This window comes from Lontra canadensis, unplaced genomic scaffold (genome assembly GCF_010015895.1).
Source record: "Lontra canadensis isolate GAN:19392208 unplaced genomic scaffold, GSC_riverotter_1.0 scaffold36, whole genome shotgun sequence".
Lineage (NCBI taxonomy): Eukaryota > Metazoa > Chordata > Mammalia > Carnivora > Mustelidae > Lontra > Lontra canadensis.
In genome coordinates this window covers 3,869,161-3,994,382 of record NW_022631030.1, presented here as the reverse complement: position 1 = coordinate 3,994,382, position 125,222 = coordinate 3,869,161, and the positions used below count along the sequence as shown (strand labels likewise).

The 125,222-nt window shown below is 52.3% G+C and overlaps 8 protein-coding genes across 21 annotated transcripts; 3 read left to right on the top strand and 5 right to left on the bottom strand.

Annotated features, from left to right (window-relative positions):
• The first annotated feature begins 12,307 nt into the window (after window positions 1–12,307).
• Window positions 12,308–18,746, top strand: SLC37A4 (solute carrier family 37 member 4). 5 transcript variants are annotated; one of them, XM_032868676.1, is made up of 10 exons: window positions 12,308–12,356; window positions 13,587–13,929; window positions 14,743–14,975; window positions 15,288–15,531; window positions 16,039–16,197; window positions 16,430–16,515; window positions 17,026–17,139; window positions 17,355–17,420; window positions 17,758–17,896; window positions 18,029–18,746. In XM_032868676.1, exons 2-10 carry the CDS (start codon window positions 13,782–13,784, stop codon window positions 18,193–18,195), a joined length of 1,356 nt encoding a protein of 451 aa, XP_032724567.1. In that variant the 5' UTR covers window positions 12,308–12,356; window positions 13,587–13,781; the 3' UTR covers window positions 18,196–18,746. The 5 variants fall into 5 exon arrangements, with proteins under 5 accessions (XP_032724567.1, XP_032724566.1, XP_032724565.1 ...); XM_032868675.1 differs by lacking the exon at window positions 12,308–12,356 and adding an exon at window positions 12,537–13,098; XM_032868674.1 differs by lacking the exon at window positions 12,308–12,356 and having other exon boundaries at window positions 12,537–13,929.
• Window positions 18,747–19,897: 1,151 nt separating this feature from the next.
• TRAPPC4 (trafficking protein particle complex 4) lies at window positions 19,898–22,846 on the bottom strand. Of its 3 annotated transcripts, none has more exons than XM_032868682.1 (5): window positions 22,319–22,842; window positions 21,969–22,143; window positions 21,261–21,364; window positions 20,517–20,643; window positions 19,898–20,249 (listed from the first exon to the last, which is right to left on the bottom strand). In XM_032868682.1, the coding sequence occupies exons 1-5, from the start codon at window positions 22,491–22,493 to the stop codon at window positions 20,171–20,173; spliced, it is 660 nt and encodes a 219-aa protein (XP_032724573.1). In that variant the 5' UTR covers window positions 22,494–22,842; the 3' UTR covers window positions 19,898–20,170. The 3 variants fall into 3 exon arrangements, with proteins under 3 accessions (XP_032724573.1, XP_032724575.1, XP_032724574.1); XM_032868683.1 differs by lacking the exon at window positions 19,898–20,249 and adding an exon at window positions 20,256–20,373 and having other exon boundaries at window positions 22,319–22,846; XM_032868684.1 differs by lacking the exons at window positions 21,261–21,364; window positions 22,319–22,842 and having other exon boundaries at window positions 21,969–22,104.
• Window positions 22,847–22,893: 47 nt separating this feature from the next.
• RPS25 (ribosomal protein S25) lies at window positions 22,894–24,894 on the top strand. Its single transcript, XM_032868685.1, has 5 exons — window positions 22,894–22,985; window positions 23,210–23,305; window positions 23,851–24,034; window positions 24,677–24,776; window positions 24,874–24,894. The coding sequence occupies exons 1-4, from the start codon at window positions 22,983–22,985 to the stop codon at window positions 24,769–24,771; spliced, it is 378 nt and encodes a 125-aa protein (XP_032724576.1). The 5' UTR covers window positions 22,894–22,982; the 3' UTR covers window positions 24,772–24,776; window positions 24,874–24,894.
• On the bottom strand, window positions 24,886–31,570 carry CCDC84 (coiled-coil domain containing 84). 2 transcript variants are annotated; one of them, XM_032868681.1, is made up of 11 exons: window positions 31,396–31,570; window positions 31,090–31,253; window positions 30,402–30,500; window positions 28,334–28,400; window positions 28,200–28,262; window positions 27,808–27,872; window positions 27,557–27,662; window positions 26,524–26,554; window positions 25,353–25,442; window positions 25,137–25,269; window positions 24,886–25,052 (listed from the first exon to the last, which is right to left on the bottom strand). In XM_032868681.1, the coding sequence occupies exons 1-11, from the start codon at window positions 31,513–31,515 to the stop codon at window positions 24,953–24,955; spliced, it is 1,038 nt and encodes a 345-aa protein (XP_032724572.1). In that variant the 5' UTR covers window positions 31,516–31,570; the 3' UTR covers window positions 24,886–24,952. The 2 variants fall into 2 exon arrangements, with proteins under 2 accessions (XP_032724572.1, XP_032724570.1); XM_032868679.1 differs by having other exon boundaries at window positions 24,886–25,269.
• Window positions 31,571–39,634: 8,064 nt separating this feature from the next.
• Window positions 39,635–47,985, bottom strand: FOXR1 (forkhead box R1). Its single transcript, XM_032869010.1, has 6 exons — window positions 47,883–47,985; window positions 42,482–42,556; window positions 42,127–42,398; window positions 41,653–41,876; window positions 40,156–40,394; window positions 39,635–39,708 (listed from the first exon to the last, which is right to left on the bottom strand). Exons 1-6 carry the CDS (start codon window positions 47,941–47,943, stop codon window positions 39,680–39,682), a joined length of 900 nt encoding a protein of 299 aa, XP_032724901.1. The 5' UTR covers window positions 47,944–47,985; the 3' UTR covers window positions 39,635–39,679.
• A 6,422-nt stretch (window positions 47,986–54,407) lies between these two features.
• UPK2 (uroplakin 2) lies at window positions 54,408–58,201 on the bottom strand. Of its 3 annotated transcripts, none has more exons than XM_032869013.1 (6): window positions 58,107–58,201; window positions 56,327–56,504; window positions 55,722–55,853; window positions 55,415–55,553; window positions 55,099–55,169; window positions 54,408–54,728 (listed from the first exon to the last, which is right to left on the bottom strand). In XM_032869013.1, exons 2-6 carry the CDS (start codon window positions 56,400–56,402, stop codon window positions 54,592–54,594), a joined length of 555 nt encoding a protein of 184 aa, XP_032724904.1. In that variant the 5' UTR covers window positions 56,403–56,504; window positions 58,107–58,201; the 3' UTR covers window positions 54,408–54,591. The 3 variants fall into 3 exon arrangements, with proteins under 3 accessions (XP_032724904.1, XP_032724902.1, XP_032724903.1); XM_032869011.1 differs by having other exon boundaries at window positions 55,722–55,856; window positions 56,327–56,416; window positions 58,107–58,142; XM_032869012.1 differs by lacking the exon at window positions 58,107–58,201 and having other exon boundaries at window positions 56,327–57,373.
• Window positions 58,202–77,474: 19,273 nt separating this feature from the next.
• BCL9L (BCL9 like) lies at window positions 77,475–103,595 on the top strand. 5 transcript variants are annotated; one of them, XM_032868671.1, is made up of 10 exons: window positions 77,475–78,258; window positions 91,479–91,605; window positions 93,022–93,123; window positions 94,383–94,768; window positions 95,438–95,557; window positions 98,087–98,297; window positions 98,467–98,551; window positions 98,635–100,927; window positions 101,375–101,656; window positions 102,095–103,595. In XM_032868671.1, the coding sequence occupies exons 3-10, from the start codon at window positions 93,098–93,100 to the stop codon at window positions 103,186–103,188; spliced, it is 4,497 nt and encodes a 1,498-aa protein (XP_032724562.1). In that variant the 5' UTR covers window positions 77,475–78,258; window positions 91,479–91,605; window positions 93,022–93,097; the 3' UTR covers window positions 103,189–103,595. The 5 variants fall into 5 exon arrangements, with proteins under 5 accessions (XP_032724562.1, XP_032724559.1, XP_032724560.1 ...); XM_032868668.1 differs by lacking the exon at window positions 91,479–91,605 and adding an exon at window positions 84,653–84,711; XM_032868669.1 differs by lacking the exon at window positions 91,479–91,605.
• Window positions 103,596–106,905: 3,310 nt separating this feature from the next.
• Window positions 106,906–116,252, bottom strand: CXCR5 (C-X-C motif chemokine receptor 5). The gene is made up of 2 exons (XM_032868667.1): window positions 116,068–116,252; window positions 106,906–108,118 (listed from the first exon to the last, which is right to left on the bottom strand). Exons 1-2 carry the CDS (start codon window positions 116,122–116,124, stop codon window positions 107,051–107,053), a joined length of 1,125 nt encoding a protein of 374 aa, XP_032724558.1. The 5' UTR covers window positions 116,125–116,252; the 3' UTR covers window positions 106,906–107,050.
• Window positions 116,253–125,222: the final 8,970 nt, after the last annotated feature.

Sequence of the window (125,222 nt, the reverse complement as noted above, 5' to 3'; positions counted from 1 at the left end):
GAGCAGAGAGCCTGATGCGGGGCTCGATCCCAGGACCCTGGGATCATGACCTGAGCCGAAAGCAGAGGCTTTAACCCACTGAGCCACCCAGGTGCCCCGCATATATTTTTAAATTAATGTCGTAAGCATGACATTAGCAATTCTTAAATATAAAAGTAGTGGGCTTTTAGTAGCCATTCTTTTGGGAGGATTGATTTTTACATTTTGAGTTTACATTTTGAGTTCTCTAGTTTCTATCATCAGATGGGCATTATTAACAACTCTGTAAAACATTGAATAGATATTCTATGGTTTCCTTAATCTTTCATCTGTTGCTTTCATCTGTTAATCTTTCATCTGTTTCTGCTTTTCAGTATCGCAAGTAACAATGACTACCTTTGGGCTCAGTATTGTTTTCATGATCTCTTAGGTTAGGTTAGAAGGTAGGAATATTTAAGGCAGTGGTTCTCAATTGGGGCAATTTTCCAGAAGACCTTTGGCAATTGTTGGAGACATTCTGGGCTGTCAAAATGGGGGGGAGAGGAGGAGAGATATTACTGGTATCTAGTGGACAGATGTCAAGAATGCTGTCAAGCTTCCTACCCTGCACTGAAAACAGCCTTCCCCACCACAAAGAATTACCTCGCCCAAAATGTCAATAGCAGTGATATGGAGAAACCCTAATCTAAATTCTCAAGTATCACCTTCTTTTAATTCTTTGCCATTGTGGATGGGAAGCAGCATCATTCGTTGATTAAGGACATGGGTTTTGGTGTCCAACAAATTAGGAACTAGGTAGTAACCTATTCCTAAGACAAATCATTTGGCTTTGATTTTTCTTTTTAAAGCAAGATGAGACCCAACCTCACGTGGTTTCTTTCTTTCTTTCTTTCTTTTTTAGGTTTTATTTATTTATTTATTTGGAGAGAGAGAAAACAAGCAGACAGAGTGGAGGGCAGAGGCAGAGAGCTCCCCGCTAAGCAAAGAGCTCAATGTGGGGCTCGATCCCAGGACCCTGGGACCATGACCTGAGCCAAAGGCAGCAGCTTAACCGACTGAGCCACCCAGGCGCCCCCCCTCACATAGTTTCTAAAACCAACACAACATTACTACTTTAATTTTGCCAAGCTGATAAATTAAAAAGTGGCTTTGATTTTATTTTAAAATGGAGGTTGAACATCTTAAGTGCTGCTTGTATTTTCTTTCTCTGTGAGCTATCGCTCCTTATCTCTTGCCCCTTTTTTCTGTTAGGTTCTATTGGTCTTAATGACCTTTCAGGATTCTCACTCTATTAAGGAAATCAGTCCTTAATCCATGAAATATATCTTACCCAGTTTAGGTTTTGACTCTGTATATGGTCTTCAGCGTAAATTTTATTTTAGGTAGAATTTACCATTATTTTTGTATGGCTTTTAGGGATTTGTTGTGGTGTGTTCATCGCCATTCCAAGATTATAAGAATGTTTCCATGCTTTTGTCTAGTACTTATGGTTTTACTTTTTTGTGTCTAGACTTTGGATCCACCTAGAGTTTATGTTACTGTAAGGTATGAAGCAGTGATCTGATTAGCCAGTATTCCAATACCATTTAAATCTGGGTTTTTTTCCTAGGCTGTTATGGAGAGCCACCATTTTTTTTTTTAAGATTTTATTTATTTATTTGACAGAGAGAGATCACAAGCAGGCAGAGAGGCAGGCAGAGAGAGAGGAGGAAGCAGGCTCCCTGCCGAGCAGAAAGCCTGATGCGGGGCTCCATCCCAGGACTCTGAGATCATGACCTGAGCCGAAGGCAGCAGCTTAACCCACTGAGCCACCCAGGCGCCCCCACCATTTTTTTTTTAAGATTTTATTTATTTATTTCACAGAGATGACAAGTAGGCAGAGAGGCAGGCAGAGAAAGAGGGAAAAGCAGGCTCCCTGCTGAGCGGAAAGCCTGATGCGGGGCTCGATCCTAGGACCCTGGGATCATGACCTGAGCCAAAGGCAGAGGCTTTAACCCACTGAGCCACCAGGCGCCCCAGAGAGCCACCTTTATTATATAACAAGTTCTCAGATGGATTTGAGCTTATATTAGAATTTTTAATTATGTTTCTATGATACTTTTTAGTAATGCACAGCTTTGGGGCACCTGGCTGGCTCAGTCAGAAGAGCATACGACTCTTGATCTTGGGGTGATGAGTTCGAGCCCCATGTTAGGGGTAGAGGTTACTTATATAAATAAACTTAAAAAATAATGTACAGTTTTAATTATTATAGTTTTATTCTCTTTTTAAGATTTTATTTATTTATTTGAGAATGAGAGAGCATAAGAAGAGAGAAGGTCAGAGGGAGAAGCAGACTCCCCATGGAGCAGGGAACCCAATGTGGGACTCAATCCCAGGGCTCCAGGATCATGACTTGATCCAAAGGCAGTCGCTTAACCAACTGAACTACCCAGGCACCTTGGACTTTTATACTTTTTAATAACCTCATTATACTTTTAAAATTTTGGGGGGTATCTTCCTTATTTTTTTCCTGACAGCTTCAGAATTGGCTTATCTGAGAGGCAGCAAGAATGAGTGACTTAAATCCTGACTGCCACTTATTACCCCTGTGATGTGGGTGTTTCTTTGCCTCTTGCCTCAGTTTTCCCATAAAAATTGGACCTACCTCATAAGGTTGCTGGGAGAGTTAACAATATATCTAATATATCTAATAATATAGAAAAGCTCTCAGAGCAGGGCCAAGGACCTAATGAACACTGTCTAAATGTTTGCTATTGTTATTAGCCAGTTCAAGAATCCTGAAAAAAAATTATAAATGATGGAAACTGGAGATAGTAAGTAGAAGAATTGAGACTAAGGAGTTTACTTTGTTAAGGGGACAATATCAATTTTGGAAACCTTAAGGAATAGAGAAAAAAGTAAATGTAAGTGTGGTTCTTAATAATTAAGGATATGCTGCCTCCAGAAGGCTCGCTTTATTTTATTTTATTTTTTAAAAATTTTTAATTTGTTTTGGGAGGGAGAGAAGCAGAGAATCTCAAGCAGACTCCCCACTGAGTGTGGAGTCCAAAGCAGGGCTTGATCTCACAACCCTGAGATCATGACCTGAGCCAAAACCAAGAGCTGCACACTTAACCACCTGAGCCACCCAGGTACCCCAACTCACTTTATTTTTTAAAAAATATTTATTTATTGGGGCACCTGGGTGGCACAGTTGGTTACACATCTGCCTTTGGCTCAGGTAATGATCCTGGGGTCCTGGGATCGAGCCTTGCATCAGGCTCCCTGGTCAACAGGGAGCCTGCTTCTCCCTCTCCCACTCCTCCCCACTTGTACTCTCTTTCTCTGTCAAATAAATAAATAAAAGCTTTTTAAAAAATTATTTAATCTCTACACCCAACATGGGGCTTGAACTCATGACCCTCAGATCAAGAGTGGCATGGTCTACCAACTGAGCCAGCCAGGCATCTCCAAAAGACTCACTTTGGATCAAAGACACCAATAGGTTGAAAGTGAAAAAATGGAAAATCATATTTCATGTAACTAAAAAAGAGCTGGAGTGGCTCTATCAATTCAGACAAAATAGACTATAAGTCAAAAGAGACTTAAGAAAGACATTCTCAGGGCACCTGGGTGGCTCAGTGGGTTAAAGCCTCTGCCTTCAGCTCAGGTCATGATCTCAGGGTCCTGGGATCGAGCCCCGCATCGGGCTCTCTGCTCAGCGGGGAGCCTGATTCCTCCTCTCTCTCTCTCTGCCTGTCTCTCTGCCTACTTGTGATCTCTTGTCTGTCAAATAAATAAATAAAATCTTTTAAAAAAGACATTCCCTATATACTTTTGTTACATACATATTTTTTCCTTGTTATAAGAGACAAACGCAGTATGTTAATAAGAGTCAGTTAATCAAGGAGCTATAACAATTATAAACATATATACCAAACAAAAGAGGCCCCCAAAATATAAAGCATGAAAAGACATTCAGTGAAAAATTAAAGGAAGAGGGGCACCTGGCTGGCTCAGTCGGTTAAGTGTCTGCCTTCAGCTCATGACATAATCTTGGGGTCCTGGGATTGAGCCCCGCATCAGGCTCTCTGCTCAGCAGGGAATCTGCTTCTCCCTCTCCCACTCCCTCTGTATCCTGCACCCCCAATCAATCAATCAATAACTTAAAAGAAAAAGAACTGAAGGAAGAAATAGACAATTCCACAGTAATAGTTGAGATTTCGATACCCTACTTGCGCTGATGGATAGAACTTCTAGATGAAAGATCAGTAAGAAAACAGAGGACTTAACCTCACCATAAATCAATTAGACCCAAAAGACTTCACCCAATAATAGAACATTCTTCCCAGCAACAGCAGAATAGTCATTCTTCTCTATTGTACGTAGAATATTCCTCAGGACAGGCTATATTTTAGGTCACAAAAAAAGTCTCGATAAATTCTAAAAGACAGAAATCATACAAAGTATCTTCACGGACACAATGAAAGACAGCTAGAAATCAGTAACAGAAGGAAGACTGGAAAACCCACAGATATATAGAAAGTAAGCGGTACGATCTTAAAGAACCAATGGGTCAAAGAAGGAATCACAAGGGAAATTAGAATATACCTTCAGACAAATGACAGTAACAAGGGAGACAGTAAAAAGATCAGTGGTTTCTAGTAGCTGGTGGGGAGGGAGAGAGGAACAGATGGGGGACAAGCTTTTCAGAGCAATGAAAGTATCCTGTAGACTGTAATGGTAGCTACATGTTGTTATTTGTCCAAACCCCAAAAATGTACTACACCAAAAGAGAGCCCTAATGTAAACTGTAGACTCTGGGTGATAATGATATGTCCATTCAGGTTAATTAATAAAGTCTATACACACACACACACACACACACACACACACACACACTTGCATGCACACATACATAAACACAACATACCCAAACCTGTGGGATTCACAGAAAGAGATGCACAGAGGGAAATTTATACCAGTAAATGCCTACATATAAAAAGAATAAACATCTCGGGGCGCCTGGGTGACTCAGTGGGTTAAAGCCTCTGCCTTCAGCTTAGGTCATGATCCCAGGGTCCTGGGATCGAGCCCCACATCAGGCTCTCTGCTCAGCAGGGAGCCTGCTTCCACCTCTCTCTCTCTCTCTCTGCCTGCCTCTCTGCTACTTGCGATCTCTGTCTGTCAAATAAATAAATAAAATCTTTAAAAAAAAAATCTCCAACAAGAAAACTCCAAGACCAGATGGCTTCACTGGTGAATTTTACCAAATGTTTAGAGATGAATTAACAGGGCACCCGGGTGGCTCAGTCAGTTAAATGTCTGCCTTCGGCTCATGGCCTGATTCTGGGCTCCTGGGATGGAGTCCCACATTGGGCTCTCTGCTCAGTAGGGAGCCTGCTTCTCCCTCTCCCTTGGCCTGCTGCTCCCCTTGCTTGTGCTCTCCCTTTTTCAAATAAATAAATAAATAAGTAAAATCTTTAAAAAAACTTAAAAAATAAAGACAAATTAACACCAATCCTTCTCAAACTATTCAGAAATCGAACAGGAGCCAATACTTCCTGACTCATTCTATGAGGAAGACAGTAACATGATACCAAAGCCAGAACAAGGCACTACAGAAATGAAAACCATAATCAATATGCTTATGAATAAAGAGGCAAAAATCTTAAAAAATACGTATACTGACAAAACAAACTAAGCAGTATATTAATCAGACCATATTGCATGACCAAATGAGACTTATCCCAGGCATACAAGGTAGTTTCATATGTGAAAATCAATCAGTATAATATACCACCTTAATAGGATGAAGAGAAAAAACACATGATTATCTTAACTGCTGCAAAAAAAAAAAAGCATCTGACAAAATCCATCACCCTTCCATGATAAAAAAAAAAAAACATTAAAAAATCTAGGAGTAGAAAGGGATTATCTCAACATGATAAAGGCCATATTTGGAAAAAACCCATAGTGAATATCATACTCAATGACGGAAGCTTTTCCTCTAAGATCAGGAATAAGACAAGGATGTTTGTGTTTACCACTTGTATTTAATATAGCTCTAGATGTTCTAGCCAGAGCAATTAAGTAAGAAAAGAGATCAAAGCCATCCAAATTGGAAAGGAAGAAGTAAAACCATCTCTGTTCACAGATGACTTAATCTTCTATGTAGAAACTCTATGGAAACCACAGAAAATCTGTTAGTATGTTTTTTAAGATTGTATTTACTTGTTAGAGAGAACACAAGCAGGAGGAGCAGCAGGCAGAGGGAGAAGCAGGCTCCCTGCTGAGGAGGGAGCCCAATGAGGGGCTCGATCCCAGAACTCTGGGATCATGACTAGAACTAAAAGCAGACACTTACCCATCTGAACCATCCAGATGCCCCTTCCCAGATTGATTTAGAGATTCAAGACAATATCATCGAAATTCCAGTGTGTTTCTTTGCAGAAACAGATCATCTGATCCTAAAATTCATCTGGAAATTCAAGGGACCCCAACTAGCTAAAGCAATCTTGAAAACTGAGGACAAAATTTAGGACCCACAATTCCAGTTTCAAAATGCAAAGCTACGGTAGTCAAAACAGTGTAGTACTGGCATATAGATACACATACAGACTAATGGAATAGAACTGGGAGACCAGAAATGAACCTCTATGTATATACTCAATTGAATTTTGACAAGAGTGTCAAGACAATGCAACAGGGAAAGAATACTCTCTTCAGCCAATGGTGCTGGGAAACTAGATTTCCACATGCAAAAAAAATGTAATTGGAACCTTACCTCATGCCATATACAAAAACTAACTCAAAACAGGTCAGGGGATGGGGCGCCTGGGTGGCTCAGTGGGTTAAAGCCTCTGCCTTCGGCTCAGGTCATGATCCCAGGGTCCTGGGATCAAGCCCTGCATCGGGAAGCCTGCTTCTCCCTCTCCCACTCCCTCTGCTAGTGTTCCCTCTCTCGCTGTCTCTCTCTGTCAAATAAATAAATAAATAAATATCCTACAAAAAATACCAAAGAGATCAAAGACCTAAATTTAAGAATTAATACTATAAAAAACTTAGAGGAAAACAGGGGGATTTGGATTTGGATTTGGCAATTGTTGTATAATATATATAAATATGACCCTGAAGGCAATAAATAAAAAAACAATAAAAGAAAAATAGGCAATTTGACTTCATCAAAATTGAAAACTTTGTTCATCAAAGGACCCTAGCTAGAGAGTGAAAAAGCAATATTTGCAAATCATGTATCTGATAAGAGAATAGTATCCAGAATACAAAGAGAACACCTACAACTCAACAACAAAAAGACAACCCAGTTTAAAAAAAAATCAGCAAAGGGTTTGAGTAGACATTTCTTTTTTAAAATATTTTACTTCTAAGTAATCTCTACACCCAACATGGGGCTTGAACTTAGAACCCTGAGATCGAGGGGCGCCTGGGTGGCTCAGTGGGTTGGAGCCTCTGCCTTCGGCTCAGGTCATGATCTCAGAGTCCTGGGATTGAGCCCCACGTCGGGCTCTCTGCTCTGCAGGGAGCCTGCTTCCTCCTCTCTCTCTACCTGCTTCTCTGCCTACTTGTGATCTCTGTCTGTCAAATAAATAAATAAATTCTTAAAAACAAAAAAAAAGAACCCTGAGATCGAGTCATGCGCTTTTCTGACTGAGCCAACCAGGAGCTCCCCAATTTTTTCTTAATCAATATTTTCAGAGTATTTCCTAGTTTTAGCTTATCAGAATCTGGCTTTAATACACTGTATTGTAGTTTGTTTTCTAGTCCACTAACTTTTGATCTTACTTCTGATTTCTTCTATTTTCTTTAAATTTTTCCTCTTTTTTTTTTTTTTTTAAGATTCTATGTATTTATTTGATGGAGAGAGAGATCACAAGTAGGCAGAGAGGCAGGCAAAGAGAGGGGGGAAGCAGGCTCCCTGCTGAACAAAGAGCCCGATGTGGGGCTTCATCACAGGACCCTGGGATCATGACCTGAGCCGAAGGCAGAGGCTTAACCCACTGAGCCATCCAGGCGCCCCTAGATTTTTCCTCTTTTAAAAAACTGTCAGGGTGCCTGGGTGGCTCAGTGGGTTAAGCCTCTGCCTTTGGCTCAGGTCATGATCCCAGGGTCCTGGTGAGCTACGGGTTGGGCTTTCTGCTCAGCAGGGAGCCTGCTTCCCTTAACTCTCTCTCTGCCTGCCTCTCTGCCTACTTGTGATCTCTGTCTGTCAAATAAATAAATAAAATCTTAAAAAAAAAACAACACAAACAAACCTGTCTGACTGACCTGAGCTGAAGGCAGACACTTAAGGACTGAGCCACCCAGGCACCCCTATAAAGTAAACTACTTCTGTTGGTAGTACAGTGGTTGCCTGGCGGAAACACATCTATGCAGTTGTTCGAGCTGCAAGCTGAATTAGCCTCTTTTTTCCTGGAACACCAGTTTTACTGGAAAGAGCACCTGAGAAACAAGCCACAGTTATTGGGATTCGGGTATTTGCCAAACATTTTGTACAAAATGAACAAAGTGATCCCGTCCCTTCCAGGGAAAACAACTGACAGTATTTGCTGTCAAAAATAAAATTTGAGCTTGACAACTTCCTACTCTTTTAACCCTCTTCCAATAAAACCAGTGATGGTATTACCAAATAATTTTTTTGTATTATGTAATGAAATGCATTAACATTGGGAAGATCTGCAAAATTCAGTGAACCACCCACTTCCAAATGACCAATACATGATGTTAAAAAAATCATGCATGCAGGGCGTCTGGGTGGCTCAGTCAGTTGATCATATGACTCTTGATTTTGCCTCAGGTCATGATCTCAGGGTCATGGAGATCAAGCCCTGCCTGGGGCTCTGTGCTGGGCATGGAGCCTGCTTAGGATTCTCTCCCTCTCCCTCTCCCTCTGTCCCTCCTCCCACTGGATGTATACACACACTCTAAAAAAAAAAAATGCATGTGTAACATACCCATTTTTAGTACAAGATAGACCAATAGATTTTAACTTATCAGAATATGAAAACTTCATTGACTTGGTTTTAGATTCCACATTGCAGGGACACCTGGGTGGCTCAGTCGGTTGAGCGGCTGCCTTCGGCTCAGGTCACGATCCCAGCATCCTGGAATCGAGTCCCACATTGGGCTCCTTGCTCCACAGGGAGCCTGCTTCTCCCTCTGACTCTGCCTGCCACTCTGCCTGCCTGTACTCTATCTCTCTGACAAAAAAAAAACAAAAAAAACCAAAAAAAACACTTTAGATTCCACATTGCAGCCAGTCTTTAAGAAACTAACATTTGGGGGCAGCTGGGTGACTCAGTGGGTTAAGCCTCTGCCTTCAGCTCAGGTCATGATCTCAGGGTTCTGGGATCGAGCCCCACATCAGGCTCTCTGCTCAGCAGGGAGCCTGCTTCCTCCTCTCTCTCTGCCTGCCTCTCTGCCTACTTGTGATCTCTCTCTTTCTCTCTGTGTCAAATAAATAAATAAAATCTTAAAAAAAAAAAGAACTGTTAAAGGAATCCAGTAACAATGGAAGAAATTGAAGCCTAGAAAGAGTAGGCCCCCAGATGAAGGTATCAATGTATGGACCCATGGATGACTAATTACAAAGAGATACACTTTACAGTATAGAAATCAGATGAACACCATTTTAACAAAATGATCAAACTTATTCCAAGACTCCTGTTGTGGTATATCAGTGTCCACTCAGAACATCCACCAAAAACTGCTTAACATGATGCTTATTGCAACAACAGTTGGACAAATCTATATTGAGAGACATTCTGCAAAAAAACTGACCTAGACTCTTTTTCATGATTTAATTTAAAAAAATTTTTTACACTCTTGAAAAATATTAAAGTCATGAAAGTTTTTTTCCATATTTTCTCTTATTATTGTTTTTTGTTAATGGGAAACTTCTTTCTCTTTATTTAGGCCTTGGGAAGAAAGTTAACTTTGGTCACATATTATGTTTAAAAAAAATCCAGTTTTAAATAGATAGGACCAGATGATCAGAGAAATGATTTCTTCTGTAAAATTTGGCCAAATTTTATAAAAAAATATAATATACAGTGTTTCACATTGTATAAAGATTGCTTGGAATCATAACACTCCAAATGTATGACAGTTACAATCCACCCCAACAAATGTCAAAAGTATTTGCTTTCACATTGCTTTGGTCCAAAGACCAGTACCTAATCTTGTGCCAACATTAATTTAGATTTTTTAAAAAGATTTCATTTATTTATTTGACAGAGAGAGACGCAGCGAGAGAGGGAACACAAGTAGGGGATGCAGGAGAGGGAGAAGAAGGCTCCCAGCTGAGCAGGGAGCCTAATGTGGGGCTCGATCCCACGATCCTGGGATCATGACCAGAGCCAAAGGCAGATGCCCAACAACTGAGCCACCCAGGCACCCCGTGTTTTCATATTCTTTGGGTAAGTACCCAGTAGTGGAATTACTGTATCATATGGTAATTTTATTTTTAACTTTTTGAGGAACCTCCGTACTGTTTTCCAGAGTGGCTGCACCAGTTTGCATTCCCACCAACAGTGCATGGGGGTTCCTTTTTCTCCACATCCTTGCCAACACCTGTTTCTTGTGTTTTTGATTTTAGCCATTCTGACAGGTATGAAGTGATATCTCATTGTGGTTTTGATTTGCATTTCCCTGATGATGAGTGCTGTTGATCATCCTTTCATGTGTCTGTTGGCCATCTGGATGCCTTCTTCGGAGAAATGTCTGTTTGTGTCTTCCACCCATTTTTTAATTAAAATTTTCAAAGTTTATCTATTTATTTTTGAGTAATCTCTGTACCCAACATGGGGCTTGAACTCACAACCCCGAGATGAAGAGTCACATGCTCTACTGACTGAGCCAACCAGGTGCCCCTCATCTGCCCATTTTTAAGTCTGATTATTGGTCTTCGGTGTTGAGCTGTATAAGTTCTTTATATATTTTGGGTACTAATGCTTTATTGGATATGTCACTTGCAAATATCATCCCATTCAGTAATAGGTTGTCTTTTAGTTTTGTTGAGGACACTTCATCAGGGGGCTCAGTAGCTTGGAGTTCTTTAGCTGATTCTTTCTCTGTGAATCACTTTCTGAGTCATCTGGACTTTCAGGATCAGGTGAATCACCATCACCATCATCTCCAGCCACAACACCTTCTCCATCATGATCTCCTACCTCACTGGAGCCAAGTCTACAAGGTCCTCAATATCTTCCTGATAATTTACTATCCATACTTTGCTGGTATCGAGACTCTGACTCTTCATTAATTTCTTGTTTTCTCCTAGGTCGGCTCCTCCCAATTGTCTAGATCCAAGACAGCCATCTGGGAGGCTGAATGATTTACCCCCGTGTGGATGGGAATCTCTGACAGCATTCATCATTTCAGGGACCCAGACAAAAAGGAGGGGAAATGCTGATCACACTAAGGGTTCTCATCAGAATCCAATCAAGGATTGTACATTGCATATAGTTATCATACTGCAGTGTTTTATAATCTCATTTTAAAATCTTTCATGAGGCCTTCTGCTTGGGCTGGTGGCAGATTGTGGGCTTCTCCTCCCTTCCTGGACCACCTTCTCAATTTAAAACTTCTTTGCTGTTAACTTTGGAACACTTAAAATTCTTTCAGCAATTCTCCAGTGGTCTCTATGAAAGCAATTATCTGAATTTTCTTAATTCTTACTAAATCTTCTATTGAGGGGCACCTGGCTGATTCAGTCGGTGTCACGTAAGACTCTTGATCTCCGGGTTGAGAGTTCAAGTCCCACGTTGGGTGCAGAGATTACTTTAACAATTACAGTTTTTAAAAAATCTTCTTCTTCTAAAAAAAAAATCTTCTTCTGAGTCCTCACAACAAACCTATGAGGTTTATAAAAAACTGGGGCTCATAGAGATTATTTCAAAGGTCACATTGTTAAAATGTAGTGGTTCTGGAATTAGAATTTAAGGTTTATTTCCAGCCAGGTACTTTTAAACACTCCGTCTATTTTATCTTAACCCCGTTCCCAACAGTCTGATTACAGGTTAAATATTCATATTGTGCTTACTGAGGACTGCCTTAATCTCTTACAGAAAAGACTGTGCTCTCTACAAGACCTTTCCCAGACTGTGAACAACGCGGGAGCAGTGGTAGTGCACTCACTAAAAACGGATTTGTGGAAAGCCATCAGTTAAGAAGGGAACATACGAATCCAGACCCTAAGGGGCGCTATCCTCGCCCAAGGACCTATACCTCCGGCAAGAGTAGGACTAAACGCTGAAGGGTGGACTTGGCTCTCAGCCAGCAAGACGCCGGCGGAGGGCCCGCCCCCAGCGCATGCGCATGCGCCCACGGGCCCTGCTGCCCGGCTCTATCCTACTCCGGCTCCCGCCCGAGTCCAGGTAGCCTGCTGAATGCGGGGGAGGGGCGCCGCGTGAAGGCGGGGCTGGAGGGGGAGTCTCGGGTCTTTGGGCTCCTTTGTTAGAGCCCCAGCAAAGGTTGCCCTAACTTCCGATACTAACTTCATCAGGAGCTGTTCCTGCAGCTGCCCCTTCCCGGGCGGGGGTTAGTTCCTGGGTCTGGGGGCTTCCGGGGGCGCTGCCCGTGACCAGCACGCACCTGCTTCTTTTCGTCGCACCATTCCGGTGTCTCCGCACCTCTCCAGCTCCCGCACCCGGGCCCGTGGGCTTCCAGCCCGAGTCGGGTGTCCTGGGTAGCTTGAGGACACGGGGCTGGGCAGGTGCCGAGAGCCTGCGCCTGGCCCCATCCTGCCGGGCTGAGCCACTCGGAGCCCGAAGCGAGGAGCCTCCGGGAGACTACGTGCGGTCGCCTGCCTCGCTCGCGCCTACGCCTTCTGCTCCTATTGCTTTCCCAACTGAGCCGAGAACCCGGGGGCGTGTTGACGGGGCCCTGCAAAGCGGGCTGGCTCGCGGCTGCCGCCTGAAGTCCGCGGGGTGCACCTTCCCGCCCATGGGCTGTGCTGTCACGGACCCTGCAGTCCCCAGCCGGTCGGAGGGCACCCCATCCTGACGTTCCAGGGTAAAGGGACCAGAGACCGCTGAGTGGCCCCGCCACGACCGCAGCCTTCAGGGCAGCTTTCAGTGCAACACAGGGCCTGCAAAGGGAAGCTTCTCTTGCTTACAGGTCTGCAACTATCCATAAACAGTTACACCCGAATATGAATGTGTGCTGAGCCCAGGGAGTCACTTGAGTCAGTGCTAGGAAGACTTGGGAGTCGGGTTGTTGGGGGTTTGTGTCTCATTAAGTGTGTGTGTGTGGAAACTACCCCGGCACCTAGTGCGGTGCTAGGCAACCAGTAAGCCCTCCCTAAACTTCTTGGTTGGATGAATGAGAAGGTAGGTGACTGAGGGAGCAGGGCTAGGTAGCGAGGGCATCTCTGCTTATCCCACCCCTGCCTCCCCTGGGCTCCTGCAGACAAAAGTAATTAGGTTGAGCCTTTAATCACAGCTGGTTTCACAGGCGGGCAGACAAGGAAAAGCAGAGGAACGCAGAAGTTCTGGGGACACAGCATGCTGGCTGGTGCTGGCTCACTGGCAGTGCCTCCCTCCACGACCCTCTCCAGCCCCCACCTCTTCCCCGTCAGTAATCTGCTGTTTTCTTGTCGCCCTCAGGACACTGGGTTCCCTACAAGCCGCCCCAGGCTTAATGATTGTCCAGAAGGTGGCTATAGAGGGAGCCTGGGAGGCTGGGTGGAGGAGGGAGCAGAAAAAGCCTAACTCAGCAGATCTGGGCACCGAGAGAGCCACCGGCAGGAGCTGTGGTCAGAGGCTCCGGGCCCCGGTCAGTGGGGCCTGCTCCCTTCCACCATGGCGGCCCAAGGCTACGGCTATTACCGCACTGTGATCTTCTCAGCCATGTTCGGAGGCTACAGCCTGTACTACTTCAACCGCAAGACCTTCTCCTTTGTCATGCCATCATTGGTGGAGGAGATCCCTCTGGACAAGGATGACTTGGGTGAGCCCTGGCGGGGCAAGGGGGTGGGCCCTGGGATCCAGCACTAGTAGGACAAATTGGGTGTTTGTGGCTGTGTGGAGGGTCCGTGTGCAGCAGAGGATGGGGGGCAGCTGCAGGTGCCGACTGAGGGGACTCTGACCATGTACCTGGGTTTGGGCGAGGAGCTAGGCGTGTGCTCTCCGCGTGCCTGAGGAGTGCTGCTCATCTGATGTGTCCTTATGTGCCTGTGGCTCACGAGTGCCCCCAGAGACATGGCTTATTCTGAGTGTGTTGAGGGTCACCCTGTGCAGTTTCCACACTGCATGGGGGCATGCTAAGACCGCGGGGTGCCTGCTGGCCATTGACGTTGTGAGCAACGGGAACTGGGGACTTGGCAAAATGACTTCACATGGCCCACCAGGTGACGTTTCAGGAGAAGGAAGGTCCTTGACTCCACTTCTAAGCTCCTGAGGTGGGGCAACAGAACTTCCAGAAGCCCTGGGTTGGAGCCAGTGTGAGGGGGAAATGTCATCAGGCCTTTGTAAATCCCAGGGAGGGGGGCTGCCCGCTTCTCCCTTCTTGCCTCCTGACAGCTGCAGCTGGAACTCTACAGAAGGCTGCAAAGTCATGGGTCAGCCTGGGGCTAGCGCTGGTGGCGAGGAGCGGGGCCCTGGGAACCCAGCACAGGTTTTTCTGAACCGTCTGGGAGGGAACCTGTCTCACCCTTCCTGGCACCTCGCCACACTTGACCCCATGCCTTCCTCCAGCCCTCCTCTGCCTCTGCCCCGGCCCCTAACTCCCCAGGCGTCCCGCGTCCTGCTCTCCCCACTGCAGGGCTCATCACTAGCAGCCAGGCGGCAGCCTATGCCATCAGCAAGTTTGTGAGCGGGGTCCTGTCTGACCGGATGAGTGCTCGCTGGCTCTTCTCTTCGGGGCTGCTCCTGGTGGGCTTGGTCAATATAGCGTTTTCCTGGAGCTCCATGGTACCTGTCTTTGCTGCTCTGTGGTTCCTCAATGGCCTGGCACAGGGGCTGGGCTGGCCTCCGTGTGGGAAGATCCTGCGGAAGGTGCGTGCTTGCTTCCAGGGAGCTTCTTTAGACTGGCACAGGGGATGATGCCTAAGGAGCATGTGGGAGCACCAGCACCCTCATCCCGGGGCAGCAGGTTCCCTGGGAGTTCCAGTCCAGCTCCTATTGCTTGTTAAGATATTTTAGGAGCTAAACATGGTGGGATCGGGTGGCAGATGAGGGAATTGGCCCTGCCAAGTAGAAGCGCCTTCTTCCTCATCCCTGTAATGTGAGCTCCTAGGTCTGCCCCACCTGACCTGCACTTTCAGCGTGTTGAATGTGGGCACCTCCTCCGTCCCCTCTGTCCCACAGTGGTTTGAGCCATCTCAGTTTGGCACTTGGTGGGCCATCCTGTCTGCCAGCATGAACCTGGCTGGAGGGCTGGGCCCTATCCTGGCCACCGTCCTCGCCCAGAGCTATAGCTGGCGCAGCACGCTGGCCCTGTCGGGGGCCCTCTGTGTGGTGGTCTCCTTCCTCTGCCTCCTGCTCATCCACAATGAACCTGCCGATGTCGGACTCCGAAACTTGGACCCCACCCCCTCCAAGGGCAAGAAGGGTGAGCACCCACCCAAGCTGGTGATTGGGGCACCTTCATTCATCACTCATTTGGCAGACTTTCATTGAGGACTGGCTGTATGCCTGGCCCCGGGCTAGCCAATGGCGGCAGGGGGAGGGATGGTGATGGCGAGTTGGTGGGGAGTAAATAAAACTTCGTTCCAAGAGACACTTAAGTACCAGACAAGTGGCAGATCCAACAAATGCTGTGACTCACGTTATATCCTGGTCCTTCCTCACAGCAGAGCCAGACTTCCCTCTCCTGGACCGCATCCCAAGCTTAAGTGGCTTGGATGCCTTCCGCCATATGCCTTGGTCCTCAGTTTCTCTCTCATTTGCTGAGGCTTGCAGTGGAGGGGACAGGGCAGAGCATTGGCAAAGGGGTGCCCTCCTGCTGGTGCCTGGCTATGGGGATGGACTCTGGCCCTGTGGCTAATGAGTGGTGGGGGCTCGGTCAGGGCAGAGCAGCAAGAACAGAGCCTGAGGCCTGGCCTCCTCCTGCCCCCAGGCTCCTCGAAGGAGGAGAGCACCTTACAGGACCTGCTGCTGTCCCCCTACCTCTGGGTGCTCTCCACTGGCTACCTTGTGGTATTTGGAGTAAAGACCTGCTGCACTGACTGGGGCCAATTCTTCCTTATCCAGGAGAAAGGACAGTCAGTCCTCGTGGGTAAGATGAGTGTTGGAGCAGGGGTGGGCCTAGGGAGCAGGAATCAATGAAGGGGATGGGAAACTCAGGCCCAACTTCTCTTTATCCGAGGCCAGGCACCACCCAGAGAGTTGCAGCCAGTCACCCTTTGGGACCCGTACCTCTCTGGGTTCCAGCCATTCGGACAACCCCAGTGTGTTTAACCCCCTTCCACTCCTCCTTTCCCTCTTCCCACCACAACTCCTTACTCCAGGTAGCTCCTACATGAGTGCCCTGGAGGTTGGGGGCCTTGTAGGCAGCATCGCAGCTGGCTACCTGTCTGACCGGGCCATGGCAAAGGTGAGTGGGCAGAGGGGACAGGAAGGAGGAGGGTCCCTTTAAATCTTCCCAGCATGACTGGGACAGGCACCAGAAAGGCGGGAGCCCTGGGGCACGGGCAGGCTGGCATATGGGTGGGGGGAGGCTGGAATGATTCCACGCAACTCTTACCTGCTGAGGATGTGGTGGCAAGGTAAGGCTCTTGGGGAAAGGGTTCTAACGGATGTCAAGGAGAGCCAGAATTTCTCTCAGCTTAGCAGCGGGGTTCTCTACAGGCCGAGGGAAGCTGGGGTTGAGGAGAGACTAGGTGCAGCTTGCTAGCACGTGTCCCCAAGGTGGAGGAGGGGATGTGGTGGAGTTTGGCCTCGGGATATAATGAGCAGGTCCCAGGGCCTCCCAGAGCTGCCCCGGGCCAAGAACCGTGGTGGGATTGCCAAAAACTTGTCAGCAGAAGCCCTGCCGTGTCAGAGTCCAGGGGCGGATGTTGCCTGCTGCTTTTGGGGCGTGACACTGCTGGGCCTGTCTCCACAGGCGAGGCCGTCCATCTACGGGAACCCTCGCCATGGCCTGTTGCTGTTCATGATGGCTGGCATGACCGTGTCCATGTACCTCTTCCGGGTAACTGTGACCAGTGACTCCCCCAAGGTAAAGGAGGCGCGCCTGGCCTGCCACTGGCACAAGGATGAGAGAGCCAGGGCCACTGACTGTCAGGTTCCCTGTCCCTGACTCTACCCTGGCCCAGGCCTTTCTCTGCCTCTCAGATTCCCCTTTCCAGTTCTGGCTTACCTTGTGCCCTCTGTACTCTGGCGCTCCTCCTGGACTTGGGGCCTGGTTTTCTTCTCTTTCCTGTGCTCCTCTAGGATGTTGCTTTCTGGACTCCAGCTCTTCACCCTCTCGCTGAGCTCACAGGCTTTACGGAGCGTGAGGTGCCTTATCTGTGGCTTTCCTCCTAGTCTGTCTTCCCCTTGTCCTACCCTGTCTGCCTTGCCGCTAGCATCAGTTCTAAGAGACAGCATCTGACTGGGAGGGATGGCTTCTGCGTCCCCTTCACCTACCCACTCAGGCCCTCAGGTGGACTCAGCGTGGCTCCACACCTCTAGCTTGGCCCTGTCAGATGTATCGGGAAGTGGGGAGAGGGAGGCCACTTACTACCTCCTTACCACAATCATGTGTTCCTGGGGCCGAGCATCTTTCTCTCCCCTGGCAAGGGTGGGTAGGTAGGGCTTCTCAGACTCCAAATGCCACCCTGCATTGTCCTTGCAGCTCTGGATCCTGGTGCTGGGAGCTGTGTTTGGTTTCTGTTCTTACGGTCCCATTGCCTTGTTCGGAGTTATAGCCAACGAGAGCGCCCCTCCCAACTTGTGCGGCACCTCCCATGCCATTGTGGGACTCATGGCCAATGGTAAGCGGTGCTCTCCAGAGCGTCCACCTGATCCCCGCTGTTGCCTTGCGCATAGGCTAGCTGGAGGCTGGGGCCAGCGCCACCGACTCTAGCCTCACAAGTGACCCAGGCTCTTACCCCCCTCCTCTGCAGTGGGCGGCTTTCTGGCTGGGCTGCCCTTCAGCACCATTGCCAAGCACTACAGCTGGAGCACAGCCTTCTGGGTGGCTGAAGTGATCTGTGCAGCCAGCACAGCTGCCTTCTTTCTCCTACGAAACATCCGCACCAAGATGGGCCATGTGCCCAAGAAGGCTGAGTGAAGAGTGTACAGGCTCCAGTGTGTCCTCTCCCACCTGTGGTCTTCCCCCGCACGGGGCTGGGGGGTGGAGGGGGGCAGAGAGAGAAAGGGGGGCTGCTCCGACTAGCACTGAACCTTTGATTTCCTCTTGTGCGCCTTTTCCCTCGCCCAGGTGGCGCTGGAAGTTATCAGTGGCTAATGAGGTCCCAGTTCCCCATCCTCTGTTCTATTGAAAAGGCAACTTTTTTTCTCAGACTCCATTAGCTCCTATTTTCTGCCTTCAAACAGGAAACCCCTGCTGTCAGGGAGTCCCCTAGACCCTTCTTCCCCTCCTGGGCCCTCCCACGCTGTCCCCAGGAGAGGTGAGGCTCCTCCTGCAGCTGCAGGGCACCAGTAGCCCGTGATTTCTGCCCTAAGGCCACTTAGCACCGGCCAACTGCTATTGCCAGTACCTCCGATTCCTGGGGAGGAGGAGGCCCATCACGCTCATGGGTACCCTGCGAAGATGGCAGGCGGGGCTGGGAGGGAGGAGAACTTGACACAGATTAAAACTAGATTTGATACTAAACACTATCACTGAGTCATTCTTTTCAAAGGGGTACTACAAGCCAGAGACCACTTTCTTTGGGAAATATTCTCTTGGTACCTGCTCTTTCCACCCCAAAAGGGGCGGACTTCATCTCCTTGGAATGGGCAACCTGACAGGGACTTCTTTTTTTTTTTTTTAAGATTTTATTTATTTATTTGCCAGACAGAGACCACAAGTAAGCAGAGAGGCAGGCAGAGAGAGAGAGAGGAGGAAGCAGGCTCCCTGCCGAGCAGAGAGCCCGACGCGGGGCTCGATTCCAGGACCCTGGGATCATGACCTGAGCTGAAGGCAGAGGCTTTAACCCACTGAGCCACCCAGGCGCCCCGAGACAGGGACTTTTTTAAGCTTATGGGTCCTCTGCTTTCAGCTTCACTAATTCAATGATCATTTTACAGATGAAGCTTCTGGGTTTCAGGCTGGTGAAACCATTGAATGGAGGAAGGCAATATTAACAGTGGCTCACGGATGGTGTAGTCAGAAAGCCTGCGTTCAAACTCAGGTGCTTAGTAACTAGCTTTGAGACTCTGTACCTTACTAATTCTGTTGTCCGTAATAGAATGTACCCTGAGATTAGGGTAAAAGCAGTAAAGCCTGGTGTAAACACCTGGTAATACCCCACTGTGACCACTACTGCTGCCGCCACCCTAGACGTCAGCGATGCTGGAACTAGACCCAAGGCTCCTGACTCAAAGCCCTGTGCTCAGTTTTTGGTGCTTTTCCTGGAGAGCCTGACAAGGAGCTGAATCCTAAGAAGATTTGGGAGCAGATCCAGACTGACCTTTTACTAGTGATGAGTGTGTGGCTACATACAAAGGAGGCCCCTTTGAGATGAAAGGGGAGGAAGTGTGTAGGGCTCAAACTATGACCAACAGTGGAATAAAATAAAATTAAATGCTTCATTTACTGAACTACATTGGGGAAAACTTTAATAACAATAGAAATACATTTGTCACTTGTCAACTTTAATAACGATAAAAAGAAATACATTTGTCACTTGTGCCTAAAATATAAAAAAACAAAACAAACCAAGCGAACAATTACTTGTTTTCTACAGAACACAGCTCATCTTCCCAGAATTTCCTTATCATTCCCATCTCCCCACCAGAGCCTTTCCCCCTCAAACCATCAATTAGAATAGCGAACAGATCAAAGGAATGTTTATTTAGCATTTATGGGCCTACTCCCTCCATAAATAACCCTGTACAGAGTTGGGAATCAGGCTCCTGATAGATATAGGATGGCAGAGAGCATGGCATTAAGGCTCAGGGATCAGTACATGTCATCAGGCTCAGCACCCTCCCGTCTTCAAGTGCACTAACGAGGCTGTGGGAATCTCCATTGGAGTGGATACAGCAGGATCCCTGCTATAGGATCTCTCAAAATTTGGGGGATCCGTTGCAGGCTCAGCCTATGACCCAGGTCCAAATGTTCCAGCCTTCTCTGCCACCTCCAGGGCTAACTTCAAGTTCTGGTCAAACAGCTCACACCTAGGCCAGACCCAAGAGGCACAAATGATGACAAAGTGTGAGGTCTCAGACTCTCCTCCCACTTTGGGTGCCAAAGTACTCTTGCTTGAAGAAGGATATGAATGCCAAGAAAAGTCTTTGGTTTCTCAAAACAGGAAAAAAAGACTAGTCCGTTTTTGTTTTATTTAAAAGTAACTCTTCTTATCCTTTTGAAAAATGACCTGGGGAAGAGCACAAAGGGAGGGGCAAGGACTCTTCGACCAGTATCTGGGGAGGGGGACCGCCTACCTGATGGGCATTTCCAGGGAGTAGAATGGATTCTTGAGAGCAAAGTCTGAGTAGATCTCATAAATCTTTCGGAGAAGAGAATCTATTCCAGCTTGCCTAGGATCTGCCAGTACCACAAACTTGATCCCTGGAGAAGGACCAATAATGGTTACGGAAGGTAGAGAAGGCAGCAAATATCCTGTGTGCAGATGGCATTTTCATAAGCCCATTTTCATTTTTATCCTTATTGCTCCATAAAGCAGGAAAGGCAAGACTGTGAATCTTTAAGACTAGACAGGGAAGTCACTTTATCACATCACCCAACTGACTGAGATCACATTTTGACCTCTAGCTCTGTCGCTTAATTCCTAGTCTTGTGGTCCCTCAGCAGCAAGTGCCAGGCAGGGAACAGACTCAGGCAGTTTTCAATTATCCCCATTAACGGTGTGAGGCAATGACACGATCCAAAGGTCATTTCCATTTGGCATTCAAGTTTCATTTTGAAATACACCTTCCGAAACGTGTGCAACATGAGATACCATTATGGTGAGTTTTATCTGCACACAGGATAACCAAGGCTGAGCATTCTGGGCGGAGTTGACAAAATTGGCATCAGATTAAATATTGGCTTTGGATTCACAAAACAAATAGACATATGTGTCTGTGCAATTGTCCCAGGAAAAGTTAACCACCACCCCCTTGCTTACCAAAGTTTTTTTGGTCAGTCCCTTCCCCCATCCCTCTGGCCTATCTGGAGACGCCTACCTGTCAGTGTCTGGAAGCAATGCAGCTTGAAGGTGTCCGTCTCCAACATCTCAATGCCTGAGCTGCCCTGTTCTGGAGACAGCTGGGAACCGATTGCAAACAGCCTATTTGCAAAAGAGGTAAGGTTGGGAATGCAGCCGGCCGTATGAGGGAGGGATGCTTCTCAAACTTGTCCCCTGAAGTGACCCTATCTGCTGAGGAGTTCACATTACACCGAGAAGTCAGAAGAGGCCGTGTCAACTGCCTAGCAGCAGCACCAAAATTTCTTTAAAATTCACTTGAGCTCTGCACGTTTTTTACACTCATACTTTGGTGTAAAACATTTTACATTGAAAACTGAGGGTAAAATTACGGGCATATGTGTCATGGTTACTTACCCCATGGCTATGATTACCCAGCACATCTACTATCGTTGAGAATGAGAAAAAGGTCTTAACGATAATTTAATTCAGTTACCTGACTTTAGAAACTAAAACTGAGGGAAGAGAAGTGGACTTGTGCAAGGTCACACCACTGCCGGTATTACCTAAAACCTAGTCATCCAGGATTAGTTCTTTTTCTTTCACAACACAAGAACTGACGATTTAAAAGGAGGCTTAGAAAGGTAAGCACGGCCGCTCAGGAGACTTCCCGCAGAACCACACTAATCCAGCCGGCCTAAGGGCCAAGTGCAGGACCACAGGCCCTAGGAAGTGCTGGGGGACTTACGAGTGGAACATGGAGGCCAGCATGAGCTTCTCATTGGAGGTGAGGCGCGGTCGGCCGAATCGAATGGACACCGGGTAATTGGCAGGGTTGCCCAAGTACTCCAGCACCTCTTTCCCATCGGCCGTGTACTTGCCATTCACGTCCACGCCATTGATGGCCAGCACTGCGTGGCCCACTGCAGAGGTGAGGCTAAGGGTCAACGAAGCCCCAGCGCGGGGATTCCGCCAAAGGGACTGGCGACCCGGCCTCACCCCCTGTCCCCTCTCCCTCCGCGCCCTCCCCCCGCCCCGCAGAGACACCAGCCCACTCTGCAGCACCCGGCCCGCCCATCGGACGCAAGCCTAGCCCACCCCGGATGCCGTCGCGCTGGCCAAAGGCAACCAGCACACGCTCGTCATGCAGCTTCAGCAGCAGATCAAGGGGGTAACTGAAAGTTTTCTCAGCCTCGGCCCGTGGCGCGTAGCTGTCCAACTGGTAGATCAGGCCGCCAGCTTTGTTCACCACATACACGCTAAAAATCGCCATTGCGGCCACCGCGGCCCGGAGACGCCTACTCGGCCTGTTCCTGACGGCCCCGCCCCGGAACCGCAGCCTCGGGACCCACCGCCCCCTGCTCCCCGCCCGGCGCGCACCGGCGCCTGCGCACTTGAAGCACCACGCTTAGCGGGGTCGCCGGGGGTCCCTTCGGGTCCCGGCAGATTGTTTTGTCTCTCTTTAATCGTTTCCAGAGCCAGGGGAAGCAAAGTGTGGCTGCCTCACAACTAACGGCAAAACCCAGTAAGCCGCGGGCAGCTCTCAGGATGCGACCCTCAGGAACGACCGTCCCCTCGCGGCGGCCCGCTCTCCGCTGCACGAGGGTGCCGGATTTCCGGCCTTTCTCTGCGGGCTCCGCCCCTTGCCCCGGAAGCGCTCGTTGCGGATGGAGGTTTCTGGGCCGGTTTGGGAGAGGCGCTTCCTTTTTGTCCGACATCTTAGTGAGGCTGCAGGGGTGGACGCTCCTCTTTTAGCTTCGCTATGGTGAGCTATCGGGAATGGGGGGCCGGGCTGTTCTGAGAGCCGGGCGGTGCTGGGGCGCAGCTGGGGCGCAGTTGTGGCGACACCGGACGGAGGGCCTCAGACCCGCCGGGCCGCTTCTTCGAGGTGGGTGGGGGGATTGCTTCACCCATGTGCTCCGGTAGTGGGGTTAGGACGGTGCGGGACTGCCTCGTGACCTTCCTGCATTCCCCCTTTTTACTCTACAGCCGCCCAAGGATGACAAGAAGAAGAAGGATGCCGGAAAATCGGCCAAAAAAGACAAAGACCCAGTGAACAAATCTGGGGGCAAGGCCAAAAAGAAGGTAGGCGTGAGCTCCCCCCCACCACCCAGGAGTGGGGGATATCGGAGACGCCGGACCCATGTGTCTTGGTAATAAGTGACGTGTAGGGCAAATGGCTTTTAAGGTTGTGCGGTTTAGAGTCCGATTATTAGAACTTGTACTCCTCGTCACCGTTCTGTTGTTTTGGAAGAATAGGGTGGTACACGCTACTTAGAAGTTAGCAGTGTGTATTCTGAGGCCTAGTCCATTATATTTTTAATTGGTATCGTGGGGTACAGCCTGTATCCGAAAGTCGCATTTTTATTTTTTCCCCCAGCCTAACGCATCTTTGGTACTGTTAGTGGCAGCTAGGGTTCCTTTTGTTTTGTGTCCTGGTTTCAATTTTTTGAGTCTTAGTGTGTAGAAATTATGTAAAATCTGAATTTCGTAGGTTTGTATAGGCCAAGGAACAGCCACCCTTGCAGTATAGCAGGAGGGCAGTGGAAGAGTTCTCGGACACCGGTTGTTGGAGGGGTGGGGGATGATGTCTTCAGAAGCACTGATTTTCTTTCTCTTTTGGTGAGCAGAAGTGGTCCAAAGGCAAAGTCCGGGACAAGCTGAATAATTTGGTCTTGTTTGACAAAGCGACATACGACAAACTCTGTAAAGAAGTTCCTAACTATAAGCTTATAACTCCAGCTGTTGTCTCTGAGAGACTGAAGATTCGAGGTTCCCTGGCCAGGGCGGCCCTTCAGGAGCTCCTTAGTAAAGGTGAGAGGGGTGTGTTGTACTGGCGTGCTTTTACACCTTAAATTGGCCTGCCTGTATTAGCCATCTTAAATGTTTTTACTGGAATTTTGTAAAGTAGGCACAGGCTGACCACTAGCCATAATATTCTAACCTATTACCCCCTTGTGTAGACCCCAGATCAGGGTTCATGGCCGCTTTTGTCCCGTGGATCCCTATGTCCTGTTGCTGGAGCTTCAGGATCCCTTGTTTTCAAATTCATTTTATTTAAAGAGTTACAAAAGAAACCCAATATTGAAATATGGTTGTGAAAATAGTAAAAGTTTTGGTAGGAAAGTATTTTTTACTTAAGAATACTTAAAATTTAGTGGTGATTTAATTACCATGATTTCATATTAATGTGAATGAATGTAAATGTTTTAAGCATCTGTAGTGTCTAATGTGGAAACAGTAATTTTTAAGTTAAAGCGCTGTGAGGGTAAGCATCCCAATAGCAGGTAATGGGCCCTTCATTTAGGAAGAAAAAATAAAATTAGATCATCACCAAGACATGAGGGATGTTTGCCTTTGTTATTAAACTCTAATGCTCAAATTCAGTATTTTTAGTGTCTATTAATCATTTCCTAGTACTGCATAAAAACCCTACCCTTATTTTTTTCTCTCTAGGACTTATTAAACTGGTTTCAAAGCACAGAGCTCAAGTAATTTACACCAGAAATACCAAGGGTGGAGATGCCCCAGCTGCTGGTGAAGATGCATGAACAAGGTAAGAACGAATGCGGGCTTGTGGTGTAGAAAGTATATACATCCCATTTTTGTATTAGGCTCTAGAGTTCTGATTCTTTTATTTTTATTTTTTACAGATCCACCAACTGTACATTTTGGAAAATAAAACTTTATTAAATCAAATAAGTGGGTATGTCTCTTTCCTAAGAAAAGGATTTAGGTATGGGTTTGTTGACTTGATAAAGTATCCAGAAACGATTGGCTTTTTTTATGTGACTGTTTGTTCCTTGCTGCAGCTTCCGTTTTGAACTGATGTCTGAAAGGAAATGAAAGGTTAGCGGGATAAAGGCTGACATCTCCAAAGGGATAGTGGGTTGGGGTCCTGGCAGTGGATCCACACCTGGATTGCCAGCGGCGTCCATTATTCCAGACCCGGCCGAAAGAGGGCAGCCAGCCTATACTGGTGCTGGAGCTATGATCAAAGTTGGCCCCAACTCTGTCCGGGGGGAGTTTCTTCAATTTCTGTTTTTCCTCTACAAAGAAGTAAACAGTTTTTAAACGGTTTTGCTTTGAGTAGGAAAATTTAGACAGCCCATTCTTGAATTTGTTAACTTACTTTCTTTAAGGAATTCTTCATAGGATGGTCCTATTTGTCGGTTTACAGAGCTGTATTCTTCATCCTGGACCATCCAAGGAGGTGTAGCACCTGGAAAAGGCCCATTAAGCAAGAATGAAGGCAGTCTTAAGTTTCAAACTACTGTGAAACATGCCCTTACCTAATGCTCAAAAGCAAAACCCAGGAATTTTGGACCATGGGCTGGTATTTAACAGCTTTGTTGAGGCATAACAGACCTACAACTGCCCAATGGAAAATACACAATTTGAAAAACTTTGAGTGAAACCATCACAGTCAAGATATTAAATATCACCACTATGTATTGTTCTGCCCCTTTAAAGGACTTCCTGCTATTCTCTACCTTTTCCCAACCCCAGGAAACTATGAATATGCTTCTGTTAATCTAATTTGCATTTACTAGTTATGTACCTTTTTTCAATCTGGCTTCTAATAATTGAGATTGATCTATGCTGCACTTAACAACAGTACCTTCTTTGTTGGGCACTGCTCTGTTCCTTCATTGAGGCACATTTGGATTCTTTTCAGCTTCAGTTTTGGGGTATTGAAACTAAAGCTGTGACCATCTGGTGTGCAAGCCTTTGTGCAGACATGTTTGCTTTTCTCCTGCAATGTCTGGATCATAATGGTGGGTGTATGTTTAACTTCTTAAATCCCTGAACTGTTTCTCCAATTGGTTGTGCCATTTTACATTCCCACCAGCAGTTTATGAATGTTTCTTCACATACACAGTCTTTAATTTTAGCCACTCTGATGAACCATCTTCTATGTGATTTTACTGAGTTTTGAGAGTTCTTCGTATATTTAAGATTCAAGTCCTTCATCAGATAGCACTTCATAATCAACCTTATTCTTTAAGAAAGTAATTGGGCACAGTCCGTTCAGTGTCCACCTTTAAAAAAGATTTCAATACGTGAGTGAGCACTGGGGTGGGGGGCGGGAGAAGAGGGAGAGAATCTTAAGCAGACTTGGTGCTGAGCCTGAAGCCTGAGGTGTAGCTCAATCTCACGACCCCAAGATCAGACCTGAGCTGAAACCAAGAGTCAGATGCTGAACTGACTGCATCACCCAGGTGCCCCCGAGATAATTAACTTTGAAAAAGTAATAAAATAATTGGCTCTTACCATCTGAGAAACACTGCTCTGGGCCTTACCTGAGTGGATGTTACCAATTCCTGGTGTATCCTGTGGTTGGAAATGGGGGTGGGGGGGGGAAATCCCAGATAAGAAACTGATGACAATATGTTCCCAACTAGAAAAAGGACAAAGCCGCGGGCGGGCGGGTGGTTGGGGGTGGAAGCACCACAGTGCTACTTCTGTCCCATGGTTGGTGTTAAATTTTAAAAGCACAGATAACTGAAAGAGTCCTATCCCTCAAAAGACTTACGGTCTTAGTAGTGAAGATGTCCAAAAATAGAGTGCCTACTAGGTGCACATTAGCAAAACTCTTTCCTCACAGGACAGTATATATTGTGGGGGAGAGATTTAAGCATTAATTACACAGGTGACATTTTCAGCTTTTTACATGGTCCCATGTACATTTATAACAGGCAACCTGTTCACAGAAGCCTTCCATGAAAAGGTGACCTTTGAGCTAGGCTGAAGAAAGGTAGGCCTATCATTTAAGGCAAGGGAATGACACGTGCAGAAACCACAAGATGCACAGTATGGTTGGAGTGTACAGGACATGAGGTGAGGCAGTGGCTTTCTGTGTTCAGAACAGGATTACAGGGGGCATAGAAACTTAAAAGTGTAACACAGGACATCTAGCCAGGAGGTAAAACAGGCCTACTCCTCGACAGGATGTAGGAGATGAAAGAAGAGGAAATAACTCGGCTACAGTTCTGTTAATTTAGGGACAGTAGGGGTTAGCTTCAGGTGCCTGTGGAATGTTTACAAATGTCCTAAATTGAGCAGAAACGGGGGGTTCTATAGAGGATGCCTAGGAGTTGGCACTCCTCAGTGGCAGTGGGGGCAAGAGGTGTGGATGAGATCACTGGACGGTGGGGAAAGAGGTCTAAGAACACATGTCTCTGTCAAAATCTTTAAAAAAACCCAACACACTATGGAGCGGTGCAGCCAAGAGACAAGATCTGGATGGCCAGAATAGGTACAAAACATGTGACAGATGGATGTCCTGGGAATTGAGGGAGCACTGGCCCTTCCTGACTCACTTATCCAAGGTACCTGATGGCCGATGAATGTCAAAGGTTGTCCTGTCTCCATCCAGTCAAGCTCTGGGGCAGGTGGCAGGTCCAAGTAGGAGGGCTGCTGTGAGGCGGAGGCCACTAGACTGAAAAAGACAAGCAGGAGCCAGGCTGGCAGAGGAGGTCCTTGAGCCATGAGGACAACAGAGGTGAACTCTTGCCATTTTCCAACCAAAAAGGTACAGAATGCTCTAACAATCCAAACTCAACGAGATTCCTTAGCAATTTTACCTGTTGGTCCCTTTCCAGCTTCCAAGTGCTGAAGAGCCTTCTTCTGGGTCTGGCACTGGCTGAGGCTGAGTTTGATTCAGGAAAAATAAATGTGTCTTGGATGCTTAAGAGTCTGCCTAGGCCATGCTCCCACCCTCCAGTAGGAAACAAATTAGCATACTGACATATGGTACTGCCCATTTTGCAAACTTCCTTTTTTCCCCTCCCAGCTCAGCCCACAACGCCACTGACAAGGCCTGCCCCCTGGCGGACAGGTAAGGGAATTCAAGCCGAACAGATGAAGTACGGAGTCCGTGTGTTCTAGAAGAGCTGGTAGGTGAAATGCTGGACCTGGGAGAACCAGGGATCAGATGGATTTGGATACTGCTCTGGCTCCTCCGAGGGACACCAACCTCTAAGACAGACCGAACCAGCTCCTGCCGGCTGTGCTCCACCTCACGAATCTGAGCTGCCATCTGTGGGGGAGAGGCTGCTTAGCTTGGTACAAGGCCAGGGGGCTGTGTCCTTCAGTGGCCTTTTAACTCACTTCTTTGATCACCTCATCCTCCTTTTCCTCATAGGTATCCAGACTTTTCACCATGGATTTCTTGAATCTGAAAAGAAAAAGGGCAAGTCAGCCAAGAACCTGTATCTGCGGGTTACAAAAAGATCCTCAATAGATCATTTTTTCTTCAAATTTTGGATAATTTCAAAATTACAAAAACAAACTAGAACAATTAACACCCATGGACCTTTCGCCCAGATTCACTGTAAACATTTTGCCATACTGGCTCCACTTTTCTTCTAGCACATAATTCCTTTTTGCAAAATCAAAAATGGGCTTTAGAACATCATGAGACTTAAAGTTATTATCCTACGATACACACAGGAAGGTATCAGAAAAGTACCGATACTACCAATATCACTATCAACAATATAACTACTAACCAAAGCTCAGGATTTCTCCTGTTCTTCAGTCCTTAGTATATATCCTAAGGCTATACAGTCAGAATTTTGTGTTGAAGTTACTTGAATTCTGACTCTCTTATAACTTATCAATTTGATATATAATTATGATAATCTGTCATTGGTTTGCAATGAGTTTTAGGATTTGCTTTCTGGCCTGATTTTATTTTGTAATTTATTTTTATAAATAGTGTCCCACAGCTCACACTATAGTTACCTAGCCCTTTTTGTTTCAGAGTGGCCCTTTTTGGTGGGTGGGCAAGGACATGGGAAGCTGGCACTCCAGGTTTATTTTCTTTGATCTTTAAGTGATAACCTGTCTAAATCTAAAAGTGGCTTGTGGTATCTTTACCAGTCAAAGCAGTCAGACTTGGCTTTGCCTTGTGCGTGTGCACGTGAAATGTATAAAGTTCAAAAGTCAAAACTGGGGTGCCTGGGTAGCTCAGCTGGTTAAGCAACTGCCTTCAGCTCAGGTCATGATCCCAGCGAGCCCAGTGTCAGGCTCCTTGCTGAGGGGAGTCTGCTTCTCCCTATCCCACTCCCCCTGCTCATGCTAGCTCTTATACTCTCTCTAAATAAACAAAATCTTAAAAAAAACAAAAAAACAAAAAATGAAAACTAATAAAAAATTCAGAGTCCAGGGGCACCTGGGTGGCTCAGTGGGTTAAAGCCTCTGCATTTGGCTCAGGTCATGATCTCAGGGTTCTGGGATCGAGCCCTGCATCGGGCTCTCTGCTTAGTGGGGAGCCTGCTTCCCCCTTTCTCTGCCTGCCTCTCTGCCTACTTGTGATCTCTGTCTGTCAAATAAATAAATAAAATCTTTAAAAAAATTAAAAATCAAGGAGTTCATTCTCATAGTTCTCAATTATAACTTTTTCTGCTCAACTATTCTTTATTCCCACCAAACACCGTTTGGAGCTGGGCCAGGGTGTAAGGAGTTAGTGCTTTTTGGCCTCAGTTCTCCATCTCCTGCCCAGTTTGAACCACAGATTTGAAGGCAAGGTAGTAGGATTTAGGCATTTCTCACCATTCCTTCATTATTCTCCACACTGAATAGGAAACAATAATAGAGGTCATGAGTTTTTCCGTAACTTTGGTTCCGGGATCCCCTTGGGTTCCATTCCCCATAATCTCAATATTGTCCTAATAAAAGTAGTGCGAGGCCATCTGTGTCCTTTTCCTGAAGCAGCACTCACACCTGCTCTACGCTGGCCAGCTGACTACACTCCAGTTTCTCAAGGTCCTTTAGGGGCCAGTTAAAATAGAATCTAAAACTATTCAAAGTGGGCACTGAGTGAGTACCAGCTGCTTGCACACACAATTAAAAAGCCTCTTCTATTCCTAAGGGACCTTAATATTCTCTGTACCACACATTTAAATAATTGATTATAGTGAACTTTTATTATATACTATTCTCTATTTGCTCAATGGATTGTAAACCCCATCCCCCAACTAGAATATAAACTTTTCAAGGACTCTATCATACTTCTTTTGTGTCCAGTATAGTGACTAGAATGAGTGCTATGAAGACAACAGATACTTACAAAGGCCCTGCAGAACTTTCCAATTAACAGAGAAAGCTCCAGTACCTGACACAGACCCAGAGAAGTCCCATTCTGTTATTTCACCTTTCATAATCAGTGACTTACCTGGCATAGTCCTGGGGGGAGATCAGAAACTTCTCTTTCATTTGGAACTCAGCCTTGTTCTCCCACCAGAATCTGTTGGTTGCTTTCTTGTGTTCTGGGCTGAGAATGAATGGATAATCTCAATGACAGATTATAGAGTACTACTCAGACATCTAGGCATTATATTAAGTAATGCACACTGATATCTGGGTTTCTGCCTCTGGGCAAGGATAACAGAATACTGTTACATCTTCCAGATGTCCAGTCTCCCCTCTTCCAATAAAAATGGGAGAGGGGCGCCTGGGTGGCTCAGCCGGTTGGGTGTCTGCCTTCCACTCAGGTCATGATCCTGGGGTCCTGGGATCCAGCCCCACATCCGGCTCCCTGCTCAGCACGGAGCCTGCTTTTCCCTCTCCCACTCCCCCTGCTTGTGTTCCCTCTCTGTCTCTCTGTCAAATAAATATCTTAAAAAAAAAAAAGGAAAGAAAGAAGGAGAATCTGGGAGGAGATGATGGGAGGTAACCCTCTACCACTAAGACCATGGCAACCATAAGCCCTCCACGCCTCAAAGATGCGAGGCTATAAACTGACTGGACCCACCCCAATCCAATCACAAAAGCGTTCCTCCTCTCATGCATCCGAAACCACCCCCCCCACCCACCCACCAGGATGCGAATATGCTGGATGCGGCTCCCAGGTCGGATCTCACCTGGCCAGATGCTCCAGCAGCCCCCCGTGCAGCACGGTCAGGTTTCCGTGGCTCAGGTGTTTCCGCACCTCACAACCGCAGCAAAGGCACCAGCAGCGCCGCTCGTGCTCGGGCACATAGCGCTCCACCTGGGCGGCGCGGACCGCCTTGCGGGCGGCCTCTACCTGCGGCGGAGAGGGGAGAGGACCGGAGAGCTCAACCAGGACCCCAGTGGAACCCCCACGTCCCATCCTCTCGCGCCCTCCCTGTACTGCCCGCATCCCCCACCCAGGCCGTCCGCGGCCACTTCCCGCCTCCCGTCCGCACCTGGGGCAGGAGCCGCTCCAAAGCTGCCTTCAGCGTCCGCTGGTGCTTGCGACTGTAGACGTGTCCGCGACCACAGAAGAAGGTCTGGCGGCACAGAGGGCAACGCTGCGCCGGCGCCATGGGCCCAAGAGCCGGTATCTGCTACGCGCAGCAGCTCTTTCGCTCTTCGGTGACCCCTGACCCCTCGGGGGCGGGGCGAACCCAGCGCTTCCCCCGCGACCCCCAGCGGCAGGCTGGTGCCACTGCAGAACCATCTGCGGCTGCGCGAGTCCCGCCCCGGGCTCTCCGCGGTCGGGTGCACCCAGCCGACATCAATATTCCCAGATGCTATCCACCCAGAAAAAGTGGCGGCACCGCTGTGCAGATGCCCGGGAAAGAGCGCGCGCGACAGTTAGGTGCCACTGCAGGACCGCAGACCGCACGCATGTCGGGGCATTGACAAGGACCCGCATTAGACAATGGAACACATTGTAACTAGTATTACAGGGTGCTCACTGTGTGGCCAGAGCTTTACATTCACGAGGCACTTAATCCTCACCATAGCCCTACGTGGCGTACTATTATTACCGACATTTTACAGATGGGAAAACTGAGGCACGGGGAGAAAGTAACTGTGTGGAAGGTTGCACAGATGCGAAGCATCAGAGGCAGCACCTTTCATGCTCTGCTGAACCAGATGGTGGTAAGGAAGCATGCTGGAGGTGGCCTTCATCTAAGACCTAATCACAGCCATATACCGCCCCGGGGGGAGGGGGTGTTCTGAGCAGCTGTTACTATAAAACTGTAAAAGGGAGGCTATGAAAAGGGTGCAGAGTCATTGCTGAGGGTTAACAGACATTTTTATTCTGTAAGCATGCTCACTCAGTGGAATTTTCATTCTTTACAAGCTACTTTTCCTAGAATGAACAGCCTTCCATCTGTCCTGCTCCCCTAAGCCTTAGGGCTTAAAGTGAATTGCTCCCTACAGGGCTGAAATCTCCAGGCTGTGATCTCTACCCTAGAGTACCCCCAAAAAAGCCTGGGGCCCAGCCCAGACCTTACTGATAGGAGGTGCCAGACAGAGCTAACAGAGTCCGAACTTCACTTGGATTTGTTACCAGTACTGGTGCATTAACCTGGATGGGCTACAATGTCTGTGGGCGTATACACAGTCAACTATACCTAATTCCAGCCCAGAAAGTAGCCAGACCCCCCTTCAGATCTTGACCTCCTCTTGGAGCTTCCCAGTAGACTCAGGCCTCTGTCAGATGTGACTCATTTTAAAGACCCCACAACGCTCAATGCCTTGACCTCCCATCATTTCCCTGGAAGGGTCATTCCTGGACCTTAAAATTGCTCCTTTGAATTCAAACTCTGAAGTTGTATTCTGACCACCATCTTCCATCCTCCCATGTGGCCTTAGTTTCCATCTTTCCTTTAACTGCAGGAAGATCTCCATTCCTGAAGATGAGTACTCTTATTCATTCACTCAGAAAACTGTCAGCATCTACCAGCTGCTTTGCTCTAGATTCTCAAAGTGTGGCCTCCAGGTCAGCAACATCAACGTCTGGGAGCTTGTTAGAAGTGCAAATTCTTGGGCCCCACCATAGATCTACTGAATCAGAAACTCTAGAGTGGGAACCAGCTATCTATAGTTTAATGAGTTCTTCAGGGGATTCTAATGCTTAATCAAATTTGATAACTAGTGGTCTAGGTTTTAGGTCCTCTTTGCCTTCACTTTACTCACTGAATCCCACGACCGTTCCCATCACACTCTCATGGCAATCTATTACTTCCCTTGACCATCCCAGACCTCTCATTTCATCAAACCCCAAAAGCAGATCAACCCAGCCATCTGTTTTCCTCATTTGTTCCCAGGTGCCTAGTGTAGACTACACTGCTTCGACTTCCACTACCTTATTACCCCTCTGCAGTTTTGCTTTTGAAACTGTTTCCCTAAAGTTCTGCACCATGGAGTGCTCATTCAGTTGCAACTGAACTTGACTGTGTGAAATGGAATTCAACATCTTCCACCTGAGAACATCCCCTATTTTCATCCTCCCAGGGAACACCACCAAGCTAAATCCTGGAGTTTTGGGGAGAGTTATCTTTGATACCGGCTTTCACTCACTCCCCATATCCACCATGTTCAAGTTGTCTTACTGGATTATATATTACTGGATATACTCCTAGAGCAAACCTTGTTTCAATTCCCTTGTTCTTTTGCTTGGATTCATGTAAAATTCTTCTAACGGGTTTCCAAATGTGCGGTCTAAGTCAGCTCCATTTATCCTTCAGACTCTGGATTTAGGAAAGTCTCCAAGTGACTTTCTGGATTAATTTAATGCCTCTAAATTAGCATCAGGAAAAAATTTAAATTTCCCAGGATGACTTTCAAAGTCTTTTACAGCATGTTTCCCAAATTCTTTTTGTCTTATCTCCCATCACTTCCCTGACCTCCTCCACCACCTCCTCCAGACAATATGCTGGAGTACTGTGCACTTCAGCATCTTCCAGACCTTGGTTCCCTCTGCCTAAAATTTACTTCCTTCCAGCCCTGCCTAATAAATTCTATGATAAAGGATCTGAAATACGAACGAGAATGGAATTTCCATGTGGCTGGTGGCTTTGTCTGGCACATGGTAAGCTCTCAATCATTCACAGGCTCCTGTATCAATGTATTATTGAATAAATGAAATGTCACCCGTTTTGTGAAGCCTTCTAGAGTTGTCTGCAGGATTTTTTTTTTTTAGAGATCTTATTTAGAGCACCTGGGTGGCTCAGTGGACTAGGCATCTGCCTTTCGCTCAGATCATGGTCCGGGGGTCCTGGGATCGAGCCCCACATCAGCCTCACTGCTAGGTGGGGAGTCTGCTTCTCCCACTGACACTTCCTGCTGCTCATGCTCTCTCTCACTCACTCAGGTTCTCTCCTTGAAAAAAATAAAATCTTTTAAAAAATAAAAATTTTATTTATTTATTTATTTATTTATTTGTCAGCGAGAGAGAGAGAGAGAGAGAGAGAGAGAGAATGCACAAGCAGGGGGAATGGCAGGCAGAGGGAGAAGCAGGCTCCTGAAAAGCAAGGAGCCCAATGAGGGACTTGATCCCAGGACTCTGGTATCATGACCTGAGCCCAAGGCAGATGTTTAACCTACTGAGCCACCCAGGAGCCCTAAAATAATAAAATCTCAAAAAAAAAAAAAAAAAAAAAGCTAAACTAAAAGTTTTTCTATGCTTTGACATCACATTTATATATGTGAACATGATTTCTGTCACATTTGTAGTCATATCCAACATATTATTTTGCTGGGGTTTTTTTCTCCCCAGAATGTGTTGTGGATACCTGCGTTAGCACACAGGACATAATATTAAATACCGTCTATATCCTGATGACTCTCAGATGTATTTACATCTTCAGCTCAGACTTATACTCCAAACCCCACACTTACAACAATCATCTACGTGATGAAACTGCCCTGATGTCTCACAGAGTCTAAAGATTTTATTTATTTATTTGTCAGAGAGAGAACGAGAGAGCACGAGCAGGGCGAGCGGCAGGCAGAGGGAGAAGCAGGCTCCCCACTGAACAAGGAACCCGATGTGGGACTCAATCTCAGGACCTGAGCCAAAGGCAGGTGCTTAACACACTGAGCCATGCAGGCATCTCTCAGATTCTAATCAGAACTGCTCGGGGCGCCTGGGTGGCTCAGTGGGTTAAGTGTCTGCCTTCGGCTCAGATCATGATCCCAGGGTCCTGGGATCGAGCCCCACATCGGGCTCTCTGCTCAGCAGGGAGCCTGCTTCCCCCTCTCTCTCTGCCTGCCTCTCTGCCTACTTGTGATCTCCATCTGTCAAATAAATAAAATATTAAAAAAAAAAAAAGAACTGCTCAAACCTGCTCTGCCTACAGGCTTCCCCACCGCACTGTTCTCCCCAGTTGCTCAAACCAAAAATCTCAGCCTCACTTCCTCCTGTGTCCAACCAGTCCTGTTGACTCACCGATGCCGCCTGCAAGCTGCATCTCGGATCATCCTGCTTCTCTCCAGTTCTCGGGCCGCTGCCCCAGTACATCTGGGCTACTGCATCGTCTCCTAACAAGTCCTGTTGCTTCCATGTGTGCCCTCCTAGCAGCCACTGCCAATGAGTAGCTAAGCAGAATTTAAAAAATAAGGTGCACCTGGCTGGCTCGGTCTGATGAGCATGCATGAGACTCTTGATCTTGGAGGTTGTGAGTTCAAGCCCCATGTTAGGTGTAGGGTTACTTAAATAAAATTTAAAAATAAATAAAATCAGGTTCTGTTACTTTCCACTATACTTGAAAAAAAAAATTGAAATCCTTCTAGAAAGGCTCACAGAGCCTGGTCTCTGCCTCCCTCCCCAATCTCACCTGGGTCTTTCTCCCCTAATTTACTATATTCTGTTGTCCATGGTCTTATCCCCATTCCCTCAATAGGCAAAGGTGAGGAGGTCCCTCCCTCCCAGACTTTGTCCACTTTGTTCTCTCTACAAAACACTTTTCCTCCCCATTCTGCAGCCTGGATACTCAATATCCAGGTCTCGGCTAAAATGTCTTAGAAAGGACTTCTCTGGGGTGCCTGGGAGGCTCAGTCAGTTGAGCATCTGACTCCTAATAGGGACTCAGGTCATGATCTCAGGGTGTGACATTGAGCATCAGGCTCCCTGCCCAGTGCAGAGTCTGCTCAGGATTCTCTCTACCCACCTCTAAAATAAATAAATAAATCTTTAAAAAAAAATGGACTGCTCTGACCTCCTCTTCAGTCTAAGTATCTGTATTGTTTCCTCTCACAATCACCTAATATTTATTACTATTTCTTATCATTGAACATTAATGGGACTGTTTAATATCTTTCTTTTAAGATTTTATTTATTTATTGGACAGAGAGAGAGATCACAAGTAGGCAGAGAGGCAGGCAGAGAGAGAGGGGGAAGAAAGCTCCCTGCTGAGCAGAGAGTCCGATGCGGGTCTCGATCCCAGGACCCTGAGATCATGACCTGAGCCAAAGGCAGAGGCTTTAACCCACTGAGCCACCCAGGCACCCTGTTTCATATCTTTCTATCTGGACTGAAAACTCTGAGAGAAGGACCATTTTGGGTTTCACTGTATCTTTAGCACCTGGTGTTGGGGGGGTGCTCTGGCTGCACAGCGCTGGGTGGGTCCAGAGCGAAGGACATGAATGACATGGTCCTTCTACCCACTCCCCAGTGCTATCACACAGAGACTAGCACGCAGGTGGTCTGGGAGGAGAGAATCACAAAGCACTTCCAAGTGCATTAGGGAAAGGCCATTGCTCCAACCGGGCACCTGCCCGGGTCTGTCCTGTCTTTTCCTTGGAACCACTTTTTCTTCCCATCCTGTCGCTGCTCTTCCGCACCTCCTCAGCCTGCCCCCTGCTTCCTAGGAGCATCAGCAGTGCCCCACAGAGTCTGGCTGGCTTTGGGCACTTCTGGACAAGTAGGGGCTGTTGTTTTCTAGACCTGGGAAGAAGACCCAGTGCTAACTCTTCCTGTGAGAAGCCTTCCCTAACTCCTCCAGACAGAGCTGATTGTTGTCTTCTCCGTGCTCCCAGAAAATATGGAATGTGCCTTTTAGAGAAGTTACTAGTGACCAGTCATAACAAACAGCGTGATCCTACTACCTGACAAGCCCTACGCTAGGCTCTGTGGGGCTGGACATAAACATGAGTTGTCCTCACTGGTTGCCGATGTCACTGTGTGTGAGCATGTCTGGGCAGGAACTATATTTTATATGTTGCTTGGTTCACTGGTCCTCTACCCCACCAGCCTTAACATCCTAGGAATAGAGCAAACGATTTATAAGACTGTTTTTACCATCCTGGGGTGTTTGGGTGACGCAGTTGGTTGAGCATCTGACGTGGTTTCGGCTCAGGTCGTGGTCTCAGGATGTGGGATTCAGCCCGTGACAGGCTCTGTGCTCAGCAGGGAGTCTGCTTGAGATTCTCTCTTCCTCCCCCCCTCCCCTCCACAGTCCTCTCTCTCAAATAAATACATAAATCTTAAAAAAAAAAAAAAAAAAAGACTGTTTTGGGCACCTGGGTGGCTCAGTTGTTAAGTGGCTGCCTTCAGCTCAGGTCGTGATCCCGGGGTCCTGGGATCGAGGTCTACATCGGGTTCCCTGCTCAGTGGGAACCTCTCACTCTCCCCCTGCTTGTGTTCCCTCTCTCTGTCAAATAAATAAATAATCTTTTTAAAAAAAAGTTTTTACCTCTTGAATCTTACTGATAAAATAATTTACTAACACATGTAATTTTAAAAAGGTTGATATAACACTTTAACTGTAATATAACAAAAATAAAGGTAGAGAAATTTATGAAAAAAAGTACATTTCAATAGATAAACGAGATTTGAAAATAGGAGATAGTTGGAAATTTGCACATACCTATGGTGAGAAGAGTTTAGATTTAAGAAAGGATATTCAAATGAGTACTGAAAATAATTTTTCTCTATATTGGCTGCCTTGATATAATAACTAAATATTTGTTTGTACATGTAGACTCCCCGTGAGAACAGCAGACATAAACACAGACTCATACAGGCGTGTGGTATCGGTAACTTAAATATCAGAGCAGCTTTGCTGTCAGTGAAGTGATTTTCTGAAATGGCAAACAACTCTTGGTAAACTTCCAAACAAACAAACAAAAAAAAACCACAAAAAACCCACAATTATCCTTCACTTTACAGAATAGTTGCATTCCTGAAAAGTTCATTATATCTTAAAATGATGCAACAAGTACTTTCTGCTTAGCTGTAATACCAAGTTAGTTTCCTGGCTGAACTCCTTGTCTACAGCCCCAGGTATAAGGGTCCATTCTTCAAGGTCAAAGGCTGCCCCTGGGGGGCAAGGGGAGAGCAGGAGAAGGAATGAGCAAGGTCATCCAAATTCAGTATTGTCTTCAAGCACTGTCTGAATGTCTGGGGCATTGGGATACAGCTTTGAACTTTGTTCCTGGGGCGCCTGGGTGGCTCAGTCCATCGAGCCTCTGCCTTGGCTCAGGACATGATCCCAAGGTCCTGGGATCAAGCACCATGTCAGGCTCCCTACTCAGCGGGGAGTCCGCCTCTCCCCCTCTCTCTCTTCCTCCTTCCTCCTGGCTTGTGTGCTCACTCTCACTCTCCTCTCTCTAATAAATAACATCTTTTAAAAAACCCAAAACCGGGGCGCCTGGGTGGCTCACTGGGTTAAGCCTCTGCCTTCGGCTCAGGTCATGATCCCAGGGTCCTGGGATCGAGCCCCGCATCAGGCTCTCTGCTCAGCAGGGAACCTGCTTCCCTTCCTCTCTCTCTGCCTGCCTCTCTGCCTACTTGTGATCTCTGTCTGTCAAATAAATAAATAAACAAAATCTTTAAAAAACCCAAAACCAAAACAAACAACAATGACAAAATACCCTTGTTTCTTTCTCACTCACCCCACGAGGCTTCTCTGTATTCCCCTCCGACCTGAGGCTGGCACCTGGCCCTGCCCTGGATGCCAGCTCCTGCCACCAGGAAAGCACAGCAGCCCAGCTGGGATCTGAAGCCGCTGAGAACTCAATCCACTGGTGCTCTGGCTTCTGCAGGGCGTGGTGGAGAGGAACAGCAAGGGGGATGGGCCCCAATCTTGGCTCCAAGTTCCCAACCCTTGCTCAAAACGGTTAAATGGACGCCTGGGTGGCTCAGTGGGCTAAGCGTCTGCCTTCAGTTCCAGGCGTGATCCCAGGGGCCTGGGATGGAGCCTCATGTCAGGCTCTCTGCTCCGCAGGGTCCGGGGAGCCTGCTTTTCCCTCTGCCCGCCACTCCCTCCTGCTTGTGTGCTCTCTCTCTCAAATAAATAAGTAAAATCTTAAAAGGTTTGCCCTTCTCACTGCTCCTTCTTGGCCTGCTAGGAGGGTCTGTTTTTCCTTCAACTGCCCCACAGTGATGTCTTTCCTTAGGCTTCTTTCCACTGTTTCCAGTTGATTACAACCCCTCCTGTGAGCGGTGGGCTGCTCTGAGCTGGCATCTCCCAAGACTGTCCTCATAATCCAGAAAAATGGGAACAGCTCCAGGATCCTGAAGGGGGTTGAGTATTTTCTTCCTTTGGGAAAAGGAGGACGTGGGCTCCCTCTGCGGGACGCCAGGTCAATGGTGTCAACTTCCAGCCTCAGAGCTGACCTCCACCTCCATCCACCCTGTCCCCAGCCCCAGAGACCACATACACACACACACACACATACACACACACACACACACACCAGGCTGCTGCAGGTAACTTTAATACGGGATGGGCTGACTCCTGCTTCTTGGAATTAAAGGTCAAAGAGGAAGGGCATCACATCTGTAAGAAAAAAAGAGTCAACAGAATCTATCCGCCCTTTGCAACTGCTGTTCCCTCAGCCCAGATCATGTCACGGCAGATAATCTACTTCTCCCTCAAGGCCCGAAGGCCACCAGGTCTCCAGAAAAAGAAAAAGCCTCCTTTGCACCTAACTGCTCATAGCCTGCTTCTCTCACTATGTGGTCACCATTTCCACGGGCTGTGAGGTCAACTGCACCTCAGTTGTTTCTCTGTCCTCCCCCTGGACCACCAGGACATGCCTGTGTGGGGTGGGGTCCCATCTCGGGCAGGCACTATCCCAGAGTCTCAGGCCACTGGCATCTTCTCCCCTTCCCACAGGATGTGCCCCCCAATAGTGTGACCCAGGCTCCCTCCCTGCACACTCAGCTTCGCGTCCAGACAGTCGGGTCCCCTGCCCTGGGCCCCTCGCGTGACAGGGCCTCTCACCTGGCTGGCTCATGCACTGCTGGATACTCTCCAGGCGCGTGGAGACCAGGGCACGGGCCTCCTCGGCAAAGCGGCGGTGTCCCTCCTCGGTCAGCTTCCAGAGGCAGGAGCGGGGCCGCGTGCTGGCTCCGACCTGCATGCCGACCGGCACTTTCTCAAAGCTGTCTCGGAAACAGAGGTTGTGACGGACGGTATTCTTCCAGCCTTCTGGAGCCGTCCGGAAAAAGGGGAAATGTTGTCTGTGGACAGGGAGGAATGGTCAGGAAGGGCCCAGTTCCTGGGGGAGAGGCCCTGTCTTGAGACTTCTGTTCTCCCCCAGGGGCCAGGAGCCCCAGCCCCTCTCTCATGGCGGGGAGAATGGCAAGCCGGCCTCGAAGACCGGCTCTTTGCTGACGGAACACGTGGCAAAACCCGACCTGGTGTGTTGCTTGTCCAAACCCTCATCTTTTAAACCCAGTTTATTGCTCGCATTCCCAGGCTCATTTTCCTCCTTCCCTCTGAGGGCTCAGGACTGAGACTTGCAACGCGAACAGAGCAGAATCAGGCCCATCAGCTCCTGTGAGAGGAATCCAGGTCAAGGAAGGACACCACTGGTGGATTAATATTCTGAGACTCGCCCGCTAGAGGGAAAAGGTCCGGGAAGCTCCTCACACTCCTGTGTACACGACTCTCAAAGCTAAATGTAATTCAACTGGGCTCCCCTGGGGGTGTGCGGGGCGGTGGCCGGCAGGCCAGCCCAAAGGGAAAGCTTGCAAGACACTGTTGGGGAAACCAGACTTTCTACTGGAAAATTCCTGACAGGAAGGAAAGGAGAACTTCTGACCCAGATGAATTCATATTTTAAAGAACTAAGGTATAGGGGTATCTGGGTGGCTCAGTAGGTAAGCATCTGCCTCTGGCTCAGGTCATGATCCCAGGATCCTGGGATCGAGCCCCATGTCAGGCTCCCTGCTTCTCCCTTTCCCTCTGCTGTTCCCCCTGCTTGTGCTCCTCTCCTTCTCAAATAAATAAATAAATAAAATCTTAAAAAAACAAAAAACAAAAAACCCAAGAAACTAAGGTATAAAACAGTTGGGGGTGCCTGGGTGGCTAAGTGGGTTAAAGCCTCTGCCTTCGGCTCAGGTCACGATCCCAGAGTCCTGGGATCGAGCCCCGCATCGGGCTCTCTGCTCGGCGGGGAGCCTGCTTCCCCCCGCAACTTGTGATCCCTGTCTCAAATAAATAAATAAAATCTTTAAAAAACAAAACAAAAAAACAGTTGTATTTTTTAGATGTGAAAGAGAGTGGATGTGGATATCTTCCCGCACACAGGATACGTGGACACACGTCTGGGGACAACCCGAAGCAGTGCCTGGGAAAAGAAGCCTGGGAACACACTTATCCTTTCAGACCCACATGGGAAGCCAAGGCAGCAGCCCAGGACCATGGGCAGATCGGAAAGTATCAGGCCAGGGTCCCTGCCCTCCCCCCTCACAGGGCCACCCCGGGGGCACATACCGAGTGAAACTGTAGATCTGTTGCACGTTGAGGCCACAGGGGGGACTGTTTCTTAATGCCAGTGCAATTAGGTGGAAGTAATTGAGGGGGGGCCGGGACCAGAGCCTCCCCTCCTGGCTGCTGCCTTGCCGGAGCCTCCGACTCTGGAGGGGGGCCCTTTTGTGAGGGGGCGGGAGAGCCACAGAGGAGCGGTCATCCTGGTCCTCGGCCTCCTCTTCTGTGAGCTAGAGGAGCACAGAGTAGGAACTGGTCCTAACTCCACGGCCTCTGCTCCGGGGGGCGGGGGGTGCAGTGGCAGGGAGGGGGGTGGTCTAGGGCCACTTGTCTGGGCTTCTCCCCAACCCAAGGGGGAACGGCTGATTTCTGAACCCATTAACCCTTGGTTATCCCTAAGCAAACACCTCTCCACTGTATCATCCCGAAGCCGCCCTGCCTACAGCCCCAAGTCCGGCCCACGGGCCCAGAAATTCCTACCTCCCAGGTGCTGGGGGAAGAGGCAAACCGCTTCCGCTTCCGAGGGGGAGACTGCTCGCTGGAAGAAGGCAGCGACTCTGACTCCACCGCTGCTGCCGCCTCCGAGCAGCAGCTGGTGTTGGCGAAGTCTTGCTCTTTGGGGGGCAGCTGAGGGGAGGGGAGTGTGCTTGGCAGATGCGCCCACTGGCGAGGTTCTCGGACCTCCAGCTTTCCAGGGGGAAACACGATGTTGGGGTTTACCCACATCCACAGGTTGGGCTCAAGGGCTGGGCCTGTGTGGAGAGAAGGAGGTTGTGCGCCACAGCTCTCTGGCTCTGGGGGCCGGCCCGAGCAGAACCCACTCCCCGCTACTCACCATCGTCATCAGGGCTGGCTGTTTTGTTCACAGGTTCTTTTGGTGGCTCAGCTATTCGGAGTCTATATCTGGCAACTGACAAAAAGAAAGACAGAAGAGGGTCGAAACATCCTAGGATTTCCACTGCGGCCCCAGGATCCTGGGCCTGGAAGGTTCTCTGGGAGATGGCTGTGGGCTCTCCCCAGGGCATGAGGACACCAAATTTGACTTCTCTGACCTTCTCATTCTCCTCACTCCACACACCCTGTGCCCCAAGCGAGCTCAGGAATGCCTGTGACTTCAGCCTCCATCTCTCAGTTCAGGGCTTCCAAATCTTTACCTCTAGCCAGACGGCTCTGCTTGCCCATAAACAGAACTGCCTATGGGAGGTCTTTATCAGAACAACCTGCAGGCACTTCGAAATCAACATTTCTAAAACCAAACTCCATCTTCCTGCTCTTCCTCCTGTGTACCTTGTCTCAGCAAGTGGCACTGCCACCTACCCACTCCTTCAGGCCAGAAATGTGCAAGTGTTCTTGACTTCTGATCTCTTCTTTCCGGTCTAGCCACACCCAGGCCATCCCCAAGTCTGGGAGCACCTGAATGACGTTTATGTTTCTCTGCTGCTCTAACTTTAATCCCACGGCAGTTGGAGCATCTTCCTAAAATATCAATCCAATCTCGTCACCTTTCTACTTAAAAACTTTCTGATGGCTTTCCATGAGGGCCAAATTGAAGTTCCTTTTTTTTTTTTTTAAAGATTTTATTTTTTTATTTGACAGAGAGAGATCACAAGTAGGCAGAGAGGCAGGCAGAGAGAGAGGGGGAAACAGGCTCCCCGCTGAGCAGAGAGCCCGATGCGGGGCTCAATCCCAGGACCCTGGGATCATGACCGGAGCCGAAGGCAGAGGCCTAACCCACTCAGCCACCCAGGTGCCCCTCATGTCTTCATTTATTCAGAACTCCTGTGTCCTTAAACAGTGGTTGCATCTTTCCCATGAAAGTCTGGTTCATTCTTTGATGGGTTAACTCCTAGATACTTTATAATTTTGATTGTTACTGCAACCAAATAATATAATTATTTATTATTTATTATTATTATATTTTCCAGTTTCTTCAGGCTATGGAGGAACAGTGTTTATTAGTATGCTGTTCTTATTATCAGCAAACTTGCTGGGCCCTTATTGGTTCTAATAATTTGTATATTGATTTTGTATAGTTTCTATCTTAACTTTCTTTTTTCTATAAATAATAGTAGTTTTGTCTTTTTCTTTCTTTCTCTTTCTACTTTTTCCTCTTTTCAGGATGCCTGGGTGGCTCAGTGGGTTAAGCATCTGCCTTTGGCTCAGGTCATGAACCCAGGGTCCTGGAATCGAGTTCTGCATTGGGCTCCTTGCTCAGTAGGGAAAATGCTCCTCCCCTCTGCCTGTTGCTCCCCTTGCTTGTACTCACTCTCTTTCTCTCTCTCTCTCTCTCTTTTTTTTAAGATTTTATCTATTTGACAGAGAGAGAGAGATTACAAGTAGGTGGAGAGGCAGGCAGAGAGAGAGGGAGAAGCAGGCTCCCCGCTGAGCAGAGCCCAACGTGGGGCTCGATTCCAGGACCCTGGGATCATGGCCCGAGCTGAAGGCAGACACTTCAACCCACTGAGCCACCAAGGTGCCCCACTCACTCTCTTTCTCACTCTCACAAATGAATAAAAATCTTAAAAAAAAAAAAAAGAAAGACCTGTACTTTTTCCTCTTTTCAAATACTATGTTGAACATTATTAGTAATGTAATGGGAATCCTTTCTAATTATTGAGTTCTTCAATAAGTATAACCTCATTTTCCAGATAAAAACCTAGATTCAACTGCCATATGATGACACTCATTGGGCCTGGGGCGGGGCGGGGGGAGGTGGAAATAGATCTCCCTAATCCCGAGGAGCCAGCATAGTGCTGAGCCCATAGCTCTAATACACACTTGATGTGCTTCTAGCCCACCACGTATTCATCCATCCAGTTAAGCTGAGCTCCTCCCATTTGTCTGGGAGTGAACAAGACAGACCTGGAGATAGGCCTTAAGCAAAGTAATTATGATAAAATGTGTGTTATGAGTGTTTGGATAGGCGGTCAGAGAAGCCCTATTTTAGAAAGATGTTTAAACAGAAACAGGATGGGGGCACCTGGATGGTTCAGTCGGGGGAGCATCCAACCTTGTGATTTTGGCTCAGATCATGATCTCATGGGTCAAGGGAAGGAGGCCCACATCAGGCTCGGTGCTCAGCGGGGGTCTGCTTGAGGTTCTCTTCCTTCCCCCTCTGCCCCTTCCCCCACTCACTCACACTCCCCCTCTCTCAAATAAGTAAATCTTTTAAAAAAACAGAAACATGATGGGTAACTAGCCATTAACTAGGGCAGGAGGAAGAGGAAAGAGTGTCTGGCAAAGATAACGGCTTGTGGGAAGGCCTGGGATCTCAAGTGTGGTGTGTTGGAGATGAGGAGAGAACCTGAGAGGAATGATGACACTGATGAGGAGCTAGGGCCTTGCAGACTATCTCAAGGAACTTCAATTTGGGGGCACCTGGGTGGCTCAGTGGGTTAAAGCCTCTGCCTTCGGCTCGGGTCATGATCCCAGGGTCCTGGGATCGAGCCCTGCATCAGGCTCTCTGCTCGGCAGAGAGCCTGCTTCCTCCTTTGTGCCTGCTTCTCTGCCTACTTATGATCTCTGTCTGTCAAATAAATAAATTAAATCTTAAAAAAAAAAAAATCTGTCCTACCAGAAGTTTCCTCTGTCTCAGCATGAGGCCATCCACATAAAAAATATATAGTATGGTATAAAGTGACAACTAAGATGGGGAAAAAGGACACAGCCATCCTTTTAGTTAACCAGCCAAAACTTTGGAGGAGTCATGTTCTAATCTCTCTTTCTTAGACTATGCCTTCTCTGCCACCACCCTGACCCTCCAGCCTACCACCAGCTCTTGTCTGGATTACAGCAGTAGCCTAGTTTACTGGCTTCTTATCTCCACATTCAACACCTCAGCCACAGTGATATAGATCATGCAGGATCAGTTACATAATTTGCAGGGCCCAGTGCAAAATGAAAATGAAGGGTTCTTTGTTCAAAAATTAAAAATCTGGGGCGCCTGGGTTGCTCGGTGGGTTAAGGCCTCTGCCTTCGGCTCGGGTCCTGGTCCCAGGGTCCTGGGATCGAGCCCCACATCGGGCTCTCTGCTCGGTGGGGAGTCTGCTTCCCTCTCTCTCTCTGCTGCCTTTCTTGCCTACTTGCGATCTCTGTCAAATAAATAAATAAAATCTTTAAAAAAAAAGAATAAAAAAAATTAAACATCTTAAGACATTGAAAGCAGAGCATCAAACCAAGTACCGGCCACCTATGCAACTACATGGGTCACACCGTCGGGAATCATTGTCACTCCTTTGCTCAGAACCTTTCAACCATGCCACAACTTATTGAAAGTCAACCCTATGGTCCTTAAAGTTGCACATGGGCTCTTCTAGATCTCTGTTCCACACCCTGTGAACTAACCTCTGTATTTGACTTTGATCCAGCTTCACTGGCCTCTTTCCTGTGCCTCAAACACCCCAGGCATATTGCCTCCTTAGGACTTTTGTCCTGACTATTTCTTCTGCCTGAGAAACTTTTCCTCTAAATATCCTCTTGGCTCACTGTCTCACCTTCTTCTACCCTCTGCTCCAATATTATGTTCCCAAGGAAGCCCAACCTGATGACCCTACTTAAAACCGTGGCTGCCACCACCTCAACCCACAGCCACCACCATTTCCGAGCCCTCTTACTGTGTCCTTTTTCCCCATCTTAGTTGTCACCTTATACCATACTACATATTTTTTATGTGGATTGTCCGTCTGCCCCCAGTAGAATGTAAGCTTCATTTAGACTTGTCTGTTTCACTCATTATGTATTACCAGTGTCTAGAATATCGCCTGGCAAATTGGAGGTGCTCAATAAATATTTCTTACTCAGAGGCGCCTGGGTGGCTCCATGGGTTAAAGCCTCTGCCTTCAGCTCAGGTCATGATCCCAGGGTCCTGGGATCGTGCCCCACATCCGGCTCTCTGCTCAGCAGGGAATCTGCTTACCCCCACCCCGCCCCGCCTGCCTCTCTGCCTGCTTGCGATCTCTAATAAATAAATAAAAATCTTTAAATATTTCTTACTCAACAAAAACTTTGGAATTCATTAGCATTACTTAAGGAGGCAGAGAGCTGGAGACAATATAAGTCTTCATTAGCAAGGAGAACTAAAATGCAAAAGGTAGTATACACAGATGCAAAAGGTAGTATACACAGATACAAAAGGTAGAATACCACCCAGCCATCAGAAATAAGGAACTACATCTTCATTCAGCAACCAGAATGGCTCTCAAAAACATGTGAGTAGGCAGGGGCGCCTGGATGGCTCAGTTGGTTAAGCCACTGCCTTCAGCTCAGCTCATGATCCTGGAGTCCCAGTATCAAGTCTGACGTCAGGCACCCTGCTCAGCACAGAGTCTGCTTCTCCCTCTGACCCTCCTCCTCTAGTGCTCTCTCTCAAATAAATAAAATCTTAAAAAATAATAATAATAATAGTGCGAGTAGGCCAAGGGGGGGAAAAAAAAGAATAAGCATTTAGTAAATTAAGGTCATCTCTACACAGAAAATAACGTTAAATAGTTCTCAAAGATACACCTATCTAAAGATATTAAAACAATTAGGGTAGATACAGGGGAGTGTGGGAGGTGACGGAAGGTGGGGTGAGGGCGTGGGGGGTGCACTGAAGGGGGACAATGGACTAATCCAAGCACCTTGCCCGAACAGATGGCAATAATGTACCACAAACTAGGAGGTGATACCTCCACTCTCTGCCCCTGAGGTCCCAAGAAAAGTCCTCTTTCTAAAGACCCTGACGGTCAACCATTCGTTCAGCAAATATTGAGCGCCTCTAGGTGTCAGCCAATGTACTAAGAGGAGGGCTACAGCCTGGAACAAAAATGATAACTTTTTAAAAAAACAGAACAACGAGGGAAATGTGTGGTGTGCCAAATGGCGGTAGGCGCCATGGGAAAAGGGCCGCGGTGAGGCCTAGAAGGTTCTGGGACTGGGAGGACAGTGGGGTGGAGGTGGCAGGTGGCAGGCAGGCGAATGGATGCCCGGGTGGGACCCACTGCCCGCAGGGGGGGTTCTTCGTCTCGAGGCCCGCTTTGCCCGGGGCGGGGAAGGGGCGGGGAGGGGGCGCAGGCTCAGCTGAGGGGCAAGGGCCCGCGAAACCGCAGCGGGCTCCACGTTGGCCCGCGGGACCCGAGGTGGGGGACAGGGGGGCTGGGTGCCGGGGTGGGGGGTTGCCGGGGGCGAGCGCTCCCGCGCCCCGCGAGGACGCCCCCCGCCGCCCGCCGCGCCCCTCCCCCACGGTCCAGCGCACTCACGGTTCTGCTCCGCCGGGGGCAGGTGCGCGGTGGTGAAGGCCAGAAAGGACTCATTGCCCATGTCCCAGTCCAGCAAGCCCGGGACCTGGCCATGGAGGCTGGCCCAGAGGTCGTGGTGTTGGAGTTTCAGGTCCACCTTCAGAGAGAGGAGAGGTCGCCCGGCAGGGGGTGGGATACTCGAGACACTGAGGCTGAGGCCTCGCCCCGCTTCCTCAGAGCCCGGGCTCGGATCCGGTTAGTTGGCGCCCGCTCAGGTGTGGAGAGTCCTCAATTTGACGCCTTTAATCGCCTCTGGCCTGCACCGGCTGCTCTCTGCGACCTCTCTCCTCAACCCCTACACTTTCGTTTTGGGGCTTGGGGGTCCTGAAGGGAGGGATCCCGGGCCGTCTTCCCGCTCTGCATTTGCACCCAGCTCTTCCTGTGTTTGGTAAGTTTCCCTACCACCACCCCTGATGAACCATCCCGGCATCGTATCAATAGTTACTTTTAGAGGTTCTGATAGATTCTGCGGCTTATCCAAGATCTCACCCATAGTACTTGGTGGAGATAGGACTGGAAGGTGGGGTTTTCTTGGTTTTTTTTGGGGGGGGAGGGGGTTGAGATTTTATTTAGGGGCGCCTGGGTGGCTTAGAGGTTAAGGATGTGCCTTTGGCTTGGGTCATGATCCCAGGGTCCTGGGACCACCGGCTCCCTGACCAGCCGGGAGTCTATTTCTCCCCCTACTTCTCCCCTCCCTGCCCCACCCCACCCCCATGCTTTCGTGCTCTCTCTCTCAAATAAATAAGATCTTTTAAAAAATAAATAAAAAATAAAGATTTTATTTATTTGTCAGAGAGAAAGAGAGCACAAGCAGGAGGAGCTGCAGGCAGAGGACGAAGCAGGCTCCCCGCTGAGCAAGGAGCCCCATGTGGGACACCATCCCAGGAGCCTGGGATCATGACCTGAGCTGAAGACCGACTGAGCCACCCAGGAGTCCCAGGAGGGTGTTTTGTTTTGTTTTGTTTTCTTGGTTTTAAAAGATTTTATTTATTTGAGAGAGAAAGAGAAGAAGAGTGAGAGAGAGAGAGAGCACAGGTTGTGGAGACCAGGACAGAGGGAGAAGCAGACTCCCTGCAGAGCAGGGAGCCCAAGGGAGGACTCCATCCCAGGATCCTGACTGGGATGCCAAATGGGACCCCTGGGATCATGACTTGAGCTGAAGGCAGTCGCTTAACTGACTGAACCACCTAGGTGCCCTAAAATTTGTTTGTTTGTTTGTTTTAAAGATTTATTTATTTATTTATTTGACAGACAGAGATCACAAGTAGGCAGAGAGGCAGGCAGAGAGAGAGACTCCCTGCCGAGCAGAGAGCCCGATGTGGGGCTCTATCCCAGGACCCTGGGATCATGACCTAAGCCGAAGGCAGAGGCTTAACCCACTGAGCTACCCAGGCGCCCCTAAATTTTGGTTTTTAATCATTTCAAACTTACAGAAAAATCCCAAGAACGGTATAAAAATTCTTGTATATCTGAATCCTATAAGCCACCAATGACACCAAGTATTAACATTTTATCACATTTTAATTTTTCTCTCTGTAAAAAAGACATTTATTGTTATTTTTCTGATCTAAGGGTAATTTGCAGACATAATGCCCTTCACCCATAAATACTTCATTGGTTATTTCCTAAAAACAGGGATATTGGCATATATAACCAGAAAGCCAGAAATGATAATCAGAAACTTAATCAGAAAACTTAACATTGACTCAATACTATATTTAACATACAGATACTATTCAAATTTCACTAATTGTCCCAACGACGTCCTTTATATAAGTTTGCTCCCTGGTCTAGGATCCGGTACAGGCTCATGCAGTGTATTTCATCTTCAAGTCTTTTGTTCTCCTTTCATCCCGAGCAGTTTCTCAGCCTTTTTAATCTTTCATAACATTGACATTTTGGGAAGAGTATAGGACATTTTTTTTGTAGAATGTCCCTTAGTTTAGGTCTGTCTGATGTCTGCTCATAATTAGAATTGTGCATTTGGGGCAAGAATATCACACGAGAGAGGTTGCCTCCTTCTCAGTAACTCACACCAAGAGGCACACGATGTTAGTGTGTCTCATTATTAGTGATGCTAACTTCAACCACTTGGTTTAGTGGTAGCCACCAGGTTTCTTGAGGGTAGTTATCCTCCCTCTCTCTCCCTGTCTCATAATTAGTAAGTAATTTGTGGGGAGATACTTTGATCTAGAATCCTGTTCCTTAGGACACCTGGCTGGCTCAATCAGTGGAGCATGTGACTCTTGATCTCAGGGTTGTGAGTTCGAGCCCCACCTTGGGTGGAGGGATTACTTAAATAAATAAAATTTTATTTAAAAAATAATAAATAAGGGCACCTGGGTGGCTCAGAGGGCTGGGCGTCTGCCTTCAGCTCTGGTCATGATCCCAGGGTCCTGGGATCTAGTCCGGTGTTGGGCTCCCTGCTCAGCAGGGAGCCTGCTTCTCCCCCTCCTTCTGCTGCTCCTCCTGCTTCTGCTCTCTCGCTCTGTCAGGTAAATAAATAACATCTTTAAAAAAATAAAAAATAAAATCTTGCTCTTGAAAAAAAAAACAAAAACAAAAACAAAAAACCCTAGTCCTCACCAAGCTTAGGCCCATTAATTCTAGTATCCATTTATGATCCTTGCCTGAATCAATCATTACTATGATGGGTGTAAAATCATGATTTCTCTAAATCTATCATTCCTTTCCCATTTATTTAACTGACATTCTATTGTAAGGAAGAGCTTTTCTGTATCTCATATATATTTTTTAAGATTTATTTATTTTGAGAAAGAGAGATCACAAGTGGGAGAGGCGGGAAGAGGAGAGAGAATCCCAAGCAGATTCCCTGCTGAACAAAGAGGCTGATACAGAGCTTGATTCCAGGACCATGAGATCCTGACCAGAGCTGAGACCGAGAGTTGGAGGCTTAATCAACTCTATCACCCAGGTGTCCCTATTTTTAAAAAAGATTTTATTTTATTTTATTATTTATTTTTAAAAATATTTTATTTATTTGAGAGAGAGAGCATGAGTTGGGAGGAGGGGGAGAGGGAGAAGCAAACTCCCTGCTGAGCAGGGGGCCAGCTAGTGCAGGGCTCCGTCCCAGGACCCTAAGACCATGACCTGAGCTGAAGGCAGTTGCCTAATGAACTGAGCCACCCAGGCACCCCTATTTATTTATTTTTTAACTCCAAGAGGTAGAGATTTTATTTTTAAGTAACTTCTACACCCAACATGGGGCTCGAACGTATAACCTTGAGGTCAAGAGTTGCATGCTCCCCCAGCTGAGCCAGCCGGCTGTCCCCTTATCTCATACTTGTTTGTTTATTGTCTGTATGGACCCAAAGGATTCTTAGAGTGGATTATTTAAAATTATTAATTATAACAATTTATTGGGGTGCCTGGGTGGCTCAGTGGGTTAAGCCTCTGCCTTCAGCCCAGGTCATGATCTCAGAGTCCTGGAATCAAGCTCCGCATTGGGCTCTCTGCTTAGTGGGGAGACTGCTTCCCCCCCACCCTGCCTGCCTCTCTGCCTACTTGTGATCTCTGTCAAATAAATAAAATCTTTTAAAAAATTATAACAACTTATAATTGTTATAAAATTATAAATTATAAAATTATAAATTATAAAATTGTCCCACATTTGGCCAGTGGGTGAACTAGCCCCCTTTGGTTCCTCTGTGCATCCTGGGTTCCCTATCAGAGCCTATGCACTCTGTACTACACTGCCTGTGGCTTGTCTAATGGTCCAGAAACTTTGAGTACCTAGCATATAGTAGACCCTCAATAAATGTTGTTTCAACTAAAGTGAAAACAACAGCTTCCCTTTTGAAAATTTGCTAGGACTCTACCTTTATTATCTCGAATAGTAATTCTAATGCTAACTTCTCTAATTGTAAAAATAATTTGTGTTCAGTGTGCCTGGCTGGCTCAGTGGGTAGAACATGAGACGCTTTATCTCGGGGTTGTGAGTTCAAGCCTCATATTGGTTGTGGAGATTACTTAAAAAAAATAAAATAAGGGGGAGGCACCTGGGTGGCTCCTCAGTTGGTGAAGCGTCTGCCTTCAGCTCAGGTCAAGATCCCAGGGTCCTGGGGGGATGCCTGGGTGGCTGCCTTCAGCTCAGGTCATGATCCCAGGGTCCCGGGATCAAGCCCCGCATTGGGCTCCCTGCTCAGCAGGGAGCCTGCTTCTCCCTCCTCCTCTGTCTGCTGCTCTCCCTGCTTGTGCTCACTCGATCTTTCTCTCTCTCTCTCTGACAAATAAATAAATTTAAAAATCTAAAAAAAAAAATCTGGGGGAAAAAAAAAAGGTCACAGGGTCCTGAGATCGAGCCCTGCATCAGGCTCCCTGCTCCACCGGGAGCTTGCTTCTCCTTCTCCCACTGCCTGTTGCTCCACCTGCTTATTCTCTCTCTCTCTCTCTCTCTCTCTCTCTCTCTCTTTCTATGTCAAATAAATAAATAAAATATTTTTTAAAAGACTGAATAAGGGGTGCCTGGGTGGCTCAGTGGGTTACGCCTCTGCCTTCGGATCAGGTCACGATTTCAGGGTCCTGGGATCAAGTCCCGCATCAGGCTCTCTGCTCAGCAGGGAGCCTGCTCCCCCCCATCTCTCTGCCTCCTTCTGCCTGCTTGTGATCTCTCTCTCTCTCTGTCAAATAAATAAATAAATAATAAAAGACTGAATAAAAAGTTATTGTAATTCATCTACTCTTTAATAGGCCTTTTCAAATCAGTCTACCATTTAAGACATTTTATCTGCCTGCTACTCTCCCTGCTTGTGCTCCCTCTCTCTCTCCAATAAAGTCTTTTGTTTTTAAAGATTTTATTCATTTATTTGACAGAGAGAGACACAGTGAGAGAGGGAACACAAGCAGGGGGAATGGGAGAGGGAGAGGTAGGCTCTCTACAGAGCAGGGAGCCCGATGTGAGACTCGATCCCAGAACCCTGGGGTATGATCTAAGCCAAAGGCAGACATATAACCAACAGAGCCACCCAGGCACTCCACACTTATCACATTTTTTATTTAACTTACTTACTCGTTCGCATTTTTGGGAATCTGTTTTTTGCATTGAGTTCCACATAAACCCCATGAAGGAGGAACAATGCCTTGCTACATTTTATTCCTAGCCCTTCTAGTAGTGCCTAGTACATAATAAATGCTCAGTTAATGTTTGTTGAATGAATAAGTACTGTTGTTCCTCTCTTCCATTGCCTTTGTCTCCCAGGCTCTTGGTTTGCTCTAGAAAGGGATTGTTAAGACCATTGTTCCAGCATCTTCTATGTTTGTTGTTTTTTATTGTTTTTACAATTTTTGGCACTTTCCCAGTCCCCACCTTTTCTTCAAGGGACTGTACTTTCATTCATTCATTTATTCACTTATTCAACAAGTATTTACTGAGTACCTACTATGCCCCCAGCACTGTGGAGGACAGGTACTGCAGGCCCTTGGGAACAAAATGACTGCTCTTGGGGAACATACAGTCTACTGGGAGAGACAACCGAATAACCACATAAACATAATTATAAACCAGAGTAATGCTATGAAAGACAGGATAGGAGAACCTAGCGAGGGGATGGAGGTCAGAGGCTTCCCTGGAGGTGAAATAGGTAGGTGTGGGGTGGGGTTTGCGGCAGTCATAAGAGCAAGTCAGGCATATGGAATAGTCTGTGCAAAGGCCCTGAGGCAAGAAACAACACAGGCTATTGGAAGGAACATGGTGAGAATGGAGGAGCTATGAGGGGAAAGACTAGGGCTGGTCTTGAAGATCACCTTAAAGATCTTGGTATTTCCTCTAAGATCAATACAAAAGTCACTGATCCTTACAAGGGACATGTATTGGAAAAGGGACCACTCCTGCTCTTTTCCCTCAGTTACCAGACTGTACCACTCTTGTCCTCTACCCAGGGTTCTTCCACTTCCGCTCCCTCCTCCTAGTCTCCCTTACCCTATTCTCCACTTCTCCCACCCCTCAGCGTCCTGTTCAGGGTCTCACCCAGGTGGCCCTCTTTGTCCCTAGTCAGAGCCTGTACTCCTTATCCCACTACTTCCCTTTGCTCCGCCAACATCCCGAGACCCTCCGGCCTCCAGAGCCGCCCACACAGTGCACCACAAGCCGGCTGGGTTGCCTGCAGCCAAGCAGGGCAAAACCCACAGCCCAGGTGTGTTCTGAGAACCCTTGACTCCTGACTCCGAATCATCCGGGCCCCTTCCGGCCTCCTGAGAGAAGCCGCTCTGGGTTGTGGGGCAGGGAGGGGGTGGGGAGCACCTGATGCCTGAGGAGGAGTCTCTTCCCCCCAGGTGGAGCCCATAGAAGGGAAACACAGGGCAGATGTGGTGTCAGACTTTATTGAGGGGATTTCGGTCACTGACGAAAGGGTGAAATGTTGGGGGGGCGGTGAGATTAAAGAGGTCAAGTGGGAGGAGCATCAGTTCTGACAGGAGTGGGCTGAGGGGATTACAGGGAGTGTGGGGAGGAGAGGCACCAGGGATCTAGGGGAGGGCAGAGGGAGGAAAAGGCTCCAGTGAGAGGGGGCATGGAGGAGAAGTGAAGCCCCTTAGAGTCATGGTTGAGGACTGGGAGCAGGTAGTCTTTTCAGCAGAGGAGGCAGGCACACAGGCTGGGGAAATGGACAGGGTCCCGGACCTCATGGAGGCCCGCTGCCTGGCGCTGGCCTCCTCACTTCCGGGCGCCCAGGGCCAACGTGATGATGAAGCCCACCACCAGCAGGAACATGGCGACAGACAGCAGCACTGTGATGACCACCATGCCCCCCGTCCGGGCCATTCCCAGCCCAATGGATTCCACCTTTCTTCCTGTCAGAAGAGGCGGGGGAGGCCTTGGTGGGCACGAGGAGCCCCTGTCCCGACCCGAGGCTCTCTGGTTCACCCAAATTTCCTTCATCCATTTATTCAACCAACCAGTCAGCTGAGCCACACATTCATCGCGTAAACGTTTATGAAGCATCTTCTATGTTGGCCACTGAGGACGCAGAAACTGATTGGACACGATCCCTACCCACAGAGAACCTTTAGTTTATGAGATGAGTCAACTGGCTGTTAAAAGGCCAAGGGCTCAGGGCTAGGATACAGGTACGCAAAGAAGCTACGGGAGCCCAGGGAAGGCCAGCTGGTGGGGATGGGGTGGGAGGGCCAGGGAAGATTTGGAGAGCCCTGATTTACTTACGAGGAAGTGTGGACATTGGGATCTCTCTACTGGACTCAGTGGATGTCCCCTTCGTCACTAGGTAGGAAATGCTTTTGTGGAGGGGTTTGGGAGAGAGAGGAGAGACTCCTCAGTGATTATCTGGGACTTGGGAAAAGAGGGAGGGAGCCCAGGCCTCCCCCTTCCTAGCCCTGCCTTCCTCTAGGCTCTTGATCCCTTCAGCCGTATCCTTACTTTCTTACCCCAAGCTGACCAGATCCCTCCCCACCAGCAAATGTCAGGACCCATCTTCTCTCCCTGCACCCCCTCCCACAGGTGCCCTGGATCTGGGACCTACTAGTATTTGGTTCCTGGCACGAGGTTTGTCACCTGGTACGCGCTGAACCGGGTGACTGTGAATCCGGCCCCGCTGTCCACCACACTCACCAGCTCCCTGCGCCCACGGCATGGAGGCACCACGAAGCTAGATTTCACCACTGGGCAGCAAGTTGGGGGTGAAGTATGGAATATGAAATATGGGTGGTGAAATATGGGTGGCCCAGGAGAAGGGTTATAGGAAGGCAGGAGCTGGGGAAGGGGTGTGGATGGTGTACTGGGTAGGGTCTCTGGGGATCAGGGGGCCACCTTGGGAGGGGGTAGCAAACCTTGGCTGTCATTGGCTCTCCGGACCATGAGTGTGGCATTGCCCCCTGTGAGGTGACAAGGGGGCAAGGCAACCAGCAGGCTCTCCGTTAGTGCCGGGGACAGCAGACCAGAGATGCTTGAGATGTTGAAGTCTGCTGGGGGGCCAAGAGGGAGTTCGAGCTGGGGCAACCAATCGCCTTCCCCACCATCAGATCTGGCCCTGACCTCTGGGGGCCATTTCTAAGGATGCAGACGCCTCCCCTTCCACTCTACCCCGCGTTGGCAGAACACAGGCCTTTGCTCATCTGACCACCAGGTGGCAGGCTTGGGCTGCAGAAGCTGGGCCGTCCACCAAGCGGCCAGACTCTGGATGCCAGTAGGGGGCAGCCACCAAACTTACCGGGATTCTTAGCCTGGGGCCCTTTCCCAAACCTCTCTGCCTCCCGGGTTTGGAAGAGGACCAGGAGTGTGCCTTGGGCTCAGTGACTGATGCCTGGTCACTGCCATCACCGGACCCCCACCCTCAACTGGCCAGACCAGCTCCTCTTCGAGGGCCCCGAAGGCACAGTGCCTCCTGCGGTGGACTCAGAGTCCCTCCCCACACCCCACCAGAGGTGGCAGAGACCTGCAGCCCCCAGGGCCAGGACAGTCAGCAGAATCAGGATCGAGGGCCAGGTCCGGACGGGCAGCAGGGATGCCATAGCTGGGCTGGGAGCTAGAACAGGAGCTGGCTGGCTGTGGCTTCCAGAGGCAAGTGAGGCCAGGCCCCTGCGGTGGCTGATTTTGTCTTGGGGTGGGAGTGGCTGGAGGGAAATCCTGTCCAACCTGCCCTTTGGGCCCTACAGCCTCAGGGCAGGCCCCCCAGACAGGTTTTTCAGGACGGGGAGCCAGCTCTCAGGCCAGAAGTGGGGATGCCCTGGCTGGATCTTGACGGCTTAGTCAGCTGCAGAGGGGCTGGGTTATTAAGGTGGGGGTGGAAATCACCCCTTCCCCTAGAACTCCCACATGTTAGGGCCTGAGCATTCCTGCCTGCACGTGCCTCTGGAAGTGTGGCCTGTTGAGGATGGCTCTGCACGATGAGGGGAGCCTTCCAGAAGGGCAGCAAGTTCTGAGATTGTCCTGGTGTGCAAGAAGAGGAGATGAATGCCAAGGGGCCCCAGACAGGGCCTTGGACGAGCAAGGATGGGAGGGAAACTGAGGCTGGTAGTAGGGGATGGGGGCAGCAGAGCCAAGGGTTCCAATTCACGGAGGCCAGTAAGACCCAGACACTGCTATTCGGGGAGAAGCAGAGGGGTGTCCATGCCAGGGAGTGTGTGGGAGTCAAAGTTCTCTGGAGGGGCCAAGAGATGCTAGGGAAGACTTTCAGAGAGACAGGAGAGGTGGGAACCAGCCCTGTCCCGTAGAGAAGGGCAGTCAGCCTCAGTCAGCACCATTGTCAAACTGATGGAGAATGGAGGAGAGCGAGACCTGGCAGGAGAAAATAAAAAGACACACAACCCCTCTGACTACATCCTCCACCCCTGGGCTCAACCAGACAGAAGTGAGAGAGGAGTTGTGGAAAGCGAGGAGAGATGAGGAGAAAGTCCTCGCAATGGGCACAGGGCATGGGTCACCATACTTACCATTCTGGCCACCGTGGGCTGTCCATGTCACTGGCTCCCTTTTGTAGGTGTGGAAACAGACTCAGAGAGAGACTTCACTAGGAGGGGCCGAGAGCTACATCCCTGAAGGATGTCTGGACGCCATGAACCATTCTCTCTTCCCCAGTCCCAGAGAAGGGCCAGGGTCCTGTAAGGAAGTGGGGGGGGGGCTATGTCCTTACCCCCATGATGGGAGGGGGAGCTTCAAAGCTGGAGTGCTAGCATAGGGTGACTGTGAGGCTAGAACTCATGGACTCAAACAGAGGGTAGGAGGCTCTCAGACCAGCGCTGGTGCACATTTCCGGGGATGATTTATCACTGAGGATCTCACTGAGAGGCAGGTTCTGATTCAGTGGGTCTGAGGTGAAGCCTGAAAGTCTACATTTCTAATAAGCTTCCAGGTAATGTCGACTGCCTCTTCTGAGAGGCCCAGACTTTGAATTACCACATGCTCTGTGCTGTGCCCCTTACACGCACGCGCGCGCGCACACACACACACACACACACACGCAAGCAACAGATCCTCTTTGGAGGAGATGAGGGGCAGATGTGTTTTCCCCAGTCTCTCAGGACAGGCTGCCTTGGGGTGAGGAATTGAATTCTGTTTTTTCTGTGCCTTGGCTTTTGTCTGCCTACCACCATCCTACAAACCGAAAGAGGACCATTTGCACATTGAGGAGAACTTTGGAGAGAGGGAACAAAGTAGGTGCTGGCATCCTAGGGGTGAGGGGATCTTCCTGGTGCTCTTGAAATCCCATCACTGACCTGGAAGGATGTGGACCCTGGGGCTGGGGAGGTATCTCTTCCAATCCCAAACCAGGAAGCAGAAAGGGGGGGGGGGTTAAGTGCAGGCTGGGTTGTCTTGGGTCCACGCTTCTGTCCACACCCCATCTGAAATTAGAGTGGGACAGAGTAGGGTAGGGCAGGGCAGAGCTCTGCCCGGATTTTAAAGGGCTAACAGGGTCCTGTGCCTTTAAGCCCTCCCTTTTCCCTCCAGCCCCCCTTCCCCACCCAGGCCCTCCCCAGGTTTCTGGAGGAACTGAGAGTTGCGTCTTCTCCCTGCCCTGCCGAGCTGCTCACTGGCTGCTCTGGAGGCTGTGCTTTGCGGTCTCCATGGAAACCATTAGTTGCTAAGCAACTGGAGCATCATCTGTGCTGAGCTCTCGCATCTAATTATCCCATCACAGCAGCCGAGAAGGGTTTGGGGAGCTGCAAGGAGGGGGAGGCCAAGCGCAGGAGCAAGAGGATAACTCTTTTAGCAAAGCAGATTCATTGACACGCTGAAGTCATTTAAAGCCACAGCACCCTGGGCCTCTAGGGGATGTCCTTGCAGTTTGGAGGAAAGGAACCAGGGCCACAAATGCCTGTGGGGTCTCTCTTTTGAACCCACGCTCTCTAAGCTGTCTCCCCCCTCGGACTCTTAATTCTAAACTCACTGAACTCTTCTGCCCCCTTCCTTCCACATCCCATACCCAAGTCAACAAACATTCATGAAGTACCCAGAGTGTGCCAGGCACCAGGAATACAAAGGCAAAATAAGTTTCTGCCTCCAGGGAGTTCTTGATCTCTCTATTTTGCCTGAACTAAAAGATCAGCTCCTAAAACTGACCTACTCTTGCTGAATTATAGTACTCTGTATCTGTTTCCAAACTGTGGTAGTTCTATAGCCAGAGGCTCGCAGATCAGAACCCAGGTCTGTCTGGTATTCGGCGGTTCTTATTCTATAATGCAGCTTTTCTGCCTTGCCAGTCCATTAGAAACACGTCCACTGGGGCGCCTGGGTGGCTCAGTTGGCTAAGTGTCTGCTTTCGGCTCAGGTCATGATCCGGGGTCCTGGGATGGAGCTCCCCCTACCCCCACATTGGGCTCCCTGCTAGTGGTGAAACTGCTTCTTCCTCTCCCTCTATCCCTCCCCATCACTCGTTCTCTCTCTCTCAAAATAAATAAATACAGTCTTTAAAAAAAAAAAAAAAGAAAAGAAAAAGAACCATGCCCACTTGACTCCATGGGCCTGGGAGCCTCTGATGGGGACTATTGTCTTCCTGTTGATAAGTGGTACCATGTGACTTGAGGTGAGTCATTTTGAACCTCAGTTTTCGCACCTATAAAATGGGAAGACTTGTTCCTTTTCAGTCATCTAGCGAGATGTGACAGGTGTAAAAATGCTTTAAAACAAAGGTGTGGAAGGAATGCTGGAGATCACTGTCACAATTGGCAGGAGCAGACTGGGGGAATCCCGGGGACTTGGACCAAGAAGCAAGATGCAGTGTCGCCGAATGTTGGTCTCATGGGAAGTGGCAGAGCCTCTATCCTTGAGATCTGAGGAAAAGGCTGAAAGATAAAAATTTGTGTCATGCAGGGTTGGAAGAGACCTGGATGCTCCTTTCTTTTTTCTAATGTTCCCTATGATGTAACCACTTACCCCAGATCTTCTTCCAGCTTTGTGACCTTGGCCATGTTACCTACTTAGGTACTCCGAGCTGCAGTTTCCTCTTCTGTAGAAAGGGTATAAAATCTGTCTTACTGAGATATTACGACCATCACTCAAGCTAATTTATTTAAGAGTACATAGCATGATATCTGGTTCAATAAATATTAATTTAAGTAATTCATCTTATCCTCTCCTTTAACCCTTACTGCAGATGAAAACTAGAGACTCAGAGGCAATAAATGAGATTCCTGAGGTTCCAGAGCTAGTAGCTAATGAGGTGGGATAGAAATTAGAATTTGGGGGCATCTAGCTATCTCAGTAGAGCATACAACTCTTGATCTCAGGGTCATGAGTTTAATCCCCATATTGCATGTGGAGCCTTCTTAAAATAAATACAGTAATTAATTTTTTAAAAATCAGGAGTCAGGGGTTCAGTCGGTTAAGTGTCTGCCTTCGGCTCAGGTCATGATCTCAGGGTCATGGGCTCAAGCCCTGCATTGGGCTCCCTGCTCCGCAGGAAGTCTGCTTCTCCCTCTCTGTCTGCCCCACCCCTTGTTCTCTGTCTGTCTTTCTCTCACATACATAAATAAAATCTTAAAAAAAAAAAAAAAGAAGAAGAAGAAGAAAAGGAACCCAGACACCAGAATTTGGATTTCCAACTGTGTCATTGATACAGAGGGCAATGGTTGGGCAGGAAAGGTAGGCTGAGGAGGAAAGTGACGAGATATGGGCCAGCTGTACCTTGTACACCAAGCAAGCCCCCGGGGCCCCAGGCACACAGGAACTGCCTGCCCACTCGTGTTTCCATTCAGGAGACATTTGTTGAACAAGTCCTCTGTGGTGGGCGCCATGATAGATGAGATACGGAGAGGACAAGGAACCACTCCTGCTCTCAAGTTGCTAAGTTTTGGAGAATGAACCAGTTGAAATAAGCAGAAGGGGATATTCCAAAAAGGGAACAGTGTATGAAAAGGCTCAGAGAAGTGAATTATCCCGACACCTTCAGGGAACTGTGAACAAATATATCTTGGCTAGAAAGAGGGATGCAAAGATGTGCAGGACAAGACCTCCAGCCACCAGCTGGGTCACCGGAGGCTTTGTATCCTGTGCTAAGGAGTTTGATTTTTACCCTGAAGAAGACAGAGAGCCTTTAAAGAGTTTTAATTGTGGAAAGAACATTTTGGGAACAGTGTGGGAAGGGATTGGCAGCGGTAACGGATCAGCACGTTGGGTCAGGGTTAGTCTGTGTGGCCAGCAGAATCCAGCAGAAGCAATGATCACTTCTGAGGCTACATCAGAGAAGGAATGCACCCTTCTCCTTGCTCTCTCCTGGATTACTCACTCTGGAGGACGTGGGAGCGCTGCTATGGGGAGGTCCATGTGGCAAAGGATTGAGGCCTCCTGCCCACATCCAGCATGGAACTGAGGTCTCCAGACAATAGCCGTGAGAATGAGCAAGCCTAGAAGCAGACCTCCAGCCCCAGTCGAGCCTTCAGATGACTGTGGCCCAGGCTGACATCTTTTGCTACGACTTCACAAGATACTCAGAATAATATTTTTTTTATAAGCTGCCAATAGACAACTCACACAGATATCTTGGGAAATTCGATGAAAATGACATTTTCATGGTTGGGTGTATGAGTCTGGGGCACAGAACGGGGAGGGGGTGATAAAGAGAGGGAAAGTGAGCAATGGTTAAAATCGTGGTGTGGGGGGGCACCTGGGTGGCTCAGTGGGTTAAGCCTCTGCCTTTGGCTCAGGCCATGATCTCAAGGTCCTGAGATCAAGCTCCGCATCGGGCTCTCTGCATAGTGGGGAGCCTGCTTTCCCCTCTCTCTGCCTGCCTCTCTGCCTACTTGTGATCTCTGTCTGTCAAATAAATAAATAAAAATATTTTTTTAAAAAAAGGTAAAGATGCAGAAGGGGAAGGGGTGTGACTGATGTAGAGACTTCTGGAGGAGGGAAAAAAATGGTGTTCAGATAAGAGGTGGAGGTATTAGCCTTTAGCCATAGGAATGACTCTCTCTCTCTCAACAGAGAGAAAAGATTGGGCAACAATGCAGAGAAATTGTGGGGGAGAGGGTGGGGGAGAAAGGGGGAGGGAAGGAGCAAATTAAGGTAGTTCCTTCCTGATGACCTCCACTCTCTCTAGGAAGTAGAAAACTCAGTTGGGAGAAGGGTTTGGGGTCTGAGGAAGGATGAGAGTTTGAGTAGCTATTTATGGGGAGAGGAGGACATGGCTACCAAGGGCCTTGAAGAAGGCTGTCTGATGGTGGTGGCCCAGCTGAGCTTGGGGACCACTCATTTTTGGGGGCGCTGGCTGCATTAGTCAGGGTTCTCTGGAGAAACAGAGCAGACAGGATGTGTACAGAGAAAGAGAGATTTATTTTAAGGAATTGGCTCATGTGACTGTGGAGGCTTGGCAAATCCACAATCTGAAGGGGGAGGCAGGCAGGCTGGAGACCCAGGAAAGAGTTGCAGTTGGAGTCCAAAGGTGGTCTTTTGGCTGAATTCCTTCTTTTTAGGGGAGGGGAGAGGGGAGGTCAGTCTTTGTTCTATTAGGGCCTTCAACTGATTGGATGAGGCTCACCATACCATGGGGTAATCTGCCTTACCCAAAGTTCACTGATAGAAATGTTCACCTCATCTAAAAACCATCTTCACAGAGCCATCCAGAATGATGTTTGACAAAATATTCAAGCATCCTAGCCCAGTCAAGTTGACAGATAATACTAACCATCACACTGACCTTGACATTTTGGGAGCTTTTCAAATTACACAACAGCTTGAGTGCAGAGATGATATAACTGTCAGGGCAGACTGACTCAGAGTTCAGGTTTCCAAGGCATAAGAGGTATAGGGTGCCGGGAAGAGTAAAAGGCTGGAGACCAAGATGCAGGCTAGTTATGAGAAGGGGCGAAGGATGGGACGGGAAGGAATGCTGAAGAGTGAGGTCAAGGTCGAATAAAGATGTGAGAAGAGAGGAGGAACAGGGGAGTGTGGCCTGTGACGGGACAGAGAGTGGCAGCCATCCAGGTGGCTGCTGGGGAAAGAAAGCCAAGGTCTTCACCGCAGCTGGACAGAACACAAATGTGTGAGGCCAACAGGATCTGCAGACCCCAGTGTCTCCGGGAGCCAGGCAGAGAACAAAAGCAGTAAAACAAGGTGAGTGTAATTGGGGCCAACTGGAGAGAGTACAGGGGCAGAAGCTCTGGTTCAAGGGGAAGCGTTGCCTTGAGGAAAGGGGGGGCCTACGGCGGTTGTGCCTCCTCTTTTTCTTTTTTTCAAGAGAGGCCAGACATCTGAATTTGTATGTAACATGGTCTTATTTTCAAATTCTAAACAAACATATATTATAAAATGCACTTTGTGAGCCAAATGATAAACATCTTTGAGGCCAGCTTCACCCCTGGGGGGCCCCAGATCCTGTCATCTGGAACCCAGTGTTAGAACAGGAGTTGGTGGAGGCGCCTGGGTGGCTCAGTTTGTTGGGCATCTGCCTTTGGCTCAGGTCATGATCCTGGAGTCCTGTGATCCAGCCCCACCTTGGGCTCCCTGCTCAGTGGGGAGTCTGCTTCCCCCTCTGCTCCCTGCTCATGCTCGATCTCTCTCTCTCTCTCTCTCTCTCTCTCTCTCGAATAAAATTTAAAAATCTTAAAAAAAAAACCAACAAAGAACAGGAGTAGGTGTTTTGCTAAGAGAGCAAGGAGGAAGACTGAGGTTGAAGGGCTAGAGGCTGGAGGGCTGTTAAGTACCCAGAAGTTCAGTGTCACCCTTGGCCAGAGCCCCAGCAAGGAGGGCTTGTGATGGAAGGGGAGGGAGAGAAGGAACAGACAACAGGCACAGAGAAGGAACCGCCTGGCAAACGCCTGGCCCCTCAGGTTTTCCAGAGACGGTAAGGAGCCTGTGACAGGGTTGAAGCAGGAAAGTGGCAAAATGCAGTTTGGTTGGAGAAAGATTATTGCAGGAGAAGGTGGAGGCTTGATTGTGGGGTAATTAAGCCTTAGGCCTGAAGGAGAGCTAATCCATCCAAGAAATAATGGTGGCTGAATTAACATGAATTAATTTATTCAATAAATGTTTATTAAATGCCTTTGCACCAGTCACTGCACTAAGTACTGAGCATTCAGAGGTGAACATGATTGCTCTCCTGGAAATTATGGTATAATGGGAAATACTGGAGTCCGCTCTACTACACTGCAGCGGGAGTTTCGTAGAAAAGGTAATGCTAACAGTTACTTACCGAGTGTTTACCACATGTCAGGCACTGCACTAAGTCTTTCATTTATTTCCTTGCTTAATCCTCATGGCAACCTCTGGAAGGGGGGTGGGTGGTACTGTTACTATCCTCATTGTATTAATGATGAAACTAAGGTCAGAGACATTAAATGACCTGCCAAAGAGGCTCCTCATGGAAGGGGCAACTTCCAAGGGCTTGGGCAGTCCTGAGGGCTTCCTGGAGGAAGCAGTAATTAAGTGAAGCTCTGAAAGTTGTGTAGGAGTTCCCAGAGTGAAGGTAGAGGGAGGGAAGTGGGGAGAGGAGAGGTTGTTCTAGGGTAAGGGAGCTGCAAAGTCTCAAAGGACTGAAGGTTTAGAATAGAATTTGGGGAAGTCATTGGAGAAGTAGCCAGGACGAGATGAAAAGCTTTGTAAGGCCCTTCAGAGAATTTTTTTTTTAAAGAATTTTAATTTTTATCCTAAGGATAAAAAGAAGCTGTTGAAGGGTTTTAAACTGGAGAGTCTCACGATTAAATTTGTATCGTAAAAAAGATGGTTTTTGCTGCAGTGGAGAGATGGCGTTGGACGAATAGCTGGGAGATATTTCAGATGTCTCTTGACACACTGCTGAGATAAGATTCCAGGCAAAAAATGACCAAAGAGGGAATTTTGGGGTGATGGTTTGATTGGGAGCTTCTATGGGGCAGGGTGGGGAGCAGAGTGAAGGATGCCTCTGGGGCCCTGGCTTGGGCAGCTGGCGGATGGTGGCACTGTCACTATCTGGGGGGTGGGGGGCAGGATTTGTGGGGAGGGGTTGGAGAGCTGTCACTTCTGAACTCACCGAATTGAAGTGCCTGAGGGACACCCAGGAGAGGTGTGTGGAAGGTGGTTGGACGTGTGGTTGGAGCTCAAGAAGCCTGTGGGCTCCCGTGTGGCAGCTTCGGCCTGAGAGAGGAGCGCCAGTCAGTGAGAAGACAAGAGCAAGGACAGAGCCTGGGGGCCACCATCATGGTCAAAGGGAAAGAGGAGACAGCAAGAGAGCCTCCCCTCAAAGGAAAAAGAACCAGGAGGGCGTGGTATCCCAGGTACAGAAGAAGAATGCTCCCAGGGGCCATGCTCCACAGAAAAATGGTTCACAGGAATGGGAGAGATTTGAAACGTGCTCCTTGGCTTGGGCAAGTAAGAGTCACGGAGGTTGCGTCCCTCTGGGAGTGAAGGTGTGTGAGTGAGGGTGCCCGGGCCAGGCAACAGGGTGTTGAAGGACTGACTGACGGTCTGGGTCTGGGATTCCATGAAGGACTAAGAGACCAACAGCCTAGGGAGGGCAGGTGTGCAGGGGGAGGGTAGGAAGAGTCTCCTTCCCCACTCCCTCCACCCCCACAATTCCTTACCACTCGTACCTCAGGCTGGGTGCCCTTTCCGGTTCTCTGTGGGAACCTATGGTGGGCTCAGGGAAGGAGGGCAGGAGGGGCTTCCTGGGATATTGGTAGTGTGGAGAAGGGGTGAAAGGAAGCAGAAGTAAGCTGGTCTGGGGCAGCCTTCCCTTCAGGCCTAAGGAGGAAGGAGCTCTATCCCCTCCTCCCCCTCTACTGGGGTGTGGGGCAGGGACCTGGGAGCTCAAGCCCAGCAAACCGGGGATCCAACAGAATCCTGCCCTGCAGGCCCTCTTGGGGTCCAGCCACTGCTGACCCCTCTCTACTTCTGGAGGTCTGTGGCTGGAGCTCGAGCCAGTCCCCAGAGAGAACAGGGAGGTGTCTCAAGGTGGTTGCTAGGAGGAAAAGCAGGGCACAGGGGAAGGTCCCTCCCCCTCCATCCTTCGGAATCCCACCCCACCCTCTGGCAGGGAGGGGTGGTCTTGGCACAGCTACCCAAGGTCGCAGCCCCCTGAACTCTGCCTTCTCCCATCTCCTTAGGCCCTGTTTGATATGCACATCAGATCTGTGCCCTTTACAAAACTGTTATTTGTACAGAAGCCCGAGGGAGGGGGAGGGAGACCGCGTCCCCCCCACAGCCACTCCCACTTGCAGGGACCTGCCCCCAGTCACACTAGCTCACCAGCTCAGAGGCTGCAAAGCCTGAGCGCTCCCCACTCGGCCTTGCTGGAAGTTTCTCCTCAGCTCAGCCGGAAACGCCTGCCTCAGAGCTTCCCCTCACCCCGACCAGCCTCTCCCCCTCAGCCCTTACTCCCCACTCCCCTAGCCCTGAGCTCAGCGCTCCCCTGCACCTCCCACTTCGCCTAGAGCTCTGCAGGCGGCTGGGCTGTGGCGCATTTGCCTCTTGTGTCCCCAGTCCTCTATCTCCAAGAGCAGATCGAGAGCCTTGAACTGGTCTCCCAGGCCCTCCCATCCTGCCCAGCCTGTCCCAAGAGTGCGGGACCACTGGGCTGCTGGGCGTGGGAAGTGGGGCCATGGAAGGTAGCAGGCCAGGGACAAGGAGGGCAGTAGTTGGCTTTGAAGGCCAGCTCGGGCTGCTACTTTCCAGCTTGGGTTGGGACCCTGACCTCAGTTTCCTGGCTGCCCACGGAGGCGGTACCCCACCTTGGGGGGGGCTGTGGTGAGGCTGTAAGGGTCCAGGCCCGAGGTGCCCAGCACTGTGCCTGACACACAGTAGGTTCTTACCACAAGTCTTCTCCCCTCTCTTCACTGGGGTTGGGGAGGGGGCCTCTGAGGAAGAGGTTGGAGGACAGAAACTAGGCTGGACGGAGAGAGCTGTCTGGGAGCCAGTAAGGCACGCTGGGTGTGGGGTACAGATTTGTTCTGTGTCAGCCCAGGGTGGAGAGGAGCGGAGAAAGTGCCAGAGCCCCAGTCCCTCCCAGGCTTCTGTTCTCTCTGCACTCCTCAGACTGGCCTTGGGGAGCCCTCTGGAAAGGCAGTCCTCAAGACAAGGGGAGGGCTGGGGGGGGGTGGGCCTGGTGTGGGGACACTGCCTCTGGGTCTTGAACGACCCCCTCCCCACTCCCCCAACTCATAATCCGATTTCTATTCCTACTCCCTCCTCTGGACCCGTCACCATGGCAACCGGTTTCTCAGTTGCACTTCATCAGTTTCTCGGCAAATCTTTTTTTTCTGCCCCCTCCTTCAGTCTCTCTTTTTCTCTTCCATCAGCCTGCATTTCCACATACTCATGGTGATCACTTTGCTCTTTATGGCAGCCCCCCACTTCTCTGTTCTTCTCTGGCTCTCCATTTGTCCCCACCCGCTTCTGTCCAGATCTCTCTTTCTACACTTCCCCTCCCATCTCTCCCTTTTCAAGCCCCTGATTGTAGCAACAAGCTAGAGTCCGTTGGCTAGACAGGCACTTGTGTCCTTCTGTTATCAGGCCCAGGAACAGAGAGTCCTGGAGGGGCAGGGTTTGGGTCCCAGTGGGCGCTGGGCTGAGGCCTGTGATGTCAAGGTGAACCGAAGTTCATGTTCATCTGTTCTGCTCTGACCAAGCAGCCTGGAGTGGTATGGAGGGAAAGCCCTCTTGGGCATTTTCTCTTCCAGTCCTAAGTCAAAATCAGGGTGACTCTGGGGTATCCTGGAGGGTACTACACTTGGTTGGCTTCCCACCTCATCCTCAGAGACCAGACACAAGGCCTATACAGCTACCCCCACCAGGTGCTTCCCAAACACCTAACTGTCTCTCAGACTTCGGCTCCCCACAGTTCTACTCAGATCTGTCCACCTGCTCATTGCTGGGATGTCCTACTGTTCCGCCTACTTCTACCACTCTAAACATGAGCCTTCTTCCCTAATCCATTACCTCTCTGGGTGTTTCCCCGTTGCTGTCTCTTCTCTCTGTCATTCTCCACATCATCCAAGATGAATCAATTTCTCCTTCTGAGATATCGTCCACCTCTGCTTCTAGCCCTCTACCATTTTGCAGATGTTGCCCTGGACCAAGCATCCAGCAAGTCAATCTGGGCCTCACTAGAGGCTCACTTCACACTTGGGCTTTTCCTCAGGTCTCTCATAAATGTAGTCTCCCCTCAGAAACCAAACCTGTCCTAAACGTGACTTTCTTCTCTTCTCCTTCCTTCTCCTGCTGTTTCTTCTTAATTTATTGAAAGCCTATTAGATATGAGGTTTTTCATATATATCATCTCATTTAATTGCCACAATAATCTATAGAGTAGATATTATCCTGTTCAACAGGAGAAGAAACTGACGTCCTGAGTGGTTAAAGTAATTTTTTAAAAAAAGATTTTATTTATTTATTTGACAGACAGATCACAAGCAGGCAGAGGGCCAGGCAGAGAGAGAAGAGGAAGCAGGCTCCCCAAAGAGCAGAGAGCCTGATGCGAGGTTCGATCCCAGGACCCTGGGATCATGACCTGAGCCAAAGGCAGAGGCTTTAACCCACTGAGCCACCCAGGCACCCCTGGTTAAAGTAATTTGCTCAAAGTTCTGTGACTAGAAGGCAACAGTGCTAGGACTCAAAATTGGATCTGTAGAGTTCCAAAGTCAGTGTTTTGTTTTATTTTTTTGCTCTATCAGCCTGCTTCTAGAAGAGTCTTGTACTCAAAAACGTTTTGAATTTTCTTATTCTTCCTTTAGGCTTTTGAGGCTCATGATGATATGACACTACCCCACCTATAAAACCAGGTGTCTTCTTGGCTCTCAATGTGTATCCACCCAGAGAAAATTTGTGTGTTTTAGGGTTTTTGCCTTCACCTCTGTCTTATTAAACATTTTTATTATTATCTTATATGAAAATACAGTATCATGTTTCACACATATAAGCCTAGAGAGATAGTATACACTTTGAAGAACAAGAAAAGGATCCCCAAGTCATCTCCACCCATAGAATGTCAGGCCAACTTAACAAGAGGAGATGATCAGAGGTCTATGTAAGACCTCAGCAATTTATAATGGACCAGACATGGTTCAGAAGCAGTTCAGGTGGAGGGGGAAAAAAAAAAAAGCAGTTCAGGTGGGGAAAAAAAAAAAGCAGCAGCATTTCAGGTGAAATAGAATCACAGAATCGAGGGGTTTAGTAAGTTCAGTCTAAGTCATCAGCATAATAGGTTGCCAAAGGTAAATTGAATTTTAGGCCATATTAATAGAGATATAGTATTTGGAATAAAGGAGAGGATTGATAGTCCTGCTTTACTCTGAGTTGGCAAGTGTCAGTCATCATGGCAGTGAGTGGCTGTTTAGTCAGCCGGGAACGGTTAGGCTGGAGCGGAGGAGTCAGGACTCATTAAAGCTCAAATTGTGAAGGGGAGGAAGAATTAGACTCACATCATGTGACACACTGCTTACCAGGGGCGTTGATGGTAGGGCCTGGATGGGGATGGTGGGGAACCTGAACCAGGTAGTTGGTCTTTGTTGAGGCCCCTTCCCACCAAGATCTGTGATTTCTCTTGCTTTTGTCCTTTTTGTACCCCTCACCAAACCTTCGTGCTCCCCTGGACCTGAGGTCTGTCTCCTCTTTCTCCACAGGGCTCCCTGAGGATGCCACCTGCACTGATTACATCAAGTCCACATCTTTTCATTATTTAGCATCTTTCATTGTGTTTAACTGTCACTACCTTACGAGCTCCTTGAGGGCAGTGAAGCATGATACTGTATTTTCATATAAGATAATAATAAAAATTTTTAACAAGACAGAGATGAAGACAAAACCCTAAAACACACAAATGTTCTGGTCGATAGGCAGGATCAAAACTTACTCATCACTGACTGTTCTCAGCCTCCCTCATCTCCCCTCACCCCCAAGATAATTTTATCCCTCACCTGTTGTGGGAAATCTTGTCTTGGCCTGCTCAGTTCCAGAGCTTTTGTGATGCAGAACTAGGAGACTAGCAGGTGAGAGACAGGAGGCAGGAGCCAGGCAGCTTTCTTGTGGGTTAGGGAGAATCTGGGTAATGGGTGAAAGAAAAGGAAAATAATGAAGCCTGACAGGCTAAGCCAGTCCGTATGATAAGGGGATGAAAGCAGGCTAAGGGAGGCAGAGGAGCTGCGTGGACTACAGAGGACAGAACCTGGCGGAGAGTGAGTCAGCTGCCGCAAGCTGTAGCAGACAGAAGAGGAGGGAAAGGGAATTTTAACAAGTGGAGCCGTAGGTTACGAATTGGATCATCAGGAGATACGCGAGTAAACTTTGGGATTCCTTTTTGAAATGATTTTTGGTGGTGGCAAATTATTTGGGTGGCGGGGTGTTTCATATTCTGCCTCTTTCCCGGGTTCCAGCATAGTGCCAGGGCATGGGCACCCCCTGATGCAGGACCCTAGTCCCAGCAGATGGGGTGGACATGGTCCCAAGGCCATGAGATTCTGCCAAGAAGATTGGAATGTTAGGCTTCTTCTCTTACCTCGGAGGTTTGTCTTGGAAAACCATCTCCTAATCTGGGGCTTCAAGAAGTGCCAAATGCCCAGCAGTTAGAAGCGGTTATGGGTCTTGACAGACAGAGAACATGAGCCCCAGGCAAGTCCATGGGCTTGCTCGAAGTCACAGAGCAGGTCTGAGGTCTGGCTGGGACTGGGACTACGCTGGGCCCAGGGATTTGTCCACAATCCAGGGATGTCATTGTTCAACTGGGCCAGAGAGCCACCTGCCTATGAAGAGAGTCTTGATGAGAGAGAAAGGGGGAGCCCCAGGAGCCTAGGGCAGCTGAGCCCCCCTCCCTGTGTTCAGAGCCCTGATAAGAAGGCCAAGCCTGCCTTCCCAGATCTCGTGGCCTTGCAGGAAAATGAGCCAGACACAGGAAGAAGTCCGATGGAAAGTTGGAAGCAAGCACTGCAGTGGTGTGGTGGGGAGGGTCTGGACAGGGAACCAGGAGGCCTGTGCACCACAGCCAGCCATCACCCACCAGCCACCATCCTATCACCACACTGGGCCTCAGTTTCCTCACCTGTTAGGTCTATTTTTTAATTAATGAATTATTTTATTGGGGGGCAGGGGCAGAGGGAGAGGAAGAGAGCATCTTAAGCAGACTCTGCACTGAGCAGGGAGCTGATACGGGGCTCCATCTCAGGACTCTGAGATCATTCCCTGAGCCCAAAAGCAAGAGGGGGAGGCTTAACCGACTGAATCACCTAGGTGACCCGACCTGTGAATATTCTCTTAAAAACAAAAGCTCTCTAATGCCACTTACAAGAGCAAATTAATGCGGTAACTAAGTATCCTGTTGAGTGCTTCATGCTCGCCCCTCCCAGCACAATCTCAGAAAGGCCCCTGCCCCTCAGTTGATGGCAGAAATTAAAATGACCCCAGGAGGGGCGCCTGGGTGGCTCAGGGGGTTAAAGCCTCTGCCTTCGGCTCAGGTCATGATCCCAGATCGAGCCCCGCATCGCATCGGGCTCTCTGCTCGGCGGGGAGTCTGCTTCCTCCTCTCTCTCTGCCTGCCTCTCTGTCTACTTGTGATCTCTATCTGTCAAATAAATGAATAAAAATTTTTAAAAAATCTTAAAAAAAAAAAAATGACCCCAGGACCCAGAACTGCCAGGCAAAGTGCACAGTGAAGGGTAGGTGACCTGTGCCTCTGGGCCCCAGCTTCCTGGTAGTCTCTCCAGGACTTCTAAAAGCCGCCCTCCTCTCCCCCTCCCCACGCCCACCAGAGCCCGGGAGTGTGTGTTTCTTGATCCACTAACCAAGCCTGCTAGTTTGTTATCTTCTCGATAAAGAGCCCAGAAGATAAACTCATCCAATCCTTTTGGTTTACATTTGAAAAAAATAAGGCCCGGAGACAGGGTGTGACTAGGCCAGGGTCACACGTGACTAGGCCAAGGTCACATACTCTTGACTCTCAGGTCGTCCTCTTTCTTTTAGGTCTTGGAGAATTTCTTAGCAATGGATTATTGCTGTGGGTGGGGTGGGGAGGTACCTGGCTGGCTCAGTCAGCAGAACATGCTACTCTTGATTTCGGGGTTGTGGGTTTGGGCCCCATGTTGGGTGTAGAGATTACTTAAAAAATAAAATCTTTAAAAAATAAAAAGAAAGCAAAGAAATGGATTGTTCGGGAAGACAGCCTTAGAGATCCCTCCCTCCTCCCTCGTAACATCTGGTGAGATTCCTTGCTGGGATCCTGGTCTATCTTTAGGCCTCCAGGGATATGTACTGTCTGCCCAGACAGAACCTTAGGCGCACCTCAGGCGGCCATAAGTCTCAGCTCAGATATTGCTCCCTGAGTTTGTAGGAAACTTCAGGCTCCCAACTCCAGGATAAGGATCTCTCTCAAGTGCTCCCCAAGGCTTCATGACACTGAATTGAGATCACTTGTTTGCTTGCCTGTCCCCACCTAGACTGCAGGCTCTGAGGGCAAGGACCACATCTGTCTTGTTCACCGACATATACCGAATGTCTGGTCCAGTGCCTGGCGCATAGTAGGTCTTCAAAAATAGTTTTTGAATGAAGAAGTAGATGGGGTTAGTCAGACGGGGATTCCAGGGGGAAAAGGAAAATATTGAGGCAGGTGTCACAGCCTGAAAGGACAGAATTGTCCCTGTTTCGGTGAACCGGCCACGGAAGAAGGAAGCCTTAGGTGCTTAACGGGAAATGGGGAAAGGGTGGGAAGTAAGGCAACTGGAAGGAAAAACGAAGGGAGGAAGGAAGGAAGTCTGCAAGGGCAAGGCCTTCAGTAACCTGGGAGGGCTTCGGTGGAGGGGAGGAAGGGTCTCAACTCTGAGGCGGAGAAAGGGAAGTGGTTTTGATCACCTGAAATCCCTCAAGAGGGGTCCTTTTATGAGGAGAAACCCAGAGGGCAGCCCGGCTGGAGGAGAGGAAAGCTGGAGTGCAGCAGGCTAGCTGGTGGAAGCTTTGAATGTAGGTTTGAATTTGATGCTGGGGTCTGGAGGGAATAGGCGTTCTGGGAAGGCTGGGGGCACAGAAAGAAACGGGTGAGGAGCAGCTTCCTTCGACTGACCCCCTCTGTTAGGTTGAGACCCTGGGAGGACAGGGTCATGTCTTCTGTTACCCCCCCCCCCACTTCCAGGTCCCTGGGCACCTGGGACCCACAAGTAAGAGTCCCCTCAGGCAAAGATCTAGAAGTAGCTGAGGCAGCCTGCTGAGTGGGGGTGGCAGAGCAGGCGTTGTGGGAGCTCCCTCCTTCCACCAGTCTTCCCAGAGGAGTCTCTTTACCTCCGGAAGTGCTATTCCTTCGGGAGGAGTACTCCAGCTGTCTCCCAAGTCCTCCACCCATTCATTCCCACCTCAACAGAGCTGGAGCCGTTAACTGCTAAGCCAGTTCTAGCCACCAGGGGGCCCAAAACGGGCAGCCCTAGGTCAGTGTCCCTCCACTCCCCCAACCCACCCCCCTACACCTGAAGGCCAGGATGGGCGGTGCCTCACCTGGCTCTCACACGGAGTCGGGTAGCCCCGTTAACCCCTTCCTGCCCAGCCTGGGTTACTTCCCTCAGGCGGAGTCATTCAGAGTACTGGAAGGCAAATCTGATGGTGGAGGGGGGGTGCTGCCCGAGAAAGGGGTTGGGGTGAAGGCGATATCAGCGTTTCCAGTTACTCAGGCGCTCGTCCTAGCCGGAGCTGGCGGAGGCTAGCATTCCCTGCCTCCGTTGGGGAGGTATCTCCGCAGAAAGGCGAAGGCAAAAGAGGCAAGGGTTGTGGTCACCTGCGCTGGGCCTCACAGGGGATACAGAGAATGCTGGGGCAGCCGCAGGAGCCAGACTTCCGGGTTCTCCGCCGCCTTCCGTCTGTCAGGGACCTTTGTAATGACTAGTGTTGGGGGGGAGGATGGTCAGAGACTGGAGGGAGACACACAGAGGACTGGGGTTGGGGGAGTAAGGACAATTAAGATTTGGCAGCAGAATGGGCCAGATCACGCAGCTCTCAGGTGCCCGGTTTTGTGCGTATCCCCTCGAGTATCGGTCAGCCAGCCTTCCATGGCTCTGATCAGCCCAAATCCCGAGACTGCATTCCGGGCCACAAGGTGTTAAACAGTGGTGGGAGTGGGGTCCGGAGTCCCTCCCTCCTTCCCTCCCTCCCAGCGTCACCACCTCGGAGTCCACCAAGCTGGCACACAAGGAGTTAAGTCTGCCCGCAATCTGCAAGACTGGAGCCGGGGAGGGGGAGAAGGGGGGGAGGAGGGGGGAGAGAGAAGAAGGGGGAAGCAGACTGCAGGGAGACAGCGCCAGGAACCCCCTCCCCAGGGACCTGGCCCCTGGGCCCCCAGCCCCAAAAGAGGCCCTGCCCTCCCCGGGGTCGCGCTCTCTTCCCCCGCCCAGCCTCCGCCCTCCAGCTTTGTGTCCCCAGGAGGGTGGGCTGCTGGATTTCCAGCCAAGCCTTGGCTGCCTGCTCAGTTTTTCCAAACCCTCCAGTCGGGGAAGGCGGGAGCCCTGTCAGGATAAGAGTCCCTCCCCCACTGCCCCTGCCGGCCCCCTCTCTCAGCCTCCTTTTTCCTGCCCCCGCACCTTTCCCAAACTTCTTTCCCTTTCCGATCCTGGCCCCTGCGCCCCCTATCCCCACCTCTATTGGCTCCCACGTTCCAAGTTCAGGTTGGAGGGGCCAGGTGGGTCCCATATTCCTGGCGAGGCGCTGGTAGAGCCAAACTCCGCAGGCAGACACTGAGACCTGCTGGGCGCCCGTCCGACTGCCAGCTGGCTCCCGCCCCATCCCAAGACGTGGCCCCAGGTCCACCGGGGAAAGTGGCCCAGGGGTCTCCCGCCCCGAGACGGAGGTGGTGCTGGGGGCGCCGGCAGAGCTGGACAGCGGACTCTGGGCTCCTGGTGCCAGGTCTTGGGGCACGCTTCGAGGAGGGGGCAGAGTGTTCCGAGCGTTGGCACGGTTCTGTCCAGCAGGTCTATTACATAATAATCACCATCTATCAGGAAGCCAGGCAGCTGGAGTGAGTGGGGAAGCCAGGATGCCCGGATCCGCTCCTCCTCCAGGCCCAGGAAGGTGTCTCCACCAAGATGGGGGTGTGGGCGCAGCCCAGAAGTGAAACGATGTGGGGGTCGAGGGGCAAGTGAGGGGCCCTGGGCAGTCTGAAGGCGGCCCCGAAAACCCCGCCCCAGAACTCTGACTGACAGTGCTCTGAGCCAATGATTGAAGTCACTGTAGGGCTCAACGTTAACCCTTTCTTGGGTCCTTAGTTGCTTTAGGGGATTAGAGTCTCTTCCCAGGAACTGTTCCTTCAGTCCTGAATCCCTCCCACCTGCGAGAGGTTAGGTGAGGAGTCCCAGCTGGAGGATCCTTGTGTCCTAATCGCCTCACGAAGTAATCTCAGATAATCAGCAGCCCTAGCGCCGCGCCCCCTACCCCCTACCCCCGCCTCCATTCCCAAAGTTAATTGTGTTACATGATGCGGTTGTGTGTGTACACTCCGATTCCAGAGCCAGGCCCGCTTGGCACCGGCACACCCACACTGAGCCACGAACAGGCACCCTCACACACCTATACCCATGCCGGCATTTCCACCGTCAGTCGCTGGCACACCTGTGACACTCCTCGTGACACAGTGACACACAGATGCATGGAAGCACCCGGTGATTCCTCGGTGATTCCTCGAGTTGGCCAGTAGAGGGAGCCGCTCGATTCCAGCAGTGGGCCGCCAGCCCCTCTTCTCCGCTCCTCGCTCACTCCAGGGTTCCACCCAGAACTCGTGGCTGCTCGGAGCTCAGCTCCGCATCCCAACCTGGACCCTACGCTGGGGGAATGAGTCACAGCCCCACCCAGGGGAGCGAGCCACACGGCTGCTCCACTGGACATGCCGCATGCTCTTGAACTTACTGTGTACCGCATTTTACAGACGTTTTGAAACACAGCCATCACTCACTCCTGCAAACACTGTTTTCTGGACCTCCTGTGAACCGGGCATTGTGCCAAACAGATCATAACATGCCCATGTGGTTTGTCATGTATGTAATGGGAAACTGATCCACATAAATGGGGTGGACCCTTCCTCCTAACAAGCGTTCTGTTTGAGAAATAGCCCCTTTCCCTTGCGGGTTATATTATATCCACTGGACCCTGGAAAGAGGAGAAGAAATTAAACCCTTCTTCCATGGGTCAGGAACTATCCTAGGCTCTAAGATCTTTCACACCAGAGCTCAGCTTTTCTGGGCTTCAGTTTTCCGTGGGAATACCTACCTCATGAGATTGTAATGATTCAACCTCTAACCCATCTTGGTGTTTGGTTCAGCAGTTAGGAGGCATTTGAGGAAGTTTTGTTGAACAGATCAAAACATGATCTAGAGATAATGTGTATGAAGATGCTTTGTAAACTGATGTTAGATACACGGGGGGAGGGGGAGTACTGTGATCTTTTTTTAGTGTTTGTCCTCTATCGCCACTTGTGCCTCCTCAGACTTTGCCCAGTGCCCAGCTGCTGGCACTATCAACACATCAAGTGAGTCCCCAGCTCCCCCAGCAAGTGAATAAAAGCACTACTATGAAACAGAGTGCTTGAGTGCTGTGGGGAATACAAAGGCATAGGAAGCAGAGTTTGGACCCTAAAGGATCTTTTGGAGCAATCAAATATATATACATATATATATATATATATATATATATATATATACACACATATATATACATGTATATATATATAGAACAAAACACCCATCTCTTTTGGGTGGCATAGATGTAATAGGTAGTCAGAAGGGAGGGTGGTCTATAAGGGTTAGGGCTCTCTGGGGACCCAGCAGGGGCCTGGGAAAAGGCAGTGAAACTGAATACCAGGAGCAAACAGGCTTGTTTGTTTTCTTCATTTCTGAAGCAGTCTTGTTACTGGTTGGTATTAATTTTGGGCGGGAGCAGTAGGATATAGGGAAAGCATCCTGGGATAAGGAGTCCCAAATTCTTCTCCTGGGCTTACCACTTTCTAGCTGTATAACCCTGAGGAGGTCCTTAACTACTGTAAGGCTCAGTTTCCCCATCAGTGTAATGGGGCCATAACCTCTTTCTCAAAGGTCAGTGGTAAACACTGACATAACATTTGTGAAACGCTTTTAAAAAGTGCTTTACAATTTCTTTTTCAGTGCATCTACCCTCTTATAGGGTTTTGGGTGTGTGTGTGTGTGTGTGTGTGTGTGTGTAACTCCTTTGAGGTTAGGAGTTCTTTGGAGAAGACAAAGATTTTACTTCCATATTTTCTTAGCATCCACTTTGTGCTAAGGACTGAGATGAAAAAATTCAGTCTATGCCCTCAAGGACCTCATGGTCTACTAGGAAAGACAAATGAATAAAGAGATGCTCGGTTTATAATGAATGTGGGTGGGTACAGTGAAAAGGGATCCAGCAGTGTGTGTGTGTGTGTGTGTGTGTGTGTGTGTGTGTGTGTGTGTGTGTGTTGGGGGGTGAGGGGAGTCCAGGCAACTCCCACCCCTTCCAATCAGTGTAGACTGGAGGGTAGGTTTGTGAAACCTCTCTCCAGCCTGGGTTGTTGTTGGCGCGTCTCTTCCCCAGTCCCCAGGAATGGGGAGGAGAGACGGGTAGAAGCCCCCTCCCCGCCCCCGGGCCAACCTGCCTCCCGCTTCTCGGCCGGGCGCCTTACCGAGTCAGACCACTGGGAGGCTGGGGGAGCCGGGTTGGGCGAGGAGGCGAGAGAGATGGGGGAGCTCTTATTTTGACAGGGGCCTCTCCGGGCTCTGGTATGAAGGCAGAAGGAGGCAGCCAGAGAGCCCCGATGCTTATTCAGGCTGGGGAGAGGAGCCGAGTGGAGGGGCGAGCGAGGCTCCGGCAGCGCAGGGGAACCCGGGGAGGCGGCGGCGCGCGGCGGAGCCAGTGGCCGGACATGCCCCGGACCCGGGGCCGCTGCACCACTGCCGCCGCCCGGAGCCAGCCGGCCGGACGCCTGCACGCCTGGATCCCCCGGCGCCGCGCCGCCCGGGGGCTGCGACCCGGACCCTCGGCGTCCGACCAACAATAAGCGCCCAGACAGCCCCCTCCCCGCCCCGCGCCCGCCGTCCCCGCGGGCCTCGGGGAAAGTGAAAGGAGGAGGCGAAGGAAGGGAGGAAGGAAGGAAGGAAGCAAGGAAGGAAGGAAGGAAGGGAGGAGGAGCAGGAGCCGGAGCCGTGAGGTTCGGGGCCGAGACCCCAGCCCCGAGCCCCGGGCCGGGCGGGTGTGCTCGCTCTCCCGCCGCTGTCCGGCGCCCACGACCATGCTCGGCGGTTGGGAGGCAGGAACCCAGGCGCCCAGCGACCCCCGGATACCCTCTCCCGGGCCGGGCTGGTATTGAGATCAAGGCGTCCAGGATCAAAAGATCACCGCCTGCCCGCCCCCCTCCGCACCTCCAACTGGCAAGCCGGAGGACCCTAATCCAGTCACCGACCCTGATCTGGTCATGGCGTCCAGCTCCGGCCTGGCGTGAGGACCCCCGACCCGCGCGAGGTGAGGGGTGGGCTGGGGCCGAGGGTGAAAGTCATGCCAGGCGGGCAGAGGCGCGAGGAGGGAGATCCAGTTTGAACTGGGGAGGGGGAACACAGTCTGATTGTCTGTTGCCCTCTGGCACGCACCCCCAGGCTGTTTAAGGGTTGGGGGACTCTCCCAGGGTTAGTGGTGACTACTCTTGGGCCCCCAGTCAGGTTGGCAGCCCCAGAGCTCAGGGGGGAGGGCTTAGGGACAGCCAGGGGACCCTGCCACCCTAGCGCAGAGAACAAGGCCGGCCTTGGGCCAGCTGGAGCAGCAACCCTGCCCTGGGGGCTTCTGGGAGATGTAGTCCCCCTCCCAGGCTCCCCAACCCCTTGGGTCCCAGCACCCCAGCACTCCTCCCCTAGCTGATGGGAGCCTCCAGAAGGAAGTGCATTAGGATTGGGGATTGCTGGGGTTACCCTCTGCCCCCAAGCAGTGCCTAGGAGCAATAGGGGCTGTGACTCCTGGAGTCTCCCCTGCCAAGGATTCTCAGCAGTGTGGGCTTGGCTGGGGGGTGGGGCAGTCACATAGTTCCTTGGAGGTGTCCCTGCACTGCTAAGGGGAGGCTCCCCCTGCTTTGGTCCTGGGAGCTCCTGGGGGAGGAATATGAGGAAGAGAAGTGAGACTTAAGGCTTCTTGCTTGTCTGGAGTATGCCCTATCCCTGGGCTGCTGGAATTTGGTTTCTGGAGACACTGAAGTCTACTCTCCCCTTCTCCCTCTGGGTTGCTGAGAAGGAGCGTGTCCCTCACAGTCTGGGAGTCTGGAGGGTGTCTCTCTGGAGCAGTGAAGCCAGGATCTGCTTCTGTCTGTCTGTCCAGCCTCCTTCCTTCCGGGTTTTTCTGACACCCCCTCCTCCCGCCTCCTTCAGTCTGTCTGCTGCTTGGGGTGTGTGTGTCTGGGGAGTGGTGGAGGGGGGCTCTGCTGCAGGGAGGAAGAGTGTTGCTTTGGGAGAGGTGAGCTGGGCATGTGACTGAGCCATGGGATAGGGGCTTGAGGCCCACTTGATCTTTGGCCTTGGTTTCCCGTTTTACCTAGGAAAGCTGTCTTCACACTGTGTCTGCTGGAACCCTACTGATGTCTCTGGGCAGCTCTCTGAGCATGACCTCCAGGGTGGGTGGCCTTTCACTCCTCTTGTTCTTCCCACTCCTCAGCCTCTCCAGAGAGCAGACACTTCTGCTGGGCCTGGCTTTTCTGCTTCTCCCAGGACGGGTCTTGCCTTCTCTGGGTCAGGACCATGATTTCATGGCCCCAGGGGAAGGCATGATCAGGCCCCGTCTTTCTGGTGTCATCTGTGAGGCGACTGGTTTGAAGCCTCAGGATGCAGTGAGAATGGGTCAGGAAGGTGAGGGGTAAGGGAAGTCTGGTAGAAAAGGAAGGTGTTGCCTCCCCAAGGTGATCAGGCTCCTTGGCCTTAGAGAACCAGGCCTGGAAGGCCAGGGTCTAGCCACCTCTCTCTAGAGGCTCTCTGCTTACCTGTGTTGCTCCTGTTTAGGGGTGGGGCCTGGGGGAAGGGTTGATGTTTGAAAAGGGTGCTGGTTTGGGGGCCGAGTACCTATCATCTTCCATCCAGGGCAACTCTTGTGTTTGGGACAGCAGGGGCCCCATGGCTGGAGACGGGTCCTGGAGGTCCATGTGCGGGTTCAAGATGAGTCTCTAATTACCGGGCTTGAGGGTCAAGGTGAGACGACATTACAGAGTCCTGGGGAAGGTTTGGTGGTCCACAGAAACCTGGGACTAGTGCAACAGTGGCAATGTGGGGCCTCGTGAACTTGCTTGTTGACCCTGTGCAGGGCGCCTGTGCCTCTGTTTGCATAGTTCCCGGCCCCCAGCTTCTGGGTACCTGGGTTAAGCCGAAGCCCTGGGCTGGAGACTCTGTTTCCCTGAACAAGCAGGACAGTAGCCTTCTGGGCAGAGGCCTAGTGGGTGGCAGTGTGGACTCAGCTGGAATGCCTGGCACCTGCTTTAGATTAAAGAAGATGCCTGCAAAGGGGGGATGCCTGCCTGTGGGGGAGTGGCTGGGATGGAGCTCCGTGTAGCCCAGGAGTGGGGTGGAGGAAGAAGAGGACCAGGGTTGCAGGTAGCAGCAGCTCTGGCAGGAGTGGAAAGAGCCGGAACTCACCCAGCTCTGCAAACCCTCCTCCAGGGAGTATAAGACCAGAGCTGGGGGCACCCCCACACTGCCTCTGGCGCCACAGGCTGAACTTCTGCCCCAGTGCCCAGGGGATGGGGCAGCTACAGAGGGCCAGGGTGTCTGAGTGTCCGTTCTTCCCGGGACTGGGAAAAGCCTGCAAGGAAGTGGGGGGACACTTTGGGGTTCTTGTTTACTCTTCCTGGGGCTCCTTGGTTGCTGGTGGTGAGGCACCCCAAGAACCTGGGTACCCAGGGGTGTTGGGGAAATGGCATCCCTTCCTTGTGCCAGGAGCCCTGGGCACTGCCCGGGTGCTGACCTGGGGGGAGGGGGCAGAGGGGGATGGCAGCGTGGGAAAGCGGGCAGCCGTGGGAGCCAAGCGGGTGCAGGCTGGGTGCCGCGGGCAGGGAGCCTCTGCCAGGCCCGCTCTCCCTGGGGTGGGGCTGGCTGTTCCAGGGACTGGCTCAACCTGTTGAGCGCCTGGCTGCTGTAGCTTGGCATGTGTGCCCGTGCCTGCCAGCCCTGGCAGCTGCCCACCGTAGCCACACTGGAGGGGCTGCCCCCAGGGATCTGGGGAAAGGCAGCTCAGAGTGGCCAAGGGGCTGGGATGGGTCTGCTAGAGGCTTATCCAGAGAGTGCTGTTTCCCCAGGTCCAGTCCTCTAACTATCAGAGCTGGGCTGGGGCCAGTTGGAGGGCTAGGTAGCTGGAAGCCAGGAGCTGGGGGGCTAGGCGGAGAAGGCCCCCATAGTGCTCTCTCTCGAGGTGCTGCTTGTCCTTTGGATGGGCGGCCCTAAAGACAGCCTGGAGTTACAGCCTGGAATTTCCTCTGCTGGGTGCCAGGGCCAGGCCTCCAGAGCCCCACCCCCAGCCTGGCCTGACCTCCCCTCCCTGGGAGAGAACTGCCCACTTTCCCTAGAGGCTGGGGGAGGGGCAGTAAGGGCATTCTGCTGCCCTGGGAGGGGAGGGGTGACTTCCTGGGTGTGGGGGTATGTTGCACTGCCTCAGTCTCCCCAAAAGCCCCCCTCCCCATGAAGAAGAGGGAAGCCCCTGGTTCCCCAGGAACTGTCTCCCACCCTGCTCTGAGTATGGGGAGTCCTGGGTCCCACGGAGGATCTCTGAGCCCTGTGGGGCCCTTGCTGTCCCCCCACCCCCTCGGACCCCTTAGCTTTGGGCCCACCTTTGGGCTCTACTAGCTGGTAAAGGGGAGCCTGGTTGTTACTCTGTAGAGGAGAAGGTGTTGACCACCGCCCATAAATGGGGGAAGCGGGCACAGGCAGCTTCCCTCTTCCTCTCACTCCTGAGGGGAAGGGCAGCCTCCCCTGCCTTCTTACTTTTTCAGTCAGTGGCCAAAGCAGAGTCCTCTCCTTCTTTGCCTCCTTTCCACCCCAGGCCCTTCCTGCTGGTGCCTAGACCACCTCACCCTCCTAACCTTGGTGTCTCTTCCAGGCCCCCCTCCTTGGGGGGCTGGGATTCCCTCTGCCCCACCCCCTCTCCAAAGGGCTGGTGGCCCTTCACTGGCCTGCCTTCCCCTCCCCCCTACTCTCCACCCCCCAGCCTCAACTGGGAATGGCCCTGAATCCAGCATTTCCAGCATTTCGAAACCAAGATTGTTTTGAAATCCCTGAGTACTTCTCCACCCCCCTCTGGCTCCCCTCCTCCCCACTAGTCCAGAATTTAGTCCTCTAATCTGACCTCACGCTGTGCATTGCCAGGGTCTGTGTGTGTGTGTGTGTGTGTGTGTGTGTGTGAGAGTTCGAGTGCTAGCACTCAGCCACGTGCATACTATTGTGTGTGTGTGTGCACAGGCGCTCACGGGCATGGGGGTGTGTGTGTGTGTGTGTGTGTGTATCCCAGTGTGGGTATATCTTCTGTCTGTCAGCAGGTCTGTGTGATTGGCCCGTGTCTTTTGTGATTCTGGCTCTCCTCATTCTCTGGGAGTATGGCAGCCTCTGTGGGTCTCGAGGCATTCTTAGGGAGTTTGGGGTTATTTTTAGGAGATAGAGATCTTGGACGTGTATCTTTGCGAGTCGTGTCTGTGTCTCAGTTGCACGTCCCAGGGAGTGTCTCTGAGGAGTGTGTGTGCCTGGGGTTGTGTCTCTTTGATGAGTTTATGTGTGTGTATACATGTGTGTGTGTGTTCTGCTTCTGTTCTTGCTTCTCTCCTCCTCCCTTTGAACATGTCTGGTGTGTGTAGTCACAGGTCTCCCCGCAGCAACCTGGGACATGGAGTACTCTGTCCCTTGATAGGGAGATTTCCTGGAGTGGGGCCAAGGCTTCTGGCAGGGCCAGGGTCCTTGGAGAGAAAGTGGTGGCATGGGGGGACTTTGGGATAAACTGCTCCCCTCCCCCCGACTGGGCTTTCTTCCTCTGCCCCTCAAAGACACCCAGCACCTTTGGGGTCCCAACACCCTCTTCTTGACCTCATGATACAGTGGTGGGTGATGGGTGATCATAGGGAGGCCAGTCCCCAAAGGAAGGGCTAGGAGAGGGAGTTAAGCCTCCATTCCAGTTACTTGCTTCACTGGGGTTGAGGAAGGGGCCGGCCACATCAGACCTGGGAGCTTGGTGGCTAATTTAAGATTCAGGAAAGTTGACTTCTCTAGCTAGGGGGAGACAGCAAAACAAGACAAGACATTCATATTTCCAGTCTTTACAGAAGACAGAGGAGGCTGGAATCCTAAGGGGGTGATATTCCACCCCAGAAATACAAGGCATTTGGGGTATTTGGGGTGGGGCCAGCTGCCATTGTAGCCTGGGACGTCCTTCATGTTTAAGTTCATTCTGCAATTAGACCGTGTTCTACAGTGGGGGAGGAGGCCAGGGGGGAGCTTTTTTTTTTTTTTTTTTTTTTTTTTTTTTTTTTTGGTCAGAGCAAGGGTGGTGATAACAGAGTTATGTTAGCATGGGATTCGGGCCCTGGAACCCTTGATAATCTCCTATGACTCAGTATCCCATCCTGGGGTCTCAGGCTCTGATTGAATGCTTTCCTCTAGAAGCACTTGGGTCAGATCAGTGAGGAAGAAGAGGGCCCAGGCAGGGGCTGTTTGTAGGAGTCCAGGGCCTGTGCAGACAGTAGCAGGATGTAGGCAGAGGATAAGCTGTCCCTTCCCCCCACCCCCGTGGCCTCTGGTCCCAGGACACAGTGGGAGGAAGGGAGGCCTAGAGGCACAGGTTGGTACAGTGCTCAGTGACCCAGCAAGGGGAGGGCTTTGGCAAGGAATTTTCAGTTTGTTTCTCAATCTCTGTCTCTGAGACACGCACACACACGTCACTGCAGACACCTTCAGGAGATGAGCCTAGAAAAGTCACCTAGAGGGCAGTCGGGCAGGGCGCTACCAGATGGGGCTGTGTGGAACCAGCTTCATTCTGGCGGAAGAGGCCCCGCACCTGCCCTCTTGAACTGGAAGTTGGGCCCAGCTGGAGGTCTCCTACCCAGCTCCCCCTTCCTGGGCCTGGGAGCAACACCGGCTGGACAGGGTTAAGTCTGGTTGGCAGGGACACCCCCCCTGCCCCCAGTGCAGAGAGAGAGAGAGAGAGGGAGGGGTGGTTCGCAGCTTGCTCTAGTTGGCGTCTCTCCCAGAATTCTTCGGAAAAGAACTCCCCTTTGACCCCCAGTACAAACTGAGCCCAGCCACCAGGGCTTCACCCAGCCCCCCTCCTACGGAACTGCTAAGCCAGATCCTCTCACCCCAGGCCCTCCCAACCAGGCCGGTGGGGACTTTGCGTCTTCAGGGGACAAGGGGTATAGCCAAAGGGACCACACATGGACACGGGAGAGGCCCCATTCTTATCTCTGACATAGGATAATCCTGGGGCTGGCTGGCACCGAAAGCCAGGGTCCTCTGGTCTCCCCATCCCCATCCCTTCCCCCAGGACCTCAGGCCAGGTCATGGGAGTCATTGGCCCCGCCTCTGTCGAAGGCATCTTCCAGTGCCTTCTCCTTTCCTGCTTCCAGGATAGGGAGGGGGAGCAGTGTGGTGCAGCAGCTGGGTCAGGCCTGGCTCCCAGCCAATCCACAGAAGTCCTGGAGGGGGGGGGGGTGTGGGGGTGTGGTGGTGTCCGAGTAGCTCAGAGACTTCCTGGAGCTGCAGGCTGTGTGTGTGTGTGTGTGTGTGTGTGTGTGTGTGTGTGAGAACACGTTTCTGTGGTGTACATGTTGGGGGAGGGGCTGGGGTTATGGGAGGAGCAGGGCCCTAGATTGCTGGCTTGGGGCTTCTAGCTGTGAGTGACCCTCTCTCCACAGGGAGCCCCCTTCCCAGACCACACCCTTGAGCCTGAGCCCGGCACACAGTTACTCCTGAGGTGAGAGCTCCGTGTGCTTGTGCCTGCCCTCTGCAGCCTCCTTGCTGCTCTCTTGTCTGCTGGTCTCCTGCTTGGCTTTTTGTTTTGGGTGCCCTCCTCCTGGCTTTCTGCCCCCACTTCTCCTTTCATTCTCCTGCCCCCAGAGGAGGGGAGCTAGCAGCCTTACAACCTGGAACCTGGGGGGTGGGGGTGGGGCAGGGAGGGGTAAAGCCCCACCTCTGTGAAAGTCCCAGGTCTTCTCTGAGCTGGAATCTTTCCAGGCCCGGCAGGTGGGGAGCTCCTGCCCAATCACCCCTGGAGGGCAAGGTAGGGTTTCCTGGTCATCCCAAGTGCTTGCTCCGCTCTGTCCTGGCTTTGGCCTCCCCCTGCTGAGTCAAAGCCAGGGTGGCTATTAGCCACCGAAATGTGGTTTCTGCCCTGGCCTCCAGACACACACACACACACACACACACACACACACACACACACACACGGAGGCTCTCTCCCTACTGCTAGCCCCCCCTCCTTCCCTCCCTCCCCTCCTTCCTTACTTAGCAACAACTCCCTGAATTCACAACAAACACGCCTGTAGGCTCCTGGGCTGACTAGGGAAGGCTGCAGAAGGCGGAGGTCTGGGAGGAGGCACGTCTCTCAGACTGTCCTCTGGAGGGAGGGGCTTCTGATCCCCCCACTCTCCTTCCTGGGGGCCCGCTGGAGGCCACTGCCTCTCAGGGACCAGGAGGAAGTCATCCCGTTTCCAACTCAGGCAATGAAAAAAGTGGGGAGCAGTGACAGGTGTGGCTGAGCAGGTGTGGGGGCAGGGCTTGGACTCTACCCTTCACTAGTGAGTCCCACTTGACTTTTGACCCCCACCTGGAGAGTGAGGGGGCGGCAGACTCCTCTCCAGCCCACCAGTCTCTCTTAGCAGGGGCCCAGTGTTGTTGTCATGGTAACTTGCCTGGCTCCCTTCTGACTATTAGGGACCAGGATGGGCGAGGAGGACATAGCGGACTGGGGGTGGGTGAGACTGGGGCCCCCCCCCCGGAGAACTTTTCTCTCAGGGTACCTATGCCGAGGGGGTGGGGAGGGGTGCTCTCTCTCTGATCGCTTCCCTGGGCAAGAACCGTGGCCTCTAGCCAGGACCTGGGGCACATCGGGCGTGGAGGGAGTGTGTGTGGAATGGTGAGGGGCGCCCATTCTCTCGTTAGAGCACCGATACAGGTTGAACTGCTCTCGCAAAATGGTTAAGAACCCAGTTGCGGGCGTGTCTGGGTTCAAATCCCTATTCTTCTCATTCTGGACTGTGTAACTTAGGCAAGTCACCTAACTTCCTTGTGCCTTAAAGTGGGGGATCATAAAAGTACTTTGGTGTAGAGCTGTTGTGAGGATTAAATTAGATCGTGTGTATGTGTAGCGTTCAGGACAGCCTGATGCGACGGCATAAAATGCTCAGTATGAGGTAGTGAGCCTCCTCTTTGCTCCTCGACATTGCTTTCTACAGGAACTCCTAACCCCACCCCCGGGGGGCTTTGGCCTGGAAGAACAGTTGGCCTGGCCCTTGGCAGTGGAGGACTGGGGAGTGGGGGTGGGGGAGGACAACCTTTCTAGTACTTCGGACTCCGAGATTCTAACACCCTTCCAGACTCACTTTCTCACTGCCTCAGTCTCCCCACTGTTGGAGCCAGCTCACATCTTGGGTGCAGGTTCACCAAATGGCCGTAGGCGCAGAGAAGGGCCTGGGGGACTTAGGACGTGTCCCTCCCTATCTGCCAGTGCTTCCCAGGCTGAGCTCTCCCTCCCCCGGGCTGCTGGCTCAGATCAACTTAGCACCCCTCCCACCCTTCCATCCCTGCTGCTCTGTTCTTTCACCAGGCTGAACGCAACATTCTGTCCTTAAATGGCTTAACGGGCTGCCTCCTCTCCTTCCTGGCCTAAGGGGTCAGGGACCTTCCTTGGGGAGAACAGTGGCAGTGCGGAGCTGTGACATGCATGGTCGCTGTTAGGGCTGCCCCAGGGTCCCTCGGATTCCCTGGACCCTCTGCCTGGGCATTTTCCCCGAGTGTGGCAGAGCAGTGCCCAGGCCTGTGATATGTATAGAAGCCCAGATGGGCATGCCTGGCACCTGCCACGCACAGCCGGGCAGGGAGGAGGCATCCTGCAGCTCAGAGGAGGGGTGGGGTCACATCAGCATCCACAGGGGCCAGAGGACTCTTTTCGTGGGCTGCGTGGTAAGTGTGGGCAGCGCTGGAAAGAGTTCTGCTTCAGCCCTGTGTGCCCTGGGGTAGGGTGAGTGCCAAGGACCACGGGGTGAGCAGGGCTTCTGAGGGGTGTGGCATGGAGCCGAGGCTTGGGAACCTCCGGAGGAGGACCCCAGGAGTGGACAGCAGAGTGGACACACAACGTTTGGCTCTTCCGGGGAGGGAGTATCCAGATCTCAGGAGAAAGTGGATTGTAAGATGTGGCAGAAGTGCCTGCGATCCCAGGGCTCCTGGGTCTGAGACCGGGGCTTGGCTGCCAGGAACCTTCTCTGGCCTGGTACCGAGATGGGTGGGCTGGAGCCCCCGGCTCTACGCATCCTTCTGCAACCCTCAGCCCTTCTTCTGGAGCCAGAGAGGACACTTCCCTTCTATGGGCCTGAAAGTGAGGGCTCTGGGTTGGCCTGGGCCGTGCTGCACTGCTGGGCTGGCCATGCCGCCTATGCCCAGCCCCTGGGGCCTGTTCCTTGGGCAGGCTGGGGCTATTTTTGGGATTGGGCTGGGGCTCTAGGGCTGGTTTCAGATGTTCCAATGTGAACAGGAGAAAATGGGAACAGATGGCTGGAGGGTCCTGCTGGGAGCAGGTTATTTTTAGGGCCTTATTAACCCTTTGGGGGCTTGTGGAGCCACCCTGAGAGGGACAGCCCTCTCTAGTTGAGAAGAGGACAGGTCTTTTCCCTGGACCCCTGCTTTCCAGAACTTCCTGCACCAGTTGCTCCTCTGGCCCTCTCAGACCCTTTGCTCTTTAAGGACGTGCATGCATGAGAAGAAAGTAGGCTCCAGCTTCCTCCACCCCAAGTCCTGCAGGAGATGACCAAGTGGGCAGGGAGAGGGCTGCCTGGCTGGGGGCAGCTGGGCCACTGTTGACGGGAAATCCCCTCTGACTTGCCTCCTGAGGTTTTGAGACACACACCTGAAGCTAAGAGAGTGGATGACTGCTTTCTGGGTTCACACTCTGGTTTCAAGTGTATGGCGGTGAAGTCAGTGATACCCAGGGAAGAGCTAGCTCAGGGAGCTGGCCCCTTCCAGGAGAGCAGAAGAGCCACGTCTTTGTACCTGGTCCCCCTTATATGATGTCCGTGGGCCCCATTCCCTTGGATGCTCCAAGGCAAATGCCTACCTTTATTTACCAAATGCCCACATATCTGGGGGCTACGAGAGGGTAAAGAAGGGGAGGGACATCGTGGCCAGAGATGGTTTCTTGAGAGCCGAGTATGTCATAGGCATTCTATGAGATGGTTTCACTAAGAAAACCATCTCACCCTATACATGTACCCTCACTTTGAAGATGAGGATACAGGTCAGAGGGACAAGTCCTCTAGCTCAGACAGGGCGGGATGTGATTGGCACCTTGTCTCCCTGACCGTGAACCCGGCCCTCATGGCCCTCATTGCACTCCGGGCCTGGCATCCCAACCCCAGGAGGTAAGGCTGCTGGGGACAGGATCTCTTCAGGGAGAGGTTTCTGGAATGAGTATGGGAAAGGAGGCCTGGGGGCAGGGGACCCTGCCTGTCCCTGGTCTCACAATCCCCTAAGCCCTTCTACCCTGAGGGTGCCAGGACTGACACCAGAAACCCAGTTTGGCCTTCCTGTCTTCCCTGCGGGAGGATCACAGGCATACATCCTGTCTCTCAGTCCCCACCCCCACCCCGTCCTGGCCCACAGGCTCCCACTTCCTGCAGGGTCACGGCCATCTGGATGTCAACGTGGGCAGAGCTGGAGGGCTCTCCAGGTGCTGCTGTGGCCAGGGGTTTGGGCCAGGCAGGCGAGGTGAGGGGGCAGGGAGGATGTGTCTGCCACTGGCGGTACCTGGGGGAGCAAGCCGAGCGCGGGCGCTGGGTGAGGTCCCGCCCCGTGGTGCGCTGCTGGTTGTGCCAGCAGTCTGCCCGCACTCTGGTCCTCCCACAATGGCCCCATTGTTCCCAGCCGCCAGGCAGTTTGGAGGAGGTTCCTAGGCCACCCCTACCCCCCCCAAACAGGGGCCAGATTAACCCCTTGGAGGACAGGCCAGGTGAGGGCCCACAGGGGGCTACCCTGCCCAATCCTCCCTTCTGGGCCTCCGGGCTTTGGGAAGTCACCTTTCGCCCACGTGTACCGGCGACAGGATCACTGCAGACACCGGGGTCTCCCCCTGGGGAGGGAGGAGCACCTAGACCCTCTCCCACCCCCACCGTGGTGCAGGTGCCAGGGGCCAGGAAGTGCCAGTGGGGTGGCAGGCGGAGACCAGATATATTTGGGCCGGTGGGGCTAATTCCAGCCACCACTGCCTGCCCTACTGGCTCCTGAGCTCCTTTCCTTCCTGTGAAACCAGAGCTGGGTTGGGCCTAGCTCAGGATTTCGGTGGATTTAAAGAGGCAGCACCATCCCTGCCAGCCTGGCTTCCTCTCCCCCTCCCCAGGTAGGGTCTGGGGCAGAGAGAGGACTGAAAAGAACTTCTGGCTCTTGCCTTGCCCCGGGCTAACCCTGGGCCCTTACCCCGGTTGGGGGTACCAGGCTCTTGGCAGCTCCTCTCTCCCAGAGCTTTGGGCGGGTGGGGTGGGCGGGGGTGGGCTGTGGTTTCCTGTGTTGGCTGTTTGTGCCTGGCCCAGAGTGCCCGCCGCCTGCCTGGGCTTCCTGCCCTGTCTTGTTTCCTTGTGCCCCCCACCCTCCGTTCCCCCTCCGCCCTGAGGGAGGGAGCAGCCAGGGACTGGGCAGCAGCCTTTGGGGGCACCCCACTGCCAAGGCATGACTGTGTCCCAAGGCCTGGCCACCTTGGCAGTGGCTGAGGGAGCCAAGAGAGGTGGCTTCAAACTTATCTAGGCAATGCCACTTGTCTTACAGACTCCAGAAGGGACAGTGGGCACCAGAATGGGCAGAACACCCCCTTCTCCCCAGAAGCACCTTGTTCAGAGACCCCGACTAGAGTAGTCTGGGACTAGGAGTTCCCACGGAACTGCAGGACTGGGGTTGCCTGGCAACATTCTGGGGCTGCAGGTGGGGCGATGTGGTTTGTCAACCAGACAAAAATGATCGATTTGCATGGTCTCCTTTGGCAAGAGGTGGGGTTGGGGGAAGTGGGAAGAGCTGCTAGGAGCCAGGGTGAGGGGAAGGCCTCTGAGGACCCACACAGAGGGTCCCAGAGCAATACCTTGGTCCTTGAGCAGATTTCCTGCTGGGCTATGAATCCTTGACCTCCCCACTTGGGCTGAGTCACCACCTCAGGAAGAGGAAGTGACCTGGGTGGTAGAGGAGAGCTTCTAGGGACCAAGGAGTCCCGAAACCCAGGAGAAAAGGGACCCAGCCCTCGTCTTGGGAGCTGCATCTCCTTGAGCCCGGGGACAATAATTCCACCCCCATGGCTCCAGGAGGGCCTGAGCAGCGCATTTCTTCTCTAGAGGAGTCTGCCCACCATGCTGGGGAGCATGAAGCCTCCAAACCATTTTCTCGTTGCCTCTCTTGGGTGGTTTTGAGCTAGGCAATGAGGCCAGTGGGCCAGCTGGAGAACCAAGCAGGGGGTCCCAGTGCTGGGGCATCTGAAAATAGGTTGCCACTGGTGTGTGAATGCCCATTATACCTGTGCTGGCTCTGTGTTGAGCACCCATTGAAGGCATCTGTGGAAGCCTTCCTGATCTCCCTCCCCGCACCGGGGTCAGGTCCACCGGCTCCCCCTAACGCCCTAGGGAAGGCCATGGGGAAGCAGCTGACCTCAGGCTCTTTGTCTCAGCAGCCTCCTGGTTTGTGCTCCTGGCCGTTTGCTCCTGCTTGTGAGCACAAGTCACCACTCCAGAGTCCCATGCCTTTCCTTTCCCTCATTCCAGGCGCTCCTGCTCCTGTGCTGGGAAGCCCCCTTCACTCACAGCACCCACCAGGAGTTAGCCACCCCCCCATCCCTAGGCCCTCCAGGTGTCTTGGGGGGAGCTGAGTGTGTAGAGCAGGAATGGTCTTTGGGAGCCCCTGCAAACTCCTGAGGGGTAGGGGGGAGGTGTGAGATGGGAAAGTCCTGACTCATCTGTGCTTGACTCAGCTCGCCCTGCGGTGGGGTGGGAGCAAGGGGGTGGAGTCGGAGAGGGGAGGGCCACTCCAAGATTCTTCTGAGGACTGACTGGGGACACCGGAGAGAGCTAATTTTCTAACAGCCCCTTCCCAAAATATTCCAAGTCCCAACATTTGAAGCTGTAAACACAGGAGGTAGTGCGGGTGGGCCCAGTGGCTAGAAGCCCACCTTTCCGGTGCCCGCTCAGATGAAGAGTCCTGACTTCAAGGGAGGGGGGAGGAGACACTGAACTTGGGGTGGGGGAGCCCCAGGAATGGGGTCTTGGAGCTGCCACGTACTTGTCACATGACCCAGGGGCACGTGGATTCCTTTTGGCACACCTCAGTTTCTTTCTGGTGAAATGGGGATAATAATACTGTCTCTTTAAGTGATAGGTAGTTTTGAGGACTTTGGTGGTGAAGGTGAGAGCTTGAGTGAGACCCGTTGGCCACAGGCCCGTCCCTAAGCCCAGGTCCCTCTCCAGCCCTCCTCTTAACTGCTTCTGCTCTAACCTGTTGCAGGAGATGGGGGCTGGCCGAGGGAGGCTTCCCAGCGGGCCCTGGACTTTGGAACCGTCCCCTGAGGAGCCTCTCTTCCCGGAGGGAGACCTAGAAAAGGGAAGGCCAATACGCCTGGGGTTAATTTAGGGTTAGACTCCCACAGGGTTATGGGTGGGTGGGGGCCTCGCCTCCGCGTCCAGCCCAGCCTCCAGCAGCCCCGCTGGGAGCGGCGAGAGTGCGCACCGGTGTCACGCTGGCCGGATCACGAGGGCGAGGCTGGGCCCAAGTCTCCCCCCTCCCCCACCCCGATCGGTGGGGCCAGGGAGCGCAGGGCAGGGGGCGGTTGGGTGAGGCTTCTGTGTTTGCGTGAGTCTGTTTGTTGGTGTATCTATGACCCCGCGTGTATGTGTGTACGCGCGCGTGTGTTCCTTTGTCACTACCAGGCTCAACTTTCTCTGGTTCCCTTGGGACCGGGTCTCAGTCTTTTCATCCATTCCATGAGTCGGCGCGCTCCCTCTCTGCCGTCAGGCAGCTTGGGCGCCTGCGGGTGCCCCAGGCTGATTCCGTGCTCCTGCTTGGGCCAGCGCCTCCCTCGCCCTCCAGCACACGTCCGCGGGTCGGCGTGGGTGCGCCTCTAGTTTCCTGGGCTCCGTGCGTGTCTTTGTCTCCCCGTCCACGTGTGAGCTGTGAGTGTGTGTGAGTCAGAGTTCGGGTGCTTGCGGGTCTCGGAGCCCCTGCCAGGCGGCCCCCATTGCTAGGCCGAACCTCGGCCCGCCGCCGCCGCCCCGCCCAGCCCCTGGCCGCACTTGGCCGGGTGTCTGTCCGTGCGGCGCGTGCGGGGCCGGCGAGGCGCGCTGCAGTCCTGTCCGTCTCCCGCTCCTTCGCTCGCTCGCTCGCTGGCTCCCTCGCTCGCTCTGCCTCTCCGCTCGGGCTCTGCCGAAGGGGGCGGGGTGGGGTGCAGGGGCGGGGGGGGGGAGGGGAGGCTCCTGCATTCTTGCGGTCGGGGAGGAATCTGAGCCAGCGTTACTGGTCTCCAGAAGAGCCCAGCTGCAGCCCCGGGGCCCCGCCAGGCCTCTCGCTGCCCGCCCGGGCCTGCTGGAATGGGCACGGGCTAGGCCTCGAGCTGGGGGCGGGGCGGGGCATTGCCCCTACCCAGGCCACCTCGGCGCCTGGGGGGCGCCCTGGGGGCGGGGCGAGAGGAGTTCCCCACCCGGGGTGAGGGGCGTGCCTGGGAGCCGGAGTCCCCCAAGGGGCCAGAGCAGACCTCACGGCCGCCCCACGCGGGCGCCTTTGCAACCTATCCTTTCAGTGACTTCTGCCTCTGCGGCCCGGGGAAAGGGGGGCCCTGCTAGAGACTGCAAGCTCCCTGAGGGTCAGGTGCGGGAGGGATGGGGATACAATCGGCCTCTAGGATAGAGACCCCAGCTAGTGGTCCTCCCTTTCCATTCCCACCTTACCCTGTCTAGTTCCCTAGTCCCAGGGCTGTTGGGTCCTCCCTTCTCCCCTCCCCTCCTACACCCCCTCCCCAAGTCACAAGTTTTCTCTTTGGGGCTTGTTGCTGCAGTCCGTGCTCCAGTACCGAGTACCTGGCTGGGCCCTGGGCACGCACAGGGGCCGTAGCCCCACTGTGTGTGGGAGCCATGAGGATCCTGGCTAACAAGACAAGGTGTGTGGGTGTCGTGGAGGGCGGGAAGTGTGTGTGTGTGTGGAGTGCGGGGAAGGGAAGGGCCCAGTGATCATGGGGCTGAGATGTGCTGGCTTGGACAGTGAGCCCTATGGCCACTTGGCTTCTAAGGCCACCGGTGGGCTAAATGGGGGTCAGAATGGGATGGCCTGCCCTGAGGCAGGAGCCCACAGCCTTCATGTCTGGGCCCAGGGGACAGAGGGCAGTGGCAATCAACTAGGCCTACTGCTCTAGTCCCTTTCAGCCCTTGCCTCCTAAAAAACGGTTTGAGCAGACCCCGGCCCACCCCACTGTCGGGTCCAGTGGCGCCCTCTGGCCTCAGTCTAGCTGGGGGTGGAAGCTGGAGGGAGGGGCGGTGCCTGCCTCCCTCCCCTTCCCCAGGAGAAGCCGGCAGACAGGGCCAGGCGGCAGCAGCAGGACAGCAGAGCTGAAATAAATCTGAGCTGGTGTGGAATGAGGGGGGATAAATATCCTCTCCCGTGATGTGATCTTTCCAGCGGCTATTAATAGGTCTCCGGGGAGGGGGAGGCGGTGGGGGGAACGGGCTGGAGCTTAAAGGGCCCGCAGCCTAGGCTGCAGGAATCCTTGGCTTCCAGCTTCGCTCCAGTCTGCTCCGCACACCGCTCCCCTCCCCCTTTCCTCCTGCTCCTGCCTGCCTGCCAGCCCTGCTGGTGGACCCCCTTCAGGCTTTCCCCTCCTGCTCCGAGGAGCTGTCTGGACCAGTGGGTACCACTCTGCAGTGTGCTTGTCTCCACGTCCCCAGGGGAATGGGGCTGAGGCATGAGCAGTGACCCTCAGGTCCTGTGCCCCTCACCTGCGGGTGTGGAGCACGTCAAAGTTGAGGATTAGGACCTTGGAAGGAGTCTGGAGAGAGCAAAGCCTGAAAGAGATGTTCAGGTGTTGGTCAGGTGCTAGTTGGGGGGAGTTGCTGGGAGGCTTGCTGTCCGATGGATGTTGGGGATGGGGGTGAATTCTGCCTCCCAAGGCCCTGGTTTCTACTTGAATTGTGGGGTCTGAGAGGTGGAGAGGATTGCCCTATCTTCACTCCCCGAGGTGGAGAAAGGCATCAGCCCTTGTCTGAGGAACCACAGGAGGAGATAGGGAATAGCTGGTGGTCTTAACACGCTCCTTGGCCCCCACGTCCATTACCATTAGGTGAGGCGGGATGGGGATGGTTAAAATGCAGGCATGCTAGGCCCCTAGCAAGATTAACCTTTCATGTTTCTCCCACCTTGTCCCAGGTTACCCCACCCCAGGAGGAGAGAAGCTCCAGGGAGCCCGCCGCTGTCCCCGCGCGGCCACTGCCCCCCAGCCCCAGCCAAGCCAATGCACCCAGAAAATAAGTTGACCAATCATGGCAAGACAGGGAATGGAGGGGCCCAATCCCAGCACCAGAATGTGAACCAAGGACCCACCTGCAACCTGGGCCCGAAGGGCGTGGGGGCGGGGAGCCATGGGGCCAAGGCCAACCAGATCTCACCCAGCAACTCAAGTCTGAAGAACCCCCAAGCAGGGGTGCCCCCTTTCAGCTCACTCAAGGGCAAGGTGAAGAGGGAGCGGAGCGTGTCTGTGGACTCTGGAGAGCAGCGGGAGGCTGGGACTCCATCCCTGGATTCAGAGGCCAAAGGTACCCCATTTCCTGATCCCTAAGACTCCAGTATGTTCCAGTCCAAGGCCCACGCTTGCTGCCCCTTTTGCCTAATCCCTTTCCCTTGCTTCTCTCCAGCATTTATGCGGGGTCACCTTTCTCTTGCCCCCGTTATACCCACTGGCTTGGCCATTCTCTCAGGAGCAGGGGTGGCCAGGGCAGGGCCTTGTCATCTTCAGGGGCCACCCACGGAGGGGCCACACGGCGTGATGGTCAGCCTCATTCCTCTCTGGAGGGGGAGAGGGAGGTGCTCTGGGGTGAGGAGCAGACCCACACACCTCCTAAGGAACCTCCTGGTATCCCATCTGGTGGGCGTCTTTGAGCAGGCTCTGGGGCCTGCAAGGGGAGCAGTGGCTCTCCCCTCCCTCACCACCCCCCCAGCCCTAATTAGAACCAGTTGTGGTTGGGGATTATGCCGTGCTTGGTGCTGGGTGGGGGAAGGGAGACAGGCAGCGGGGCTGGAGAGAGAAATCAGAAACAAATGGTGTGGTGGGGGCCAAGGGCTGGCAAAGTGCCCACTGTGGCCTGGGCAGTGCCCTCTTAGGGTGAGACATCTGGGAGAATGGGCCCATGGAGACCCTGGCTGTGGGAGGACGGGGCCTCTGGGCACTTGGTCTGACCCCTGCCCGCCTTGTCCTGCCTGGGCAGAGGTGGCACCCCGGAGTAAGCGGCGGTGTGTGCTGGAGCGGAAGCAGCCATACAGCGGGGACGAATGGTGCTCAGGACCCGACAGCGAGGAGGACGACAAGCCCATTGGGGCCACCCACAGTGAGTGCCCATTGCTGCCAGGATCTTGTGGCCCATGGTGCCCCGGGGACATGGCTGCCCTGAGGGAGCCTCCCTCTCCTCACCTTCAAAGGCCTGAGTCTGAGAGACAGCAAGGGTCAGGAACCCAGACTACTTCTTTCCCATCTCACCTGTCACTCTGTCCCTCCCTGCGCTGTGACAGCTTAGCCCCTGCCTTCTAGGTGCTCAGTGAGCCCCTCTTCCTAGGGACAGAGGTAGGGTGGGGTGGCCCCTCCTGGCCCTACCACCTCCACCTCCTCCCATGAATTCTTGGCCTCTGCTGCCACCTACTGTTCAGTAGAGGGAGGGTGGCGAGAGTCCTGCATTGCTGGGAGCCAGACAGTTGGTTCAGAAGTCTGGCTGAGCCTGGGTGGGAGCTGACCTTGGCTCTGTCTCTGGCGCCCACCCCCAGCCTCTGATTGACGGCTGGCAAATGCCTAGCGTGCATCACCAGGACGAGGCGTGGGTGTGGGTGGGTGGATGCCCACTCCTCTCATTCTTTTATTGACCAGTGTGTATTTGGGCCTTGCTCAAGTAATGGGGAGAACCAAACACTCTCCCACCCTTAGGTAGCCCGCACACATTTATTGGGTGATTTCCCTCAAAGCTGACATCTCTTTGAGGGGAGAAACAACTTAATGCAGGTGAACTAGCCAGAGAATGTTAAACTGTGACCTGCTTGGTGGGCTGGGACCCTAGAAAGAAGGAAGAAAAAAATGTGCTGGCTCCTTTGCTACTTTGTTTAATCCTTCCAATAGCCCTGGGAAGTAGGTGTGGTTATGGTTAAGATGCCTGTTGCAGAGGAGGAAACAGGCCGAGCAGATGTTTTTGGAAGGGGTGGACCATGTCTGTGGAGGTGGGGTGTACAGGCTGGAACTTTAAAGGTCCTCTGGTCCCAGGTGCCGCCCCAGGGGACTGGCCGTCCATGAGCCCCTCTGAACCTGTCAGTGACAGATGGGGGTGGTCACTGCCTCCTGGGACCCACAGCCCCCATCAGTTTGCTTTTATAACTTTAGACTGCCAGGATGTAGAAACACTGGAAGAAACAGGGAAATACAGAGAAGGGGCTACCATCCCATCCCCAGCACTAAGACAACCACTGATCCTATTTTACTTGTAGTTGCCATGACGTTCTCAGAGAGTTCTTAGCTTGGGGGCAGCCGATGTAGTGGCTAATAGCACAGACGCTGCAGTCACACAACTTTGGTTGGTGTCTTGGATCTCCCATTTATTATTTGTGTGAATTTGGGAAAGGGTCCCAATTTCCTCTTCTATAGGAATGGATTTCTTCACAGGATTGGTGTGAGGAGTGAATGACTTGCTACGCATGACACTTACAACACTGCTCGTTTTCATTATTTTTACTGTACTGGAAAGTTCCTTATTGGAATAAAGCCTGCCTCCCTCCTGTAACTTGTACCCAGGAGTCCTAGCTCTGTGTGTGGAGTATTATGCACCTTCCTCTTCCCAGGACAGCCCTCACACACTGAGGCCAGCTCTCAGGCCCCCCAGCCCCCAAGCTGTTGGCTCTGTTATTCTGTGCAAAATTTGTTTATATTGGCATGGGAGTGGGTCCATGGACTTACCTAGTCTCGTTAATGACCACGCGTAGATCTTTTTGGGGCTTGGACTTCAGTCTACTTTGTGACCATGGAACAGACATCATTTGGTGCTCAGGGTGGTCAGTCTACCCTGGGAGGGCACCCACTATGCCAGTCTTTTCTAACTCTGTTTTCTAAGTGATTTTTGTTGTTGTTGTTGGTGGTGGTGGTGGTGGTAGTGACATATTTCTGAAGTTGCTATAAAAATAGATTTCTTTGACCTGCCCCGCTGTGCAGAGCAGGGAGTTAGTGTTCCCATTTTATAGATGAAGCAACAGAGGTTTAAAGGGATGAGCTGTCTTGTTCCTAAGGGCACAGAGTCCGTTAGTGGTGAGCTAGAATGCAAAACCAGTCATCATTTGACTCATCAATCTGTGCAGTCTCTTGGCCTTCTCCCCTCACCTGGTCAGAGCATTTGCAGGTGCACACCCCCCCCACACACACACCCATAGTCTGTGGGCTCAGAACAGGCCTTTGGAGTCCCAGCCCAGGTTCAGATCCCGGTTCGGCACTGATGCGCTGTGTCATGTTGGGTGAGTTAATGTCATTCCTCCAGAGTTGTTTCCTCCTCTGTAAAGCAGAGCGTAGGACACCTGCCTTCCAGGGATGTTGTGGTCAGAGGGAATCTCATCTGTAAGTGTCCTTTGGGATGCCACGCACAGGGGAGCCTGTCCCATTTCCCCTCCCCCTCATCTCCATATGGTCCCCATGATTTCTGTCCTGGTTGAAGACGTCTAGGGCAAGTAAGCGTGGACACCAGACACATACCACCGGAGTATGGCAACAGATCACCTATCTGGCCTGAGCTGAAAAGCAGTGAGCCTGCCTGGGATGGGGTGGGGGGCAGCGCCAGCGGGCTCTCCTTTCTGAGTTGAGGCTGCTTACCCAGCTTCTCTCCTCTCTCGTGCAGACTGTAATGTAGCAGACCCAGCCATGACGGCCCCACAGCTGGGTCCCGGCCAAGCCGCCCAACTTCCCCTCAGCGAGAGCAGCGCTCCAGGACCCCCACATGGGCCACCGCCTGGCCTCCGGCCCGACGCCCCCGGGGGTGGGGGTGGGGGTGTCCCCGGCAAGCCTCCCTCACAGTACGTGTACGTCTTCACCACCCACCTGGCCAACACGTAAGTGCCTCGGGGCAGGCCCAGCCTGCTCTGTGCCCCCTCAGCCTGCAGTCCTGAGTGTCCGCCTGCAGGGAGCCAGGGCTAGGCTGGGCTAGGTGGGGGAAGGGCAAGGGCTCCCCGCCGGCCCACCTGCCTCCCTGACCAATTTGTGCATGACCCTTCTGTGCAGGGCCGCCGAGGCTGTGCTGCAGGGCCGGGCTGACTCCATCCTTGCCTACCACCAGCAGAATGTGCCCCGGGCCAAGCTGGACCAGGTGAGTGGGGCGCCTCTGAGAACAGCGGGATTGGCTGGTGCCTCCCTTTGCCTGGCTCATGCTCCGCCTCTGTCCTCCCACAGGCCCCGAAAGTGCCACCTACCCCAGAGCCGCTACCCTTAAGCACGCCGTCCGCGGGCACCCCGCAGTCCCAGCCCCCTCCGCTGCCGCCGCCGCCCCCATCGGCCCCCAGCAGTGCTCCGCCCACTCTGCCTTCAGATGGGCCACCTGAAGACGCCAGTCAGGACCTGACACCCAACTCGGTGGGAGCAGCCAGCACGGGCGGTGGCGCCGGGGGCACCCACCCTAACACCCCTACAGCTGCCACCGCCAGCAACCCTCTGCCTCCGGGAGGAGACTCTGGTGGTGCCCCAGGCCCTGCCCTGCTCGCGGAGGCTGCCCCCACAGGAAATGGGCAACGGAGCCTGATGGGCTCTGAGGGCCTGTCCAAGGAGCAGCTGGAGCACCGGGAGCGTTCCCTCCAGACCCTGCGGGACATTGAGCGGCTGTTGCTCCGAAGCGGGGAGACGGAGCCCTTCCTCAAGGGACCCCCAGGAGGAGCCAGCGAGGGGGGACCACCAGCACAAGCCCCTCCTGCCCCCCAGCAGCCCCCCACGGCCCCTCCCAGTGGGCTGAAAAAGTATGAGGAGCCCTTGCAGTCTATGATTTCACAGACGCAGAGCCTGGGGGGACCCCCGCTGGAGCATGAGGTGCCTGGGCACCCCCCAGGTGGGGACATGGGGCAGCAGATGAACATGATGATGCAGAGGCTGGGCCAGGACAGCCTGACACCAGAGCAGGTGGCCTGGCGCAAGCTGCAGGAAGAGTACTATGAGGAGAAGCGGCGGAAGGAAGAGCAGATAGGGCTGCATGGGGGCCGCCCCCTGCAAGACATGATGGGCATGGGGGGCATGATGGTGAGGGGGCCACCGCCTCCCTACCACAGCAAGCCCGGGGATCAGTGGCCCCCCGGCATGGGTGCACCGCTGCGGGGCCCCATGGATGTCCAAGATCCCATGCAGCTCCGGGGCGGACCTCCCTTTCCCGGCCCCCGTTTCCCAGGCAACCAGATGCAACGGGTGCCTGGTTTTGGAGGCATGCAGGGGATGCCCATGGAGGTGCCCATGAATGCTATGCAGAGGCCTGTGAGGCCAGGTATGGGCTGGACCGAAGACTTGCCCCCCATGGGGGGGCCAAGTAATTTTGCCCAGAATGCCGTGCCCTACCCTGGCGGGCAGGGTGAAGCGGAGCGATTCATGACCCCCCGGGTCCGGGAGGAGCTGCTGCGGCACCAGCTGCTGGAGAAGCGGTCGATGGGCATGCAGCGCCCCCTGGGCATGGCGGGCGGTGCCATGGGGCAGGGCATGGAGATGGAGCGGATGATGCAGGCACACCGGCAGATGGAGCCAGCCATGTTTCCTGGGCAGATGGCCGGTGGCGAGGGCCTGGCAGGCACCCCCATGGGCATGGAGTTTGGCGGAGGCCGGGGCCTCCTGAGTCCCCCCATGGGGCAGTCTGGGCTGAGAGAGGTGGACCCTCCCATGGGGCCGGGCAACCTCAACATGAACATGAATGTGAACATGAACATGAACATGAACTTGAATGTCCAGATGACCCCACAGCAGCAGATGCTGATGTCACAGAAGATGCGGGGCCCCGGGGACATGATGGGGCCTCAGGGCCTCAGTCCCGAGGAGATGGCCCGGGTGCGGGCCCAGAACAGCAGCGGTGGCATGATGGGTGGCCCACAGAAGATGCTCATGCCCTCGCAGTTCCCCAACCAGGGCCAGCAGGGATTCTCTGGGGGCCAGGGGCCCTTCCAAGCCATGCCCCAGGACATGGGCAATACCCAAGACATGTTCAGTCCTGACCAGAGCTCAATGCCCATGGGTAACGTGGGCACCACCCGGCTCAGCCACATGCCCCTGCCCCCTGCGTCCAATCCTCCCGGGTCTGTGCATTCGGCCCCCAACCGGGGGCTGGGCAGACGGCCTTCAGACCTCACCATCAGTATTAATCAGATGGGCTCGCCGGGGATGGGGCACCTGAAGTCGCCCACCCTTAGCCAGGTGCACTCGCCCCTGGTCACCTCGCCCTCCGCCAACCTCAAGTCACCCCAGACCCCCTCCCAGATGGTGCCCTTGCCTTCGGCTAACCCGCCGGGACCTCTCAAGTCGCCACAGGTCCTCAGCTCCTCCCTCAGTGTCCGTTCGCCCACTGGCTCGCCCAGCAGGCTCAAGTCTCCTTCCGTGGCGGTGCCTTCTCCCGGCTGGGTCGCCTCACCCAAGACAGCCATGCCCAGCCCTGGGGTCCCCCAGAACAAGCAGCCGCCTCTCAACATGAACCCTTCCACCACCCTAGGCAGCATGGAACAGGGTGAGTCAGCTGAGCCAGGCGCGGGGTGGGGGTAGGGGAGTGGGGACGGGACTCTGGCACCGGGAACCTGGGCGGGGAGGGGTGTGTTCTTGCTGGGGCAGGTGAGTGCGCAAAGGCATCTGTGCCGGGCGCAGAGGTAGACGCTGCTTGAGGGACACACGTCAGCAGCTGAGTGTGAGTTTCCACAAGGAGTGCCATGGGGCTCTGCCAGGCATTTGGAGGGGTTCGCTCTTGGGCTCTCTGCACTGTCTGGGGGCCCCGAGGCTGCCCGAAGACAGGTGGGCAGTGGTGATAATGGGTTGAGCAGAATATTGGAGTAGAGGTGTGCCTGGAAGGTCAGGAGATTTGGGAGCTGGCCTCTTCCTAGCCCACCATGTATGTGAGCCGCCAAACTCGTCTTCCCCTCCCCGGTTACCCTCCACTCTTTCTGTCTCCCTGCTTCTGTAGGTGCCCTCCCGCCTAGTGGCCCCCGGAGCAGCTCCTCAGCGCCTCCCGCCAACCCTCCCAGCGGCCTCATGAACCCCAGCCTGCCATTTACTTCCTCCCCAGACCCCACGCCTTCCCAGAACCCCCTGTCACTGATGATGTCCCAGATGTCCAAGTATGCCATGCCCAGCTCCACCCCGCTCTACCACAACGCCATCAAGACCATCGCCACCTCCGATGACGAGCTGCTGCCTGACCGGCCCCTGCTCCCACCTCCGCCACCTCCGCAGGGCTCTGGGCCAGGTGCGAGGCCAGAAGGGGGTGCAGGGAGAAGAGGACCTGGGGGTGGGCCCCGGGCGTGGGAAGAGCTGCCACGGCCAGCTGTTGCCCCTGTGGTTATGCTGGCTCTCCTGTGCTCCCAGCGGGCCCTGGGAGTGGGAGGGTGATGTCCCGGGTCAGGTTTCTGCTTGTCATGGAGTAAAACCAAGTCCAGGGCAGCCGAGTGTCGTTTCCGACATCCAGTGAGTGACGTGTCTGCGGCAGACTGGGCCAGAACTCGGGTCTCTTGGCTTCTAACCTGAGTACCTGAAGTCTGTGTCCCTGTGGCCAGCACAGGCCCATAGTAGAGGCCCTCACCCCTGCTGGCATGAGCCTGGCTGGGGAGGGAGGAAGAACTGAGTCCCGCAGCCTTCCCCAGCATGGCACACACAGCTCCTGACCCCTTTTTCTCTCTCCCCACAGGGATCAGCAATAACCAGCCCAACCAGATGCACCTGAACTCAGCTGCGGCCCAGAGCCCCATGGGCATGAACCTGCCAGGCCAGCAGCCCCTGTCCCATGAACCCCCGCCTACTATGTTGCCCTCCCCCACCCCTCTGGGGTCCAACATTCCACTGCACCCCAATGCGCAGGGGACAGGAGGGCCCCCTCAAAACTCGATGATGCTGCCTCCAGGGGGCCCAGACTCCCTGAGTGCCCCCTGTGGCCCAGTGCCCAGCTCCTCCCAGATGATGCCCTTCCCCCCTCGGCTGCAGCAGCCCCATGGTGCCATGGCCCCCAGCGGGGGTGGGGGCGGGGGGCCTGGCCTGCAGCAGCACTACCCTTCCAGCATGCCCCTGCCCCCAGAGGACCTGCCTAGCCAGCCGCCCGGCCCCATACCCCCTCAGCAGCACCTGATGGGCAAAGGCATGGCTGGGCGCATGGGCGACGCCTACCCCCCAGGCGTGCTCCCTGGGGTGGCATCAGTGCTGAGCGACCCCGAGCTGAGCGAGGTGATCCGGCCCACCCCGACGGGGATCCCTGAGTTCGACTTATCGAGGATCATCCCCTCTGAGAAGCCAAGCAGCACCCTCCAATACTTTCCCAAGAGTGAGAACCAGCCCCCCAAGGCCCAGCCCCCCAATCTGCATCTCATGAACCTGCAGAACATGATGGCGGAGCAGACCCCCTCACGACCCCCCAACCTCCCGGGCCAGCAAGGCGTCCAGCGGGGTCTCAACATGTCCATGTGCCACCCTGGACAGATGTCCTTGCTGGGCAGGACAGGTGTGCCCCCCCAGCAGGGCGTGGTGCCCCACGGCCTGCACCAGGGAGTCATGTCCCCGCCACAAGGCCTCATGACCCAGCAGAATTTCATGCTGATGAAGCAGCGGGGGGTGGGGGGGGAGGTCTACAGCCAGCCCCCCCACATGCTCTCCCCGCAGGGCTCCCTCATGGGCCCCCCGCCCCAGCAGAACCTCATGGTGTCACACCCGCTGCGGCAGCGCAGTGTGTCTCTGGACAGTCAGATGGGCTACCTCCCAGCGCCGGGCAGCATGGCCAACCTGCCCTTCTAGCAGTCCCCTGGGGGGTGGGGGCTGGCTGGAGCTGGGGCGGTCCCGCAAATATGATACCCTTAAAGAAGTTCCTTCCCCTCCAGTGTTGGGATGGCCTGGGTCAAGGGGTGGGGTGGATGGGGTGGGAGGGGCTTGTGTGGGGAGTGGCATTTGTGGAAACCAGATGTGCCGGCAGCTTGGGGGGAGGTGGCAGAGCGGGGTGGGGGGTTTTGGGTTGGGGTTCCATTTCGGCCACCAGGACTGCCCCTTTCCCACCCTTCCCCAGTCGATGGAGCCTCTCTCTTCCCTCATTCTCTGCACCCCTCCCCTTCTTTAGCTATGCTTTCAGAGTCCTATTATGGAATCCTGCGGGGGGAGCAGAGAATCCTGGGTGGGGGAAGCCAGAGTAGAGGAGAGGTCTCCCCCACTCTGTCTCCTTTCTGCGGCTTGTTTCCTAGGCTCTGCGTGCTCCTGGAGCTTCATTCTGCTCTCGGTTTCTCTGCTCCCACCGGTTTTTCCTTCTGTCTCTTCCTGCCTCGTTTCCTCTCCCTGCTGCTGTGGCTGAGCCCCTCTCCCACCCCTCCCTGCAGGCGGCTGGCCCGGTGGGCAGTGCCAGCCGCAGCTGTAAATAGAGCGCTGCGCTTTTGTGCTGGTTTGTGTGTGTGCTGTATTTCTGTGTTTTGATAGAAGTCACAAAAAAGAGAAAAGGTTAAAAGCAACCCTTCCCTCCCCTCCTTCTTCAAATTCTTGCCCCTTTCCATTCCCCTGGACTCAGGACCACGCAGTCCAACACACTCTCCCACTGTTTGCGGGTCTCTGGGTCCATAAGGATACCATTCCGGTCCCTTCCTCAAATGGTGAAATGACAGATACCCCACACCTAAGCTGAGGTCAGACCACCTGGGCTTCCACCTGGAGAGCCCCTTCTGGGCTGAGATCCGCCCTCCACTTCCCACCCCCAGAGTGGCAGCCTATCTGCTGCTGAATGAATTCAGGAGAACGTGCGCTCAGGCTGGCATGTTCGCCCGACACAGGAGACCCGGGGCCCTGGCTTCCCAGCTATGGATGTCTGGCGTCCCCTGCTGCTACACCTTAGTCAGAACTTGAAGTCCTTCGTCCCCAGTGTGGGATGAGGGAAAGGAGGAAGAGGTGGAGGCTGTGTGGCCCCTTGCGCAGAGCCAGGGAGGCACAGCAAGGTGGCCCAGATGGCTTTGTGCCTCCTACAGCTGCCCCCAGCCAGGGGAACCCCCAGGCCCTGACTTTTCCGGGAGCTGCCACCCACTTCTCACCAAAGGTGGAAAGAAAAGGGGTTGGCTGAGTAAATCTGCATCCCTCCAGCCTCCACCCTTTGAGGATGGATTAGAGAAAGTGGTGGAGAAGCAGGGGGTGTCCTACCTGCCCACTCACTGGCAAGGTCCCTCTGCCCGGGGCTCCGGGCTCTGTGCCCAGGCCCAGGCACAGCCACTGCCTCCCCCTTGCTCCCCTGCTCTTTCCCAAAATTCCCCACCTGCCTCTGGTCAGAGCTGAAGCCATACAGACTGTGTTTTGCCCCCTTGGCCCCAGGAGTAAAACACTTCTCCTTTTCTCACTTCCTTTCCTGCCTTGTGAGGTGGCAGGGCAGTTCCCTGGCCTCCATGCCCTGCCTCCAGGGCCAAGGGCCATTCCTAGACAAGGTGTCTTCTGCCATGGCCCCGTCCCTAGCCTTCCTGATCTGCAGGGTCTGGCCTTGCATTGGCAGCTGTGATACAAAGGGAATTTGCCCCACTTTTCCCAGTCTGGTGCTGTCCTCAGTCCACCGTCAGCCAGGTCAAGCGCTTCCTCTGGGGCTGGCTGGCTGCAGGCTCCTGCCTCCCCCAGCACCTCCCTGGGGCCCCGGGGCCAGGGCCCTGGCACCTGTGTTTGGGGGCCACCTGCCTTCCATCCTGCCAGGCGCTTTGCCCACCCTGCCTCAACCTGGGCCCTGGGCCTGCCAGCCCCCCCCCCCCCACCCAAGACTCCCCAAACTGACTCTTAAGTGTTTCCTGCCCAGAGGAGAGGGGTCAGACCGCAAAGGGCCCAGTGTCCTCCGCATTCTCCTCTTGCCCCATCTCCGCCACCAGACTAGCTTTCCAAGGTGAACTCCACAGGCCAGCCTATGTCCCTCCATCCATGGCCATACCCCCAGCCATTTTGTACCATTATATAAATATATATATATAAATATAAATATATAAATACAATATGTGAAGACATCTTCTTGGTTTTTATTTTGAAACAATTTTTAGGCTTGTTCTGGGGGTCTCTGTGCTGCCTGTACTGTATTGACCTGTTTTATAGGTGCCTTTTTATTAAAAAGAGAAAAGTAAAAATGCAACCTCTTGCCTTTTTTGCTTCCGTGTCTGGCTACTCCGACACCCAGCTTACTGTTGGATGCTGGGAGGAAAAAGGGGGGCCCTGGGGCTTTCCCAGTGTTCCACGGTGAAGAGACAGTCTCTCCATCCTCCCCTGGGTCACAGCTCTGATTTCCAACATGGGGTCCCCCTAGGGGGCTTGGTTGGCTGCCCTGGAGTGGGACTGGGCCTCCCCCAGATGTGCCCTCAGCAAGGGCAGGGGTCCCCGACATCCCACCCTAGCCAGAGCAGGGGCTGCAGAGGAGGGCGGGAGAGCCCTCCCCGGAGAAGGCGGGCAGGCAGGCACGGAGCGGTTTCCTCTGGTTCCATCTGAGTAGTATCCTCTCAGGGGCAGGGCTCGGCTTCCTGGGGCTTGGGGACTTCCCTGCTTCTCACCCTGCCTGGCCTGAGGGGATGCCTTGTGGCTCTTGCGAGGCCCAGAGAGATGGCAAACTCTGGGTCTGGCCCGCAGGTAGGGGGCTGGATGAGATGACCCCCAGAAGCCCTTTTCAGTCTGTCGTTCTTCTCTGGGGGGTCTACATCTCTGTTCTGACCCTCCGTGAAGTGCTCCCTCTGTGTGATTGGGACCCCTCTGCTGCCCCAGTTTCTCCGGGTTGTCTGGCCTGTGGAGAGCCGGGGCAGGAAGGAGCAGTCTGCCTCCTTCCTTCTCAGTGGCCAGACCTACCAGGGCTCCAGACCTGACTGCCCCTGGCCCATACTGGGACCTCTCCACCCTGGGCAGAGAAGACAGCTGGCTTTGGTCTCTACTTGTCCCTCTTTGAGGCTGAGGAAGGAGAATCTTTTCTTCCAATGGCTTTTCTCTGCTGACTTGGCCTCAGTTCTTCCCTAGGATGCCGGCTGATGTCTGAGGGTGCCTGGAGTCTGCCCTGAGTCTGCAGACCTCCCCGGCCCGGTGACATGGGGCTGGCCTGGTGCCACTTGGGTCAGAGCCGGGAGCAGCTTCCTGGATTGGGTCAGTCGGCGTTTCCTGCTCGGTCCAGATGCAGGGCTGGTGGCCGGGCAGGGTGTCTGTGTCAGCTAGGGCCCGAGATGGTAAGGCCACATCCTTTTGCCAGCAGGCCTTCCCTCAGCCTCGCCTTCCATCTCTCCATCTCTTCCCTGCTCTGCTTCTAGCTTCTTTCGGCCGGAGGGCTGAGAGGAGAGGCGGGTCGTTGTGGAGACCCGTGGTCCCTACGATGGCGATGGCGGAGTGCGTTCTGGGAGGCGACTGACCTTCCCAGTTGGCAGGGCGGGAGCAAAAGTTGTTTCTTGAGCTTCCAATAGTTAAGATGAAAGAAGGGGAGACCGACGGGCACAGGCTTCCTCCGCTTTGCCTCCCGGCTGCTTCCGCTCCCTGGACGGCCGCGGGCAGGGACGTCCCAGAAGGAGGGCGTGGCTCTAGCTGCCCCAGATGAGGAGACCTGGGGTCCCATCTCCTAGGGTCCCAGCTCCTGCTGGAAGGGGTTCCGGCAACACTGCATCCCCACGGAAGGCAGGACCGAGGGGGCCAGGACCTAGAAGGTGGTGAGGGAGGTGGCATTCTCCGACTCTGAGAGGCTGCTCTTGCGCCACGTGGGGAGTAACTGGCAAAGGGACGCGGGGCCGGCACAGCCCAGCTTGGTCAGAAGGCGTGACAGGTCGCTGCGGAACTTCACACCCGCGAAAGTGTAGAGCATGGGATTGAGACAGCAGTGGGCCAGGCCCAGGAACTCGCTCATGGTGATGGCCACCGAGAGGTAGCCGTTGAGCTCACAGCTGTAGCCCACGGTCTTCAGCCTCACCAGGGTGTCCAGGAAGATGACAATGTGGTAGGGTGACCAGCAGAGAAAGAAGACGCTCGTCACCAGGATGGCCACCCTGACTGCCTTCTGCCTCTGAGGGCGCCGCTGGGCCTGGCACAGCCTGTGCACCACCCCGACGTAGCACCAGCCCATCACCAGCATGGGCAGCAGGAACCCTCCGACGTGGTAGAGGAAGCGGGAGGTGAACCAGGCGTTGGTTTCAGCCCGGTTCTCCTGGGAGAAGGTGCAGCGGGGCAGGGAGTTGTTGTGGTGGGGTTGGCTGACTTTGGCGAAGAGGATCTCCGGCAAGGCGAAGAAGCAGCCCGCCCCCCAGATGGTGGCACAGGTGATGTGGATGGAGAGGAGGCGGCGGTGGCGGTAGGCGTGGACGGCGTGGACGATGGCTAGGTAGCGGTCCACGGCGATGCAGGCCAGGAGCAGGCTGCTGCAGTAGAAGTTGATCTTGTGCAGGGCGATCACAGTCTTGCAGAGGACAGTGCCCAGGCGCCAGCCCACAGAGCCCTCTACCACGGCGAAAGGCAGGATGAAGACCAGCAGGAGGTCGGCCACCGCCAGGTGGAACAGGAAGGTCTCGGTGGAGCTGCGTGTGTGCCGGTGCCGCTCCAGAATCACCAGCACCAGGATGTTGCCCATCATACCCAGGAGGAAGATAAAGCCATAGGCCACCGGCATGAAAACAGCCTTGAAGGAGGTCAGGAGGGGCCCCTCGACGGTGGAGCAGAGGTGATTTTCCACTGTGGGACTCTCAGTGCTGTCGCTGTAGTTGCCTAGTTCTCTGTACTGCAGGGGCGGGGAGACAGCAGGGAGGGAGGCTGAGGACCTGTCTCTCTCCACCACGCAGGGACCCGGACTCCCCTGTGGATTTCTCCTGTCCCCCCACACCGCCCCCCAATGCCATTTTTGTCCCTGTACCCCCAATATGTCCCACCGACCAATTCCCAGTCTCCCCTTGTGTGTCCACGAACCAATCACTTTGCCTTTTCCAACTTCAGTGTTCCCCTGTAAAAGGGACTAATGCCCTGCAAGGCCCTGACAAAGGTGGAAGGAGGTACATGGTGTATGTGGTGGGGAGAGGCTTCCCTGAAGGGCACCTGTAAGTTACTTTGTGTTTATGTGTCCTCAGATATGGAAGGCTGCGGGCTCTCGGGCTGGAATCTGGGGAATGGATCTGGTTGGGGCAAGGAGCCATCTGGTCCAGTTCTGAACAGAGCAGTGGGCACTGGAGCCAGGATCCTGCTGAGGGGGTAGCCGCTGGGGTGGGCTCCTGGCTTCCTCTTGGGATGTCTCCCTATTCCTGAATGTCTTCATTATCACCGAAATGGTAGTATTAGCCTCCTGTTTTGTTTAATCTGCGCAACAAGCTCGGGTATGTGATATTCCTATCTTACCCATGTGTCTTGCTAACGGTCGGGTGAGAGGTTGGGTGAGTTTGAACCCAGGCTGATCCCCCTCCAGACCCCATTCTTTGACCCCTACGCAGTTTTGTCTGGGGTTCCCTCAGGGCTACTTTCCGTCACCGGTCGCCTCTCTCCTCTGCTTTCCTCTGCCTCAGAAGCAAGTGAGGAAGGGGAGATGCTCTTCCAAGAGACGGTGCTGTGCCCACTTTGTCTCCGGAAGCTCCTCCTCCCCAGCCTCCCCCTCCTCCCCCCTCCCTCCTCCTCCTCCCCGCCCTGCCCCTGGCCACCAGCGCTCAGGTTGTTTACCCAGCTAACCGCAAAGGAAGACTGGTATCTGTTTTCATACCTTTCACTCACAGCTGTCCCTCTGCACCTGCTCCTCCTCACTTCCCAGCCCCATTCTCCCCCCTCCACCAGACCCCTCCCCATGGTTTCAAAACCAATTATAACCAACTTCTGTGGGTTGAAAAAGACACTTCTATAAATGATGAGCCCAGGGAGGGAGAGGATGGGAAAGGATACTCTGCACAGACCCTCTAGCTGGTCTCACGTTGCCCTTCTTCCAGGAGAGCAAAGGGCTTGCTTTCATTTGAAAACCATGGACTGGCAGGATGAGGTCTGCCTTCCCCTACAGGGGTCTTGAAATGTCTGTGAGATAGCCCCCTGACTTTTCAAAACTCATCTTCTCCTTCATCGCTTTAGGCACTGCATCTTCCATGTTCCTCATCCTACTGGCTGCCTGCCCCCAACACCCCAGTGCCCCCCTGTCTCCGAATCTTTGCTCCAACTCTGCCTTGTGCAGAGCACTCCTTTCTCACTGCGATTGCCTGGCGAATGCCTAGGCTTCCTTCAAGGTCCCGCTCAGTCCCGCCTCCCTACCTCCCTCCTAGCTTGGGAGGAGATTCTCTTCTTACGGTCTGTGTCTGCTTGTTTTATTATGGCACTGGGCATTGCCATGTGCATTTCCTCACTAGATGGCGAGCTCCTGAAGCTGGCCCTCTGTGTCCCCCTGGCAAGGCCATGTGTTTCACACGTGACAGACATGCAACAGATGTGTGCTGAAAGGCTCTGAGGGCAGGTTCCCTGAGACAGCCAGGCGCCCTTCTGTTCTGACCCTTTAGGCAAGTCCGTCTCTGGGCCACCATGGAGACTCAGACACTCCTTTTCCCTTTCCTCGGTTCCTGCCTCCTCCCAATGTCCTTGACAGCCTGGAGCCTGTCTTGGGTTCTCTTGCCACATTGGGAGCTCTGTCCGATACTGTCATTGACTACAACCATTTGGCTCATATTGGAATTCAGCAGGAGGCAAATGGGGAAATAGTGAGATGAGAAGTCTCCATGCAGAGCAAAGCAGTTCAGACCCAGGGTGAAGAGATGCAGGGACCTGGGGCTGTCCGTGGGGCTGGACTCTCTACCTGCCTTTGGGAGGGCTTAGGTACAGTCCGCCTGTCCGGACCGGAAAGCCCTTTATGAGAGCCACTCAAGTCCTAACCCTCCAAACCATCCAGGCTGATTGTTTATGCTCATTTAAAGTCAGGACAGTGGGCTATGTCCCCAGGACCCCTGAAGCCCCATCTCCTGAGAACCTAGGTTTAGAAGACCATTGAGAGGAAACTATCTTTCCCTCCTTACCAAGAGCTATTTGTTTGGCAAAGTGCTCAGGCAGGGAGGACATGGAAGGAACATGGGAGGAAACTGGTTTCAGGGGTGCTGGGAGTTGTTAGTACATCTCAGCGGGAGGTGTCAAACAGACATTTTGGGGGCTTGGGGGTGGAACATGTCAAAGCCACTTCCCATACCTAGGGCATCAGTCACCTCCACCCCTTCCCAAACCGTGGAGGGAGGTAGTGAAGCAAGGTTGGCTCTGGTCTGGTGGGAAGTGGAGGGATCATGAATCCTATATGGTGTGGGGAGTGGGGCACAAAAGGGACCCCTCCAAGACTCCTACCCAGAGGGAGCTTGGTGTAGAAAATCTGGCCAAGTGCTTACTCATTCCTTGACATCAAAAGCCACAGGGGCGTAAGGCCCTCACACACACACACACATGCTCTGACGGCATCCGGTTTAGACACAGCCACGTGCCCAGGTCGGGCCACGACAGCATGTGGCCTAGGCAGGTACCCAGAAGACAAAAGCGTGCTTAGAAGCGAGGGACTCATACCCCAAAGATGGCAACCCAACACGAGGAGTGGGATGTAGCTGAGCGCTGAGCCAGGAATCTAGGTGGAAAATTGCTGTGAGCACTGGGGATAGGGCAGGAGAAGGAGCTAGCACATTCCAGGTCCCAGTATTGAGGAGGAGAGAGGATGAACGGGGGGAGGAGGGAGGTGCAGGGAGAGCAGTGCCTTTGGGCCCTGCACTGGCCAGGGAGAAGACCAGCGAACACTTGCTGACCAGATTCTATTTGAACAGGTGGGACACGGGCTGACAGGGGCATTCCTTGGGAGTCTGTCCTGGACCGCCTTCTCTCTGAGCCTCTCTCCAGAGCCTGGAGAGGCCCAAAAATGACCAGATGGAATTGGTAAGGAACAACAGAGAGACCGAGACCCGTGTTTAAAAGTTCAACCGTCCTGGGGCGCCTGGGTGGCTTAGTGGGTTAAAGCCTCTGCCTTCGTCTCGGGTCATGGTCTCGGGGTCCTGGGATCGAGCCCCATATCGGGCTCTCTGCTTGGCGGGGAGCCTGCTTCCCTTCCTCTCTCTGCCTGCTTGTGATCTGTCAAATAAATAAATAAAACCTTTAATTGGAAAAAAAAAAAAAGTTCAACCGTCCGGGGACAAGTTAGGGAAGACCTGGCTTACCGACAGTTGATGAGAAAAAGACCTGAGAATGTGTTGATTGCCAGCTTCAGATGAGTCACAGGGTGACGTGGCTCCCAGAAGGGTTACTGTCACCTTACCCGAGGTGAACAGAAACCTGTAGGTGGGCAGCTGACACCACCCCGGTTTGTTTGGTCTGGACAAGGGTGACCAGTTTGCTGAGGGGTCTGGAAGTCCCCACCCTGGAAGGAAGTGTTCAGGTCCCTGCACTCGGAGTCTAGGCAGAAGAAGAGCTGCCTTCTTTGAGGACTAGAAGAGCTGCCTTGGGCAGGATGGGGTTATCATGGGAAGCTCTAGAGGGCAGACCGGGAGGAATGGGCAGAGGCTGGGGTCGGGGGTGTCCTGTCAAAGGAGAAAGAACCTTCTCCCAGGCAGAACTCTCCAATACGGGTTTGGGCGGTGCCTCGGAGGACAAGGAATGTCTGAGCTCAGGAGCGTGGGGAGGGATTCCTGCCCTGGACAGGAGACTGGGCCTTGCCCTCAAATGCCTCTCACGCACAGCTCCCAGACGCTCGGGTCCTCCTGCTGTCATGCTCTGCGCAGGGCTGAGTGGGCTCTCAGCATGACCTTCCTCGAGCTCAGCACCTGCGTGGGAGCTTCGTTTCCCTAGCTCATCTGTCCTAGAGCCAGAGAATACCCCAGACTGACCTTGCCGCTCAGCCCCCAGGAGAAGGGAGGGCTGCCGAGTGTGGGGCTCATCTAGGCAGAGCCCTACCACAGCAGGGGCCTGAGTCATTCTGGCCATGGGAGGCATCTGCACACACATGCGGGTGGTTGTTCTGGCCATAGGGAGCACACGGAGGCTCTATCTCCTTTTAGGTGCCTGTCTGGATATTCCCAACCAAGAGTCAGGAGCTGTGCATGGGCCATCCAGGGCAGCTCTCCTCCAGCCTTCAGTGGCTTCAGGGTGGGGGTCATCTGGGGGATTGAGACTGGGGTCTGTGTCCTAACCCCACTCTTCCTTTTGAGGGTCCACACTCCCAAAAGACCATCTGAGACTCTGGCTTATCACTTGTCACATCACCCCCTTGCTCCCTCTCCCCCTTCAGGAGCAAACTTGCCAGGCCCCTCTTTCCTCTCTACCTATAGCCTGATTAGGAACATGGTACTGCTTCAATGTGGTTCTGGGGGAAGACTTTAAGCTATTCCTACCTTTGCCCTGAGTCTTCAGTGCAAAGGTTTAAGGGGGTCCTCTCCCGGCACCCCAAAGTCAGTTCATGCTTTGGGGACAGTCACACAGTCTGAGGCGGACATGTATCCTAGGTGTGTAGAGCAAACCCTTGAAGGCATCTCCTAGGTCAGCACCCCCTTGAAATATTTTGTCCTGTCCTTCCTGAAAGACTTGATTCTCAGCGCCTAATTCATGGCCACTTTTTATGATACTCTGCCAGAGGGATGGGATCTGTGTCCTTAAGAAAAGCAAGAATTCCTGAGGGACACTGTGGTCTGAATGCCCGAGCCCAGATTCACCTCAACACTGACCTCTCCCCAGGCTGGCCCTGGGTCTCTCCCTCATCCCTCACCCCTCAGACAACCCCCCCCATGTTGGGGCCTCCTCCCCTGGGATTCCTCTGGGACTTTTGACCTATTTTGAGGGAGTGCTCCTTCCCTCCCCCAGGCATAGCCCAGAAAGAGCGTGGTTTTGGTTCCTCTTCCTTACACCTTCTTGATTAAAAGAGATGGTACATGTGGACAGGCTTTGTAGCCTGTGATGCTCTGATCACAGTGAAATGGTTTTGGAGGATCATCACTGAGGAGTTAGGGGGAGGCAGGCCCTGGGACTGGACCAGATTGGCCCTCCTCTCTAGCAGCTTCCTCTCCTGGCTTGTGTATGGGGTAGGGATGGAGGTGCAGTTTCTGCCCAACCCCCATAGGTACCCCAGTCCAGGCCCCAGTGCTGTCAAGAGGGGGTCTGCACTCCACGATCAAGGTTCCTGCAGACAGAGACTTCTCTTGGTCTGCCTAGATCTGCCTTCCTAGCAGGATGGGTCCCTGGTATGCCCACCCCAGGGACCTGGGTCCTTATTCCTTGTGCTCAGCCATCTAGATTTTTTGTTTGGGTCCTCCATTCATGGGAATAACAGCTTATCTTTGAGAAATGGACATTTTAACTGGCTAGAGTTGATCTTAGAATTCAGGGGGTAGAAGGGAAGACAGGATGACCAACACTTGGCAATGGCCAAGGGCCCTCAGTTTTTAACCTAACATTAGAGTATAGAACGCTGTCTTCTAGGAAAGTGAACCAATACTTGGTTTGGACAAGAACAGGAAAGGGAATTGGAAGTAAAGAGCACAGAAGCGAGACTAACTTCAGAGAGAAATGACAGGCAAGGACTTCTAATACATCACAGGCCAATAAATACATATTGAGAAGCTACTATGGGCAAGACCGTTCTGCTGCTCTCTCTGCCATCCCGGGGCCTCTGTGCCATGAGACACTGTCAGGTGTTATCAAAACTTCGTGGAGCTGCAGTGAGGGCGTGGGGTGGGGTGGATGGTGAGGGTCTGTGCTCCTGAGGGGAAGCAGCCCGGAGAGAGATCGTGTCCAGGGAGTAAGGGAGGGCAGGATGAGGCCCCGGGAGCTGGTGGAAGAACTCCAGAGCCTGGATCGTCCCAGGACTCCTGGGCTCCTGACTAGACTCTGATCGAGGGAGGTTGGGCGTGTTGGGACGCCTGGCCCAAGACCACTCAGGTGGGTTGCGACATGCAGCAAGTAGCCAGGTCTGTCTCCGTGGGCTGTCGGTTTTCTTTCTTTTATGGGACATGCCCCTGCCACCACCTGTCGCTAGTAGGTCACGCAGTGGAGTGAGGCATGCAGTAAGGGGAAACTCTTGAGGTTTCTCAGAAGCCCAGACCGGCCAGGTCTGGGTTGGTTATGATGTTATCCAACTGGGTCAGGGTTCGTGGTCAGCTCGAAGCTGTGGGCAGAGGAAAACACCCACTAACCTAATCAGGTGAGGCCAGGGGCCAGGACGGGGAGCCAGGCTGGGAGCGAGGTGCCTTGTCAGGGCGGTGCAGTTTAAGTCTGGTCTAGGGTATTGCCCAGTCTCTGTGATGACTCTCAGGGTCAACTTCATGGGCATGTGATCCTACACTTAGAAGAGTTCCATGCTTGGTTTAGTGCTCTGCTCTGCTGCTATCTTGAAATTCTTAATAATTTTTGAATGAGGGGCCCTGCGTTTTCATTTTGCGTTGGGTCCCACAAGTGAGGCAGCAGGTCTGATTAGACTCATGGTTCTGGCTCTGCTTTTCTCTGGGGATTGGATCTGAGAGGCTGGACTTTGGGTAATTAGCTCTTCTCCCCACCTTCTCCCCTTGTTCTACTTAGAGTTCTAAGCTCTGGGATCTGGGCAGGTGAGAGGCAGAATTTTCCAAGCAAGTCTGGGAAAATGGTGGGTAGAGTTCTGGTGGCGACTCTAGCCAGTGGAACTAGAGGGTGTTGGAGAATATCTCAGGGTGAGTGTAGGGTCAGGGTATAGGAGAAAGGGTTTGGATCCTTTATGATCCAGCCCAGAGCACAGCTCAGAGAAGTTCTTTCCTCTGAAGTGCCATTGGCCATGGGGGAAAAGGAGGAAAGGAGGAAAGGAGTTCCCAAAAGATCCTCATAAACAGCCCCCACCTGTCTGTATGCCAGAGCCTCAGGGCCTCCGTTGAGCTGTTCCGTACACATATCCTTTGAGAGCCCGGTCAATGGAACCACTCTGGTTCACAGGAGGGACTTGGGTGGGTGGCCGAGTATGACATAGGGAACCATTTTCTTAGCCCATCCAAGAATACCTCATCTCTAGATATTCCAGTTTTTTTGAGGGGGCTCACAACATGCTCTTTAAAACATTTCTAGGATTAGCACAAGAATTCTCCCACCAACTTGGCATCCCTGTGCCCCTGGACTCGACCCAGTGTGTGGTCCTCTCCCTTGCTAACCACCTGGTCTCACGCTTCCTTGGTTCAGCACATCATTATTATCTAAAGCTTCCAGTGAGTGGATTTTTTTTTCTTCTGTGGATAGACTGTAAGCTATTTAAGGATGAGGACCAAATCCTCAACTTCTCCATCCAACACAGAATGTAGTACCCTAATGCCAGGATCATAGAGTAGGGGATGAATAAATATACTGGAGTGATGCCAGGTTCCCGAGAGTAAGAAAACCTCCCAAGTACTTTCCCATCTGGGCCCTTATTCTACCCTCGAGAGATAAGGAGAGGATCTTCTTTTGAAGAATGGAGAGGCAAAGAGACTTGTTCCAGGTCACACAGCATGTCAGGGAGGACGCAGGCACCAGACCCATACTTCCAGTCCTCCTGAAAGAATGTCTATTTCAAGCAACAGCTCTATGGATCAGCGTCCTCCAGGGAATGGGAAATTAAAGTCTTAAAGGCAAGAACCATGGGGCCTGCCTCGATTCTGCTGACCCACAGCGGGAGGGGACTCCACAGCTAGCCCCACTTCCCCGGTCCCGGGCACAAAATATCTAGAATTCCAGGGAGGGCCTGGGCAACCAGCTGTCTCTACTCACCACGTCCTCCAGGTTGTAGTTCATAAGGTCCATGTCCAGGGTTAGGGGGTAATTCATGTTTGTAGCCGTATGTCAACCAGGCTGGTCACTGACTGATGCTGAGAGGCTCTCTGGCGCCTATAGAGAGGTGGCAGCCGTCAGCTGCAAATTTAAACAAATGAGCAGCACACTGTCTCCTCGGGCTGCGTAGGACCTGCTGTCTGCCTCACAGCTCATCACTTTTTTTTTCCACTGGGTCTTTTCTGTTGTGTGTGTGTGTGTGTGTGTGTTTTTTTTTAAAAAGGGAAAATCCCCAGAACATCAGTGCTAGTCAAGCATTTCAGCCTCTTTCCTGGCAATGGTTGTCTCAATGGGGCTTGTGACTGGTGTGAAGGCCGGCCCTGGCTTCTCATCCCCATACCTCCCCATAAGGGAGTTGTACCTTGTAATGAAAACCACCACACCAGTCTGTGGGGCAACAAGGGGAACTCCACATAGAAAGGGAACAGAAGGACAGCCTTCCAGGATCTCTTCTCCAAGCCACCTTCAAATCTTCACCTTTCTCGCCACTGGGGAGACTGATCATCCGGTTCCCCCCCAGACTGAAAGTCCCATATCCTGGGAAACCCCTCACTCCCGGGCAAATGGGGACACTTGGTCACCCTACTTGCTACCATCCTTTTGTCCAGGCAGGGGCAAAACCCCTTCCCTTTCCAGCTCAAGTTCAGGAGAGAAAGGTTAGAAATTTTCAAAGGGAACAACACTAAAACATTACTGGAAGTCAAAAATGAAATCACCCAAATTACCAGCAGAAAATGTAAGTAGTCATAGAGTCATCTTCTGACTCAAAAAGAATGATGTTCTAGCTGCATATGAACTTGGTTGGCACCTGATTATTAACATCAGAGACTACCCAGCTGGAGTAGATTCTTACACAAGAGGACTCCGAGGTTCGGAATGGGAGAGGAACAGCCTTGGGACCCATAGCTAACCAGTGGCAGAGCTGGACCTTGAAGCCAGCTTTCCTGACCACATGTTCAGTGTTTTCTCTACACCAGCTGCCACTCCCACGGGCTCATGCAACCCTCTCCTTTCTCTCAACTCTGTTCTGTCTGAAGACCCCTTCCTTTAAGAAGCCCCTTTGTAGGCACTGATCAGTGTCCCCTCCATGTCTCCTCTTTGTGCCTTTTCTTCCAGGAGAGGGCATTGCCTCTCTGTGTGTGGAGCCCCAATAACGTAAAAATAATGACAGCACCCAGGGGCACTCACAAGGTACATGCGGCTTCTTTGCTCTTGTCATCATCTTCCCTTCCAGCCAAATTACCATTTGCTGGGATTCTCCCCTTTCGAGTGTCTTCCTTCATCTTTTCCTCCATATTCATCCCCCCTCTTTCTCTCCTATACACCTTGCTTATAAGCACCACTGTGCCCCAACAGATACAGCTTTCTTGGGCTTCAACAATTTGAGGAGTTTTCGGCCTCTGTTTGTGCTGTTGGGGCCTATCTTTCCCCTCTTCATTCACTTACTGGCTTCAACAATGGCTTTCGAGGAGGAAGAACCCCAGGACAAGGGGTAGGAATTCCTCTTCCATACTTCCGGCCCCAAAACGTTCAGGAGGAAGCTGCTCCGATGTTTCCTGTGTCCCATGCTTGCTAAGCCCTCCCCATTCTTCCAGCCCCATGCCTGAACACCCCTGCCCCTCCAAACCATTGATACATTCAACTTCATTTTTGCTGCTCTAAGTACATGGATTAGGAAGGAAAATAGGAGCACCTGGGGGCTCAGTTGGTTAAGCATCCGACTCTTGATTTCAGCTTAAGTCATGATCTCAGGGTTGTAAGACTGAGCCCTCGTCCACTGGGCTCTGCGCTGGGCATGGATCATGCTTAAGATCCTCTCTCTCCCTCTGCCCCACCCTCCCCCAAGGAAGGAGTATAGTGTACAGAATCACATAGGAATTAGAAGGGAATTTGGAAGATACACCAGTCCCTCCTCATTCCCCCTCCTTTGCCCCCAACAAATGCAAGATTCTTGTCATTACATCCTCATCAGAGGGCCAGCTGGAATTGGACAAACATCACCAGGGGTAAGAAACTTGTTCCTTTCAAAAGATTGTGTTTAAGGCAGGATGATTTAATCATTAGAAACATACTCCTCATGCTGAGTCAAAGCGTGTCTCCCTGTAACTCATCCCAGAGGTCCTAGCACTGCCTTCTGTCCAGATTGTCTAATAAACACCTTCTGAAGACAGAACCCACCTCCCCATTAGTCTTCTCCTCTTTGAAACACACATTCTGGGTGTCTTCAGTCCTTCTTCAAAGGACGTGATTTCTGGGTCCCTTATCAGCCTCTGGGTGATTTCTGGTTAATGGTCCACATATTATCTGACTAGGACTTTCTATATCTTTCTATAAAGATAAGAATTTACTTGTTCAAGACTCTGTACATACATAACTATAATTAAAATGGCCTTACCTGGGGCTCCTAGGTGGCTCAGTGGGTTAAGCTTCTGCCTTCGGCTCAGGTCATGATCTCAGGGTCCTGGGATCAAGCCCCACATCGGGTTCTATGCTCAGTGGGGAGCCTGCTTCCCCCTCTCTCTGCCTGCTTCTCTGCCTACTTGTGATCTTGCTCTCTGTGTCAAATAAATTAAACAAAAAAATTTTTTTAATGGTCTTACCTGTGGGCTCCCACTCCCCTCAAGAACATGTCTCAGAAACTTCCTTCTGAAGGTTCGAAGGCATCATCTCAACCTACAAAGGGAACTTCTGCAGTCCTGGTTCAGTCAGCCCTGCTGTGCTGATGACTTAGATAAGTGTGTCATTCTTCAGTCTGTCCCGGCCCCGATGGGAAATATTGGCGGGACTACGCAAAACACAGAGCTCTGCTTCCTGCCATTAGAGACCTACTGCTCTCAAAGGCCAGGGAAGACTTCATGGGAGAAGCAGGACATGAGCTGGACATTGATGTACCTGGAGGGGAAGGTGCTTGGTTAGCATGGTTCATGGGAGATACTGAGGATTGCATGAAAAAATACAGGGAAAGAATTACCCAAGGTTCAGGGTGATGATAGTAGTGATGGTGATGATGGTGTCGTAGCAGGAGGAGGCAGGATGAGGTTGCAGTGTGCGCTGGACAAGATGGGAATTGCTTGCCCTTCTCTCATAGCTCTCCATTTCCCTTGATGCATTGTGAGCCCAGAAGAGGAGTCTGGGAGGAGGCTCAGAACGACCTCTTAGTTGTGGCAGCAGGCTAAGGCAGGAGTCTCAGGTGTGATGGTGTGGGGCAGGGAGGTATCTATGAGCTTCTCAATGGCTGACCTGGGTTTTATGGAGCAGAGGAACCTGTGACTGTCTGGGTCCTTCAGTTCCTCACGCTTCTTGCATCGTGGACCCATTCAGACGTTCCTTCCCATCTCTCCAGATGCTGGGACATACTGTAGGTCCCCAGGGCCCACTTGTCCCAGCCACTGACCTCGATGGTTTGCCTTAAATGGATAAATACCGCCTGACCATGAATTCTGATGTTGTCTTAGCAGGTTCAGAGAGTAACTGCCTCTGGTAGAAAAGATGATCCTGTGACTTTCAAACCCATAAAACCAGACTACCCCCACCCCCCAGCAGAGAGAGCAATCCCTAGGCTACAATTCCTTGACTGTGAGGATGAGATAGCAGGAGTTCCACCTGTTTGTGATAATCACATGGTTTTGGGGGGTGGCGGGGGAGCTTCCAGATCGTGCAGCCCAAATTTTATTTCAATGTGCCACTTGTTTATATTTCTACTGCGTGGTTTTCCAATCCCCACACCACAGGCAGCCTACCCGAGGCTGAATTGTTTTCCGGGCGTCTCATCAAAATGACTGCTGGTGGTTCTGCCAAGAGGGGGCTTGGGTCTGCCTTCGGGACTAACTGCTTCCCATCAATTAGCTCAGGTGAATTTTCTCAGTGATTTTACTTCACAGTTCACGGATTAGATTAAATTTCTATTTATCCCAGAGACCAGATATAATCGCTTGTCTCAGAGTTCATTTCCCACATCCCACAGAAAAATTAAGCTGTTCTGCAGAATGTTGGGTGCAGGGAATGGATTGGGGCTTTCCCTCTGTTCTTCCGCTAACCTGAGACACTCTCCTCCCATCTGGGCAGAGATCTTGTGTCTGCTTTCTCTGAGTTTTTCCCAACTGTTCAGAGCAGAGCTCCATAGGTCCCCACCTAGTGAGTGGGCCTGCGGGAGTGTTGGACGTCTCTCTAGGCACCAAAGGAGAACAACAATGGCATTCGGATAGCGTTTACCGATGCACAGAGCTCTACAGTTTTGACATTGAATTTTACTTTGTATTTAACTTGATTTCACATTTAATCCTATTTGATCCTCAAAACACCTTGTGTAGGAGATACCAGTATCATCCCTGATCTTGTTTTGGGGCACGGGTGGGGGAATGAAGAAACAGGGGCTCAGTTCTTTGCTCAGGATTACAGGGAGAGTAATTGACAAGAGTGAGGGTCGGAAGGCAGGCCCTTGGACAGCAAACCTGAGGCTCTCTCCACCCGACCACACCACCTTCTCTCCGGGATTGTTTTTGCAAAGGACCAGCACTTAATCTGGTTATCCGAGGGGAAAACTGCCTCCGCCCTTCACGGACCGCTCAGCGGTTTACTCACTACGTGCCATGAAGTGTGTGAGATCCACACACATTATTTCCTTCCTTCCTCTGAAGTCTTGTAAGTGTTAGGTATTTTTATCACATTATCACACATGTGGAAACTGAGCTTCAGGCGGTAGTAGGAAGTAGTTGTGAGTGTTAACAGCTAACTTAGGCACGGGGACCCAGAAGCACAATACAGATCAACACAGGAAGTGGGGGGGGGTGAAGGTTCTCAGTGCGGGGGGAACTAGCACCCACGTACAGCTCCTCTCTCATTAGGTAATAGGAGGGAGACCTACAGGGAGAGAATGGGCTGCAGGTGCTGGGAGGCACATCAAGGTCAGCTCAAGGTTACAGGGGCCATGAGTGCCCTTGGGAACAGGTTCCCAGGGGTGGGCTGTGTGGCCAGGGTGCTCGATCAGGTGTTTACATACTGAATGGGAGCTGAACCTCCAGCAGAGGGGGAATGTGAAGATCAAGGGTGACAGGATTCGGGCTCCATCCTGGGAACACATTGTCTAACAGAGGAGGCTGGAACAGATACGTGCGCGCAAGCTTGCACACTCATAGGCACACGCACCTTGAGAACGCTTTCAAAGCGACATATGTGAACGTACTGTATCAGTGAACCCGTGCAGGCCGAGTGCAGCAGTGTGGAAGGCACCAGAGTAAGGAGAAACCCCGCATTCCCTCACACACGTGTGCAGGGCACGAAGGTGCTGCAGAAACTGTGGAAGAACGCTGGATTTACACCAGGAGGCCCACATCAGAGACCCGGCGCTTCTGTTTTCCACCAAGACTGCTTTTAGACGGGACACTGCCTAGCTCTTCAAAGACACCCCAAACCCAGAATGCCCATTGGCATCCCTAGGAAAATGGTTCTCAGATGTGATGCCGCAGAATCAGCTGGAGGGCTTGTTAAACACGGGTGGCTGGGTGTTCCCTCAGAGTTTCTGATTCCCGAGGTCTGGGGTGGGACCTGAGAATCTTCGGTTCTCACAAGTGTTCAGGTGATGCTGATGGTCCCGGCCTGGGAACACTCTTTGAGAAGCCCTCCCTAGGGTACTCAGGATTGCTACACGGAGAAGGCTCACCCCGACATGGCGGGTATCCCAGGCTGGAGCTCCCGACCCAGCCCTGCACCACTCTCGGCCTCTCCCTGCAAAGGCTACATAGCTGAGGCCTCTCTAGCACAACCGGTAACACCCCGTGCATCCGGCACCATGACACGCAGCCGGCTTCTCCCGGAGCACCCAGCCTCCCTGGGGCCACGCGGCGCTGCTGAGATCTACAACAGGCTGCTCTGGTCACTCTCACCCCTGGCGTCTCTCTGCTTGGTCTCGGCCTCGGTTCCAAACGGTGGTGCTTACGCTCTGCTAGCTAATCTCCAGCCTGCCCTGGCACCCAGTCACTTTGACGTGGCCCCGGAAAGAAATAGGTTTCATATCACAACCTTGTTGATGGTGTGTGTATACACACACACACACACACATTTCACAAGTAATACCAAGCCCTCGTATGTGTGACATACTCATCTTATGTACTCTTCGTTTACCTCTCTCTCTCACAATCTGTTTCTTTCTTTAATGGAGGTCGCTCAACCCAATTGTTTTCGCGGATCCATAAATAAGTTACAATCCCAGGTATGTAAATAACAAATATTGGCTTAGCGGGCTCAGATCACGATCTTGGGGAGGGGGCGTGGTCAGCGCTCAGTGGGGAGTCTGCTTCTTTCCCTCTCCCACTGCCCCTCCCCTTCCAAAAAATAAAAAATAAAAAACTTCTCTGAGCCTTAGTTTCCTAATCTGTACACTTGCAAGATGCCTACACTGCGAATCTTGTTCTTTGTTTTGAATAATATCGTGTATGCAAAAGTCTTTTCCAGAGAGAGATCTTCCATGCCTACGAAGTGCTATTAGACAAACACATGCACACACACACACGTGCTTTTAATTTTTTTAAAGATTTTATTTGTTAAAAAAAAAAAGATTTTATTTGTTTATTTATTGACAGAGAGAGAGAGCTCACAAGCAGGGGGAGCGGCAGGCAGAGGCAGAGGGAGAAGCAGGCTCCCTGCTCAGGAGCCCGATGCAGATCACCACCCCAGCCCAAGGCGGATGAAGGCAGGTGCTTAACCAGCTGAGCCGCCCTGGCGTCCCCACACACATGCTTTTTATTTTTATTTATTTATTTATTTATTTATTTATTTATTTATTTTTAAAGATTTTGTTTATTTGACAGAGATCACAAGTAGGCAGAGAGGCAGGCAGAGAGAGAGGAGGAAGCAGGCCCCCAGCTTAGCAGAGAGCCAGACAAGGGGCTCGATCCCAGGATTCTGGGATCATGACCTGAACTGAAGGCAGATGCTTTAACCCACTGAGCCACACACATGCTTTTTAAAAAGGGGCCTGGGAAGGAAGGACTTTAAGCAGAACTTTGAAGGAAGGGAGAGGGAATGGCCTCAGGCCCAGCAGAGGCCGACATGTGATATAAAGCATTTATATATGCTGGGGAGAGGGTGGCGGGCACTTTGTCTGGACTGGAGCAGAGGAGAACGTGGGAAGAGGATAAGAGGCAAGGACAGGCAAGGACAGGCAAGGACAGCAAGGGCCGAGCAGCACAGAGAGCCCGTCTGGGCATTCGGATTGCAGACAGAGCTGCTGCGAAGCACAGCGTGGTCTTCAGAACCAACAGAACTTCACAATGAAACGGATTTAAGGAGGTTTGTAATTTCAAACTTCCAAAAAACATTCATCTGTCGCCTGTATGTGCCCGGGTTTAGCAGCGAACAAGACAGGCTAGCCGAGTGGATGTCTCTAGTGAGGGTGGGCTCCTCGGATAACTTAGTGCATTATTCCTTAAGCCTCGACTGCGTGCCAGGCACTGAACTAGGCGCTGGGAAAGCAACAAGAAGCAAAACTAAACAGGACTCCTGGCCTCTTGCAGTTTACAGCCTGGACAGGAGGCAGGTGTTAGATAAGCATACGTGCCTAGTAATAATGATAACTTGCAATTCTAAAAATCTGAAAGTGCTATGAAGAAAAAGAACAGGGTGCCCTGAGAGAGTATAACGTGAACTCGATCTTTACAAACTAATAACCACATTTGCAATACTCCCAGATTAATTTATAGTTTATGAAGGCCTTTCTCATTTTTTGTCTCACAAGGACCTCGTCTCGAGCCCGTGGAGAAAGCCGTCCAGGATTTCTTAACTTCTTTTATGTATAAGGAAACCAAGGCTTGGCAGGTGTTACGAGCAGCCCGTGTCTATCCAGTTGGAAAGGAAGCTCAGCCAGTTCTGACTCCAGACCCCGTGCTCTGTCCTCTGTGGACAAGAGATGAGCTGGCCCCCAGTGGCCCGCTTAGCCGGCTTGTTGTAGACGAGATGTCAAGTAAAATGGCAAAAAGTTCATCTCCTCCATGCCCATGTCCTCAGAGCCCTTTGAGGGAAGAGCTGTGGTCAGCAGGGAGGGGGCTGAGTTGGACGCCCGGTACTGAATGACTGAGAGCGGGGCCCGCATGATGGAACCGTCTTGACAGGCAAAGGCAGGAAACGGCTGAAGCAGGATGGTGACATGACATTTGTCAAAGGCATCCACACCCAACTCTGGCAGTGAAAGTGTACCAGGCCTTGGGCGGAGGTGATGGGCCAACGAAACTCACCACCGCATTCACCTCTGCGATTGGGGACATGGTGAGGCTGGCCCACCTGCCGTATCAGCACCTTGATCACGGAGCTCATCAGAGAGAGGTTTCCAAATGACTCGGCCCCGCTGCCCCAGGAAGGAAGCTTTCTGGGCTGCAGTGTGGGGGCTGCTGGGTGTGGGCCAGGCACTTGAAAGGGAGTAAATGATGACACAGCAGTGGGGGACAGGGTTGCTGACACTGTGGGACCAGGTCTGGAGAGGAGGCCAGGAGAGGCTGATAAGGGGCTGCCCCTTGTCCTTACCTGCTCAACGGGGACATTGGAAAATCACACCAGTGGCACCTTGTAAGCCAGGCAACAGGTGCCAGACTCCAGAGCTTGGCCTTTTAGGCCCCCGTGATCTGTCCCCGATATATGGTTTTGGTTTTCCAGGTAGATAAATATTTATTGAATGTTCACTGTGTGTTTCCGAACTTAACTTCCTGCTACTTCCTTGCAGGTGCCCTTGCCTCCAGCCCCAGGGACCCCTCTGCTCTTCCCTACTTCCCCTGACACCATTCCTGAACCTCAGCAGCTCTGTCCCCACATTGTGGCCGGATCCAAGCCTGAACATTCTCAAGGCCCATCTTGGTGCCTCTGAAGACACCACTGAATCAAAGTAATTGTTTCTGCCCTTGACTGAATCTAGCACTTTCCCTGGATTGCTTACCTTTACCTTGCACTGTAGTTACTCATGTACTCTATTAGGCTGAGAGCTTTCCGGGACAATCGTCATACATAATTCATTCTTTCCCCGAGAGCTTTGCACCAGGAGGTGTTCGATAATTGTCTTTGACTGACTGACTGACTGAAGAGGGAATGAGGGTAGGGGTCCGTGGAGAAGT

Coding starts and splice junctions, on each gene's coding strand:
- FOXR1 (XM_032869010.1), bottom strand. CDS start 47,943: ATGGGCAATGAGTCCTTTCTGGCCTTCACCACCGCGCACCTGCCCCCG. Junction 42,399..42,481: donor AGCCAGCCCTGATGACGATG/GTGAGTAGCGGG, acceptor CTCTCCACACAG/GCCCAGCCCTTGAGCCCAAC. Junction 41,877..42,126: donor CTTCCCCCAGCACCTGGGAG/GTAGGAATTTCT, acceptor GTGCTCCTCTAG/CTCACAGAAGAGGAGGCCGA.
- CCDC84 (XM_032868679.1), bottom strand. CDS start 31,515: ATGGCGCCGGCGCAGCGTTGCCCTCTGTGCCGCCAGACCTTCTTCTGT. Junction 26,555..27,556: donor TGACATTCATCGGCCATCAG/GTACCTTGGATA, acceptor TTCCAACCACAG/GATACACCAGGAATTGGTAA. Junction 25,270..25,352: donor TGAAGAATTCCTTAAAGAAA/GTAAGTTAACAA, acceptor ACTTCTTTGTAG/AGGAAAAACAGAAATTGAAG.
- BCL9L (XM_032868669.1), top strand. CDS start 93,098: ATGAGGATCCTGGCTAACAAGACAAG. Junction 94,769..95,437: donor CCTGGATTCAGAGGCCAAAG/GTACCCCATTTC, acceptor CTGCCTGGGCAG/AGGTGGCACCCCGGAGTAAG. Junction 95,558..98,086: donor GCCCATTGGGGCCACCCACA/GTGAGTGCCCAT, acceptor TCTCTCGTGCAG/ACTGTAATGTAGCAGACCCA.
- TRAPPC4 (XM_032868683.1), bottom strand. CDS start 22,493: ATGGCGATTTTTAGCGTGTATGTGGTGAACAAAGCTGGCGGCCTGATC. Junction 22,144..22,318: donor CCAGCGCGACGGCATCCGGG/GTGGGCTAGGCT, acceptor TCACCTCTGCAG/TGGGCCACGCAGTGCTGGCC. Junction 21,365..21,968: donor CTGGCCTCCATGTTCCACTC/GTAAGTCCCCCA, acceptor TTTTGCAAATAG/GCTGTTTGCAATCGGTTCCC.
- CXCR5 (XM_032868667.1), bottom strand. CDS start 116,124: ATGAATTACCCCCTAACCCTGGACATGGACCTTATGAACTACAACCTG. Junction 108,119..116,067: donor ACTACAACCTGGAGGACGTG/GTGAGTAGAGAC, acceptor CCGCCCCTGCAG/TACAGAGAACTAGGCAACTA.
- SLC37A4 (XM_032868676.1), top strand. CDS start 13,782: ATGGCGGCCCAAGGCTACGGCTATTACCGCACTGTGATCTTCTCAGCC. Junction 15,532..16,038: donor CCCCTCCAAGGGCAAGAAGG/GTGAGCACCCAC, acceptor TCCTGCCCCCAG/GCTCCTCGAAGGAGGAGAGC. Junction 17,421..17,757: donor CAGGCTTTACGGAGCGTGAG/GTGCCTTATCTG, acceptor TTGTCCTTGCAG/CTCTGGATCCTGGTGCTGGG.
- UPK2 (XM_032869011.1), bottom strand. CDS start 56,402: ATGGCATCCCTGCTGCCCGTCCGGACCTGGCCCTCGATCCTGATTCTG. Junction 55,170..55,414: donor GTGCCAGGAACCAAATACTA/GTAGGTCCCAGA, acceptor CCTCCACAAAAG/CATTTCCTACCTAGTGACGA. Junction 54,729..55,098: donor CCCAATGTCCACACTTCCTC/GTAAGTAAATCA, acceptor CTCTTCTGACAG/GAAGAAAGGTGGAATCCATT.
- RPS25 (XM_032868685.1), top strand. Junction 23,306..23,850: donor GGGGCAAGGCCAAAAAGAAG/GTAGGCGTGAGC, acceptor TTTGGTGAGCAG/AAGTGGTCCAAAGGCAAAGT. Junction 24,035..24,676: donor TCAGGAGCTCCTTAGTAAAG/GTGAGAGGGGTG, acceptor TTTTCTCTCTAG/GACTTATTAAACTGGTTTCA.